The sequence below is a fragment of the Struthio camelus genome, chromosome 14, assembly GCF_040807025.1.
Source record: "Struthio camelus isolate bStrCam1 chromosome 14, bStrCam1.hap1, whole genome shotgun sequence".
In the NCBI taxonomy this organism is placed as follows: domain Eukaryota; kingdom Metazoa; phylum Chordata; class Aves; order Struthioniformes; family Struthionidae; genus Struthio; species Struthio camelus.
In genome coordinates, this window is record NC_090955.1 from 12514735 (window position 1) to 12629801 (window position 115067).

At 39.8% G+C, this 115067-nt stretch overlaps 2 protein-coding genes across 6 annotated transcripts; one reads left to right on the forward strand and one right to left on the reverse strand.

The window, feature by feature from the left end:
* Positions 1 to 5636: 5636 nt before the first annotated feature.
* THOC7 (THO complex subunit 7) lies at positions 5637 to 15107 on the reverse strand. Of its 2 annotated transcripts, XM_068960313.1 has the most exons (8): positions 14919 to 15107; positions 14157 to 14274; positions 13264 to 13391; positions 12848 to 12934; positions 11023 to 11080; positions 7656 to 7722; positions 7462 to 7531; positions 5637 to 6045 (listed from the first exon to the last, which is right to left on the reverse strand). In XM_068960313.1, exons 1-8 carry the CDS (start codon positions 14935 to 14937, stop codon positions 5978 to 5980), a joined length of 615 nt encoding a protein of 204 aa, XP_068816414.1. In that variant the 5' UTR covers positions 14938 to 15107; the 3' UTR covers positions 5637 to 5977. The 2 variants fall into 2 exon arrangements, with proteins under 2 accessions (XP_068816414.1, XP_068816415.1); XM_068960314.1 differs by lacking the exons at positions 5637 to 6045; positions 7462 to 7531; positions 7656 to 7722 and adding exons at positions 7763 to 8011; positions 8792 to 8850 and having other exon boundaries at positions 14919 to 15094.
* A 6727-nt stretch (positions 15108 to 21834) lies between these two features.
* Positions 21835 to 111109, forward strand: ATXN7 (ataxin 7). Of its 4 annotated transcripts, XM_068960308.1 has the most exons (14): positions 21836 to 21979; positions 23823 to 23908; positions 34404 to 34495; positions 44118 to 44444; positions 45088 to 45156; positions 67809 to 67913; positions 97974 to 98226; positions 98952 to 99214; positions 100091 to 100173; positions 102063 to 102328; positions 102754 to 102952; positions 104131 to 104252; positions 104541 to 105492; positions 106880 to 111109. In XM_068960308.1, exons 4-14 carry the CDS (start codon positions 44129 to 44131, stop codon positions 106895 to 106897), a joined length of 2646 nt encoding a protein of 881 aa, XP_068816409.1. In that variant the 5' UTR covers positions 21836 to 21979; positions 23823 to 23908; positions 34404 to 34495; positions 44118 to 44128; the 3' UTR covers positions 106898 to 111109. The 4 variants fall into 4 exon arrangements, with proteins under 4 accessions (XP_068816412.1, XP_068816409.1, XP_068816411.1 ...); XM_068960311.1 differs by lacking the exon at positions 67809 to 67913 and having other exon boundaries at positions 21835 to 21979; XM_068960310.1 differs by lacking the exons at positions 21836 to 21979; positions 23823 to 23908; positions 34404 to 34495 and adding an exon at positions 43857 to 43965.
* Positions 111110 to 115067: the final 3958 nt, after the last annotated feature.

Consider the following 115067-nt stretch of genomic DNA (forward strand, 5'->3'; position numbering starts at 1 on the left):
ATAATGTTTTATTGCAAGGCTGGTTGCAGACAGCTTGCCCTGCTAACTCATAAATTACATGCTATTTTTTTGTTCCAAAAGGGTTCCTAATGGGGCCTGTTTGTTACGTAAAGTACACTCTGTTACTTCCACCGTGTACTTATGATGAAACAGGATTTTTGCTGAGAAGAACACGATCCTTTTCTCCTTGGAGATAAACTATCACTTTAAAAATCTCTCAATGGTGACTTTTTCATTAAGAGCAAATTGACAAAGCATAAAAGGGTTGTTTAGCTGTTTTTGGGGTTGGATTTTTTTTGTTGCCTTTAGTATAAGAACAATTTAAAAATTGGCTTGCTACACAGTCTCAGCTGCTATTTTGGGAATTCTCCGGCAATTTAACAATTCCAGCAACTTTTGCCCAGTGGGCTGGAGACAGGGGATCCCATATGCTTGCGTGTCTGTGCATCTGGGCATTGGTCACTGCTGCCATGCTCCCAGGCTCGGCTCCTCCTGCCCTCACGCAGGCTCCGAGGAGCTGGTATTCGGCTGCTCTTCACCATCAGTAAAAAAAAAAAATTATTTATTGTTTATATTGTGCTCAGGTCATGCTTGAGGTCATAACACAGAGCAAAGGTTTTAGCAATGCACCTTTTGTTCCCTCACACTGTTTTATGTGTTTGGGCATTTTAGGTGAGGCTTTGAAAACTTGGGTATTTTAGGTGAGGGGGGAAAAAAAGTGCTCTGAGTGTGCAGGAAGGTATTTGTGTGGTTTTTACAACTGCAAACGCCAGTGGGACCATTCACGCATGGAAAACTTGAGACCTAAAGAAGGGACTATAGTTTAAAATGGATTTGCAAAGTTGGGAACTAACAGAGATATAAATATTAACGATCTTAACTCCTCCTGTCCCTCGCTCATGTTTTGAGTCAAAACAGACGCTTGCTCTGTTTGCTCTCCTTAAGGGAAGGTAAAGAAACAAAGTGTTGCAGGAACTCCTCGGACTATAGCGTTACGAGGGTGGGAAACTGGGAGGAAGATGTCGCTTCTAAGAGATGGGACTGAGCGTTCGGCGTAATCCGCCTCCTGCGGGAGGAGAGGGTCGGCCTGGGCTGCGGGCTGTCGCCGGCAAGGCTGGCGTCTGCTGCCACCTGCCGCTGCCGCGGTCCCCCGTGCGCGTCCGGCGCCGCACCGGCAGCCCGGGGCCCTGAGCAGGGGCAGACCTGCGGCATCTGGACAGAGCTTTGGACCTTAATACCGGGAGAAGTGAGTGAAAAGCAGGTAGCCCAGAGGAGCAGCCGGTTTGCGCGACGCGAGTGGCGAGCCACGCGCAGGCTGCGCTGTCCTGCGAGTACGGACAGAGCCGAGGGGGCGGCGATTCAGCGCCGACCTTCCTCGCTTCCCGGCTGACTTCTGCTCTCCTCTTGAAGCCTTGCCCTCTGGCTGCTTCGTTGTTTGGGAGGAGGGGGGTCTGTGTCTCTGCTGCGAGAAAGTGGTGTGTTTGACATGGAGGGAATGGGAAAAGGTGTATTAAGTAACAGGCTGGAGTCTTTGGAATTGATTTTGTGCCGGTGGAAATTAGGAAATTGGGAATTAATTTTATACTGATTGGGCAGAAAACGAATGCTCCCTCACTCCTCCTTCCTCTCCCCTTCTTGAGGCTACTCTTGCCTGCGCAGCGATGAATCACTTCGGGGATGAGTTTCAGAGGCTGGCGGTAAAACCGTGGGGCCTGACCCTTGGCTGGTGCAAGTCAGCGATGCCACCTTGCGAGCAGCTTGAGCTCGCCAGCCCCTGGCACCTGCAGTAACTTATATAATCTTAACACGTGGCCCCACACAAAAGCTACATGAAACACAAACTACAGATGTAGAAAAATGAGTTGGCTTCAGATTTCCTTTCTCATAGGCTCCTCAGTTAGCCCCAGCTCATACCAGCACAGATTGCCTAATGCAATTAGCTCTCTGCTTCTGGTGAGAACAAATTGAGAGCTCTCAATTGTTGCAAGACAAGCCCTCCGTAAGCTCCTTCTGCACGGGGGTCGAGGGCTCCTCATCCTTCTCTTCAGATGGCTGCTAATCTGGACTAAGACCAGCAGCATACTGTGTCCTTTAATTTAGGATTGCCCACAAAAAGGACATACATTTTTCCGCACAGGGTTCTCGCTGGTGATCCCATCCATTGGGATGTGCTGGGTACGGCAGATAGGGCCACAGCACCAGTCTCATTCCCCAAGTGCCTTTGGGAAGTATCCTAACTGAGCAGCCTGATTTAGAGATGTCAAGCTAGCTACTTACTGTTTGGCTCCTGTTTCATGTTGGCAGGCAGGTGAATGACATAGATCATGGTAAACATCACAGAAAGGTTGTAGGTAGGCAGCATCATGCTCTCCACTCAGGATGTTCGGTGTCGAGCCCGTTTAGGGCTTGTGGTACTGCCACTAGAGCGGGGCAGAAACAGCCTTTTTGGCTTTGGACAGTGCCTAGCAGTGTGTGGGTCCTGGGCTATGAGTGGAGCATCTAGGGGCTACTGCAGCATAGATAATATGAAATGTATTAAAACAGAGTTTTTCTCTGAGTTCTGCTGTTTATGCGTCCTCAGCAGTTCATATACTAGTATAGCCAGTATTTCTCTGATACTCATATTGTATAAAATAATCACTTTTATCTTAGGCTCCCAGAGCCAAACTAACAGTACTTGTCTGTACCTCTTGATTTCTTTCCTTTTAATTCCTCAAAAAGGACAAACATCTGAGACTTGAGAATGGGGGAAAGGATGGTAACATTCAGTTGCGACAGCTGGAAAACTTACACCACAAATATCTAAAATAATCAGTAATTTCTGTCCCACGAATCTTTGGGCTACCGTTTTCCAATGTTCTTTGCCAGCAGCAGCAGTCTTCAAATTACCATGGTTTCAGAGATATCCTATCACTTGGCAATGTGTCACTGTGACCTTCTTTCTCCCTCTTCCCTACGCGGAGCTCGCTAAATCTCTTTAAAAGATTCTGTCAAATGTTTCATTCTCCTTTTACCTCTCTGTTGTTTGGAGAGGACAGAAAAACTAGTCCCAGCATAGAAAATGTCAGCTCACCACTTGAGCATCTCTCATTCTGCTTGAAATTTTACATCCACGTGGCAATGGCATTAAGAGAATCCTTCAGCTCGGAACACACGGGGCAGATCAGAACAATAGGAAAGATGTTATATTTAAATAGCATGGTTGAGATGCTTAGTTTACGTGTGTATGTGTTTTTTGTGTGTGTTCATTTAGAGTCACGCAGGTAAGTAACATCACAGCAGGACAGGTTTGCAGCCAGGGATGAAACAGCCACAATCATCTGTGCTTGAAAATATGACACAAAGAAAACTTCAGCAGATGAATAAAGGGAATGCAAGTATCTATTCTGAGAAGATGTAGGGCAGATGACAACCTGGAATATGTGGCTTCCTAACAGAGCAAGTTAAATCTTGCCAGGCATTAGTTTCTTCTGGGAAAGATCTGAGCCAAACACAGGGGAGCATTGTTTCTCTTCTGGTACAATCAAATCAAATGCACAAATTCACAAATTGCACAAGTGCACAAATGATACAAATTCAAATCTAACACTCAAGAAGTTAGAGAAATAAATACTGAAAAAACAGGAGCAAAGATTTCAAATGTTGCACTGACGCTGCATTTGCAACAAATTGATTTTGTATACTTCTAGTTACTTTCCAAGGCAGTAGGATGACACCACCTTCTTGCTGCCCCATTGCACTAGGGCGAGTTGATTTTCTAGGGTAATAAACTTTTCAGGATTGCATCGCCATAATTCAAACCAGAATATGTTCCTTACTTAGCCATCCTTTTGTACTGCCTCTCTTCTGCACACTTTTTTATTCCATATGCGTGTTCCTTGCGAGATGGACAGACTGACAGATCAGTATGTTTCTGGTCAGGTTCTGTACAGAGCAGTGCAAATTCCTAGGTAAGAAACTTCAATCATCTAAGCAATTTCCCAGGAACTATGTAAAATAACAAATGCAAAAATAGGAGTTTTCTACGCCTCTGCTGTTGAGGCCAGTTTTAGCTGGTAAATTTCACTCACCTCTGTAGCAAAAAAGGACCCAGGCAACCACAGAGAGGGCCTTTCAGCCACGCACGCAAAATCTTAATATGCTTCAAATCTGTCTTGGGACTTTGTCACTTATAATCTTCATAAGTCATACATTCATGAAAGTGACTCCTCCCTGATTTAGCAATAATTTAGCGTTGCTGCTTTAAAAAATATTTTATTGGTCACTGTTGTTAGGAGGGAAAAAAACAGAACAGTAAATACTTCTTGACAGTGTATTTCTCATACGAAATCCTTTTTGTTTGCTTATTCTCCACCCCCCTCCCCCCCAGTTGCAAAATTCAGTAAGTGCACAAGAAAGACTGCATGTCTACACAGGCTCTGTCGGGCAAACCTGAGCCTCCTCTGTGCTCTGAGTTGACCAGCTGTGAACTACAAGATTTTTGACAGCTTATTAGTGCAGGGCTGCACTGTGCTACTGCAGTTGTATGCCTTGTAGTTCAGTTGGCTTGCCTTTAGCAAACTTGGAATGCAAGCAAAACAAGCTCGGATATGTCTGCTCAGCCCAATGCACATAGATCCACAGTCAGGGAGAGTGGAAATTATACAGCATTTAGTCCACAGAAGTCCAAAGCTGCAATCCTGGAAATCCCCCGCAGCTGTCACTCAGTCTAAGGGTGAGGCTCCATTCTATAGAATATTGGGTTTTTTTCTTCAACCGCTTATGCTTATGACTCAGCCTGAATGAGATCCAAAATGTGAGGTTCTTTTACCCAAACCACTGGAGGGTTGATTAACAGGTGTTTTGAGACCATGTCTAACAGGTACTGACATGAATCTACAACTGCCCCTTGTCCCTGCTGCCCACCCCCCCTCCCCGGCCTCACCAAGGCTTAGAGCACACACTAACTTATTGGGAAGGTTGAAACCTGTACGTCCTAGCTCCCAGCAGAGCGCTCAGCAACAGACTGCAGAACGGTCCGAGTGGACCTATTCCAGCCTCTCTATTAATAAACAAAAGTATCTGAGATTTGTTGACCTTATGACTGTATCTCTACTGGTCAGGACTGTCACCATAAAAAAGAAAGGGTTCCACCATCTGTTTCAGGAACTACGATTATTTCATAACAGTCAATTGATGGATACAATCCAGAAACAGATTCTCAACGGTATCACTATTAGATTCCTGATTCTACAAGAATAAAGCTTTTTAAATTGCAGTTTTGAATGTGTAATTTAAAAATGTGACTTTAGATGTGGCTGTACACAATACAGCACAGATCACTGTTTGGAGTTCTCTGCATCATCTTAAGGAAAAAGATAAAGGTAATACAGTATGATTTTTGCTAGTTTAGAGCTCTTGAAAAATATTCATAAAATCTTGTACAGAATTAGACTAGTAAATGTCATAAGTTCTAAAATGACTGGTAGGACAGCCACTTTGAAAACTTTAGTCTCTACTTGGTTCAGTTTTAGGTCACATCTTGACAAGGGTATGGAAGTCGGGACTCGAGGAAAGAAGCACTGATATAACTGCAGCCTCAAGTAAGAAAAGGAGCCCTTGCTAGTACGGCTCAATGCCTACTAAATAACAGGAAAGTGTTTGTAAACACCTTTTATTGACAATGTTTTGCAAACATCTTAGTTTACAAGAACTGTATAGAAGATTCACCCTTTGTAAGCCAAAAACATCTCTTTTGTCACATATTACCAAGTTTGCGGATTAACACAAAGTACCTATCTGCACAGATCTGGAACTGTTTTCCCCTGGAGCACAAGCAAAACAAGTATTTACGTATAAAAATATTAATTAGAATTCCTACACTGGTCAAATTCACAGAAGCAGAGGAAAATTCTATTTTTCAGCTCCTGCTCTTTTACTGTTGGTTTCAACACCAAGTGAAGACACCTGGACAATCTTCAGTAAGCGTAAGGTATATCTACTGTTTGGCCTCCGTTTCCATCTGAGTTTCTTGAGATTCTTCTGCTTCTGAAAGTTTTTCATCATCTAAAAATTGAACATTACTGTTAGGCAAACATATTGAGATTATATTTACAAACTATATTACTGAGTTGTGTTCTACGTAAACATTTTGCATTCATTGCCTTAAATCTGTAATTGAATATCTCATTATACAAAATGTTAAGTTCAAACTAAAGAATCCTAAAAAGTGCAAGGCTGACATCTGTAATAGCTATTACAGGAAAGATGGGGTAAATTCTATTGTATCAGTTCAAGTAAACATCGGAGATTGCTTGAAATGATGCATCTAATATTTGCTTATTGGTGGTCTATTCATCTGAACTTTTACAAATTATAACATGATATCGTAACAGTAACAATAATGCTACGTTTGCAGGTCTCAAAACACTACACAAAAGAACACGGTTATTCTCGCCCTCTTACTATTCAGAAAACTAAGGTACAAAGATGATCAGATTTTCCCAAGGTCATGTAATCAGAGAGTGGTGACCCAGAGGATATAAACCCCGTCTTTCAAACTGAAGCTGTGCCTTCCACTAAACTGTTACTTCCTTCACAAAATTCTGGAAGCTGAAAGGTAAACTACGCATTCTTATGAAAGGGTATTTTAGAGACTTAAGCAAGTATTTAGTAACACTTAATAACAATAACCTTCTGCTAAAGTGCACCTAGGGATTAACAGTTCACTCTGCTTAACAAGGCCTAGAGGGCCTTAGAGGACGAAAGTCTGCTTTTATAGCCATCTTTGTATGTTAATCAGGTCATGCTCGCAGACTATACCAATTATTACGTCTTTGGAAGACAGGGCAAATAGCCAAAAAATAATATTTAAGTCAATGTTATCCATATTAGAGCATGAGAAGTAAGCATTGATTTGAAAGTATTAAGTATTTGTATGATGAAAGATGAGTTTATTGGCTAAATTCCTGAATTTAGCTCTTGTACGTAACAGTTTTAGTCTCTGCTCTACTACAGACTTCCTGTATGAGTAGGTAAGTCATTTTGCTTTTCTATGTTCCACCTTTTCAGTAAAACCTCAAATGATACCACGATGGCAGTGACATGTTCAATACTATTGAAATAGGGATCATATAAATAAGTTTGGAAACTATGCACAAGAACACTTTTCTGTATTGCCTGTAAAAAAGATGAAACTCAAATTGTCATTCATCATCTCCATAATTTAAAGAAGTCTGTTACCTATAGATGAATCTGATGCTAATCAGCAGATGACATGGTACCTAGCTTGTAAAACACAGAATCTGAGCAGACTCAGGCTCTGGACAACTGCTGAAAAAAATACTGCCTATGTAAGAGGTCACCACTCCCTGCACATTGCTACCCTGCTGCTGGAAGCGTCTCTCCTGCCCATCTGCTGGCACAGACAATTCCCTAAACCCTACCCAATTATATATAATAACTGTATATAACATCACTTACTTTCCAGGGTTTGCTGAAGTTCATGGATGGTGCTTAGAAGAACATGAAACTGTTTTCTTCTCAGCTCCAACTGGAACCACAAAACACATATTTTAGGAAACAGAGTGCACATACAGCCAAACAACTCATAGCAGATTCTTCATTAAGTATGTTCCTATTAAATAATTACATAACAATATCTCTGAAAAACCTACCTTATCCTCAACATTTTCTTTAATGTGAGAAAGATGCTGAAGTTCTTTCCCCAAAGCTTCTAGCTGCCTGGAAAGAAATGGTCACAGTATCTGTAAAACTTCTCTGAAGTTTTTGAAAGATAAATTTGAACAAAGTTGAGGAAAAAGAACCATTAAACAAACAGCATAAGTAACAACATTGCAAAGCTATAAAAAGTATAATAAATGAAATGACATTTACGTAAAGCTGATGTTCATGTAAGGTGATAAAAGGTTAAACTATTATGTCATAAACTTATTTCCGGACTTACAGAAAATGAGGCTGCCAAGCTGGAATGCAATTGTATATTGGGCACTGGGTCCATAACAATTCAATCCTGCCACACACACGGTCATTTATTTGATCATACAACGAAAGAAGCAGGTTACATTAAACACCCTTGGCGTTTTCACAAGCTTCGCTACTTTACAGATCTTTTTTATGTTGACAGGAGTAGATTAAATAAAAACATAGCATCAGCATGGAAGAACGTATCTGATAAACCTACGTACCCAGCATACAAACACAATTGTCAGATTTGATCAAATACATAGTCCCATTTTAGCTCTGACAATGGCCAGGCCAGACATGGTAGTGGATGATACATACACTTTACAGTAGGCACATGTGGAATAATCCACATTTCGGGTGAAACTACATGATACAGCTTATACCTCAGCACACAAATGTTTAGTATCGCCTCAAAAATATTTGTTCTCTGCTCTCACTTGGATCTACCACAGTCCACCAAAATCCTTTTTGAGATAAGGCAAAAAGTAACAGGTACCATCACGTAGCTTTCAAAGGAGGATGGAGTACCAATCAGATCTTATACAGATGTGCTCCCACCTCCTGTTGGGCGTGTCTAGTTTTTCTCTAATGCCTACTATAATTTATGCTCGCTGTAATGAGAACAATCTATTCCTTTACAGGTTAGGTGGACTGAGGTTGGCTATCCCTGATTAATTATCAGGTAGAGCCACATAGGGGTCAGCAAGGGAATAAAGGGCTCTTTCTGAAGCACTGAGAGTCTTTGCAACTAGTCTGGGCAGGGAACCACAAAAAGGCTTCCAGCCTTGTGTAAATGGTTGTGAAAAAGTTCTGTTTTAAGTGTTACCTGAAGGTGTTGTCGTTGTCTTTTTTTGAGGCGGTACACTGCTACCTTGAGGGGAATGCCTGAAAGAGGGTTGGGTGTGGCATTAAACCTTCCTACAATGGAAATAGGCTAACCCCTTATAGGCTCGTACAATGATTTCACTAGCATTTCATTTCTAGATTCTGAAAGACTTCTGTTTACCCAGATTAGTCTCAAATCTTGCAGTTTACAACTTGCTGTCGGAAATACGCACGTCTTCTCAGTTTGCTATTTTTCCCAGTAACATCCAAGCTACATTGGAACTGTACTACTTTTACTTTCAGCTCTAGAGACTCTTTGCCTAGCCTTCTCAGTTTGGTAGCTCCTTTTCTAAGATTTAGGGTCATTTCTTCTTGTTCTAACAGCTCTTCTGATGCTGCGGCTAATTACACTGTGGGCTCTGCTCCTTCGTGGTTCAGCTCCTGCCACTTTCTGAATTGGCTCCTGTGCACTACTTGTGACTAAGCTGATAAGAGCTTCCCTTCTTTTGTGCTCTAGGACTAGTTGTTCCAAGAAACAGCCCCTTAGAAGCATAAAAGAAGTATTTCTCTGAACTTTATCCTCTTGTGCCGTATGACCTGCAAAAGCTATAAATGTAACTCTTGCAATAAACCATGACATTTCTCCTGACAAGAAGTCAGGTGTTTCTCTGGTGTTTTTAGTGATTAAGAGTTCCATGAAAAATGTGATCTTGTTCCTGAGGCTTTCTCCATTCTAATTTAAGGGTGGTCTTTCTTGATTCACAGTAGGGGACTTTCTGCAACTTCCCTCAGACTGGAGAGCAGGGAGAGCTTGTAATTAAAGTTTTGGAGGAAAGCTTCATCTAGTGCCTATATTTAGAATATATTCACTTGGAGAGGTCAGTGTAAGCTAATAACTTATGACTCAAGCTCCTTTTAAAAATTTTCCATTCTGTTACTATACCCTATTTCCATATCTGTAAAATGGAGAATCATGCTCTTGCTAAAATTCAGATCTGTTTCTCTGACTGAGCATATGAAGGACTGAGGAAAAAAGGGCATACACTGTAGACATTCTTAGAGTGCGTTAACACACTGCTATTCCTAACTGCAATAGACTCTTCTAAGGAGAGGAGAAAATGAAGTATATGAAAGGACAAAATGCCAAGTGTACCAGACACTCTGCGTTGCCATTTCTAGCTTTGCCCAGGAGACTTATGCTTAGAAGTGTTATGTAAAATCAAAACTGAAAACCCCCAAAATCTAAACAACTTTGCATCTTCTAAAAAATGCATTATTATTTACTTGTTTCCAATCTTAATCAATTGACTTATCTGGAAAAACTAGGCACTTCTGGTAATTCTTTATCATGAAGCTTGAACTGATAAACAGCACATGGTAACTAGTAAAGTAAGAAGTATCCAAGTCGCTCAAGAGTCGACTGTAATAATCAAAGTTGTTGTAATGACTACAAAAGACCACGGAGCATGAAAATACTGCCTCCTTCTGCAATTTCACTGAAAGTGAGCTACAGGATAGACACAAGCTGCATTTAAATGAGAACAGCAATCCTATGCTACATCTTAATCATGTTAAAAGGAACAAAATCATAGGTGCAATGAGTCCTGGAATATTTCTGTGGTTTGATCAAATTCAAATATATTATCTTCCCTGAACCGTCCAAAGTGACCCAAAAGCATAGATAGTGATCCAAATCCAACAAGGGCACAAGCAATACTGTAAATCACATGCAGGACGAGTTGGACAACAGGTAAGTGTAACCTGCGTACCAGGGCAGGCTCAATTGTGGTACACAAGCTAGCAATCAGGCACAAAGGAAGAACAACTGCAAGGAAAACATAAAATAAACTTAAGAGCTTTCTCCTGCTTTCTCACATCCCATCTTATTTGCTTGCATTATATATTTTTCATGACTACAGAATCCCTCACTAGTGCACTTTACAGCACTTTCCCATTATCTCTCTTTTCTGATCAACCTGTCACTAGTAAATTGACATATGACATGCATTTAAGTCATGCAAAGGTATTAACAATGCTTCTGAACCCAAATAGATGGAGATTAATTAAAGCCTAACTGATAAGGAGACAGTTTTAAAATGAAACCCAAATTTTTCTTGCGTCAAAAGAAGTTATATAAAAGTGACAAAAGATCAAACTGAAACCAAGGACATGTCAAATCTGGAGACTTCTAACTTGCTGGCTTATTATAATTTAATGCAATCTCATACTTACTTCAGTGTTTCGTGCCTATCTGGATGGTGCTGTATGACTTTGGCCAATGCATCATATTCTGAAAGGAAAAAAAAATTTTAATACTGTTAGTCTAAATAATTCTGAAAGCGTAGATTCAGGAACCAAAAATCATATAATAATTTTAATTCTTAATCACTTCTTGAAAAATTGTTTAACATTTTCAAATTTGTACATAAATAAAAACAAGCATATATACAAATGGACACATATAAAAATGTAATCTATAATTTATACCATACTATAAAATTTGAATTTGAAAGTAGATGTTCAGTTTTAAAGTAGATGTTCACATCAAAACAGATTTAGAAAAGAAATTCTGATACAATTGCCAGCCATTACCTCCTCACTCAAACGTACCTAGTACTAGTTTTTGGTAAGGTATTGAGTCAGAAAACATGACCTTTAGATAGCTCTGTAATGCTGCACCCTTTCTTTCATGCACGATTCATAAGCATTGGTTTTAGATACAATCTAATATATATGCACAGAAAACAGTGCTGATAAGATGCTATACAGAAAAACATTTAAGATTTTTAGAGAAAAGTATAAGATACTGTATGAGAAACAGTATGATTTTGTAACTGTACCACATGTAAAGAACCACATTATGGTTATATGGGCAACTAATGTAGCCATTTCCTGACAGTACGATTGTACACATACTAACCACTTCACTCAGATGGAAAAATTTGTGCAGCAGGCTGGACAGAACATATCAAAAGCAAAAGCTTTAGGCCTACATCTGCAAAGTGACGTATTCTCCATTCCTGCTAAGGTTCTTTTCGTCTTCAGTTGAGCCCAAAAACGTCCACAAAAGGCTTATTGATCCAACAGTTGTATTTAAAATCTTTTATCTGTTTTACTGAAAAAAAATTTTTTTGTTCTTTTTGCATTTCATTTATAAAATATAAATTTCTGTTCCTCCTCAATTCCTAATCTTTTGATAATACAGCATTACAGGGAAATGCTTTAAGTTTCAACTAAAATGATCAGCACATACTTTTAAGAGATTCCCATCTCTTAAAAATATCTCTCGTAACTGGTTTAGAGGTATTTTATAAGGATACTTATGGTTTTGATGGGTGTGTGACTGGCATGGCCATCTTTGTACATGTGTAGGCCGCATATTTTCTATTAAAAGCTGGAGGAACGTACTCACGCGATTCTCAGCGCTAGGAGTAAGCCTGTTTAATTCTTTTGTCTTGCTGTTATAGTGTGCTTTAGTACTAAAGTCACCTCAATTGTCATATGAGCCTTGCTGGATTTTTCCTTGGCCTGAAAACATCTTCTTGAACTACTGTTTAGGTTTTCCTGTTGCTGCACCTCACTGAGATCTATTGGTTCAATCTTGTCTGCCTCATCAACCAAAAACTTTCAGTAGTTTAACTTTACTTCAGCAGTTTTGAATGAAGATAGTATAATTGAGCATTATGTGCCTTACAGTAACAATTAGGTATTAAATCATTTGAGTTTTAATGTAAGGTTTTCTGAAGAAAGGGTGGGGGGAGTGACCACATTTTCACCCTGAAAGTAGAGTTTCTGAAGTAAGTGTATGAAGAAGAATTCTCCAAAAGCATAAGTTTCCAAAGTGAAATGATGGCAATATACATACACACTGTTCTATTACTGGATAAGGGAATTCACAGAGTGCATGTGAAACCCACCAGAACAAATATAATATTCACAAAACCAGCATTTTCCCTTGTACACTCAGAGATTTGGAAACTATTTTCTAATACAATATATTTTAAAAGGTAACAAAATAAGCAAACTGCTCAGTGAAAATACAGATATTGCTCCTTACCCTGGCGATTTTTTCGAATCCTTTTTGCTTGCAGGATTTGCTTTTTGCATTCAGAAATCTTCTCGTGTGCTGCAGCTATACTATTTTCTTTAATAAAAAGAATACAGAATTATACTGAAATCAAACAATACATGTCAACAAACCAATCTGCTGCACTACAAAAAGGCAAAGAGCCATTTGTGACATGGTGGCTTCTTAGCTCCATCAGCTTCAAAATTACACATACTTCAATGGGTTTAAAAAAAACTTTACTTGCATGTATTTTAGATACTGACAAGATGCTTAGAGCTTTTGTATCAGTGTTATCTTAAAAAAAATAAATCTTTCATCATATTCATATATTAGTTTCACCAGCACTGGCTCAAGCTTCCTCACACTAGAGAAATAGTCCAACAGAAAACAGTAATATCTGTTACCTATATCTTTGTAGATTTTTTCATAATTCTCCATTTCTCGCAGGTTCATATCATACACGAGAAGAGTTTTTCCCATTGAAAATTCACACTGTGATAAAGTACTCAGCATTCGTTGGTACTGGCTGTAACTGAAAGCAGACAAGATAGTTATTCCTAAGCAGCATAAAACAGTCACCTACCTTTATAAAGCAAGAAGCCAAAGCCTGCATGAGTAATTTAAGCAACAGTTAAATAACAGCAATTATTAAACAAATAAAATTCCAAAGACTCAATGTATAATTTTTGAAAGTGCAGTTAGAAACACTGCACCAACTAGTTCTATCACCATGCCCTTAAAGGTGCAAAGTGAGTATTAAAGCTATGGGCAGATTGATCCAGGGATTATAAACTTCCCAACTGGGGCAGGCTCTGCGCTCACCGAGATTAGTATTTTAATACTGTAGCACTCCTCTGTATATACGGCGACTTCCTGGAATTTATATCCAACAGTAGCAGAGACCTCACAATACAATACTACACTGTTGGTCAACTTTTACAACTCTGACCTGTTTTAAAAAGAAAAAAATGCAGCAGAAGACTAACGTTATTGTCCTTACCTAACAGGACAAACGCAGAACTGCCAGCTAAAACATTCAAGTCATGATCCTGTTACAGCACCGGGACTCTTGGGCCCGGATCACGAAGCAGCACTGGCGCTCAGTCATTTCTGAGCCGTCTCCTGCCCTGATGCTCGCTGTTTGTGCTGGGAGCACCGCAGAGCCACACTGACACGCACGGGTGCACATCTTAACAGAAGCGACTCCCCCCTCCACACACCCCCCCAAAACCCCAAGTTTATTCCAATTTCCATTTAAATGTACGCTGTTATTTCCCAAGACTGAAAACAGAAATACCCTTCCTCCTGGGATCCGGAGTTGCACCATTTAATGAAACTCTTCACCAGGAGGTTGATCCGCCTGTCATCACCCGCGCCATCGCCGTCGATGAGGAGCCGCTTACGGATCACTTCGTCTGGGGCGGGAAAAGGGGCCGTTTTTAACCGCCGGGCGGGAGGGCGGCGGGGTCCCGGCAGCCGGGGCCGGGCCTGCCTCCTGCCGCTGAACCAGGGCCGTCCGGGCGCTTTTCATTTACAAAGCGGGTGTTTTTGAGCGGGGGGGGGGGACGGAGCGGGGGCACATGGCGGGACAACGCCGCGGGTGGGCGAGCGCGGAGGGCCCGAGGCCGCCGTGAGGGGCCGGGAGCGGCGAGAGGGGCCGGGGGGCGGCGTGAGGGGCGCCACGATGGAGGGCCCGAGGCCGCCGTGAGGGGCCGGGAGCGGCGAGAGGGGCCGGGGCCGCCGTGAGGGGCCGGGGGGCGGCGTGAGGGGCGCCAGGATGGAGGGCCCGAGGCCGTCGTGAGGGGCCGGGAGCGGCGAGAGGGCCCGAGGCCACCGTGAGGGGCCGGGGGGCGGCGTGAGGGGCCGGGAGCGGCGAGAGGGCCGGGGGGCGGCGAGAGAACGAGGGCCGCGGGCCCGGGGATGGTGGCCGGTGCCGGCAGAGCGGCTCCCGCGCCTGGGGAGCGGCGCGGCGCGGCGGGCCCGGCCCCGGCCGAGGCGGCGCGGGGAGCGGGCCGGGGGACGGCGGGCAGCGGGCGGGCGGGAGGGAGGGAGGTCTCACCGTCGGTCACGGCCCCCATGGCGGCGAGCGGCGGAGCCGGCGGGGCGGCGGCAGCAGCGAGTGAGGTCAGCTTCCCACAATGCAGCCGGCGAGAGCGGCGGCCATGGAGGGGGAGGCGGCGGCGGCGGCGGCTGGGGCCTGAGCCGGCTGGCGGCGGACGCGCGGCCCGGCGGCGGCGGCGGAGGCGGCGGCGGCGGCGGCGGGGAGGGCCGGCGGGCGAGGCTCGCGCCCCGCGCGGAACCGGCCCCCTGGCGAGGGGCGGCCCCGCCAGGTGAGGGGCCGACGGGGGAGGGCAGCGGAGGTCCCCGCGCTCGCAGCCAGGCTCCTCCTCCCCGCCACCGCGCCCCCGGCCCCGCCGCCGCCGCCGCCCCCCGCCCGGCCCGGCCCGCCATGCCCGCGGCACATGCTCGCCCTCGCCCTCGAGGCGGCCCCGGCGGCGGCCACCCTCGCCTCGCCCGGCCTCGCCGCCCCGTCGGCCCCCGGCCCTGCTGCTCTGCTGCTGCCGCCGCTCCCCCGGGCTGGCGGCTCCCGCCCGGCCTCGGCCCCTCGAGGGCGGCGCTGGGCAGGGGGGCAGCCGTCGTGCCCGGCCTTGGACCGTTGAGGGCGTCACTGGGGAGGGGGGCAGCCGCCGTGCCCGGCCTCGGCCCCTCGAGGGCGGCGCTGGGGACGGGGGCAGCCGTCGTGCCCGGCCTTGGACCGTTGAGGGCGTCACTGGGGAGGGGGGCAGCCGCCGTGCCCGGCCTCGGCCCCTCGAGGGCGGCGCTGGGGAGGGGGGCAGCCGTCGTGCCCGGCCTTGGACCGTTGAGGGCGTCACTGGGGAGGGGGGCAGCCGTCGTGCCCGGCCTTGGACCGTTGAGGGCGTCACTGGGGAGGGGGACAGCCGCCGTGCCCGGCCTTGGACCGTTGAGGGCGTCACTGGGCAGGGGGACGGTGGGTATGCCCAGCCTTGGCCTCTCGAGGGTGGCCCTGGAGACAGGGACGGTGGCTGTGCCCGGCCTCGGCCTCTCCAGGGTGGCGTTGGGGAAGGGGACAGCAGGGATGGGGACAGCAACAGCTGGCAGCAGCCTGGTGCTTCCAGCAGAGCGGAGGCAGCATGTGGGGGCTGCGGCTCAGTGCTGGCCCCGTGCCGCGGTGGCTGTCCCACGCTGCGGCCACAGAGGCTAGGCCCTGGCAAAAACGACCGTCCTAATTGCCTTATTGGGGAGTTAGGCTATTAACAGCCCATAGTAGTAAGAGTTATTTCTTCCTTCCCTGAAAAATTAACCAAAACTGGCACTGGAAAAAAGGGATAGGGGTGTCTGGAGAAAAGAGATACTAAGGTGTTATTGGTATCAAGTGTTGAGTTTTAGCTTTTTGAACCGCAGGCTTTGACACCTAGGCAGTGCTGAAGTTGGCAACATTACTGTAACATATGTCATACTATAGTCATGATACGTGAGACGTCTGCACACCGTGGTACTCCCCCTTCGTTTTGGCTTGGACGCTAAGTAGTTTATTGACTTGTTCTGCTCCAAACATTTATTTTCCTGTCTCGGTCAGTGCTTTGTTTTGACAGTTTTAGGGATGTTTGGAAAATCAGTGTAGGAAAAGGACAAAGTCTGTGCACGCTATAATCTGTAGTTTGCTGGTTTAAGGCTGTGAGCCATCACAAGGTTCTTTTTGTTCTGGATAGTGGCATTTAACAGGTATTTACATACTGCTAGGTTGTTTGAAGCCAGTACTTTGTCTTCAGTAGTGACAACTGTCAGGGTCTCTGCAAGGTGCTACTGAGAAAGCATTACACCCCCTGAAGTTTAGAGAGTGAAGAATTTCCAGTATAGAAAATCTGGAGAGGTAACTTCTGGTCTTGAAATTTCCGTATATTATTATGTGATTTGTGAGTGACCTAGTTTATGTGATGATCTAACTCTTCACTTGATTAAACAAAGTTTGGGCCCAATAATACTCTAAAGCCCCGAGTTCATGAGCTATGTACGTGTCATAAAAATGTCTTTCTTCTGAATTCTGAATTTCTTGCCTTTTAATATACTTGTTTTGACAAAAATCTTTGCTTTTTCTGAGGCATCGATCACTATGATATAGCCCTAGCGTTCTGGCAGAGGAGAAGAAGAATGTCTAACTGAACTTCTCTGCATGTATTTTATACAGTGTGGTTTGCTGCTGCCTTTCCCTTTTTACCCATTGATTACCTCTCTGAACTACTATCTTCAGCGTCTTGAAGCATCACTGTCTGACCTAGACTTAATATTTTTGTTGCCCTTCTTTTAGCTCTTTCCATTTCCACTTTGGAGGTGAGCTGATCAGAACTGAAAATCCACGATTATTTATATCATCGCATTCTAATACTTTTATGTTACGATCTGTCATTTAATCCAACATAACCTTTCTTGATTTTTTTTGTTCCTCATTCTAGTGTCGGTCAGATACCCTTATGAAACTCTCCACAATGACAAATAGATATTTCTTGAGTAATTAATTCAGAACACAGCAGTCCATATGATTAGTTAATCATCTTTAATGACTTTTATGCCATTCTCATCTTCTTATGTGTCACTGATTACAAAATTCTTACTAATTCAAGAACATGCTTTCTGTGTCTGGGTCTTAGGCTCATAACAGCAATTTAGAGAACAAATCCATTGTTTTCCCTTTTTAAGGCAGGGCAGATTCTGTGAGCTACAGTCTGTTATATAAACTTCAGTTAACTGGCAAAGATACTAAGTAATATTGGGCCATCCTTCAGGAATCAGTATTCAAAAGTCAACTGAGATTCATGCAATAGGAAAAAATGTTCTTACACAGGGCAGAGCACCTTTCTCTTCACCAGCTCTTTTGGAATAAGTACCTGTGTGTGCAGGCTTTCAACCAAGTTAAACATGAGGTAGTTCTCCCTCTTGCTTTAAATTCCCTTGTGGATGCCATATGGTAAAATCTGGAAACAGCTTATACATAATAATTTATTGCACACCTGTCCTTGTCAAAAGTGTGAAATGATGCCCTGTAATGTTCCCAGGTGACTCTGGTTACAAGACGTATGGGCTGGGTAAGTTTAGTACTTACTGCAAGGTGTTACACGTGTGTGCAACTGGTTCAGATTTTTCATCTGTATCCTTTTTTTACTGGAAAATGGCTTTTAAGTGTCCAGATATTTTTAATGGGATGTGTTAATGTTGAAATTTTCTTTTATGAAAAAAACAGTGAATTTTTTTAAGTTAATTTGACTTTATACCTCCTCCCCTTTTCTTTAACTATATAGATATAATCTTTTTTTTTCCCCAATTGCAGAAAAAGTGAAAGGGGAAGAAGCTTTTTATAATTTTAAAAGCTATAATATGCTATGATTTTTAGAGCTAAGGAAACAACCTTAACTATTGATGAGGTGGATTTAAAATATTTTTCCTAAGCCACACTAATAATTTATGAGGTGGTTTTAGATTCCAGGTTTTCTTCGTGTTGAATAACTTCTAAATCAAACTGTTGTGTGGCACTAAATCTTACAGAGATCTAGCTATAGTAGGTCACACATTACAAGATATTTTTATCCAGTCTAACCTATATTCTTGTCAGAAAACCATACCAAATTTATTTAGTGAGACCTATTTTCTGTAAACCTATGTTAAGCATTACTTTTTATCATCATCTTTTATTTCTTTGTTGAATGTATTCCCTGATTTTGCCCAACGTTGATGTCACACTAAGCAATCAGTGTTTCCTCATTTTAAATAACGTTAGAGCGCGTAGCCTCTTTAGCCTCGGTATTTACTAGAAACTAGCGTCAGTGTTTCAAGAGCTTGTCAGCTAGTTCTTAGGCATGGGCTATGTAGTTCTGCACGTTTTAAAGGGCTTACTTTGGGCAGATATAACTGAAATGTTTCAATTCAGTGATTGGGGGAAAAAGTAGTAGGTTGGTCGGTTGGTTTTTTTAACATACAGCATGGTTCTTAGTCTTGTAAAAAGCTTTCCTACCATGCACCCTTGTGTTTCTGCAGAGCTAGCACATTTCCATGGAATTAGAACGTGACAAGAGAAGGCAGGGTGAAAATACTTGCTGTGATTGTAGTGATAATAATAATAATTTTTAAAAACCCCACACTTTATTATCCAAACAGTAATCATTTTTGCTATCTACTGCCTGTGTTACCAAGACTGATTACATGTATTCTAATACTGTACTTTAAAAACCAGTCTTTTATCAGGTAATGATGTAATCACAAGTTGTGGGCTACAGGATTGTTTTTTATGTCTTATTTTTCAAGCGGTTACTGAAAGACGCCTGTCAAATACCATATTTTTTTGACTGAAACACTTTGCAGAATTGAAGTCCTGGAAGTGTTCTGGTTTGTTTCAGTTTTTGTAAGAAAGATATTTCATTACTACTACTACTTCTTTTTTCGTGAAGGCATATTCAGGGAGACAAAAGCTTATCTTAGCAATTTTTTGAAAAAATAGTGCTGTAATCTTTTTAAATCACTTTTTCTTAAGTAAGGGCCCTGTCTCTTGATTAATCTAGATTATACTGATGGCATTTGGATATTGCCCTTTTTCTGATATCTTCACGGGAATTATATAACAGCCTGCAACGTACCATAAGATCAATTTATTATGCGTTTTAAGGTGAGCCGTTGCTACTTCATTAAAGCTTGTCAAGCTAAAGTTGAAATTATATGGTGCTGGAAGTTGAGCTATTCAGTGCAGCGACCTGGGCTTGCAGCTGAAGGGGTGCCCTCAGCTGATGAAAGCGCCCCTTGCACACGTATCAAAAGATGCTTTAATTGAGATAGCAGAAGAATCAAAAGTTAGAAATGGTACACCAGTTGGTGATACCTGTTATCCATAACTTAGTAGGTCCCTACTTGTTAAGAAAGTCAACGTGTTTTAACAAACGTTTCCCGAAAGTCAGAGTCATGAGACTGCTACAAGATACATCAGAGGGTTAGATTTTTTGTTTTATCTAAAAGTTGTTAACGCCATAGACTTCAGCTGCCTGTGTGATACACAGGAGATTCCCCACTGCTCCTGAGTCCACGACCTCAAATGACTAGCAGTTGATTTTAGGCTAACACTTCACGTTTCACATATTTTGTAAGGAAACAGCCATTTATTCTTCTGTATTTTGGGGGGGGGGGGGGCAGGATTAGTCAGTTATCTAGTAGCCTATTAGTTTGTTGGCAGCGTATTTTCCGTTTGGCCTTCTTGAATTTACTTTATTTTTTATATATAGGAACGTGTTTTTCCTTTCCCCATTTGTCAGTTTGTGGATTTGATGGCGTTTACACTGTCCTGAAGATCATTAGAGGCGTTCCAGAGTTTTCAGAGGCAGAGATGGCCATTGAATGAGATTTTAACGCTGACTAAGAAGAATTTGTCTGTGTTGGCGTTGAGCCAAGTGGTAAATATTTGTGCTTAACTGTGGCTTTAAGCGTTGGATGAGCAATAAGAGAGTTGTGAATATCATATTGAATAACCTGATATTTAAATAAATGACTGCTGGTGCTACTGAAGAGATTTTGCGAAAGGATTACAAGGAAAACCAGGCATTTCCTCCTCTGGAAAGCAGCTCGTGCCTGGCTTCAGGGTGGCGTTTGGTGGGTCACGTGACCAGATTCTTTGACTGCGTTTAAGACAGCTGAATCAGACCGATTGCGCAGCTTCTGAGTCAGCTTTTCAACGTTTCGTGGAAGTTGGTGGGTTGGGTTCTTTTCTTTTTTTCGGTGTGCTTTGTTTCTTTTTAAAAGCAGTTCAAATCTGGGAAAGCTCACCTAGAAATTTTACAAGTCCTTGAGCATGGCAAGTAAGCCCTCATGTCGTGGAGAGAGGTTGGAAGAAGGTGGAGAAAGAGAGCAGCAAGTGTGTATTGATAAACATCTGTTTCTGCTTTTAAATTGGTTTTGTGTTTTGGTTTGGAAATGTTTATGGTTTAAAGTCTGTTTTCTTTTAATGGAATAACTGTTTCAGTGGGTAATACTTAAGAACAGCTACAGTTTACAGTTTCCATAAAACATGATAGACTGGAGCGTGTGCTCACACTCAATTTCTGAGTCAAGTACAAGCCTGAGCGGTGAAACAGTAATAACCTGAGGTCTGGTCACGTGCTCTGGTGATGCATGCTTGTTTTATGTTTTACTATGTCATATGTTGAATGAAAACATTGCACTGCTGATAAGGTACCAGGGGTGAGAAACGACAGTGATTGGCAGCGGCGTGAAATCCTACAGAGAAGTTGTGGCCTTTTTAGGAAGAATGCGTGCTCCCCTCATTTTTTTTTTTTCTTTTTTGTGTGAGTCAAACGTAGCTTCTGAATTACTGCTTCGGGTGTTGTGAAGGGAAGTGGCTTAACCAAATATTTCAAAAGATGTGTGCTGAGAAGGTAATTGGTCTTCTTCCACAAGGACTCTCAGATGCAGATGGGGGAGATGCAGGTCACATTGTTTCCTTGCTCTCCGCTAGCTGGTTATGTCAAAGGTAAGGTTCGGTCTAGCTGTGGCCAGATGGGTAGTGTTTCCGTGAAGGTGGAGGGGGGGCCCAATGCTTTAATATTTGCTGGTATTTCATTAGGATTATACCAGCTGGAACAGCTTGAAGGAGATGATGAATCTGCATGTTTTCTACACAGTAGCTAAAGGAGGAATGTGCCTTAAATCCTGCCTATATCCAGGGCTAAGCACCTTCCTCTGGGGAGCATTTTGGATTCACGCTCTCTTGAAATTAGGATCATAAGCTCTTTCTTTCAAAAAGGGAGCAAAGGTCAATCTTTGCTTTCGAAACCCAGGAGGTGGTAATGGTTCTGGTTCGCTTTTCTTCATTAGCGGAGTTGTTATCCGCTAGAGCGCTCGCCGCATGTGTGGGAGACACGAACCCAAGTATCCTTCTTCCTAAGGGGATTATAGCCTGTAATTCTTTCCATCAGGGCAAATTCTGTAATCACCAGGCTCTTGACTAGTAGAAGGTGGTGTTGCCATCAGAAAGAGCGAACGAACGCGACCCTGTAGCCCAGTGCTTGGGTACTAGATGACCGACGGCTAATACAGCAGGGCGTTTAAGAAAATAATCCGTAAAAGCAGGTTAGTCATTTCAGAACGATGTTTCAGAAGCGAAAAATGTGCAAGCAAGGCAAAGATCACTTTCTAATCCAAGATCAGATTCCACTCAAAGATGCATGTTTTCCTGCTTGGTAATTTCCACATTTTATATGTGCAAGTGGGAGTAAAATTTGGCTTTGAAAAGTATAAGCAAACAGAAAAAACAAATTGTGAAATAAAATAGCTTGCTTTGTAAATGACTTTGGGAGGGGTGCAAAAGGTAAATAAAACAATTACTTTCAAACGTATTAGCAAAGGAGGAATTAAACATAAAATACCTTATATATATACTACATATATATATATATATATATATACACACACACTAATTTTCAATTGATATGTGAAAGTACTTGCATGCATGGCTGTCAAAGTAACCATATACAAGCTAGGGCCAATTCATATGACAGTCTCAGAATATGAAGCCTAAAACGTAATTCCTCTTAGTAGGGTTTATAGAAATTTCAAGGTAGCTTGTATTATGATAATGTTTCAGTTGAGTCTTGGCATAAACAAGCTTTTTTTTTTTTTTTCAAAATTTTGGTGCAGCATAATTGACAACCAGCTGTATAAGCAGTTCTTTTTGGCCCTCCACCTTATGCCTTTGTTTTAATAAAATTTAAGTGTTGATTACACATGGATAGACTTGAACTAACAAAAAAGAAAAAGTTAGATACGTTTGATTTTATTACTTAAGTGAAAAAAGGTTGGCTTATAAAAGATGAGAGTAAAACAAGCTATGCTAATAATAACTTGTAAATATTTTCACTTCAGTTTCATTGCGGTGTAGCTTTGGCATTTATCTTTATTTAACTGTTTTTTTTTTCATATTTGAGATCTGCTTGTGATTTTGTGTGTGCGTAAAGTATATGTAAAGTTAAAATGGTGTTGAACAATAAAATAACCTGATTTAAAATAGCACACATGTATGTTAACAACAAAATGTCTAGGAATTGTTTTAAATGATGCAATGAATTTGAAATTGAATTAAAAATACCTAGATTGTACTTGAGCTGCAGCCACTTTGCCGGGGTTGGAGTAGGGGGATATTTACAGTCAGTTTTCCTAGTAAAAGTTTTCTTTCCTTCTTTCCTAATGCACAAACAGGAGCAACTATCTGTAACTGTAGATAAAAATGTCATCAAACAAATGGAAGGAAGTAGCCCAAGAGCTGCAATTTGCAAATGTTTATGTTAAAGGAATCTTCTGTCCTGATCTAGCAAGCACTTGAACAGATTTTGAACTTTACTAGTGAAAGAGATTGAAGTGATTTCAATGGGGCTTCACTCAGTACTGAGGATGAATGATTGCTTTTATGAAGAGCACTTCAAACTGTAATTCTGCAGCGAGTTTAATTAAAAAAAAAAACATGCGTAATTTTAACTGCTAGGGTTGTGTTCTTCTATTGGACGAATTATTAAGGTTGTGAGCTTTATTCTACATTTTAGAATTTAAAGCGGAGTCAGGTTAATATTAGAACTATATGGGGCTGTGTGCTGTTTTGGAAATCAAACTACATTTCAGAGTAGATTTTTATTTTTACAAATCTCAACAATGAAACATATACACTGTATATAATGTTTTTGGCTCCAAGTGTGTAAGAAGCCTGGCTGATTTTTCCTCTAAATTGATACAAGCAAAGCATAGTAGTTACATATTTTGGATAAGCAGCCATGTAAGACTAGTGATCTCAAATATTGGAGTGGACTTGTAATATCTTGATAATACAGATAATGAGTTTCGTAATGACTGGTTTGTTCTTATTGACGCTCCTTAATTTGTAATTGCCTCTTTATAGAGTCTGCTCCCCATCATGTCTTTCTAGGACTGGTCTACCAAATTTGGCGCCGAGTTACAACTCTAAGACAGCCATTTTGCAGCCTACATTTTCTTCTCTTTCTGCTTGTATCAGTGAGTATAACTGATATTCTGTATCTCTCTTCTGGCATGGTGTCATGGTGTTTGTTGTTGTTGCTCTTCTGTGGAGATGGATGCTGTGAGAAGGTGTTACCTCCTTCTGAGATCTCTTAAAGTTATTCAGCAAGTGCCGTCCTCTAAATAAGCAGTTGTTCTCTGTTGACTTCTGTGCAGGTGGTATCTTTTAAGCAGCTGCAGTACTGTCCTAGAATAAATGTCATTGCTTAGGAAAAAATAGTAACGAGCAGCCCTAATGCAGGATAGCTTGTAGTCGGTATGGGTAAGATACAGGACTGTTTGTTGTGGTCGAGGAACGTATGACAGTAATTCATTTCAAAGTGTGATTTTTTTTTTTTTTTTTACACAGCTACAGAGGTAGGAAAAGAATATTACCTTAACTGCCTGTTCTTCTAATCCAGCTGTTAGCAGAGCCCCAGCTTTGCTAGGCTCCGTTATCCTTTTAGTTAATATTGAAGGAAAGAGTTGTTTGAAATTCTGTCTTCAGTTTTGCCAAAAATCATCCAATGTCAAGCCAAAGATCATTCCAGACGATTTTTTTTTATCAGGAGGAATTCTGAGCCTTTGATATAACTGTCTATTGTTACCAGAAGCTTAAGAGTAAAGTTTAATTAAAAAAATAGAACATGCAATTATTGAGAGTTTGTGCACATAAATATACTGTTGGAGGATTTATAAGAGAAAAAAATCAAATTCTTTCTTGTGATCACATTTTGCAAGGATCTACTTTGAAACTTTCAGATTAATTTTTAACTTTTTATTTTTCTTCCCATTTGGCAAGCAGTTTTTCTATGTTTCCAGTGCTTCACCAGCTCTTCTTTGTGCACCATCTGTGATGTCAACAGGAATGTGCATAGTTCTGCTGCAGAGCAATGGGGCCAACCTCCTTTTTATATTTGTGCTCACACCATAATAATGACAATTTTATTATCTCCGAAACATGACTTGAATTTTTAAAGTGATAGGAATATCGCGTATACTTTTAGTCGGTTTATGTGTAAGTATAAAACACTGCGTTGGGAAGGAGTGCCTGTTGTATTCCAGATGAGCTTCCTAAACTTTATTAGACAAAAAAATACACATTTTTAAGGATCCTGAGTTTATGAAAATCAGTGGCTTCTAGTTAATCTGAGAGATTAAATACTCCTAATTTTTTTCCTCTTTAATGGAGGTTGACTGAAAATCTTTATGCAACATAGAAGAAAGCGGTGGAAGAATATCTTACATGTTGTCTTGTTCGTACTTTCATGTTCAGACGGTTCTGTCTCCTTTAGTTTTGAAATACAGTATTGGTTAACTGCAGGCATGCAAGACAACAGAGTCTGTATTGAATGAAGTTAGGAAGGAGGAAGTGCGGAGACCCCAGTGAAATTGCTTAAAGATCTGAAAAACATGACGCGTAAGGAAGTGCCAAAAGAATGGGATTCCTCAGCTGAATGGGATTCCTTAGCTGGAGTAGAGGGGGCTGTGAGAGTGGAACGACAAATCCGCTAAAGAGCTTTGCCAAGAGTGGGGTTCATGGCAGATAGGCCCGTGGTCGTAGGCTAAATTGCAGCAATGAAAATTCAGCATGGAGAAACACGACTTTCTAGTGGATGTATTAAAACATGGGAATAACCACCTGAGGGGACAGCGGTGTTTCCATTGCTTGAGGTCTTTAGGAGCAGGTTAGACTACCTGTATCATTCCTGACAGATATTGTAGTTATCGTGCCTTGGGGCTGTAGGATGGACTGTCTGACCTTTGCAGGTTCCTTCCATCCCTGTTCTGGTTAGCAGATTTCTAACTGCACACTGCATAGGTTTGTACAGGATCAGAGTACAAGACTGATGTACATTGAAACGGATTTTCCACTTTCTGTGACCTGTTTAGCAGTTCTGTTTCAGCTGGAGTTTACATCTATAAGGAAGGCTATGGTAGCTGTCAAGCATACGCCAAGTGAAGGGTATATTTTTCCAGAGCGGTTGGGCTTTTGAGGGAGGGGCGTGTTACCTTCCAAGACCGTACCCTGTTGTGAGTACCTGTCCTCCTTCTGTTTAGATATTATTCTTTACTGTAATGTTATATCCAGGCCAGTTGTGGAATTGTTATTCTACTTGAAAAAACTTAAGAGGATTCATGCAGTGCTTTGTGGGGAAGAACCGAGGCTTACGTATGGGTCTGAGTGAACAATTGCTGTGGTGGCTGCCTGCAGGCAAGAGGTAGAAATTGTTGTTTTCAAAAGACTACAGCTTGACATATGGTACATAAGCAGGTAGCTGTGTTTGACGGTGAGTTCTGTAATCCCGTGTAGTTTCCTTTTTCCTGTGAATTTATACCCCTTTAAAACAAATTCATTTCTCAATGGGACTAGCAGTAAGTGGGAGGTACACTGAGTGACCTGGAGTTTGTGTATCTGTTGCAACAATGATAAAGGTGAGAAGAAATCTTGTGTTTTTATAATACTTCATTAGCAGTGTTCTTGATCATGGACAGAAGAGGAATGAGGAAACTAGAGAACTGATTTCTTCATAAGACATTTATAGCTATGATTAGTGAATTATTTTAATAGCTACAGAATATGCTAGTAGATACGTACACAGTCATGTGCGTATGGTTTGCAGAGAAGGCAAGTGCTACAGGGAATATGTTCTATTGCAAATTATTATATTTTTCCAGGGAAATAATAGCCAAAAATTTCTTCCTTTAACTCAGTTAATGAGTATCTAGCAGTTGTTTGATTAATGCTTGAATGTACGTTGCCCTATTAATATATGCCTAGGTTTTATAGTAGTAGTAAGAAAAACAGATGATTTTTATATACTGTAATAAACAGTCCTGAGTCAAGACAGTATATAAACATGTGTCAAATTTACATTATGTAGGAAGTCTTCTTGGTTTAGGTGGGTTTGGTGGGTAGACATTTAAGCCATTAGTATATTAGTGTCAGTATGAATATATTTCTTAAAGTGAAAATATTAAGGGTTTTAAATTAAGATTCATGTCACTAGAAAGACTTTTTTTAATCTCATAAGTATTACTAATATCATTAATGTTATAGCTTCCATCAGCATTTTTACACAGATAGTCTTTTAAAGGTGTATACATTGACTGTTGCCTCTTCAGCTAATGATGGAAGTTGGCATTCATTTCTGAGTGTGACATGTATGTGTCCAGAACGCGTCAGGAAGGAAGTTTGACTTTTTTCTTTTTTTTTTTTAGTATTATTTTGTGTGATCTCAAAGCAGGCAAAATGAGAGTGTTCCAGAGCAGACTTTAATTTCGTTCCAAAATCAGTCTGAAACAGAGGATTTATTGAAAAGCAGTGTAGAGTTATTTTAGTTATTTTTCCTGCGTATACAGCTTAAGTGTTTATAACAAAATGCAACTGGCTTTTCAGTTCTCAGAGAAAAGCTGGGAGACCTGGGCTAAGTGCTCATTAGCCAGAAGGCCTATTAAGAAGAGAACTCCAAATAGTTTAAATTTTTCAAGGTAGTTGTAAGTTTTTAGAATGTGAGTTCTTGGTGTTTGAATGGTCGGGATTAACATTTCTCTCATTGCTCTGCTGTTTTTCCCCGTAACAATACTGTACTTCATGTGAGGCAGTGTTCTCTAACTCTAGATGGCAGTCACTGTTAGAGGGGAAGCATCGGCCTGGGGTTATTTGGCTTGGACCCTGCAAGTCTCTGCGCTGCTTGGCTTCTCGAGCTGGAATTTTTATGGTGTTGGACAGCAATAAAAATGTCACCTCAGCTTCTCTCCTTTCTCATCTGAAAGAGAGATGCTGTGCAGCAAGGAAGGGAAAAAGGCAAAAAGCATGAGAAAGTCAGAAAATATTGCTGTGAAACTTTCACAGAAGGGAGTTTTAATGGTGGTGAAAATAGTTAAGAAAGAGTGCTCTCGTGATCTGTTCTTCTAAACTATCAGAAATGAATTTTTGTTTGTAATAGGGGAAATACCAGAGTCTCCCACTGAATTCATTTGCAAAGAGTAAAGTAGACTGAACAAGGTGCAACCAAGGATAAGAGGAGTGGAGGAATGTGTGATTTTAATCTCATTGTACGAAGAGAGGATTTCCTCACAGTCTCATGGGCATGTGCGGTTAATTAGTGTGAGAAATGTTTCTGTTTTCTTCAGACATTGCCCCCTCCCTAAAATCCAAGGATCTCCTCCTGCAGTGTCCATACCCTCTTAACATTCCCCCTTAATCTTCCCTCTGATCATTTTACAGTAATTCTTTTTCTTCATTCTTCTTATCACTCCGTCTTGACTTTCTGCTCTGTCTCTTTGGTTTAAAGCAGGATACATTTCAATTTTCTTCTCTCTGTTCCTTCCAGTCCGTGCTGTTTGCCTTCCTACACTAGTCGCTACTAGGCAGTTTGATGTAACGTTGCAGTTGTAAAAAGCAGCAGCAGTCTGGCGGAGGAAGGACAGTTCCTCAGTACTTGCTGTGCAGGGATGATTGCATTTCAGGAGATGGCTACTGCTTGATAAGAAAGCTGTTGTTATAATAAATACAGTTCCAAACCAGGAATTAATCTATACATTATATCGATCTCTGGTTTCAAACTCAGTGCCAAATTACAGTCTTGTTTATGGCTGTGCAAATCCCAGGAAACTCTTTGGAAAACACTGGAGTCTTTCTGGATTTACAAAGGTATACTTAAGATCAAATTCTGGCCTTTGGTTACAGTAATAAGAAAATGATTTATTGTTATATTGCATATTGTATTAACTACCAGCATTAGTAAAGTGGTTGTGATGCCATAAGCACTTTGCAAATATTCTCCAAGGAGACAACTTTCGTGCTAAAATATCAGTAACTTAAAATGGAAAGATCTTGATTTTTGTTTAACATAATCATAAGAGCAAGCTTTTAATTTTAATTTTTATTTTTACATACTAACTCAGCTGCGAAAAACTGCTGATTGTTGAAAGGAAAGGAAACTGCTGTTACTGAAAGGAAAGGTGCTTTGGTTGCAGAGGAATGAGAAAGCAATTAAAGCTTAAATTAAGCCTTTATTTGTACATGTTTATAGTGAAAAATACCACTGGTATTTATATCAAGTTTTACAATTCAAAGTCAAGTGCATTTCTGGAGCTTGAGAAATGCAGGCCCTCGTTTGAGAGGGAAAGCTTTCTGAGAGTTAGCAGTAACCTAGTACAGTTTTCTTTGTGAAGTTCGTATGCAGGAAAGACAAGGTAGAGATAATTTTGGAATTATATCAGGATTATATATTGATATGTCAGGCATCCCAGGCCCTAGTAGCTTGCACAATACGGTGATAACGAAGAGTGATGCTTTCTGTTCCCAGCCCTGCCTTGGGCCCATTAGGTATCTGTTGGCAAATCACTGATTCTTCCTCAATTTCCGTATTTGTGAAAATGGTGATAATGATGTGGATTGTTGTGTTTCTTTTCACTATCTAAAGGGAATATTTAAAAATGAGATGATGTGAACATGATGGGAAATACAAGGTGGTAAAATAAGCATCTATATTTCGGACAGCTTAGTCCTGGCAACTGATTATAGCGTTATTGATTCTAGTGTTCTTTCCTGTTGAGGGTATTACTGTGTACTTGTTCGCAGGCCTATAGAAAAATCTTACTATTTCTTATGCTAGCCTATCTTTCAGCTTTTCATTCAGAACTGACCGTAAGGACAGCCTGCTTTTGTTCTTGCCCATTGCCATCCTCATGAAGGACAGTTAAAGCTTTAGTTAATGGAGGATAAGAACAGAAAAGGTCTGTCTGTCTTTCTTTTCTTTATCTCCTCCCTTTCTATTTCACTGTCTCTCTTTAGCCATTGAAAATGTAGGTCATATTGCATCACTACAAAATGGAACAGTCAGAAAGGTGTTTGAAAAATGCTGACATCCTTAGCCCGGGGTGCGTGCCAGTGTCCTTTGTTTACATTGAGAGTAGTGTTCTACCTGTTTAAGAACCAACATCTCTTTTAAGGTTAGTGGTATGGTACCTAAATTGAGTCAGATTTTAGGATGATTTTCATCTGTCTGCAGCAGTTTAAAATTAGACAGATAAAATGCAACCACTCGCAGTAATGATATACACAAGGAGCTAATTTGAAATCTTAATCTGCAATAACCATAACTGTGTAGTTTGAATAATATGTTGCCTTTAACAGAGAAGCTCAGTAATAAATTTTGCAAATCATGTTAGTCATGTACCCTGCATCGTCTTGATTAGCCGTAATATTATAAAGCTGTAATATTATAAATGTAATATTATACATTTGTGTATTCTTTTAAAAATTATTGTTTCACTTCATGCATTCTTTTAAATGGTCCACTCAGGTTTTTATTTATTTAAGAGGTGGAAAATCCTGATGTCCATTATCTTTATTGCTTGCTTACCAGTCTTCTGTTTTTTGTTTTTCTGATGTAATACGAGTTGTAATCAGTATGAAATATTCCTATAACATCAAATACAGAACATATCTTTTTCTTCTCTACAATTGTACACAAATACAGTTTTTAAAGAAAAGTATAAATATAATTGTGACTGTCCTTATTTGTCTTAGTTTGCTGCAGCAAGCTAATGTGTTTTATGGATTGAACTTTCGAATGATCGTGTAAATCGTACTGCAAGATGCAGGTATTTTGAAATATAAGACAAGATACAAGCATATAGAATATCTTTCATTATTTCTGAAACCAAGTATTTTTCTAGCCTGTCTGTTCTATACCTTGCGTGGTTGTATTTAAACAGCTGAAGCTATTTAAACACCAATATGCAAAGGCTTCTTTTGACTTTGTTAATCTTACGGCCAAGGAAGATTTCAAAGTTACGTGAAAAACTGTTGCAAGATAAAACTGAAATTAGTGATAACATGATTTATTCAGCAAAATAATGAATGCAAATGTATTTATGTTGCAATTAGGCAAAGGAGAATGGCAGTAATCAGCATTAGAGCCCCTCAGGTGCACTTTGCTGTGCCTACTGTTTGGGAATTTTTATATCAATTTGTTTAGAAGTGTATGAAAGGCATTGCTGCTTCTCCATTGTCACTTAGATGTTAGTTGTTTAAGTCTGACCCTTCTCATTATCAATGCAGATTCATAGGTATCTTTGAAATAGTTTTTGAATAGCTTGTATCATTCTTTTATTTTGCACTGGGAATTTTGCTGCATTTTTGTTTGCACAAATTCATTGTAAATATTGAAGTACTTGTGAGAAGTATTTTACATTTGTGTACGTTGGAATTACGTGAAATCTTGAGAGGCTGAAACTTTGTCATTGGAATTTACAGAAGTTTGGTGTATTATCCCTATTTGAAATATATAGCTAGTACTTATTTTTGAAGCTGTAAAGACACAAAGCACTGTGTCTCCTAAAGGGAATAGGAGGATCAATTATATAATTGGTACAATTTATATTTCTTACACTGTCTTTGGCCCACTGATATTCTGGAGGTGGCAGGTCCTGAGTCTGTCCCCAGCACAGGTTAGGTTAGCCGGGGAATCGCTTTGTTTTACCCTTGAGCTGCCAGCTAGCCACAAGAGCAGCCCATAGCCTTGAGCTGGCCATCTCCTGTTATTCCACAGGCACCTCCATTTCTCCAAAGGCAGAATAAGACCTCATTACCTTTACCCATAACGATAAAAGGGGCTAAAATGAAGCCCAGTATTAGGGTGATTATTCCTTACTTACATCCAAATCTTTGTTTACATCAATGTAGGCATTACATTATATCTTAAATTTGGGTATTTACTGGCTGGCAAAGGAGAAAGGATGTTCTGGGTTTTAGATGTCGTCTTTGGTGCATATTTCTGACATTCCAGCTGGAAAGAAAAAGTATCTGATGGGTCAGAGTTAAAGGAAGTTGGTTATCTGAGGCATAAGTTTTAATACTTTCAAAAGTTAGGAATGCTTTATCACATAACTTTAAATTTCCTTTATTTTAATGAGGTGCTTTGCTTATTTTAACAGTTACAATTTCCATTTAAATATTTTTCCCCTTAAATGGATAATATGCATTATTCATCATAACGATGCCTTTATTATGTGTGTCTATATAGATATAATTTTGTCTGGGGTGTAGCTTTTATTCTGCCAGGTTGTGCTTTCCTGTATCAGTAACTCCTCAAAGTTTTAAACAGCAATTGCAACCAGGTTTCTTTGATTTTCAGACACAGTCAGTGACATAATATGAGCTCTGCTTCTCTGGTTTGAGCATGCAGGCCTTCTTCCGTTTTTTTGGATTGCTGCTTTGACTATTGTTGTCATCTTTCCATCTTCCCGCTAGCTTTTCCTTTTCCAGTGTGCCAGAGTGCTGACCTACTGGAGAGAGAGCCCCTCACGGCTCCTTCTCGCTCATCCCAGCTCCTCCTGGCATTGCTCTTTACTGACAGTTGCAGTTGTAACTGACCTGTTGCAGATGCTCAATAAGGACCATTCCTACTCTTTGTCACCCCTTATCCAGAGAAAGAGTTCTCTTCAGCAGTCGTTAAGCTGTCACTTTATGCGTTTGAAACTTACTCTCTTGACTTCCTTCAAACTCAGCTGCAGAAGTAATCCCTACAGCAAAACTCCAGGGTGGTGACACAGTTAGTATGCAGGGATCTCTTGTATGTAAGAATAAAATCTTCACCCTCATCTGATCTGCTGTTTTTGCTTACTGCTTACTTATTGCCATATATCTAGATTTTTAACTGTTCGGAAAAGTCTTCTGGTTGATGGGTGTGGGGTGGGTTTTTTTTTGTATTTTTGGAGCTTACCTTTTCTGTAACTAATAACATTTAAGTAAGGGTAAAATAAAGGGTATTTTGCACTCAGAGCTCCCATATGCCCTGAAGAAATTGGGGAAGAGAGGAAGTGGGTTACTTTCACAGCAGCGAGGTCATCTGCACGAGGGAGCTGAGACTCTGAGGCTAAGCGTTGCATGATCTGTGAAGGGGATGGTCCATATGAATTTGCGTCTTCTGCTCTGGACAGACAAAGGTGAAAAGGGATTTTTGACACTGCATTTCCTTTCCCAGTAAGCACCAATTAGAGCTTATTTTGCAGAGAAAGGCTTATTTTGCAGTACTCGGTGAGATTTCTATGGGTAGCGATGAAATAAAATGTGTTCTGAGGCTCTTACTCATACAGAAATTTGTTAATGATCAGTGGCTTCAAGCTTATTAACTATAAAGCAGAATGGTGACTGCTGTGAGGAGAGAGAGAAAATAATGCGGTGCTTGCTTCCAGGTACCGTCCACTGCAGATGGCAAAATTTTGGATTTTGAAGAGTAATCAGAATGTAATTAAGCTCTGATGTACTTCTTAGGATCAAGTGCATCACTGAGCAAGGTAGAGCTTAGTAAAGCTTAGAAATAGTAAATATGTCTGTAGGTGATGCCAGTCAAGATAGTGTCAGCTGGTAAGCTGCACTTTAAAATGAAAAAAGTGGATTTTATCGTCACTGGATAGGGAGTATTTAAAAACATGAGCTCAGTTTGCAGACAGCTTCCCAGAGAAATAACAAGTCAGGAAAGGCTTCATTCTGCACCTTCTGCTAGCGCAGAAGAGCCTAGAAGGATGACTTAGATGCCCTCTTGGACTGCATCCCTCATGTCTGGACTTTAATCCTTTGAGAGGAAGAAAATAGTTTTCTTTGAAGTATCATCCACTCCCAGCACAAGATTGGCTTGGGTAAATCTATCTTCATGACTTCTTACTGGATGAAAAAAATCACTATTTTAATTGCAAAGTACATATAAAAGTCAATTATGTGATCTTTAGTGTAACCTGTGCACAAGGATGGTTGAAAATGCTCTTTTAAGTTTTAGCAGGGCTTGGGTTAGCTTTGACCAATTAGGCATTGATTTAGGCTAAGCTAAAATGTACCATACTTCAATTTACTTTATGTAAACATAAAGTCTATAAACCTTAAATGAAAGGATTTTAAGAAATTTTGCTTGAGGTGATGCAAGTTCCTTATGTGGGAAAGGCCTCACGTGTGCAACTTTCTAATTTTTGTTAAATTCTTCATCAGCGATACAGTAATAGTCGTTACTGACTATTACACGAGTGATCATTTTTAGCCATCTGAGTTACATGACATAGTGGTGAAAATGTCAATGGCTGCGTACCAAGAGCTCTTGTTGTTGGAGTCATGCTGTATTCTGGAAAAATCTTGTGCAGAAAATCCAGCGCAGTGTCGTTACCAGCTTGTGATACAGACATAACCGTCGACTTGGAAATCTGGTCAGTAATAAGTCTATATAAATGCAGTACTGGGCTGAAGATTGAGATTTCAACCAATGCATACCTTTCTGGTAATGTCAGACTGCCATTTAAAGACCTGCTCTGTACATGAGAGTACATAACGACTCCCCGCTTACCTTTCAATTTTAAATGCATTGCAAAAACTGTATTTGTAAAACTGATAACATACTTCATATTCGTTTTTGAGATAGAAAATTATTGTTATGAAATGGAGATGAGGTTTCAAATGTCTTATTGTTGCACTCTTCTTGTTTTGTTTCAGAATTAATCAGATATAAGTTAGAGAAAGCTTCCGACATCTAAACAGATGAAGATCAATTGATAAATCAACCCAGGATTCACCATACTTTCAAGGTACTGTGATATGCTTACCCAAATGTTTTCCTTAAGCATAAAAAATCACATACTTTAGATGTGAGATGCATGGAGAACAGGATATTTACAGGATTGCAAAGCAAGTCTGAAGCGTTACCAGATGCAGTGTGGGGCTTTTTTTAAAAAATGCAGGTGTGTAATATATGTTTTAGTGGGAAGTTAAATGACCTTAAAGGCTGCTTTGGGGGAGCTCAATGCATGTAGCAGCCAAATCTTAAAAAGATAAAAGTAGGTTGGAGTATATATCTTGATCATTTAGATGAAGTATTCTGGATGAGTAAGGTTTGGTATACAGGGAATACTTTTCATTTATTTATTATATTTTAGATGTAAACTTGTTTTTCTGAATAATTATTTTTATGTATTTCCACATTTCCATCTTACTTTAAAGCATTTGAGGGCAGTTACACTGCTGATGTATATCATGGGCTGCTATAGCTACATCAATATTATTGTTCTACATGTTCAGAAAGTAGAATAGTAAACTGAGGCAAGAACTGCACAGTTGCCTAACGCAGTGGATTTCCTCTCCATGGCTAGTACCCCGGCAGAACACTGAGTGAAAAAGAGAGAATGATTACAGTACATTGAAACTTGGGATAAAAAGTTGATATTGCAGATTATTTTATCAGGTACTGCTAATTCCTTAAGACAATATCTATTTCTTTCTCTGTTTCCCTTACATTTATCTCTACTCTAAATCATTACATGCATTTTAGCATTTTGTATATTTTTGCTTGATATCGCGCAAGAAAAAAATCCATTTTTTAAGTTTACATTTTTCCTATGCACAGACTTGAAGAATCCAATCTGTTACAGCCTGGCTAGTATTTGCTGTGCAAATCATCTTTTAGTATCTTTTAAAATAGATTGTAGCAGAAAGTGCCATTATAGTAAGCATGGAGCTGGGCTGCAGAACTTATTTAAGTGGCGGAGTTAATCTGGGCTCAAGAAGAGCAAGGAATATTTGTCATGGTGTGACACTTAAAGTGCTGTCTTCTCTGAGAATAGCTCAGCTAAAACTTTTTTTTTTTCCTCTCCACTTTCCGTTTGAAACTTTTTCTTTGGAAAGTTTATATGAAAGCAGGTGCTCTTTCAGGAATAGAAACTTTGTAAAACTCTTATCTGTGGGTCCTCTTTGTAAAGTTGTACAATTTCTGGCATGCAGAATTGGAGGGGCAGGTTTGTTGCTCAGCAGCTAAGGCTTCCGATTCAAAGTGCGGAAGCTGAGACTTGGTGTGCAGAACTTAGATACAGCAGTTACACGTACTGAATCTTGTCCTGTGTGTTGCACAGTGGAGACCATATAGGTTTTTGGCATTACGAGTTTTCAAAGTAAATACTTTCCGGTGTTTACTGGAAAGTATTGAATCATTATAGTCATAATAGGATATTGGAATATTCCAGAATTACAGATTTTTATAGAGAAAATTAACAATAGAACCAACAGAAAACGAACTCAGCTCATTCCCATTTGAATTAGCTGTCGCTGAATATTATAAGAATTCAAAAATATAGAATAACTGAAGAATTCAGTTAAGACTTTTGTGGAAACATTAGACATATACTCCAGGTGCTTCTTACATTAGAGCAGAATTAGCGTTAAGTGCTGTAAACTCAGATAGTGGTGTCTCACACTTGCTTTACATTCCCATGAATGTGTGCATAATGTTATAGAATCAGGCCTTCAGTCTTTGACTTTTTTTTCCCTCTATTTGTGAACAAATATACAAGTTCATACTAAGTGCCTCATCAAAGAAAATTACTTTTGGTGTTGTCACTCCAGTTTGTTAGCACCAAATATTTTACCTCTCCTTTGAAAATATTCCTAATCTGAAGGTTTAATTTAAAAAAAAAAAGAGCTTTTCTTCTATGGACTTGAATTCCTACTTTGGAAACTCCAGTATATGAAGTTTCTAAAGCAAAATGCCTCCCCTGGATTTTCCAGTAGCCTGAGAAGCGTCTCTGTTAATGAACGCAGGGTGCCTGGAGTTGCAAACTAAAATTGGCATTGTTCTTGTCTACTTTCCTGCTCCTCATCACCAAACAGGGCCTCATCATCTATCAGATTTTCATACAATCATAGAAAAGTCTAGGGTGGAAGAGACCTCCAAAGATCAACTGGTCCAGCCTTCTGTTGAAAGCAGGTTGTCCAAGGATCTGTCAAGACAAGTCCTGAATATTTCTAGCAAGGGAGATTCCACCATTTCTCTGTGCAAACTGTTCCAATATTTAATTGTTCTCACAGTGAAGACTTTTTTTCTTGCATCTAGACAGAACTTCCCCTGAAGCAACTTGTGCCCATTGCTTCTTGCCCTGTCACTGTGTCTCTTGTGAAGAGAGTACCTCCATCTTCTCTACGACTACCTTCTACATGTTGCAAAACTATAATTAGATTCCTCGTAAGCCTTCTCTTTTCTAGGCTGAACAAACCAAAGTCCTTCATATTTCTTCATACATTAAGTTCCAGCCTCTAATCATCTTGGTAGCCCTTTGCTGGACCCTGTCTAGTTTTTCAATGTTTCTTAAAGTGGTGGGGAGGCACCAAAACTGTATTCCAGGTGTGGCCTAGCAAGTGCCAGGTACAGTGGAATGATCGCATCCTTGGTCCTTTGGCTATACTCTTGCAGATGCAGCCCTTCATTGCTGCCAGGGTGTTCTGCTGACTCATGTTCAGCTTGGTGTCCACCAGGACCACAGGTCCTTTCCAGCAGAACTACACCTCAACCAGTCAGGCCCCAGCCTATACTGCTGCTTTAGATTATTCCATACTACATGCAGGACTTTACATTTACCTTTGTTAAACCTAATGTAGTTCATGTTGGCCCAGGCTTCCAGCCTGTCAAGGTCTCTCTCTGTGGTGACATCCTTCTGGCATATCTACCTCTCCTCCAAGTTTCATGTCATCTGAAAATGTGTTGAGGGTGTATTCAATTCCGTCATCCAGATCATTTATAAAGACATTGAATCGGCTCGGACCTAGTTTTGATCCCCAAGGAACTCCACTTGTGACTGGTTCCCAGTTTGACTTTGAGCCATTAACCACCACTTTTTGAGCACAGCAGTTTTGCCAGTTTGCCACGCATCTTACGGTCCGTTTGTCCAGTCCACATCTATGACTTTTCAAAGTTGAGAGGGTATGGCTTTGCATCAGTTAACACTCCTGGCACCCTTGGATGCATCCTGTCAAGTCCCATAGACTTGTATATATCCAATTTGTATGGTATTTTGTTGCTACCTTTCCAAGAGTGAGGTCAATGTAGATGGCATCAATAAGCAGCAAAAAAATTGAAAAAAGTGGTATAAATTTAGGTTTTTGGGTGCCAGGATTTCCAGGATCCTTGATTTGATGGTCATCAGCATCTCAAACTGCTGAAAGTAAGAGCACTCAAGAAGTCTCACATCACAAGTAGATATCATTGTGGTCTCAAGGAAATCTTGAGTTGTGCAGGCTGTGTTCAGGCCTGGAGCCTCCCGCCTCAATGGATTGCCATGGAGCCATGTAGAAAGTTGGCAAGAAACCAGGCATGGTTATGAAACCTTGTGTGCTAGTTAGATCCCATCAGAAAATCATTGATACCAAAGTGTTCGCGTTAAGTGCTTGGATTTCAACAAATGGAAATTCAGCACAAATGTTTTGTTAGAATCATTCTGAATAGCTGTATGTTTGAATCACTCTAAATTGCAATATCATATTTTATATGTATAAATGAGAATTCAAAAGGTCATGCCTATTCTAATTCCTTAGATTAAAATGATTCATCTGCAGAGTTAGGTTGCTGAAATTGTTTTAATGTGGGCAAATTCAAAAGGTGATTTCAGTACCTTACCTAAAATAAATGAAGATTAGTTTGATTTCCAAATCATTAACTGAATGTACTTTGTGCAGTCATACCTAGTTACCTTTAAAAATTGAAAATCTTGTATCACTATTCAGCATTTTCTTTGCAAAATTCTCTGTAAGGATTGACAGCATTAGTTGCATCTAAGCAGGGCAAGGATCTGTGTTTCTGTATTGCTTATGCTCCTTTTTCTGCTGTGTCATCAGTTCTTGAAGAATTTGTATGACCGACATTTAAGACATATTTGATAGTTAAGTAAAAAAGGAAGTGGTTGCAATGTTTTGTTAGATACTATATTTTTTTATAACACATAGCAATGACATATGTTTATAATTTGGGTATAAAAATGTTATATTATCTTCAGCTTAGTCACTGTGAAGTTTGGATAAACATACTGGGGTATGTATTGGATTCTTATCCTAAAGCAGCTTCTTCTCAGATTTACTTACAGTTATTAGCCTCCATTTCCTCTCCCCAGAAAAGGAAAGTTAGGCTTCTAATCCTACCAGTACCGTTCTTTTCTCTGGTCCAGGTGGTTTATAGTAAGTATCCGTGATAATTTCCGTGATAAACTTCTGAGCATCTTCAGCTCCTCCACTGAAGTGTTCCTCATATATAAAATTAAACATATATACCTATTTCCAGGATCTGTGGCAAAAGGATAATAACTGGCCTGATTTATTGTTTAAGTATTGTTGCACGTTGCTGATGATTATTAGTCCCTGGGATCTTGGTCCTGTGTGTAATAATAAAGGGAGAAGTCACTTGATTTCACTGAAAGTGAGAGTGAACTGCAGCTTACCATAATGTGTTTTCTTGATGTATTAATAATGTTTTTCTATAGTAGGGGCTTAATTGAAATGGTCTGCTTTATTATGTTTGGGTAGTTCTCTCATTATCTGGACATTCTGATTTATCTGAACTGTTTATCTCTTGCTTCCCAACTTGTCAAATTATATTCTTGTACTTCTCATACTGCAGACATATTTTAAAATGCACAAGATACGCTCGCAGTTCTACTGCTGTCAACAGGAGCTGACATGAGGGTCAGGATTTCATCTAAGTGTATCAGCTACTTGAGCTGTTATTTCATCCTGAATCTCATCTACCAACAAGTATTCACTGTTAATATTTGTTCCTAGTTTTTACGCCTTTCATCACTTCAAACCTTTTGGCTAGAATTAACTTACTTGGTTTTCTGTTGTGCTGTAATGCTTTTTGGATCTTTTCATTGACAGATTTTTTGGTGAATTCATGATTTTTCTTTCTTCTGAGTACTGATAGTAGTGACACCCTCGTAGATTGTCTCACCCTTCCCACTTTAATTCATACATACTTTAGCTTTCATTGTAGAAAATCTTGAGTGAATCTTAACATTATACTTTTGTTCGTAAGAGTTCAGCTGCAGATTCGTCCTTCCTTTTTCATTCTGGTTAAGAGTTACGCTCTCTCGGGTGGTTATATGGAGACTGTCTTACAGATTCTAATTGAACACCTGAGTTAGGTGTTCCCATTTGAACATCTTTCCAGGGCGACTTAGCAAAAGAATGAAACCTGCCAGTACAGGTGAAAAAATGCCTGCGCTGTCATGAGCACAAACATCCCCTGCAATTTTAACCAGCTGGATACTGTTTGTATGCATATGTTTAATCATAGTATTGCAAACTACATTCAATATGTTGTTAAATTTATTTAGGGAGCTTTAAAACTGCAGTTTTCCCTGTCTTTTTTTGTGTGTTTTGTTTCCTCTTCTTGACTCCGTTATTTCTTTCCTGTTGCAGGTTGTGGGTTTTTTGTTTTTTTTATTATTTCTTTTTCTTCAGCCTGTTATTTGGTTATTTTCTCTACATCATATGCTGTTTTCTCCTATGTTTTCCTTCTCACTTTTTTCCTTCTCTCGTTTTTCTTTCTCTCTTTCTTTGAGCTGAATTTATTCCTCCATGTTTTTCCTCTCCGTTCTCTGAACACCTGTTCTCATTCTGTCTCCTTCAGACATGCAAGCAGAGCCATTCACGCAGTCTCAATCCTAACGCTGCTCCTTGTGCTGTTCTGCTTCCTCAGTTAAGCCCTTTGAAATGCTAGCGCTTCTGGTCCCTGTTTCGCTCTCTAACGAATACTGGCTTCGAGGCAGGATTTTTCCACGCTTCACTGTTCTGCCTACTCTTGACCAGATTCATCCCACTTAAATTCTGGGTGCCTAATGGAGGTGCCTAATTTACGTGCGTATTTGTCCTTGGCTTCCTCTGTGGTCAGTGGGAAGAGAAAGGTGTCTTCAAAAGGTGCTTTGGACCAGACTGGACTGAATCAAACTCCAGGATATCCCCGGATCTCCAGTGATGGCCAAGGAAGCTTTGGATGACCAAACTCTTAACCTGGTGTCTCAGATTCTTAATAGTAGATGGGGTGAATCCTTGTTACCTCTGTTCAAAGGCTACAGCCTGTACACGTTTTCAGTTCTTATCTCCTTCTAACATGATGGTTTTTCAGGCTTTTCTGAGGTGTTCACAGTTTTTCCCCCTCAATCATTAATGCATCCCTGCATAGCACTTTGGAAACAGTGCTATACAGTTTAAGAGAATGGAACTCAAGTGCGTAAGTAAAAAAGCCAGCGCACATCTATTCAACATAGTGAGTTCATAAAACAGAAAATTGTCTCTCTCTGCCTGCAGTCCTTGTAAAATTAGTGTTTCATCTGCCCCCATTGCTACTCTTTGACTAGTCAGTGAGTTTTGTCTGCTGAACTGATGAGCTGATCTTTCTGCTGCCACTTTCCTCCCTCTGCTGGAATACAGACGTATTCACGACATAACGGGAAAGTGTTTTGCCAGAATAAGGAGAGTTTACTAAAGACAGCCTGAGGCCCGGACTGTAGAATTAAGTTTTTGAGTGGGAATATATAGGAAAAAAAGAAAAGGTGGTGAAAGAGGGAGGGAAAAAAAACCTAACAAGTTTGAAAGAGCTAAAAACAGCAAGGAAGGTGGTAATCAAAGATGTATGAGATAAAGGTGGTGTATGCTTTATCTGTTTGGCAGGCACTTCAAAAGCAATAACCGCTTCTGAGTAACTTGATGAGTGTCAGCCTTAGAAATTGAAAAGTTGATAATATATTGGCTTATTATAATAATTAGTTAATAAAAGTACTTTTGCCAAATTAAGCCATTTTACTTTTGTGTAATTTAATGGATATACATCAGTAATGAATAAAGAAAAGAATCACATGATGTGTGAACGTTAAATAGATATGTCATGGTAACATCTGCTGCTATTCAAAGGTAAGTGTTGGTGTTTTAGGGTGCTGTATGGATACCCACCACTACACTTGCTTTACGATCTATGTCAAATGAATAAGTCGTAGTGAAATCTTTTGTGAGTTCCATAGGCTCTCTGACAATGGAGAGTTCTTTTTCAAATTGCTGTGGGTTCGGCTTTCTCCAGAGCAAAGGAGCACTATATAAATGAAGAAAAGTTTGTAATATAAACCAGAATATTTGGCATAGAGGTTATAATTCTGTCTGTAACTTGTCCTATGCTGCGGCTGGAGTCTGAGTTGAACTGCAGGTGTTACGTTAGACTCCATTTGTGGAACTAGTTGAATTACCTGTTGAAAGAAACTAGTAATAAAATTTTCTCCTCTCTGGCTTCTGTACCATAAAACAGCTTAGACTCTATTCAGAAACTTAAGATTTGTTGTTCCCTGACTGACATCTTTTCCAGTGATGTTTTTAACTTGAGTGATAAGTAGTTTTTTATATTATAAAATACTACTATTAGACAATGACTGAAAATAATGTCCTCCATTCATCATTTATCTTTAGACTGTGGTCCTGTGAACACTTTCTACTCATGCTCGGGTCTCAGATGACATTCCACTGTTTTGGGAAACTGCGGTACAGTTAAGAACATGTATGACTGAAAGATTAGGGCCAAGCTCAGAAGTTGATAGCCTTTGTTAATCCTGCTACAAATGTCTACAGCAGAAGTCATTATTGCTGTCTTTATCTAAAGCTCATGTTGTTCGCCTTTTTTTTTTTTTTAGGAATTAAATTAGACTTATGGTAATCGAGAGAGGAAAAAAATACCGCTCAGTATTCTGTGTTAGGTTCGTAGTTTTACAAGATACGTTCTGATTATGACATAAATATATCAGTTGGGTGGAAGACTGAATCTATTTTCATAATCATATCCTATCCTATCCCATCTGACTGCTGTCTAATAGACTTACATTTTTGAATCTTCTATATGCATAATTTGGAAAAGGAAGATCTTGTGAGGGAGTTCCACGCGTTCCCAGTTCTATTTCAATGGAAATAGAGTGATGTATACCTAAGCCTGCATGTACACCTTGGCAGCATGGGGATGGGACAGTCTAAACAGTTGACTTGTTTACTATTTTGAATTTTGCTGTCTATTTTTGCAAATGTGTGTGTGTGTGATCTGTAACCGTCTGTGGGTAGCTCTGCTGAAGGCTTGAGCCCCACAGTCCTAAGCTTATGCAGAGGTCATGCTCATATGCCTGCCCACAGCGAAGACTGGACCAGAATTACATACAGCTTTAGCTGCTCACTGAGGGTAAAATACCTGACAGTGGCATTAAGTAGGGACAGAAATCTCTGCAGAGCAGGGCCTTCCGCAGGGCCTGTGAATTTAATTTGACATTGCTACTTGAACATTGGAGAGAAAATCCTGTAATTAAAAAGTCTGGTTTTGGAGTGAGTTTACGTACAAACCTTGATTTTGCAAAACTTAATAACTTTGTTATTAACAGTTTTCAGACACGAAAGTATTTTTACCAATATTTATCCCTTTTAATACTGCTTAATGTCATCCCTAAGTGTAGGCAAGAAAGGATAGTGCCTGAAAGGAAATGTGGAATTACGATCACAAAATATGTGAAAATCAGGTTATGAATATAAGGAAGGCGGTGGGGGGGTGTGGCAGAGGGAGGGAGGTCTCCAAAAATAAAACTGGTGGAAACAGAGTGAAATGGACTTAGTCACATTCTTTGGCCTGGGCAGTGGGAGTCATGTACAAAGCGAAAATTACCCCGCTGCCACGGCCCGAGCGTGAACGTCGCTGGCTGTTCTTCAGGGTTATTTTAAGCCGTTTTTATTAAAATTGCCCGTTAAGGATAGCCGCCTTGTTGCGCGGTGGGTCAGCGCGCTACCGCAGGTAGCTGCCCTAAGAAGAGGGAAGGAGTTGCCGCCCCCCTCTCCCGTTAGCGGGGCCGGGGCTCTCGCTCCGCGGCGGCGGGCAGGAGGCGCAGCGGCTGCGCGGGCGCGCAGCGCAGCGCAGCTCCGGCCGGCGCGGGGAAGCGGCCGCGCTGCGCGCCCTCGGAGCCGTCGCCCACTTCCTTCCGCCGCGCCCGCCCCTCCGAGGGAGCAGGGCGTGATGCGGCCGCGGCGGCGGTAGGGTGCGCGGCCGCGGCGCTGCGGCGAGGGGCGGCCTATGGAGCCGGGCGGCGCGGGGCCGGCGCCGTAGCCGTAGCCGTAGCCCTGCCCGCCGCCCCAGCAGCGCGGACGCGCACGCCGCACCGGCGCGGTGGAGCGGGGGGGGCGCGCTCCCGTGCAGAATGGGCGCCCGGTTCGCGCCCCCGGCGCCCCCGCGGAGGTGAGTCGGCGGCGGGCGCCCCGCGGGCAGCGCCGGGTTGGGGGTGGGGGGAGGAGGGCTGCGCGCCCGGCGGAGCGGAGCGGAGCGGAGCGGAGCCTCCTTAAAGCGCGGCGCCACCTTAAGCGCCGCTGACTTTTGTCGTTACATTGTAGCAGCGGAAAGAATGTCGGCGCGGGCCGCGGGTGACGTCAGAGGGGAGCAGCGCAGAGCGGCGGCCAGGCAGCGGCAGCGGCGGCCCCGGCCCGGCGAGGGCGGAGGCGGCGGAGGAGGAGGCGGCGGCGGCGGCGGAGGAGGAGGCGGTGCCGGCGGAGGAGGCGGAGGCGGAGGAGGAGGAGGAGGAGGGAGCGGCGCCGGCCCCTCCGCCACCGCAGCGGCAATGGCGGCCGTCGGGGAGCGCAGGTCCCTGCCCAGCCCGGAGGCGATGCTGGGGCAGCCCTGGAGCCACTGGGTCGATGCTGCTAAACTTCACGGGAACGACGGTGAGCGCCCCCCGCCCCGGCCCCCGCCCGCTCCCCGCCGGCCCGGCCCCGCGGCGGCCGGCGGCGCCCCAGGCGCGGCCCCGCCGCTCCGGAAGCGCCCGGGCGCGTCGCCTCCGCGCCCGCGGGACGCCGCCGCCAGGGGCCGGGCTGCGGGCGGCGCTGCCCGGCCCGGCCCGGCCCGCAGCCCAGCCCGGCTCGGCTCGGAGCGGGGAGGCGGCGGCGGCGCGGAGGGTGGGCAGCGCCTGCCCCAGTTCCTGTAGCGCTGCGTGCGCGGCTGGGCGGTCCGCCGAGCCCCCTGCGGCCAGCCCCGCTTCCTCGAGTGCGGCGCGGGCGCGGGAGGGGGAAGTTTGTGCTCCAGGTGAGGCACGGCCGCCTCTGACAGCTGCCTGCGGGAGCTCGGCCGGCCGCCGTGGGAGCGCGCACCCCGGCTCCGCGGTGCGGGGCGGCCCGTTCGCTCTTTGCGAACCGCGCTGTGGTTCCTGCGGCAGCGAGAGGCGCCTGTGTGCGCGTCCTGTGCGGGTTTTGTTTGAGCAGGGGAATGGGTTACCGATCAGTAGCAGGGCGGTCAGCTCCACAATGTAATTGCGGTATAGATTGAGATCTTGTTCCTTTTCTTTTTCTTTTTTTTTTTTTTGGCATTTAGGAACAGCATTAGAAGAAAGTTTCAAGGAATACGGGAGAAATCGAGAAGCGATGCGACTTTGCCGAGAAGGTGAGTGCGATTCGTTCTTGAAGAAAAGTGCATGGAGAAGTTTTCCTACTTGTAATTAGTTGCTAGAGGACATCCATGGGAAAGAGAAAGGAAGCTTATCTTCAACCCCATCATTTTGGATTTGGGACTTATGGCCTATCAGTGAGTTGATGTTATTAGCGTTATTGTTAAATTAATATCTAATCAAAGCTGCAATATTAAACTTGGGTTACTTACTGAAGTATGTTTACCATGTTTCTAGTTGGATAGTTCGTTGGTCCTAAATAATCCTAAGGAAGTGGTCTGTGTGACCAGCACTAATAATTTCTTCTCTTGAACCCAAATATTTTGGTTCTGCGTCAGTATTTGAACACTGATCTCTGTTTCTCTGTCATGTTGTTGTGTTGTGCTTATTTCTTAATGTACTGCTATATGCTCTGACTAGCAAAAGCATGTTAAAACAGCCTGTTTTTTATTTTTTTCAATAGCAAAAATGCTATTTGAAGTCATAGCCAAACGACGGATGAAACCTATAAATTACTGGTAACTTTGTAATATGGAGTGGAGAAAACAGTAATGAGTCTGATTTGGATGATTAATTTTTTCCCCCCTTCCAATTTAATGGCTGTTTAATAACAGAGAAGTGTTCTAAAACTTTCTTAATAGCGTTGATATCAGTGCAGTTCTATCAGACTTACTGAAAATTATACCATAGAATAGTCCTCATAGTTTTAAATACTAGATCAGTTAGACCAGAATCATTTATGTGATACTGTTAAAAGTGGAAGACAGAGTTCATAAACTTTGTTTATGATCACAAAAAACAGGGCTTGCCAGGGACCTTAGGAGATTATCTGATTCAGCACTTCTCTACTTGTGAACTAGAAACAGCAAATGCAAATTAAAGCAAGTGGACATGGACTAGTAAGATTGGGAAGCACTGATCTATTTTGAGGCTGAATCAAAATGTGTATGTGTTGTAGGATTCCTAGTATTTCTACAGTATTTTTAAAAAAAAAAAAAACCCAGGCAAACAGTTTTTGGGACCAGAATCAATAGTTACTGACCTGTAAGAGAGATGCCGCGGAATGCTGTGCTGTGGTATTCAGAAAGACACGCATCATTTTGCCACGTTCTAAATATATGTAAAAGTTCTTCGGCATTTTAAAAATTGCTATGTTATGTTATTGTCCAGTCTAAATCTGTGTTGGATGTTTTATTTATCTTTCTGAATAGACAAATCATTCAAAAGTTAAAACACCATTTATAACAGTGACAGAACTATTACGTATTGTGCTATGGAGACATCAGAAAGTATACGAGTTAGATACGTAAAGATTTTGCTAATAAGGATTTTCAAACATGTTCTTTTTTATTCCTAACTCTTAAAATGCAACCATCTAAGGTTTCCAGATTTTTAAAGATTAGCTGTCAGGGTGAAGAATAATCTTTATTTCACTGAAGACAGATCAGGAAACTTTTTCTGCATAGACTGACCACTGAGATGCTGCTTTTCTCTGTTGAGTCCAGCCGTGTGAATGATTTGTAAGATTAGGACCTACCTGAAGAAAATTCATGAAATACTTTGAGAATTAAACTGAAGCCTAGTAGCTTTGTCAGGGTTCCAAAAGTCTTATTTATTTTGGTTGCGGTATGACATTTGAATCGGACACTAACTTAACATACATCTATAGTAGGTCTATAAGGAACTCGGCCTACAAAATAAAGGCAAAAAAAGTAGTCTTGATAAAGTTTGCACTTAAAAAAACCTAGAGGAGCAGTGAAATGTGCCAGCCTATATATATAAACATATATTTATATATATATGTATGTATGTCTACAGTGTTATCAAGTAAGACTTAAGTAAGACTTAAGAGAAGTCTTATCAAGTAAGACTTAAGAGAACAGTGTAACTGATCCTTTTGTCCAGGAAGAGTTTTGCATTCAAAACTGAGAAACAAACATTTATTAAATAATTGGACTCTATAAACAGTGGATTTTAACACAGAAAATAGGAAACAAAAGTATAAGTTTTGCCAAATCAATTCTACTCAAGATTTTTATCGTAGTACCATACATTATATTGAAATTGGTGAACTACCCAACTCGTCGTTTAAGAAAGTTCTTCATCCACAGATAGACCTCTCTAATTCAACTCCCAGACTTCGCAAAAGGATTTCAAGGTTATTTGGGCTAACTTAACCGTGTATTTCAACTCTCACAGTTTGCGTGAAAGAATTAAATATCCCTGACCTGGAAGGGGGAGAACTAGTGAACGCAGCATCACAGTCCACTTGTGAGAATTGGGTTAAGCCCAGAAATTGTTCTTTTTATTTAACAGTTGACACCTTTTAGATCAGGCTCCCACCAGCCTGTGTACCTACTAGGTTATAGGTGCTTCCTTTTCCGCACGCTCTTTCTGTGCTCCAGATCTTCTCATGGAACAGCTTCAGCATCAGTCTGTCTGATGGTGAAAGATGAATTTCAACCTTTAAGGTGTTAGAGTCCTCATCTACTGAGGAGTGACTGTTCTCACCCTGTTAACGCTATATTAAGAAAAGGGTTAGCATTACCAGCTTCTCCTTTTGTTATGTTTTAAAGCAAAAGAATTATAGCTGGTGGTCTCCTTAAAGGAAAAAAGGACATAAATACATAATTTCAGGAGAATGTTTGTAAGCTTTGAATAAAGGCAGGATTTCAGACACGCCTCTGTAACTGGCATTTCCTATTTGCTAATCAGGCAGCTCTTCTCTTGGCACCCTGGTTGTTGTGGACCATGACGAGGCCTATGTCAGAGCCGCTAGTTCCGTGAAGGGATCAAGAAACTAAAATGAGTTTGTTCTCTCAGTTTTTTTTCTGTGTCTAACCTTACTTGGCATACCCAAGCTCACACTGAACTAAGAAATAGAAACTGAATTTAGGCTTCTCGGACTCCGGGCGTTTCTCGTCGTACTTCCCTGTTTGTTTTTCACCGCCCTACTGTGTTTTCTACTCTGCTAATCCAAAACATATAATTATTCCTGCTGAGATCCTTGAAGATCTTCACCAAAGTGAAGGAACTTAGTGGATGCTTTCCTATATGTTGCTTTTTAAGTCACTAACAGTCCATGCTGAGCTTTGATGTAGAAATTTGAACTGCAGGAATATGGTATGGGCCTGAGATACTTGACTTACTTTCAGTGTGAAAAACCCCTTGCATACGGGAATGAGAAATGGGCATTGTTCAACATGGGAAAATTTACATTTTAAAGTACCCTTTAAAATGTACTTTGTCTTTATGCACTGAAGTCTTCTTGTGTCAAACAGTGCTATCAATGGAAGACCATGTTAGAAGCAGTTGTACTTGAGTTACTTTCATATGTAGTTCATACGTTAGAATCTGTTCTAGTTCATCCAGTCATTTAATTACCTGCTGTTTATGAACCAACGAGAGGTTTGATTCTGCTACAACGTTTTTTTTCTATAATGAAGAAACTGTAGCGTGTTGCGTTATACTTTGTAAACGCATTTCAGAACAATAAGGCAGAAAATCTAGTCCCCTTCATTTATTTTTCTAATATTTTAAAATGCAGCTTTGCTGTAGTGCATCTTTCAAACTTGTTTGTGTGTCAGGAACATGTCACATTGAATACAGTCCATGTATTCACATATACTCAGTTCATCTTGCAGTAGATCTCAAAAGGACTTTGTGTCTATAGTATGTGATCTACTTTTGTTCAAAGTAAATGATTCTTAAGGTTAAACTTTGTTGTAATCAGTGCTTGAAAATTTTTTTTACCTCTAGCAAACAAGATGATTTTCAGGAGAATCTCACCAACTTCTCTAGAATTCCAGTTTGCTTTGTTTCTAGCCCATTATAGTTGTGACGATGATCTGGTAACAGAACTGTTTATAAGCACAGTTTGACAGGTTTCAACAGAATGAACTTGTGTCTTGCAAAATCTGATGGCAGGTTGGCTTATTTCAATCTGCAGATGTTTAGAGAAGCTGTGAGTAGAAATAGTAAGATGCCTGAGGCTAGTCACCAGGACTGGGGTCCCAAGAAACTCCAAACCAGTGCTCCCCATGCTAAATTTCTTGTTGCAACCACCTATTCTGTATATTGTTTTAAGTCCCCCAAATCCCCACAAACCTGAATTGGAGGGAGAGAGAGAGAGAGAGAGAGAAAGAAATAACATATTTGCTGTTAGGAAAGATGTTATCAATACCTTTCTATTAATATTCGTTAACGTGTGAAACCCTATTGAAGTGGTTGAGGGGAAAAAATCTGTTAGATTATTACATTGACTCATAAAATAATTTTCAAATAAGTGAAATGATTTTTAAAAAAAGGCTAAGGAAGCTATAGCATCTTGGAATAGAAAATAAAACTGAGGAGGAGAGGAGTGATTTTGTTAGACAGGTTAAAATTGTTTGCATGTACATGTTTTTGGTAACGTATTCGGGGCCTGCTGATGAAACCTTAGGATCTCTTTACTAACACTTGAGCATCCTATTCCTACTGTTACACATATATAACCCTATTCCTTTTATGCCCTTTGAGAAGGGGATCCCTTGGTACCTCCTTCCACCAAGTGCTTCGCTGTTGGTGGTTACCTTAGTTTATAGATGACTGGCAACTAAGTATAAAGGAAGAATGGAGCATTTGTAACCCAGCTCTTGATCTGACTTATGTCATTAAAACATTGTTGAACTCTTATGTCATGGCTAAGAAGAGGTCTTGGCCACGTTTATATATATAATCTGTGAAGTCTGCCAGTGGATTTGTTTTAGCTGTTTGAACTTGGTGCTTAGCAGAATCCTGAGGAAATTTCTGACTTCCCTGTGTATGTAACTGAGCTATTTCAGTTGAAAAGGTCCATTCAGCGGTTGTGTAGGGAGGTGCAGAGGAGACAATTGCTTTGTCTTAGGTTGAGGTTAGTTCATCAGTGTTTGCTGATGCGCTGGGTATGCTTGGGGGTGTTGCAGATCAGATCAGAACTGATGCTGGCTGTACGGTCTTGCAGCATGGTGACAGTGTTACAGCGTTTAGACTGTACTGGTCTTAAAGAAGTGTTGGTTTTGTGTTTTTTTTTTTTTTTTTTTTTGGCAAGTGCAAATAGTCTTTTTTTGCTAGCTCTTATCTTCGGCTGCATATTAGGCAGCTTCAGAAAATACTCTTGAAGACTTTCTTACCTGAGGAATCTATCATGAGAGCAGATAGGAACAAATTCTATTTAGCATCTTGTCACCTGATAGCAGTTGAACTTCTGGTTGTAGACAGTTAATATGTCCTAAAAAACAAAAAAGAGCCAAAAAACCCAACCTCTTATACTTTGAAGGCATTGAGCAGAAGCTTTGAGATTCGATTAATAGCAATATACTTTGATGTAATGGAAGTTGCCAGTGCCGTGCTATGCAATGAACTCTATTCTTCTTAAGGCCGTGCTAGAAAGGGTTGAGCATCGGTTTCCAGGACCGGGAGGCCTCACAACAACCATCTTCACATAGACACAAAGGTCTAGAGTTTTCCTAGTAGCAATTTTAATAAATAATTAAAGCATTGGTGAAACTTTTGTTGCAATATTAAGTTGTACTTACAAGTAAGAGACAGCATCTTATTTCAAATTTAAATTTGTTTTTATTCAGCCTGTAGAGGTGCTCAGCTGAGTTGATTTTTGTTGTGTTAAATCATGTCAAAGAGGCTTAGAGGGCTCTATAGTCCTTGACTGCCTGCAAATACACTGTAAGAATTTTTAATAGATTGCAATAAATATTTTAAAGTAGCAACGTGAAGTGCCACACTTATTTTTTTGACATTCTGCATAGCTGTTCTCAGTATACAGTCAGATAAAACTCCTCATCGTTTCATTGCCTATTAATTGGCTATGTACACAAAATACTTTAAGGATTTGTGGACTGGTTATCATGAAACAGTTCGAAGGAGATTTTGAAAACGCATTGACTTGCTTAAGAAAATTGTAGAGTTTGTATGAAATAAATTGAAAAATACGGAATTTGAAGGGTGCCACTTCTGAGATTATTTGCAGGGACTGGCCTCCCCTCCCCTCTTTTTTTCCTTCATGTTATTTTTCACTTAAATCCAAGTTCTATTTACAATATTTAATTATTTCTGGTGAGATGAGTCACATGTTATAAATAGAATATTGTGATGTTAGACTGCAAGTTAGAACTGTGTCATCTTTTATGTTTTAAAGATACTTTGCAGGTTTTGGATATTACCATAGTATTAGTCTGATATTGCAAGGCACTGAGCACTTTCACTGCAAATGTGGCTACAGAGCTACCTCAATCTAATGCATATTATCAGCAGGAAACAAGAATTTAAAAAAAAAAATCCTTTAAAATACTTGTCTGTACACATACATAACAGCCAAGAATTCACTGTTATCTAACAGTTCTTAAAGTGGTATGTATGATTGGCTAGGTTATCCCTATGCAGAAGAGGTGATGTCTAGATAGTGCTTCATAAATATTGATTGTTTTTTTATAGTTTCTGTTGAATACTTAACAACAAGAACGATACGACGAGTATTATATTGAAATATGTTTTTCACACAACAGTTGATAATACCTAAGTAGAGCAGGAAAAGACAAAAAGGCTTAATGAAGGGTACTTTTAAATTGGGTTAAGAGGATGTAGATTACATTCCATAAGGTAACTATTTTAAAAGTAGTTTCCTTCTTTGCAGTGGATCTAGAAAGGCGAACGCACAGTTCTTTTTTTCATACCTTTTCTGACCATGCCTGCTCTAGGTCTATAATGGCTGAATGTTGGCTGGGGTTAGATGTCATCTCTTATGATTTGTTAGACGGAAAAGATGTCATCTTTCACAAATCACGACAGCACTTGATTTGTAATTTCATATTCTAAGCAGTCTATGTGATGCTAAAAATTACTTCTCTTCCCTTTGAATTCCCTTCTCCAGAATCTTCGTTAAAAGTATAGCGGAGAGCAGTAGCAAGAGCGTAAAAGCGGTTGGCATGGAAGGTACATGGAGGGTATTGAAATTGGTGTACCTGATTGAAGGCTTTCTGCAGTCTAGTTAACCTGTGCTGGTGAAGGTTACGTTGCATTGTGAGCTAGGATTGACCGTGTTTAAGGCGGTGGTTCTCAAACGGTTTCTCATTGTAAGCCAGATGACCCCAGATGCTAACTGGAATGACCTCGTTGGCTTTTGGACAAGCAAATCGCACACCTTCCCCGCCATCGCTTAGAGCTGTAATCAGTGGCTTTGGACTGGTCACTTTGGTGGCAGTATTGTAGGTTATTGGCTCAAGTGGATTAGAAACGCTCAATTATTTGTGTGTAAATTCTGCTTGTCAGCCTTTGTGGAGTAAGCTATTCTGTAGTAACCTGTTTTCTCATGAGAAAGGTCATTTATTTGCAAGCGCTTTTAAAAGCCTCCCTCTCCCCACTCTGGTTGCAGTTCTTGATAGCTTCAGCATTGCACATAGGCAAACTCTATTGACAATAAAAGGTGAAAGGGATAATTCATTATGCCTCCCTTCTCTTCTGGTGGAGAATAAGTCAGAAAACTTACACAGTGCTCTTGAACTGCTTTTCTGTGGATAAACAGGACTTTACTTGCACCTTTTACCAGCTATGTCTGTATTGTAATAGGAAATGCAAATTTTTTTAATGACGCTCTGAAAAATGTATACAAACCAGCACAGTGCAAAAATCCAGTATGTAGCAGCTTTGATGTTGTAAGTCCATGTTGTACACTTTTTTTTCTTAAATCTAGAGCTCACACAGCTTTATATGTAAGAAAACTTGTTGGACTCCTTCACTCACTAGTGTGGTTGACCAGGAATCCTGTATCAGCCTTCACTAAAATGAGGATTAGAAGCTTTAATGAGTTAAATTTGGAGAGTAAATAATACACTTAATACACAGGAAATCCTATGTATTTCTTTAACATTTTATTTTATCCTTTGTGGATTCAGTTTGAGGTCTATGTTTTTTATTTATTTATTTTTTTATTGACTGCATAAGCTCTGTAGTAGATACTGTCAGTGTGAAAATTGGAGTTCTGCCAGTTTATGAAGTGGTATCTGGGGATGTGAGGTCTTGTCATGAGCCACTGAAGTCAGCAAGAGTTTTCCCTGTAACTTGAGCAAGCACCCAGGAGCAGCTCACGGGGCTCCACAGGCAGGACAGTTTGGGTCCGTAGGACAGCCACATTCGGCAGAACTCTGTGATCAAACAACCAGCAGAGAAATGCTAGGCTATGCAAACATTTTAATTGTCAGTCCCTAGGTATTCTAGCCATTGCTTTGTCCAAGTGTAGGTAGCCTAAATGACACCCTCGAGGTATTGTTTCAGGCTAAAATACAGTAACAAAACCTGTATCAATTTACACTTAGGGTATGGTTCCGTGGTTCCCCCCCACCCCGCAGTGGCAGGCTGAGCAGCCCCTCCATCTCTGCCGAATGAAGCATTTGTGAAATAATGGTTGCATTGCAACTTTAAAGGTGTTTTCGTGAAACAGGTTGATGGTTGTTTAAAGAAAAAAATTAGATTTTCCAGCATGGATTTGGTTTGAGACTCCTAGAATTCACTGGGCCATACTTGATTATGTATCTTTTCAGAGCGAATCTTACCTGATTTTCCATGACCACCTACGTGATTTTATAATATAGTACATCTTATATCTTTGTTGTCTTTAGAGTGTGAAAGATGTTATATCGGTAAGTAACTCTGATATAAATCAGGATCGGTGGTAACTTATAAATGTATTGTGCAAAATAGACAGCATGTAAAAATTAGTTTACACTATTTAAAGTATTAGCCATTCTTTGACTGAGATTCCCAAGGCAGTTCACGGTAGCTTTCTGAACTGGTGAGGCGACCATTTGAATCTAGGTTACCCTGTTGAGGAAGGGTCATATTATGATTTGTATTTATCTTTTATAGCAGGGCTGTTGCAAATGCTACCAAAAGGAAAATGTTAAATTAATCTATTTCATTCCTGCCCAATTAAGATGACTCTTGAAATGCATTAAAGCAGTTTGCTTACCTCTTGCAATTAGAAGGCTTTGCTGGGCTTTCATGTGTTGTATCATGATCCAAAAAATAAAATATTGCAATGAGTTCTGTATAAGGAATATAATTTGAGGTTTTCTTTGGATGTTTCCTTTAGCTAATTTGTTTTTTAGAATGTATAATCTGGGTTTGAAGGCATATGTTCCTCTCTGCTGAGAGAGATTGAAGTCATCCTGTTCTCACTAAATGGAAATATTTGAGAGGAAGGGCTTAAATGAATTTTCTGGTAGGTTGTGTTTACTTCATAAAAGTACTTTCAAGGTGAATTTCAGAAAGCAATTTCATTTTTCATTTCTGTGTAAGTTGTGCTTACCCGCAGCAGCCCGTCTAGAAATCATGCTTGTTAAGGAGCTTCTGTTCCATATGGTAGTTCAGAATTTATAGAGGAGAAATTTTGAGCCAAATTCAGTATGTCTGTCTTGCCTACCAAACTTATATAAGCCTAGATTAGAATAATACACGGAAATTTTTGTCCTAAATGCTTTGTGTGTGTGTGTGTGTGTGGTTAAATTATTGAGGAGGAACTTTTATCACCAATTGCATTATGGGACTCTAGGGGGAATGTTGGTATCTAAACTATACCTGATACAGTTTTGATAATGTCTTGTACGTAGGCTAGGTAGAGCTCTCTCCTTATCTGTTGTTCCTTCTGTGGAAACTGCCTCAGTAGCCAACTGACTTAGCCTGCTTTGTCTGCCTAGTTCAACACTGCTGCTTGAAAGGGGTTTTTGGAGGAGAAGCCCAAAACGCACAGGGCTTTGGCTGGGAAGTTTCCTTCTGATTGTACATGAATATCACTTTATGTCCCAAAACGTAGGGGCATAGACCGCTGTGTCCTTTGCTAGAATAAAGCTTGCAAGTCTCTTCGGTTGTTCTTATGGTCTGTATCTAATGATCTGTAGTGTAGGCTTGATAGCCTTGGAGATAAGAATGCTATTTTTATCCACGCGGTAGGTAGAGTGCAGGAGAAGAGAGTAAAACCTTCACAGTACATTGTCAGTGTGTCTCATCTGAGGCTTGTTTACAGCTTCTTGGCATGAAAAGGCGCTCTCTCCACAGCAGTTCAGTCCTCTGCCGTCCCGCGGACACTGCTGAAAGGGTGGCAGATAATTGGTACTGTGCAAAGGCCTGCGTACTGGAAAGCGGACCAAAACCATTGTCAGGGTAGATGGTGCTCCTCATAGTGAAATGCGGAGACATGGTGGTAAGATGCACGATCACAAGTTTTATCAATTGTTTAAAGATGTTCTTAAATCACACTGAAATTTCTCCTGCACTGCTGTGAATAGTGTTGGGAGACAGGACTCCAGGGGAAGCGCTGCGTCACTTGTCGTCGCAGTGATTCAGGGCGGCAGCGCTACCTTTGACAGGAGCATTTTTGGGGCGTCCGTGCTGTTACGGCGGCCAGCCGGTACGCTTTCTTGGTCTCCTTTGGCATCTTCCCCCGAGCGCTCAGCGCCGTTGCTGGAAGCAAAAGCTTTTGAGTAATTTCCAAACACCGAGCGGTGCATTGTGGGGCAGCGTGGGGAAGACTGGCTGAACGAGTTCGGCAGCAATGGCTTTGGCTCCCTGCCTACCCTGGAGAGGAGGCACCATTACAGTCTGCGGGTGGACGCGAGCTGGAGACCTCGGCCTCGCTCCTGAAACTCGGGCGCATGCGGCTGCTGTGTCTGGCAAAGAATCCGCTTTAGTTGTAAACCAAGGTTTTGTTATCCTAGATATGTTTGCAGTAGTTATCTTTTGTCTGCTGTAGAAAGGTGCATGTGTTATTTGTTTTCAGTGTACTGAAGGGTGGTAAACGCTACACGTTTGTTACGGTATCAAAGAATCCTGTTTACCTTTCAGTTTTACACTATATTATAAATCTTATTTACCGTTGTCATGCTGTTTAATCTAGGGGCAATTAACCAGTACTCTTAAATGTTTTTGCTGTGCCTTTTTTTTTAATAATTGCTCCGCATGTCCTCTGTAAGGGCTGCACTACAGATTGGGGCCTAGTTTTGTAGCGCGATGCGCCTGGGCCGCCAGGGCTCTGCCTGCCTGTATCTTACTGCAGGCTCCTATACCGAGTGTGTGTAATCTTCTTATATCTGCGTAAAGATGTTTTTCTCTGTCTTGCTGCTTGTGTAATCAGGTTTATTCTTATGTCCTTTTTTCACGCGAGATGGCACAAAATTTACATTTTTAGACCAATTCAGTACATTTTTACAGCAGTAGAGCATTTTGCTTGCTCTTAAAGCTGACCTACAAAAGGGAGAAAAGTTTCTATTCTTTTTCCTTGTGTATTTAGGCACATTCCTATGTATCTATACATCTTCCCCAGGTGTAACTAGAGGACTGGCGTACTACTGAGGAAGCTTACTCATCTGTTAGCTGCAGTGGGACCAGAGGAGAGAAGTATTCTTGGAAGTATCTGTCAGAAGTAGGAGTTAGACCAAACCAACAAAATCAGTATTTTATGTAGTCTGAATAACTTATTCTTTCCTTTCCATTTCATTTTGTTTTGTTGTTGGTATTACTATCTATGCCCATCACAAGTGGGCTAATGTTCTGGTTATGTATAGAGGCTCAGAGTGAGAAAGAGTGGAAAAATTACTTTGAAACGTGTCAGTCCCTTCAGATCTTCTGCAATTACAATGCAAGTTATTTTCATTTTTGAAAACATCTGAATTTAAAAATATTAAAAGTTGTAGTCTTTTCAAAGTATTTTTTCTTTTGTAACAAATACCATGTATTTTATGTATAACCTTCAAAGATGTAATTCTGAAAATTTTGTGAAGTAGATCTCCTAAAATAAGCAGGAGCACTCTGAGCAGTGAAGAAATACATATTGAAATGAGGATACCAGAGGGCTTATTGTAAAAGGTAGAAGACTGGCAAAAGCAAAAACTAAATTTGTTTCTTAGAAGATTTGAAATTTGGCCACAACTTTCACTTGGATAAAGAGCTTTTAGGCTGAACTGCATTAGTGTTGGAACACAAACGATCTGCAGTGGAATTATTGACTTTGTATTGTGAATGGGAAGCTTGATTTGCTTCAGTGTTTACCTATTTAGTTGAGGTTTGGAGAAGACAACTATATGTCAGAAGTCAATTAGTGCTAATTTAAAGCTTAACGCTTCAGAACGGAGAGAGTCCCTCTTGGAAAGGAAGTTATGACGACTGTAGCTCTGTACGTGCTGAAATATATTAGTTTTGTGAAGAAAGATTTGTGGCTTACCAGTTCCTTAACTAGATTATTGAAATATTCAGTCATCTTCATTTGTCTAGAAGTATGTAATTTCTAAGTTTAAAATCCTTTTTTAAATGCTGAAATTAAAATTAAGTATCACTAAATGTGTGTTGAAATATAAAATGAGAGGGTAAGCTCTTTTAATTTATTATGACAGCAAAAACATTGTTTTATTTTTCCACTCTTATCTTTTAATCTTACTAATTATCACAGTACTGTTGCAGTTTTTTGGCTAGAGGACATTTACATGCCTGCTGCTGTGCAACTTGCATTTTTTTTTTTTTAATATCCTATTGTATCAAATTAACAGTCAGTAAATGTGTAAAGCTAAAGGAATTTTAATGGAAAAACTAAAAGTGCTTGCCAGATTAAGAGGGATGCAGGCGTAAGTTGGTATTTGAAAATCAGCAAGTATCAGTTTCCTTACAGCTGTATTAGATGTAATTGAAACAGTCTTGTTTTATTTTTGAAGTGGATGTTCAAGCGTATGGAGAGTGGGAGTGGCAGGGGTGGGGTAGTTTTAGGCAATTAGATTGCCTAATAAAATAAAATACTGTATTAGAATTCAGTTGACAGGTCATCTGTAGGTTGTTGGTGTTGTGTGTATGGTTTTATTATTTTTATTTTTTTATGGGCTGATTTACTGCCTCAGGTATCGGGTGCATGATGTAAAATGTATGTACAGTATTCGTTGTACAAAGGTACATTGTCTTTGCGCAATTAAAGAATAGCGGCATGGTGCTATCCCACAAGAGTTGGGGCCCTGTTCAGCAGGGGCGCAGCCTTGAACAGTTAGTTAGGCACGAAGTCCAGCTGTACATGTGTGCTGTGTTACCTGATGATTTTTTTTAATACCAAGATTGCAAAAATGCCGTCGTGCGGAAGATGCATGACAATCTCTAGTCCTTATTTTTACTGGTTTTTGAAAAGTTCATATTGTTAAACATTAAATTGGCTCTGCTATTTCACTTTTTTGTTTACATTTTTTGATATTGTTATATATTGTTTTTTTCCCATCACAAAAGATATAGTAGCATTGTATTCCTCCAGTTCTCAGTTAATAAGAAGATGTATGAAGCTGTAAGTGGATAATTATTACTGCTCTACTTTCTCGGTTACTAAGTACCAAAATACAGCCAGCACCTAATTACACTGCTTTAATATGCCGTGGACAGTTACATAGGGAAAGATTGTAAATACTTTTATTGGAACATACATCCCAAAACTTTCCCTCAAAAGCATGCCTAGATAAGAGAAAGGAGAGGATGATGAGCTTGAAATGCATCGACAATTTGTAGTCATAATGTAGCAAAATGCTTTTGTGGCAGGGAACAGTTTTATGTAAACTGCAAGTTTAGATTTAAATAAAACGAATTTCCCTTTTTCCTACTGCAAAAGTACAGCTGTTACAAAATACACATGTACTGTATAGAAAAAAGGAGAGAAGTACAATAAACTGTTGATACTACAGTAATTAATAATAGTAGCATTCTTTGATGTATGTGATTTGAGATACAGTTTAAAATATGCTCTTTAATTGGGGCGAGGTTTATGACTAACTGCTTGACCAGAACGTTTTCCCCCGCGTAATAGACCGTGTTTTTCCACATAATAACTGAACTGTTTCTTTGTACCCTTTCATATAAAATTAGCCCTGATTTTAGTATTACCGTGTAAGCCTGAAGTCTTCTATTTCATGAATTCTATTTAATTTTTGTTACGGTTGGGCTTCTTAGTTATTTTAGGATTAAGTATGTAACTTTTTATGACAAAATCGTAAATACAAATTTGCCAGCTTCCGTGAAATATAGAGATGGCATTATGCCTAAAAAATTATGTATATTACCTAAACGTATGTTGTGCATGTTACCTAAAAATAATGTATGACTTGGAATGAAGATTTGTTACATGAAGAGTGATGACAAATCATATATTCAGCATTTATGTAATATTAATCATACAAATTGACTGGAGAAATTGAAAATATCTTCAACTCTGAAAACGAATTAATCGGTAAATGAGAATAATTTTTGCAGCTGACTAACTTCAAATTGCTGATGAAAACCTAATGTAACAATACAGTGTGTGGGGGAGACGTTCTCATCTGCTGAAGAGCTTTAAATACGCTAGTTGTGCTTCACTATGAAATTTATTAATCAGTCTTTCTAAAGACAATCTTTTGTAAACTTGCTCACTGAAAATTTGTATTATTCCATATAATAAGCTTAGAAAAACTGTTTATCAGTTTTGAAGTTTTGAATGAACAATTTGGCACATGTTTTCTGTTAGAATTTTTACAGGATTAATTGTTTGTAGCTGAATTCACATACAAAGAATTTAACTAAATACCTAGTAGATGTCTGCTATAATATGTGTTTTATATATAATTACAGGAACATTCAAATCTTAGGAGCCTAAAATTAGAACTCCCAGCTGTGCTCTAGGCTGCAGGTGCACGTGTGTATGACATGCTTCTCTTGGTATCTGCAGCTCTGTTTTTATCAGCAGGCAGGATGTAGAAATTTCCCAAGACTCTTAAATTTTGGAGAACAAGAGATGTAACAATTGTCAGTGTTGTGTCCTGCATCCTCGGAGGGGGGAAAAAAAAACTGCAGGGGAATTGTGGTGGTCATATGTTCATAACCTTGGAAAAGGACTGGTGTTTGGATTTGCTATTTGGTTATCCACAGAGGAGTTTTGCTTCCTGCTGTACGTGGCAAGCCTTCTTTTTGCTGGAGGTGGCATTGGAGGGGATGGTCTGGGTGATGGAATTTTGGAAATGCAGTATGATTGAATATTTGGAAAACCTGAGTGTTATAAGGTAGGTAGTCTTTACCCTTTAAAGTTTCACTATGCAAAATTCTGTCTTAAATCTGGGGAAACAAAATAAGAAGTTTTATATTAATTGATCCTCACAGAACTATATAGCTTGTATTCCTGTGAAAGAATGGACTGTCTCGACTTCCAAAAGCAGGCTGGAGAGAGAGGACTGTGCTATTAACGGTGAAGCACTGTAATATTAATAAAGATCTGTGACACTGATCAAATCTGGTAATCCAACTACTGTGCAGAGTTAAACTAGATAATGGGTTTTGGTCTTGAATTGAAAGTCATTTCTTTGAGCTTTTGAGTTCTGCGTGTTCTTAGCATTTTAATAAAATGATGTGTAATTGCTATATTTGTCGTAGTAGAAAATGCAGTAAAACACTTGATCAAGACTTCAGCTGCTTCTTCCTTCATTTTGCAAAGTCTAACCATCAATTCAAATATCTCCTCAACTAGTGGGGCTGTATGGGCAAAAAATCTAAGCTACATAAGAATGTACAGAGCAGTTAGCAAGAACTCCCAAAGATGAGTAATCTTGCAGAAAATACTTTGGCAGCAGCTCTTCCCTTAGAGCCTAAATGAAAAAACTTGCTTTCCCTTACTTTGTTTCAAAAGTAAATTTCTTTCAAATCTGAGTCAACATGAGTACAAACCTTGTGGGACAGACTTTAAAAAAAAAAAAAAAAGTTTGTGCATGTAAACTTGATAGTTTTATGTTCAGTTTGGTTATGGACATACTCTCTGCAAGCTCAAATTTGTTGTACTTGCACATGTGCATCAAATATTTGTGTTCTATTAATATGTAAGTGTTCTTTACTTGGAAATCTGCAAGCAAACCTCAAATATGTGTATCTTACTAGAATCTCTTATTTTTTTGTTTAAAACTTGTGTAAAATAGTCATTAAGCCCTCTGAAGATCATATGATTTTAGTTACTTATTTTGTTCACAGTATCTGTTTAGAAATACTCTTTTTTTATTATCATCTAGCATAGTACACAGTCAAAAAAAAAATTGCCAGTAGTATAAAATTCGTTTTGATAAGTACACAAAAACACATGTGTGTTCATGAATGATAAGCGACTGGATCTGCTTCTCAAGAATAGTTTGGAAAAATATTATTTAGAAAATAACAGTTGTGAAAAATTAAGTATGTGTATACAAAAAGTAAGTTTTAGGATGTTAACTAAGCTCACTTTTTTTTTTCCCCAACATTCCTATCAATTAGAAAAAGGGAATAGTTGACTTAGTGTTGACAGGAGCTTTAATTAAGATAACTTAGTGTGCCACTACAGTATATTTGTGTACATGCAGTATAATCCAGAGCGAAGTCTGTTGTACTACTACTCGTGTAGCAGTCTCGCTGCCCCAGAAGGTTTACGTCTCAGATCTTCTCCGCATCTGAAAATTACTGCTTATTGAGAACTGATGTCAGCGGTCGATCTGGCTGGACTCCTGTTGTACGGATTTCTTGGCAGAATTTCGCCTTTTTGGACTGGCTATGAGCTCTGTTAGTCTAGTTGTGACTGAGCACAACTTTGTTTGAAATCTGCTCTTGTTTGGTGTAGGCTCTTTCATCCGTTCCTAAATGTTGAGTTAGTCTCCTTTCTTCTCCTTCCTCGTGCCCCTCTCCCCCACATCGTGAGCTTTTAAAAACAGTAATTTGGGAGTTTGTATTTGCTTTCAGGTATCAGGAAATTGAGGCTTGCGTTCTGTACGACCATAAAAGGTAAAACAATAGAAATACTTGTAGCTCTTTAACAGGATCTGACAGCAGCTAGGGCAAGTGTCATAAGCCTTGTGGCAAACTGCAGGAGTTGGTACCATAACTTTTTTCCTTCAAGATGTCAAATATTTTTAAGTTACTGCACCTGTGTCTGAGTTGCGCTGCCACAAGTTGTTATTTTACTATCATGTTTTTTCTCCCCCTTTTGACCCGTTTTCAGATGTCAGTAGAGTTATGTTATCTTAAAGAAGATTTCTAATAAAAGCATGCCTTAAGAGGAAGAGGCCTACCATTTAAGTCAAGTTGAAACAGGATGTACTAACTTAATTTTTACCTTAGCATAAAGAAGGCCAATTCTGTTCTAGTAAGAAGAGAAAGTAAAATGAATACAGAGGAAACATATTCAAGATAGCTTTTGTGCACACTATTTAAACTTAGAAGCGCTGATCCATGAAGTAAATGGTTCAGGCCATTCAGATTTGGCTACGTTTCAAAGTAATGGTGCATATTTAAAATTTCTGTGTGTAATACCTCCAAAACAATTCCCTGATGGCTTACTGGAAAGCCTAGTAAATCAGTGAAAATTGGTCCATTTACTTCAAGGTAGACTTGGATCAGGCCTCAGTAAAAAGGTAAATTTTGTTGGGGGGGGGGTGGGGTTGTAAATATAATAGGGCGTTGTGTCTATTGTGAGAGGAAAGTCAATAATCTAGTGCATCCCATTTTAATGGTGATGCATCTAATACTGACTATAGTTGATTGCACTTCTGTAATATTTTTAATCAAGTTGATGTTGTGCTTGAGGCATTTTATGCTATGCTGTAGGGCGTCTGGATAGTCAAAATGTTTACTGTTCACATTGGGTATCAGCATGTGGAACGTCTATTGCTAAATTATACTAAATTGCAACTAATACATATATATTTATGATATATTAGACTCAGACTCTTAAAAATGCTCCTAATAAGCAAATGTTTGCCCTAGGAATATTTGCCCTCTGTATCAGGTATAGTCTATCTGAGAAATACTTATGCAGTACTTCTATGCATTCTTCTCACTTTTTTTTTTCCAACAAGTTTTCTGTTCTTCTGCCATGCCTCTAATACAGTTTGTTTTTTGCCCTTTCATTTCTTTCCTTTTTAGCTTTTGCTTTCTCTTCCTGTTTCACTTTTCGCTCTCATCTTGCTTTTTCAATTGTGGTAAGCAACTTCTGCAAAATAGGAAACTTGCATTTTGGTTTCTGAAAACAGCCAGAATTAGTCTGTCTTCCTGTAGTTTGTAATTTTGGACAGGATTTTAATCTTACTTTTTTTCTGCTACTTCATCCATGGCCGGTCTAGAAGGGATGTTTCCCTTACGAGAAGCTAGGATGGATGCACTGTACCATGGTTCCAGTCTAAAAAGGAACCTCTAGATTCATAGGAAATTTGATTAAATTTGTGGGGCAAAGAAGTAGCCAACAAAAAACATAGTGCAGCTGAGGTAATCACAGCATCTAGCGACTCAATAAAATGCAAGCAGCTAACCTTTTGTCTGACTGCATATTTTTGGCCTGTTTTATCTGTTCTTTTGTCTGTAATGTTAAGTCCTAGAATCAAGAGTACACAATTGCTTTTAATGTCCACAGGCATGAATTTCTGTAGTGTAACTGTGCTGAAAGAGAATGCTAAAAACACTAAGAAATTACTGGATGATTTATATGCTTCTCCATCCCTCAGAAGAGAAGATGGCAGCTCAGTTTGTGAAGGTTTTTCAGAGTGGATGTGCTCAGCTCCATGTTACTTGATGTAAGCTCTGTCAGATTGTCCAATACTTTTTTCCCCCTTTTTTCTTAGAAAATATGCTCTATTAGCCTTTCCCAAGCATAAAGCATTTGCCTTACAACATCCTTACTGCATACTCAACAAACAGCACAGCTAAAGTATCTCTGAATTACCTGTGACGCGTACTTGTTCTCCTCTTGATGAAGAGTACAGGAATATATCACTTAAAGTTGACTTTCTTTTTTAAACAATGTAGCTAAGTTACTTTTGAAAGGAAAAGTGAATTCTGTAAGTCACAGTGTTGAAAGGCTTACTATTATGGAGGTAAATGAAATCTATTTTTCTTTCTAATGTTAATAGAATTAATGTAACTAGCAGCTCTCACAACAGTGTTTGTGTATTGATACCACATAAATACTATGTGTATGGAAAAAACAGTTCGAAAGTTTGAGGTCTTGGTTTAAATTTTTAGTTTGACCTTGAAAAACATTCCCAGATGGAGGGAGTTAAATTAGCCCAGCTTTGAAAAGAGGAACATATGAATCACGGTTGCTAGGCTCTTCCACGAGAGGCATGGGCTTTACATTTACGGTTAAGTATTTCAAAAAGAAATCTTTAAACTCAGAGGAACAGTGCATTTGAAATGACACTGGTGAAATACTAGAAACTTCATTAGACTTTTAAATAGAGAATTTGCATGTCGCTAAATGAAATAGGTATAAAGTATTAGGCTTAAGTTCAGAAGCCTTGCAGTTGATATTCTTCCTTAAGGGTGTGTGGTGGGGGGACAGAAAACTGAAGCATCCCTCTCCTACGCTTCTGGAACGTATTTCATATCCAAATTATGTTAAACTATTTAGTATATTCTCTGATATTTACACAATATAATTTGCATCATATTCGTAACTGTTTCACATAGGAATTTTCCCCCTTAGAACACAGGAATAAAAATAAAATTTCCCTGAAACCTGCTTTCGCTCTGCTTGAGCAGAGCGACAGTGAAGCATGTTAAAGGCGTGGGCGTTCACTCGCCTGGAACTGCGACTCCCGATTGGGAAATAGAAATACACGTTCGGGTCTGAGCTCTTTTCCCGTCGCCTTTACTGATCTTGATTGGATCACAATCTTTAAAGTTTCAAACCCGTTTTGAAAGTTTAAGATTCAGATTTCTGTAGTAGCGTTATCAGTGCTTTTTGCCCACTCGTACCTAGCGTGTTACCCTCCGGCGCTGCTCTTGCTCATGCAGTGCTCAGCACAAGTAAGTGTTGCCAGTAAGTGTCACACAAAATAAGGGTTTTGATAATAGAAAAACAGTGCTTACTTTACCACCTATAAGAAAACAAAGGAGATGCGTTTAGGACTGTGACGTTTCATGGCTCAGTACCACGTTAGGTTCAGATGTACCGGGTAGATCGTTTGAGCTGATTTGCGTAATCTGGCTGGATTCTTGTGTATGGCTTCCTTTGAGATCACAGCTGTGAATCTGTGTGTGCAGCACATCTTTTTTTTTTTCTGTGTCAACTGGTTTTGCTTTTAGTCAGAGTGAGTGGTTCTTTATGAGTTTGTTTAATAGAGTATTTTGGCCTTGCTTTCTGTCGCTTACAGTTTTGATCTTAAAATTGTAAAGATTTGCTTCACAGTGTAAAGGGCACGGGTAACTTTTTCAGATTTCTTAGGAACGTAAATAAGAAAACATTTTTGTTTACAGCAGTTTCTATGAATTTGTTTCACTTGTGGTTTAAAAACAGCTCTGTATTTCCAGCAAATATTCGTTAAAGCGTACTTAAATAGAGCGAACGTGAGGTCTCAGACTAATGTCAAGGGGCGCTTTATCTCGCCAGGTAAATAGAAGTAGGCAATCCCTTTCTTGCGTTAGAGATTCCCCCCCCCCCCCCCCCCCCCAGCTTTCTGTAAAAAGTGGCTGAAAGTCTGAATTCTGTGTTGTCCCCAAAGGTGTGGGTGGGTATGTGCACAAGTCACAGGGTGTGGTTACAGCGGGGTTAAGTTTGTTGGATGTTAGGCAGGAGTCGGTAGTGGCTGGTGCCTGTGCTATCAGCAATGTAAATAGCAGGCGCTGCGCCCTGTTGTTGTCCCGCTCGTCCTGGGGCGCTAGGAGTCGAGTGGAAGCGCCCCTGGAGCATTTGCTTGCCCTATGGAAACCTGGTTATGGAGACAAATCCAAAGAGCTCCATCACGGACTACTAGCCGGTGACATACCAGTCTATGCTTTTTGTTTATTCTCTGAACCAGCTTACTATTAAATCACAGAAAGTAGATATTGAAAACTAAATATTTATCATGCGTAGCTGGTTTTTCCTAAGGTATATCTGCTTGGTTTTGCCTAGTTTACAGCAAGCTATATGCTTGAGGTCTGAAATTACCTCTTTTGAAAATATAAATACAAAAGCAAGACTCACGACTTTAATAAAGTGCAAAGCAATTTAAAATTTACTCATTTATTGTAAAATGAATTGCTTAAAAAGATGTCTGTAATTTAGATAAGTATTTATCACATCAAATTAAGTAATAGCTCTAATCTGTTGCAGCCACATCTGATGTCCTTGGTCATTATATTTGGGTTTATATAAGAGAATCTAGTTTCACCTATTATTATGGATATTGTATTTAATATTAATGTAGCATTAATAAGGTGTTTTGAAAACCTGGGATAGACCTTATTATTAAAAGGAAAGTAATTTAAATATTTTCCTCACAAAAAATTTAATTATAAAAGGGAGCTCTTAATCCTGGAAGCTGTTCTCTGTGGGCACGTTCTTTTTTCCTGTGTAGAAGCCTCCTGACTTGACTTTGTTTCTCAGTGATGACAGAGTTGCGGTGCTGTCGCTTATCTTGGATTATGTCGCGTTCGTTCCCGAGATACAGTCTACTCAAATTATTTAAAAGTTATTTTATATGTAATTGAGATTCTATTAATGAACAAAAATTATGTTTTAAGTAAGATGTAGCATGTTGTTTATTAAAAGTACACATCGACAAGTTAAGAACCGTAAAACAAAACTCAGGTCAATTATAACAGAGATAACTTAGTTTCTAAGTTAAATATATTTATTGTTAACATAGAAATCTATTGCTTGAGTATTCTTTTAAGAAAATAAATTTTCTTATGTCAGTTTTAAACCTGTAAATAGTGTTATAGATACCTTAGGCATGTGCCTTGGCAATAATGAATTTATATACTACTATATATTTACAGTTTCCTGTTTTTTTTTTTTTTTTTTTTTAAATCTTCTAATGACTGAATAACATTTTCAGTTCCATTATGCAATATACCTTTAAGATGTGTGGTAAATGCTGTATTTACTGCATCCACTGAGTCCTGGAGCATTTTTAACTGTTATATTGTACTCTTGAGAAACTGGTTTTCTTAAAAACAACATTGTAGAAACTAGTTTTTTTAGTAAAAGTCTGCAAGTATGTGTGTTATCTCTGAAATCCACACATGCTCTGACATACTGTTATCTCTCTATTTCTCTCTCTCTCTCTCTCTCTCTCTCTCTCTTTCTCTCTCTTATATAGCTGTTAAACAAATCTCTGGCAGCAGATGGCTGGAATATAATGCACGGTTAAACAAATAAAACCATTAGGCATGTAATACCTCCTGGTAAACAACTGTGCATTTAAAATGGTTAAAAAGTGTAAATAAAAAATAAACTTCATTTTAGAATTCATTTAATGAGATTGGAGTAAAATACAAACCCCTTTCAGACTACACAAAACATCTCTTACGTTGTGTTTGTAATTTGAAGTTAATCACTTTTTTTTTTTTATTACATTCTTGTATCTGGTATAGGGTAATCAGTCCTAAATCAGATTTCTAATAGATGTCTTCTACAAATAATCACTTATTTGACATTTATCTTTGAAGGAAGGTTTTTGCTTTTGTCATATTCTGACACAAAATTATCTGTTGCATTATATGCTCTTTTTTCGTATTTTCAAATTTTATACGTATGTATTAAAATTATAATTCAACGTGAGTATCATGGCTCTTTAATTAAATTGTTTTTCAATAATTGTCAGCCGCTGAGAGATATGCCATTTTGTCTTTTTGTTTTTAGATATGCCAATATTTGGTCTTTGCCCGGCTCATGATGATTTCTATTTGGTGATGTGTAACCACTGTAATCAGGTCGTAAAACCACAGGCATTTCAATCACATTATGGTAAGTGCTTAACTATTTTTAATAATTAAGGGTGAGGTTAAATCAGGATTAAGCCTGGCAATTTTTAAAAAAGTTGATGGTATGTAGATCATAATATTGGAAATAATGTCAAAGAGCATAACCTGTGTTTAATCATTTTATATATATAGTGATGCATTTATGCAAAGGTCTTGTTTCTGTGAATTTTTTTTAATATCTTACAGAAATACTGCCTCAGTACAGTTCCCGTTGGAGCTGGCCTGTATGTAGCGTATTTCACAGCCAGCGTGTGTAGTGTGTTTGTGTGTGCCATTTCTCATGCTTTAACGTGAGGTTCGGTTGCAGTGCGAACGGTGAGCTTGAGCTAAAAGCTGAACTTACAGGTTTTGTTGTGAAAGAGCAAAGAGCTTTCAAACATAGTACGCTTCCAAAGGAGCAGTAAGCTTATTTATTTTAAGAAGTATCAGTTTGTAGTTGTTTTAATGGTGAAATGATTTTGTATATAAACTGTACTAGGAAGCTCTTGTTGTGTTGGTTAGCGTTAGCCAGTGTTTATAGAGGCCTGAGAAAATGTGAAGTGCTATACAAGTTCAAGTGCTCTATTACTTCCTATAAAACGTATCTGACAGAGGTAGGCAGTTCTTTTCCTTGCTCCTCTTAAGACTGGAAATGAATCTCAGACAATTTCATATCAGTGTGAGGAAGCTTTTAGCATTTAGCTTTGTTTCTTGAGAAATTCAGGAGATGTTTTCAAACCAAGCACTAATACAAAAGATGGACAAAGCGTCTTTTGAACTAGTTCTTTCTCCCTCTGCGCGCACATACTTTTAAGTTTTCCCTTCCTCGTAGCCCAGTACACCTGCTGCTTGCCTCAGTGTTTACTAGGGTAGAAAGTGCTGAATATGCATGGGGAGCCGCCTCTTGTATTGGAATTTTTTTTTCCCTGTATCTTAAACACTCCTGCCTCTTGGCAAGAAAAGACATACTCGCTTCTGCTGCTTGCTAGAGACTGGAAAAGGGTCTTCCCATGCTGCGCAGAGGGTGCGCTTTTTATCCTTTTCCATCTCTCCCTTCTTGCTTTTTTGTGTGGTTATGCCTTACGGATTATACCCCTACCCCTGCTGCCGGATTTCTGGAGCTGTGTTGCACAGAGTGACTCTGACTCACAGAAGAATCTAATAGGTTTTATGACATACTTCTTACTAGTTTCCTTGTTACTCTGTGGATGGCAGTAATAATAATAAGAAGAAGTCTTTAAGTCTCTAGAGCAGTCGGGAGGCCCGAAGGGGCATATGCTTCTCTTCCTGTGGCTGCTATGAGCCTTTGTTCAGCTGAGAGCAAGTCCACCCCTTGCCAGTCTGACTCCTCACCTGTCACTGAATATCAGTTTGGGACGTCCAATAAGTCCTTCTAAAATATCATATTAAATTGATTCTGACAGTTAAAAATAAATTTATGGGGGAGGCCTGGATGATGCCCAGTTTGGAGTTGTTGGCATATTGAATCTTCCCTCTCAAGGTCACTAATAGGGAACGGGCTCAGGCTGGTGGTGATGGAGAACTCTTAGCGTTTGCAGATTGCGCCGTCTTTCTGAAACCGGTTGGTGATCTCCGACTAATTTCTCACAAACAGGTGTCCATGTTATAGGAACCGTTATCATAGTTGTTGACATGACAGCCTTGTCCACAGATCGAAGAAACAGTTCAAGAATCGAGTGGGCACAACCTTGAAAACACTGGATGTCATAATGCTACTTTTATTGGTATTAAGCTTATTCTGAGAAATTTATTTTATTCTAACACTGTTATTTCAGACTCTTCAGTAAGCATTACTTGTAGTTTAGAAGGAACAGAGCAAAGGAAGAATTACAAAATGAAGGTATGCAAAATACTTTGAAAAGATTAAAGAAGAAATACTAGTGTAATGTTCTCATTCTGTATCCCCCATGCATTGTAGGAGCATAATCTCTAAAGTACCCGTTCAAAATATTAAAAACCCTTCTCTGTACCGTTAAGCTATCAGCAGTAGATTGATGCTTTGAGAGAAATGTAGAAGGAAGGGATGGAAATGACAAGGTTATTCTTAGTATTTCTTAAGCCTCTTATGAACAATGAAGATGCTAAACAAGTGCTTAGAAGCTGGGAGAGGAAATAGGCGGAGTGGTTCTAATGAGAAAAACAGCACTGGGTGGAGTGTAAATTATTAAAAGGTTTTAGTTTGCCAAACTAATAGCCTCAAAAAGGTAAAAGGCCTGGCTTTGCTAGCTGTCCTCTCTCTCTTCTTTTTTTTTTTTTGCCCAATCAGTCTTTGCATTCCTGAAACCCTTATGCAGTTTTTTCCTCGTTTTAGCGAAGTATTGCAAACAGATGATTGATTACCGATCAGCAGTGTGCATTTGTATCTAGTGTACTCAAAGAGAAGGAAATTGCTGAAGTCTTGAAAACATACGGGTCTTGTAAAACAAAAAGTACATTCTTGTCATAAAAAGACAATAAAAAATTCCTTGAGTTTGTCAAGTCATTTTTCCCTGAATTAGGTCTCTTGTTTGTGGCTTTATTCCAGGGATTTAGAAAGGTGAGATTATATGAACAAATTCTGAAAAATTACAGTGCATCAATAAAGCCATGCCTTTTTGTAATGTTCTTGAAGCCTTTTATTTTTAAATATTGCCAGAGAAATAGTGATACCTTAAAACATTATACAACTTTTGGTGTATGCGTTGCTTGTGCTTACTGTTCTTTGAAATTTGTCAGGTGAGATTTTGTTTTCTGAAGTAGAATGTGCGCTTTTAAAAGGTTACTTTTGTCAAAGTAAGGCTAAACAAACAGTTAACTATACCTAATGAGCTAATTAATTTATTCCAAGGCATATCTGTGATAAACTACTTTACTAGGTGGGCTGCGAGTGCATTGTAGGACACACACTAGCTTTTTTCCTCAGACCAGGTGTAGTCAGGAATACTTTGAATGTAATCTTATTCATCAGATTATTTAGCCGTTTTACTGAAATATTTCATTTATACAGAAGTCTGTTAATTGATTTGTATCTAACCAATACTTCTGTATTTCATGTTTTTTATGTGACTAGAAGAGATCTTAATCGTAATCCAAAATTAAATTCTAATTTTGAGGCAAACTAAGCTTGTATTTTGGGATATTGATTGCTATTTTAATCATTTATTCTATACTGTATTTGTCCAAATTTGACCACCAGAACTGATTTGTAAAAATTCAGCGACGCAATTGGTATTCATAACGCCATGTGAGAGGTTGAAATCTATCAGCAATTTCTAAAAGTGCTCTAATACAGAGAGTCCCCCATATGGGGACTGCTTGTGATGTTTCTTCTATCCAGAGCATTACAAAATTTCATAGTCTGCACAGTGAACTTCATACAGTCTTTCTTAAAAGAATATCCAGCTTGATTTCTTCTAGTCTAGCTGCTAATCGTATGTTCAAGTTATTTTACACTTTTGGCAGAGGGTAGCGCTAGTACAGCGGAGCTGGAGAGGCAGGAGCAGCATGGCGAGCTGGGGAGGTGCTGGCCTTTCAGAGAGGATCATCCTTGTGTTTCATCTGCGAGACTGTGCAGCTGATTGAAGTCCTTTACTGCGAGCATTCTTGCTGCCTCTTTCTGAACGGTTACTTTTTCGTGGTATCGGCATCTTCCTTGCGTGACTCAAGTTCAATCAAAGATGAAGGACGGAAAGAAGGTGTAATGTTCCGGCATTCAGTCTCACTGAATGATGAAGCCCCTGAGACCTCTTATCATGGTGATCTATTCTGAAAAAAGAGTGTTTTTCTCCAGTTGACAGTCCTGATGATACTGCACCTGCCTCACCAACTTCCATGCCATATGTACTCTATATTTTACCTGGGTATATTTCTTGACGCTCTGCAGATTGCTCTTTTACTCCATTAATTTTTGTGGTAAACTTTACTTTCTGTCAAATTGCTAACCGTCACACTGCTTAGGACTACGTCATCGACAGCTAGCAGGATGTGCCTATATTAGGACTGACATTTGTTTCTTTTATTTCCCCTCACTTTTTCACATGAAAAATGTGCTATACGTGGTTCCTGTACTGCAGCAATAGGTTGGTCTCTGTGGAAACCACAGCTACAGTTCTTTCAGCTTGTTCATGAAAACGCCAGAGTGACGTGGTTGTTGGGCTACGTGACCTGTCAGCAGTATTTCAGACCTTCCACTGGTTTATCCCATCGTCCCCTGGTCATCAGCCTCCTCTCTGAAGAGAGCTGCTTCCCTTCGCCACCTGGGCTGGTTTGCAGCAGAGGAGGGAGGAGGTAGCTCAGTAGTGTGGAAGTGAAATGTTATTGGTTTAGAGCTATGTGTTTTCTTCTCTCTGATTTTTCCCTTTTTTTTTTTTTTTTCTCCCCCCACATTTGACTTGTTTTTGCTGTGCTCTGGTTTCCATAAATATAAAGTGAGGGTTGTATTTCTCAGCAATTAGTTTAAAAGCATTATCAAGACTACCTGTAAAACTTGCACCGATAGCATCTGAGAGTCGGTTAGTGATTATGGAAACCATTAATAGAGTAAGTGTTGGAAAGAGGGAATGATACAGTATCAGGCTGTTGAGTAGTTAAAAAGATATGTCTAGTGTTTTGGTTGCCTTTCGTAGGTTTGGCATGCAGCGACAAAGGCAAATAACTGCTATGTTGAGCTTTGTGTCTGCTCTTCTGTGAACTGGTGGGGAATCTCTTAAGCGTTTCATTTTCCACTCGCTGTTCTTCTAAACCTCGAGTATGGGGTTCAGAAAAGAAAGAATAATGCAAACGGATTTGTGCACTGTTGTGGTTTCTAGGAGGTTCTGAGTTTGGAGGTGGAATGGAAGAGGTCGTCATGCACTCTTACGCGCAGCCCCACGAGACGGAGAGGGCAGACTGGTCAGTAGAGAAAGCTGGACGTTCACATTTGTCACTCAGGCTGACTACTTCCTACACGGACTCAAGTCACTTCCGTGTAATAGTCTAACCTTACTCCTCTCTTTCTCAACCTGTTCTTGCACACGCCTCTCCTTAGTACGCTTACTTCTTTGACTAGTCATAGGTTTTGTTGGGTGTTAAGTGCTTGGATTTTGGGATTACCCAGTGTTTGCAGATATTCATTGTGAATATCATTGCTGATATTCATTGTGATTTTTAATTAGGATAAATGATCCGTTAACTATCCCTGATAATATGCGGTTGTATTTCGATATATTATATATCACATATAATTTAAGTATTACAGTCCCTGCAACATAACTTATTATATTTGATTTCTTTTGACGTGCTGTGAATGGAACATAAATTTGTTATAGCCTCTCTCTAATATATAGAATTTGAGAGCAGCTAATCGTTCTGAAAATCTGAAATCAGCATTTAATATTCTTAATATTTTAATATTTTTAATATTTTAATATTTGTTTGAAGTTCTGCAGATGTTGCTTGTTTAGAATAGAATAGCGATGGTGTTTAGCACGTATTACTAAGTCAAAGATAAAGTGTCTGTACAAGGCGGCATTTGAAGCAGATGGGAAAAGAAAGGAATGTAGAGAGTCTTGTTCCAAAGCCATTGGACCTGAGGATTGGGAGGTTTGTTTGGTGGGTTTTGTTGGGTTTTTATGCCTTTTTTTTTTTTTCCTGTAGGATATTGCATGAGCTCATCCATATTTTGAGGGATAAGTCTTCATTATGGCCTGCATCCTTTTGACAGCAAACAATTTGTATCAGTAATTAAGTGTCTGCTGTTCACTAGTGACTTTCTAGGCAGTATGAAGATGTTTTATATAAGTCATAGGAAATTCATTTGGTAACAGACTCTTCTATAGTAGTGTAATAACCAAAATAAAACTTATATTTTTTCAGGGGTGTCACAATGTGCCAGGGTAATCTGCCAAGCATAGTGTCAAACTTGCATAGGTGGCATTTGGTGTATTATGGCCCCACGTTAGTATATATGATTTAACAAATTATCGTTGGCAGCTTCAGCAGGTTCTGTTAAAACACACAGTCCTCCTGCAGTAGTTCACGCAGTCTAGATTCCAGCAGTTGGATTTAGTCTGGGTCCAGCAGCAAATAGTTGAATTTCTTCTTGGCAGAGAGATGTGAAATTCTGTAGCTTTTGCAAGAATCATCTTGGCACATTCCCAGAAGGAAATGGGCTCAGAGGTCAACACAGGATTCATTTCAGAAAACTGCTTCGACTAACTTTTTAGTTATTTTTACATAATGCATCATTAAATAAGAAAGTATAACTGCCTGGAAAGAAACTCTGTAGATAAACTAGAGCTATATTTGGGGCTTGAAATGTGTACCCCCAAACCATTAGCTGAATACCAAATGTGCTGGTTGGGGTTAAAAATAACAAACAGTTCTGCCGTGCAGTTTTAAAGGAATAATGAAGTTAAACACAGTGTATAAACTAACATCACCACATCATTTGCAGAAGGTTACTTCTGTAACCTTATAGCTGTGGTCTTTGTTTATTACATGAAAACTTAGGGAAGCTAAGAAGTTGTCAAGCTCTTGTTGAAGATATAAAGCAATTTTAAGTGTCAGGTAACAAAGGTGATGTTCAGCTTCAGATTTTAAAAAAGTAAGGAAATTCATTGCTTAGTTTGCTGCTCACCTTGTATAACGCATGTTACTCTACCTACAGTGTTGTGTGTGCTAAAATATTACAAACTTAAAAAATGCTTTGATGTGCTTTTAGCTTTCCTACCCTTGATAAGCAGTAATCGAATTTCATGCTGTTCTGCCGTAACAGAAGACCTATATGCACAAATCCTTTTTTTTTTTTTTTAATTACTCTTTGGATAGAGAATTTTTTCTTTCTTTTATTCCATTCTTGCCGAAAAGCTGAAGTATTTCCAAACAAGGCTAACGTGTGAAATTATAAAGCGTTGTATGAAAATCCTGCTCCTACATAATGTTCTCCTTGCCAGGCATCCGAAGATTGGAGGCTGTATGCAGACAGGTCCCTTTTCAAGATAAACATCAATGGCGGGGGGAGAATAGGTGGGAAGAAAGAAAACAAAGATGCTTATCTTTGTAGGAAAAGAGGAGAGAGTGCCATGTTCGCTATCGTTTGCAGAAATACTTGTTCAGCAAGAGGGAGACGGTTAGTATGGTGATAAATAGAGTTGAGTAAGATATGAAAAGAAAAAGCAGTTCTAATAAAAACTAGCCGTTGAGTATATTTGACTACAGTTTCACTTTGGAAGAAGCCAGCTGGAATAATTGCATAAGGCTTATGGTTAAAAATGACCTGTAATGAAATAGTTAATAGATCTAAAATTTGGTCTTAAGTTTAATCATTCAAAATTAATTTAGTACATGGAGCAGAACACAGTTCTCAGAATTCTCATTTCAGATTTTCTGTAACTTCAGAAAAGGCAATTCTGCACCAGTTTACACGCTACACATCGCTGAAAGATTTCCTTCCCAGCTAAAAGGGCTCTTTCTAACTCCTAACCACTCCTTCGAGCTGGCCCTTCGCCAGCGGAGGTGACGTGCGTTGAGAGGGTAGGCCATGGGCACGCAGCGTTTGGCAAAGAGCCCAAAACTGAGTACAGAAGAATGAAGCTGCGACCAGTTTAAGAGCTAGGGAGGCGGAAGAAGCCTGGGTCAGTGACCAAAAAAAAAAAAAAAAAAAAAAAAAAGACTCTTGTCATGAAGAAGAGTTGGCAAAGTGTAGATTAGAGCCTTCAACGTGTGAACTTGGTGTTAAGGGGGTGCTGTCAAGTAGTTCAATTTTAAAAGTTAGCCAACTACAAATCAATTAAATATTTATAAAGATTTCCTTGTTTGTTTTGGGGGGCAGGGGGATATGTGTTCTCATGAAGAGTGTAGATTATTCCAAGAACTGCAGACCTCAGGTGATGGCCTCAGCACTTGATAATTCCAGCAGAAATATTCTGGGAAGTCCTGAAAACAATGTTGAGTATTGAACTGTCAAGAAGAAAATGAAGTTATTTTCTTGGAGGTGTTTAGTTTCAACTTGCACAGACTGTGTCTGTTCATCCCGCCAGCCATCTCCCAAAAAATGGCCACGTTTGGAAGAGAGTGGCTTTGCAGATACTGTTTTTTCCTCTGTGAGTGCAGCTACAATTAGGAGATAGGAAATCTCAGCAGTAACCATCAATTACTTTTTTTTTTTTTGGCCAAGATCTCATTCCTGCTGATGTATAACGCTTACTGGGAAGAGATGCAGGAGCTGTGCTGGGGTTGTGAAAGGGAAAGGACAGCACAGTGCACAGCTCACGGCACTAGCAGGACGGTCGGGTCTTTGTCAGAACTATTCAGTAGGGCTAGAAGTAAGTGGTTTGCGGTGCGTGTGACCGTCTGTCCAAGGAGGAGAGGAGGGGAAAGAAAGAACACAGGGGAATAGCTGAAAAGGGAAATGTAAAACAAAGAACTTAAGTAAAATATATATAAAAAGAAAGAGGTGACTACAAAAAGGAGGAAGCTAAATAAGGAAGGTGAGAAAATGACCTCACAGAAGGGAGAGTGAAATTAATAAGTTGCTGGTTATAGTCCTATGTACTGAGGGGGAAATCGTAAGAAAGGAGAAGAAAGGAAGAAGGATTTAACAAGACGAAAAGAACAAAAGCCTAGTTTTTCTCTCTTAGTGTTTCAGCAGCAGTATGTATTAGTGTGATTTGTGCAATGTCACGACATTCTCTGTTTTTTGCACGTATTGGTTGGGGGGAAACCAGTGGTATCCTCCTTGAGACAGCTCTCCAAGCTTCATCAGGCAATGACTATCACAGACATAAAGGGATATATGTGCATGTGTGCACATTCACTAATATGTTTCTTTATACTTGTTTTTCTGTACATCCCTTTTATTACTTTTTGCTAAATTTCTTAAGTGTATTTAAGAAATTCTCATTTGCTATATTGTAATTTTTTTTAGAGAATGAGAGGTACGTAGGATGGGCGTGTAGCTTTTGGGAATGCCCACCAGTTTCCTGCAAGCGGAGAGAAAAGCAGGCAGTGTACTGGGTGGAAGAAAGTTATCCATGCTGGACCTACATAAAAAGCAGTGTTTTATAGGAACTTACTTCATCTGCAGTCTGAGGAAAAGTAGACTATCTGAGAGCTATGTTCTCACCTATGGCAATAGCACACAAAATGGTAACCAGAAGTGTATGTGAAAGTTGAGCCAAACTGGAAGAAATCAATAGCTGCTTGCTCTTTTTTTTTTTTTTTTTTTTTTGGGGGGGGGGGGGAGGAAGCACAGCTCCTACTTTAATTAGACGTTATATGAATTAATTTTCAACTGTTACTTGCCTGTATGTTTTCAGTTGCCAGTTTGTTGTATCCAACTTCTTAAACAACTTCCAGATACTGACACAATATTGTTTCGTTTTTTGGACTTTTTTGGAAATACGGTGCACTTAGAAAATCTAACCTTGGATGGAAATAACGTCTAGAAACTGTGTTTTTAGGGTATTACCAGAAGAGGGAGCATATAACACTTTGAATACAATGAAGCCCCTATGCTTATTGATAAATAGCAATCAATAACCACATGATCTACATAATACATTTTAAAAATGTATACATTTTAGGCTGAATTTCACTTATGCCAATTTTTTTTTGCTTCTCTTTAAGTTCAGTTCAGTTTCGCACTGAAAAACTGTATCTGAGTAATGTAAATGGCCTTGAAGTCCATTCAGATTCCCTAATACTGTGTTGTGTCTACCTATAGCAAAGATTCAAACAATTTTTTAATAGCAGTGTTAGATTAGCTGTTTAAGTATCCAGCTCTATAAAAGCTGAGTGTCCAGACAGCGTGCCACTTGGTAAAAGAGTACAAAAGAAAACTACCTAAACCAGTGCATTTTTGTGAAGCTTTCAAGAACGATTACAAACATCTTTTCAAGATGTGGAAAGTGGCAAACAGAAATAGATACGTATGGGACTTGATAAAAGTCTGTGGTGCTATTCCTGTTGAATAGGTAGACCATCATTAACAATTTGATATAGTAACAGTATATATACTTCCAAACCCTGTTTGCTCTTGATGAAACAAAATCATAATGCAATTCCTATATAGATCAAGAGTTTTAACCTATAATTTATGTAGATTTTGTGCGTACGGATGTTCCTCCAGTTGTGCAGCAGCACAACAGGTTAATCTTTTGAACAGTAGCAAAATGAGGTGGGGAGGAAAAAGCCATCGGTGTATCTAATCTATAAACTCCTGATAAATTTTGCCTACTGCTGCTGATCATACAAGTTTTGCTGCGTTTCTCAGAGTGCTGCTGGTCACAGAGATTGCACCTATATTTTGGCTTGTTTCCCCAGGTTGTATTAGATCAGAGAAAGAAAGAAGATGCCTCAAGAGATTCTTGCCCTCTTTTCTGTTTTCTCTTCCCCAAATAACCAGTTGCCTGTGTTGATGTGAAACTCTCCCCATTTTCACTGTTTTTTAAAGTTGCAAAGAAGTCTTCTCTTTTAGCTAGGTCATCTTCATACGTTTCTACCATATAGGATTTTCTTCCTCCCCTAGGCAGAAGTTGTATTGCCCTGCGCCCTGCATGTGTGACCCTGCAGGTTGCACAGGACCCACTTTGTCGTATTTGTCTGTCAGAAGCAGCCCTGGCTTCTGTGGTATGTTGCAGCGGATTCCCTGGATCAGGTGGAAGGTGTACCCCCTTTTAGAGTGGCCTTGCGCCTTTAAGTCTGAAACTTTCCAAATGATGTGGATTATTTGTAAATCTGATTTTTTTGAGTGGATGAAGGGTTTTGTACGCTTTTATAGTTTTAAAAGCTGTTCATTAGTGTCTGTAGATACTTGCTTGGAATTTATGTTTCTCTTCCTTGCTAAGAGTAGGGTTGGCTATGTCTCTGGTGTTACTACATGGCTGAAGTCTTCGTCTGAGTTAGGAGGCTAAACATTTTGAAGTTCTTATAGCTGTCAGCTTCATTAGGGTGACGTTAGTGGTGTAATTGTTTCCATTTCTTTTACGTTTGTAGATCATAATGAAAAGCCTAACAGTACCACTCTGGTTCCTCCCGTCATTAGCATGGGACTGGCTACTGCTCACTTTCCTCGGTTTCTTTTTGGCAGCCAGGTTATGACAAACCTCACTTAACTCTATTTATACCTGGAAGCATACTGAATTGGCCCTCTCCTGGCCTCTAAGATCAGGGGAAAGGTTTTAAGCCACCACTGCTCAGTCTCCTCCCCGTCATAGTGTCATGTACTCTTTGACCAAAGGCGGTCCTGTGGGTCATGAAGCCATCAACCAGCTAGCTTCTAAAAACGCCTATGTCTGCTTTGATAGTCATAGAAATAGTATGAGTTTATATGCATGCATTAAACTGCAAGGCTTGGTACTTGCATCTCGGTTGTCACAGATTGAGCATAACAGTTAGTATCGCTTCATTTTGGTAGTGGACAGATCCTTTCTGTAAACAGCTAGTATTGCTTGCGTGCTTTCCATAGGATCGATCAGTGTTCAGAGTGAGCGTGGGTACTGACCTATAGGACCATGCCTGTCACCTTTTTTCTGTAGTCGTGGGAACGTACATGGGGAAGCTGAGGGCTTGGCTGCTCCTTCGAACCTGCTGAAAGCACTGACTAGCTCCTGAGCTTCTTGCAATTTCCTCTGCCCTGCAGCAGTTGTCCCAGTGGAAGTGCTGCACAACCGTTGTGGCTGCAAACTTGAAATCTAATGTACTCTGTCTATGTTTTTAATCCGTGGAAATAGCATAAGTGTCTATATAAGGCATTTTCAGCCCTTGCTTTCCCTGTATGTACGTGTATGCACATGCTGTATGGGTAACATTTGGGTTTTGGCATATCGAAGCACATTATGGAAGCAGAGTTGTTATGTAGGCATAGCATGCTGTTACCTGAGTGTGCACCGACAGGGCTGTCACGGTGTTCCTCTGTACCCAGTAATCAACTTTTTCCTGGACTTTCTGCTTTTCCAAAACCTGAGGAGCTTCTAAGTGGTCCCATCTGGAAAAGAAAACACCAAAATCTTGCCAGATGTGTTTGTGTTTTCTGTAGTGCATAAAATGCTCTCAAAGTGGCGGCTGTTCAAGATAAAAAAAAAAAAAAAAGCCCCGATTTCAAAATCCGTTGTCCTGTGGTTTGGAAGAGCTAGGAGTTCATTCACGATGGTCCTGGAGCGCTTGTTTCTGGCTTTGGAAAAAAGACATATTAGACCTTAAGACAAGTCAGTAGCAGTAGTTTTGATGTGGTCTTGCAGCCCTGTATGCTAAGGTTGGTTATGTGGCGTCATGCAGCAATGTGATGCCAGGAGAAGCCTAGCTCTGACCCCTGGCAAGGTCCTGTCGGTGCATCCCCCATGGGGGCAACGGCTGTTTTCCAAGTAAGCACACTGGAGTTCCCAGTTGATCAACTTTAAGTTGTGTGCTGCTGGCTCAAGGCCTGTCATCCTGTTCCTTCCAGGAAGAATAAGAATAGCAACCAGTAATCAAGCAATCTGAAGCAAAAATATTTATAAGAAAATCATTTTAGAAAGCACTGAACGTAAACCCAAGCAGGCTGCAGTATAAGCAAGTCTAGCTTATGCGGTGTTGGTGCCAATCGGATGAATTTCCCCAAAAGTCTAAATTTCTTACATTCCCCTCAAAACCTGTACGATTTAGTCAAAACAGTCATTACCAGAGGTCACAAACCAGTTCTTTGTCATCCCCGGTTGTTTAAAAGTTGCTTAGGCCTCTACCCCTTTCCTTGTGGTGAGGTCCCTTTTTAATACTTGATAGTCCTCGATTGTTAGTTGCCAGCTTTGGCATAATAAGGCGTGCGGTTTGCGAGGGCGTCCGAGCTTTGGAGCTGCTCAGTTTGCTCTTTCTTGGGAAGAGAGCAGAGGGGATGAAGGCTGGAAGGGAGCGATCGGGACTAGGGAGGAGGGCAGGAACGCTTCTTGCCCTGGCAGCACTAGTTTACACCAGCCAGCTTCAAGGGATTGTGAAATTGGTGCCTAAGGTTGCTAGATTTTTAGAAAGAATAAATGAGTTTTCAATTGCAGTGGAGATAACGAAGCCTAGTCATCTGCAGCTTTGTCCCGTGCGTTTTGCCATCTCTCTCTCCCATTGTAACACCTCCTGCTCTCTGCGCAGATTTCATGTCATGTTTTTGGGCGCCACCTTTTTTTTTTTTTTTTTTTTTTTTTTTTTTTTTAAAGCCTGCCAGTTTAACAAGAGACATGCATGCTGCAGCCAGACTGGAGCGTGCCCATGAGGGCTGGCCAGTGCAGATCTGCCTTCAGTAAGAGCGCTGAGAGGTCCTACCCTAACAGTCCAGAAGCTGATTTTGGTGCTTGCAATAAAAAATAGCATCTTTAGGATCTTGTGTTGGGGTGTGCGGGACACCTCCAATCCAGCTCTCAGATGTTACTAAAATAACATATCCTTTCAAAACACAGAAAGGAACATAAAATGCAGATAAGTCGAAAGAGAGACAGCAGGGTGCCATTTGCCTCATTTCCTTACAAAACCAGGTGAGCAAATACAATGTAAATAATAAATTGAAAGTCCTCTAGCTGGTCTTAAAGAGAATTTTCTTTGCCACACAACATATGCAGAATACTTTAGGTTGTACATTGATTTTTGTAGGCATGTATTAAGATTCTGCTCATTCATAGTAGGGAGCTATTGTACGCGTGTACATAGTGATAGTATCATATGTAATATAACTATCTTTTCATGTTTTTACGTGCGTTCAGCAAGGAGGTGGGGAAGAAGGGAGGGGACTGGTCCTGTTCTTCACGTTATCCTGATTCTTAGGAAGCAACCTTTCTTCGGTTGCAGTAGCTCCAACGCAGTTCAGATCATCCTTCCGCTAGATGATCTTGCAAGAGCCAGAACCTGGAAATCAGGTGCGCCGCGGTGACGCGCATCAAACCGTTTCTCTCCCCTTGTCCCTTGCCTGGGCAGGCTGGTGCGTAGAGCAGGAGTCTTGTCGTTTCCCCAGGACCGAGTAGGCCCACAGAGCGGGTCGGGTTTAGGTGCGTTTGTATATTGGGTCAGGTGACAGTGTATGTGCACAAACTAAACCGCAACTTGTGAGCCTAATTTTAGGCCTCTGAAGCTAGATACTAACGGATGTTTTGTTTATATTCAGTATAATGTTATTGTCATTCTTAGGTTTATTACTGTAAGTGGTGTTTCTAGAAAATAAAACATAAAACTTCTTAAGAGATTTAGTGTCAGGAAATTAATTTTATTGCCTTATTAAAAAAATAACCACACACTCTTAAGTACATTAAGTAAAATTACTTCTGCGTTTGTCAGAATACGCTTTCAGAATGTGATTGAGCTGTGGCACAAACGTTTGCTTTAAGGTGAAATCTCATGAACATTTACTATATAAAGTTGCCTAGAAGCCTTTAGTCCTCGGCTCTATAGGAACAGCAGAAAAAAGTAAATAAAAACAGCAGCAGAGATTGAGCTGGCATACATATTGCTGCTATAATATAAGAAAGCATAAGGTGTCGTCGTGTTCTCTCGCAGCGGTTGCGTGGCCTTCCCGTGGCCCCTTCCAGTTTTGTGGCTTGTTTCCACAAGGCTCCTTTCTGGGCTCCTGCTTTGACGTTCAGCTGCGAGGGCTTCTCAGCGATCAGACCCTCTGTCCCCACTCTTGACTCAGAGAGACTAACTCTTAACATGGAACATCGTAGAAAGTCAAGTGCCTGAGCTGGGTCGGTTTATTTGTGGAACAAGCAACTAAATAGCAGTTACTCACCCTCTTGCTCCTAAAATGAGAATTGACCAAATCAAAGACTCAGGAAAAACAAATTCTAGCTGGTAAGAGGACAGGGACATCAGTGCTGGTTTCCCACATGGTAGTTTAAAGTCAAGAATTTTGCGGACCACTAAAATCTGTTGGAGACTTACTCAGTTTTAATTACAGGGGTCAGATAGAACAGTATGCAGTAGAAACAAGTCCTCCAGGAACGTGCATACTTCTGGTACTAATTTTAAAAGTGGAAGGAGTTGTGTTTTAAAAACAGCATAATCCAAGGAAATGTCTTTGTATTCCTGAGTTGTCCTTAACAATTAATGGATAGGTGACGTGAGCTGTCAGCTTTTCTTGAAATTTGGAGCAGAAGAGGAACTGATTGCTATCTAGTTACTCTAACTGTGTAAGACATGATAGATGCATTCAGTAATTGTTTCTAAGCTTGTTAATTGGAATAATAGTCTCCAGGTTTCTTTTTAAAAATAAAAAATAAAAAAAAAGTAGTAGTAGTAACGCTGTAATGGTGCTCCCTGCTTCTGTTTAACCATTCTTTATGAAAGCAAATAAAAACACATCAACAATGTAAAGGCATTTGTACAAGCCAGATGCCTTTCCTCTTGGCAAGTTTTTTGTTTTAGTGAAGAAGTGATTGCTGGCTTTTAAAAATGAATTAAATGTCATTTGATAAGTGAAGAAAGTCCAGAAATCTCAGCTTCAATAGCAGTAATTTAAAACAAGAGCAAAAGCCACGCTCTGATTTTTCCTAGTCTCGGTTGTCGGCGAACGCAGAGTATTTCTTTTCCAAGCAGGCTGTTGTCCACAAATTAGTAACTTGGTAAAAGTCAAATTGTAATATCTCTAGATGATCGCTCTCTGTGAGAATCGGGTCACAGCGCTGCGACAGCGATGTCCTGAGCTCTCGGGCTCAGGAGAACGCAGGAGCAGAACTGTCCAAATGAGTTTTTACCTGGAGAGAGTCGATTTTTAATAAAAGCTGGTGTGTGTTTCGGTGACCATTGCACACGATGCGCAGGCTCACTATTTTCTTCTGCAGGTCAGGCGTTAACTTTGCTTCTTGCTGGGTATGTGGCAAGATCTCCAGGCCCGGCGACCTCTTCTGACAGCTTTTTAAGCACCAATTTGCTAAATCCTCAAGGGGAGCGGTGGCGAGCGGCACCGCGGGGGCGAGCGTGGGCCGCAGGGCAGCCCTGACGGCGGCGTGGACGGCGCGGCCGCCGAGCCCCGCAGCGGTACCGGGGCCTGAGTGGCCGCTGCAAAGTTGGCTGGCTGCAGCAGATAATCTCAAAATGAGGGATTAAGTGCTGCGAGCGGCCCGCCTGCGCCGGCCCGAAGTGTCATCTGAGCCGTTTGGCCAAAGTGCAAGAGCAGCTGGGAGTGGAGTTTGCTCTTCCCCGGTGCAAAACGCTGAGGTTGGCAGCCTCCCTCGGGTCTCAAAACGGAGCCGCTCTCCACAAAACGGGCTGGGGAGAAGCGCCAGCGTTTACCTCGCGGCCGTCTAAATTCGGAGCTAACGCTTTTTTTGAGCTGTTGCGGGGGGCGTATCTTATTTGTGGTAGCTGCGGTTTGCTGGCGCAGGAAGCGCCGAGAAGGCCGTGTAATCTGTTTCGAAGCTGTTTCCCCGCAGGTCTGAAGAGGCAGTTCTAGCGGGGAAGGCTGAAGGGAGAAACAGCGATAAAAGTGTAGACGGTAGATTGCGATCTTGTCGGTCCTCTAGACAAATGGGTGGCTTTTAATCAAAGTATTAATTAAAGAAACAAACTGTTAGGAACTTGTTTATTTTAACTTGTTTTCTGAGTGCGCTCATCCCGTGCAATTTATAAACCGGAGAGTAAATACGTTCTGTTTTAGATCTGCGCTGCTTCACCACGTGCAGAACGGTCTTTGTTACGTTTCAGTTTGGGAGGAAATCAGGAATGCAGTGACAGCCTGAACGTATCAAGTGCAGTTATATTTTTATTTAAAATGCTAAACTGGCAAAAAATGTGAGTTAACACATCCTAATCACAGCATTGCTAGGCTCTTTTAAAGCAGAGTTCAAATTAAATAACTCAGCCTTTTTTACAAAACCTCGCTGTTCAAGCACAGTAAGTTTGTGCCCTCATTGGACTATATTAGTGATTTCTGTGAGACTTTGCTGTGCTAATGCTGTGCTAAAGCTTTAATTAACATATGGAAAGTGTGTTACGTGTTCTTTAAACACTAAAATACTTCTGTCAGACCAGTCATGATTGATCAGTGTTAATGAAATAAGTTGTAATGATTCTTTTTTATAACTGAAAAATTATTAGTGCCTCAAAACATTAAATGAGTGTAAAATAATTTAAGTAGCTGACTTAAAACAAGAAAACAAAGAACTTGTTTTCTGTTGCCCGTTGATGTTGAGGCTTAAGTATTTATATTCCAAGAGATGTCAAATTTGAAAAGATGTTTAACACTTGAAACATCTTTAGAGAAGGACTGTGATGCACCTTACCACAACCTGACTTTCCTTTCTTCCTGAAAAGTCGTATTTTTGAATTAAAAACTTGTCTTTTGTTGAAAAACTCAAAGAGAAAAATGCAGAGCTAGCCAGTCGGTCGCAAGCCCAGTCCTGCATCCCTCACACCGTTTTGATTTCTCCGTGTTGGTACTGCACGTGGTTGTGCAGGGTTACTAAATATGTATCCCGCTTGCTGTATTGGCCTCCTTGGCTGCCGCATGCAGTATGCGTCCTGAGAAGGATGCAGGACACGGGTGACAGATCGCAGGTAGCAAGGGAAGGGTCTTTCTCAGCCCCGTCAGTCAGTATTTCTTCATCATAAGCAGTAGTAGCCTTGGGGAAGAAGGGACTGTTATAATTGGTGTTATGGCTCGTGCTAAGTATCTGTATGCATGTTTATCTCCCCCCCCCCCCTTTTTTTTTTTAATTTTACAAAGCTTTGAAATTGTGTGGCAGTGGATTTCACTGGTTGTTCATGTAGTGCATAGGAAAAATATCTGCACTCAATGTCTTTTTAGCCTGTAGTTTCTTAAAGACAATATCATCAAAGAATCTGATTTACTTACCTGACACTACTATTTTTGTATATCCTGTGATATTTTCTCTTATTCCTCTGTTAAGGAAATTCGTTCCTTTTTTTCTCTTTTATATGGAGATCTTATTATTTCAAGGTCTTTCCCCTGTACCCCTCTCCAGAGCGTTATCAGCAAGGCCATAAGCCCCCTTGTATTTTGGTTCACTAACAGCTTTTAAAAAGTTCTCAGCCTCAGCACCTTTCCTGTGGCAGAGCTGAGTCTGGCAGTCAACATACAGGGATCAAAGTTTGATATGTGTACGGAAGTAGCTACAGGGGAAAACATTAAAATTCCTGATTGCTGTGTGAACAGAAGCATTAACAAGATGAAAGCTAGACAGGTATTTGAATATTTGAAGTTATATGAATATATTACACCAGTATTATAATATTATTATGTGATAAGGTCTTGTAAGTAGTACTGTTGATGCTGAAGGGGAAAAACATGATGGAGTAGCTGTAAACCCAATTTCTCGGTAGAAAATGGGCAGAGGTGGAAAATCAGAAATCAGGTGGTTCTTGCCTTAATTCTTCATTTCCATGCTTCCAACGCACTTTTTATTAAACTTCTGTTCATTAATTGTTAACTTTGGTATAATGATTATATTCTTAGCTTGCTTTATGCTTATTTTGAGGAAGGGAAGCGTTTCTTTAATGCCATTCAGATTAAACATAAAAGAGATTTTTTTCCAACAGTTTTGCAACTATATTTTTTTGAGTAATTTGACCCTTACTGTATCTTGGTACAGTGCTGCCCTGTACAGACTGCTTTTGTTTGATACTTTTGTTTATTATCATAAAAAATGATATATTTATGCCTATATTTATGCCAAATCATTTTTTTTTATTGGCAAAAATGTAATTTATTCAATGTCTGTGTTTTAATCAGACAGTGCAGGTATTGTCATGTCATCAACAGGCTACGCAGAGATTAGTGCTCATGTACTCTGATGTGGATATTATAATCTCTCCATGGCCCGGTTACCATTTAAGACACTCAACTGTCTTTCCATAATAACTTTGCAATATTTATATTTCAGTGCTTGACAGATTTACGAGACAGCTACCAACCCAAAGGTCTAGGGCCAGTTCCCTGGCAAGAAATCTATTTTTTCCCTTACCTCTTGTCAAGTTGCTCAGGAAGGGATACCAGAAGGTTGTTCATGAATATTATGCTCGAGTCTTGTTGAGACGTTATGTCCTTTGCGTTTGGCTTTACCTGGGCAAAGGATGCAGTGCAGAAAGATGGAGTAGAGTCTGGTGTACCTGGCAGAAACATCATCTGCTGGATGGTGAAAGGGGGAGTCGTCTGCTCTGTCGGCCTCGCAGCAGTCTGTCTTCCTGGCTCCGTTTTGCTTGTGGTTCTGCTCCATGAATAATTTAATGTCCTGCCTCTATCGGTTTTCCCACATTGCTCGCAAGAGTTTTACCTCTCTCCACCAGGTTCTGAATCGCTGAAGTGAACCTGACAAAAGCGTCACGAATTTCAGTTTGCCGCTGTGTCAGAGAGCTGTAAGAAACGGCAAAATTGCAGAATCTTTCTGCAGACTTGGGATACAGTACTGTTTTGGTTGGTGCCTTAGAGGTTACTTACATCTCTCAGGGGCAAAAAATTTCAAGAGAAATCTTAAATCCTGTGTAATTTGATTACAGAGCTACTCATGTGCTCTGAATGCACTGGTTTGGTATGAATTAGTTACTAATACGTGGAAAAATTGGAAAACTAGCATTAGTAAAGTATAGGAAGTTGTGGAAAGGAAACAGTGGAAGATGGGATCTGCTTGAAGGTGATTTACTTAAATAGATTTTAGGGTCACTAACTTTTGCTGCGTTCTTAATAACGTGGTTTGCAAGCTGCTCGGAGCTCTCCGCTCTCTGCAGTAATCTCTGCTTGCTGGGGCGAGGAAGGCTGCTGCAGTTGTCACGGTGGAGGTGCCCGTTCCTGCTGAGTTAGTATTGCAGTATTGGAGAATAATAGCATTATTCGAGCCGTGCTGTAGTTAGGTTTATATCATTTAAAATACATCCTTTAAGTACCCTGACTCACGGTTACGGAATTGTTTCCTTTTAGAAATACAATTTTAAAGTATTGAAATTGGCATTCAGAATCTGAGTAGTGAAATTGGTCTCTTTTTCCACTACTCCATTTTCCTTAACAGCAGCAACAAAAATGTAATCTTGCTTGCACAGAATTTCATACTCCTTTATCTAAAATATTTTGCATAATGATCACTTGTGGGTGGATTTCAGTTCTAGAAAGTAAATCCTTAGCAAAATTATAAACATATATATTTAGAAATCAAACATAGAGCAATTGATTTTTACAGTTTTAGAAGCAGCCAGTGCTTTTCTGTACTTCCTTTAATGAAAAGAACAAATTAATAATATAGCTAACACGTTCTGCTTATGTTCAAAGGGATGTGGTTAACTAACTAACCATCGTAACACCTCTTGGAGATGAGTAAATAATTTGCAAATACTCAAACTTAAATGTTGGGAAATTTCAGAGAGATGGAACAGCACACTTAATGCCGCAGAGCAAGGCTGGGGAAGAGGAAAGCCAGAATACTCCTCAGAGGATGTATTCTGATTCCCAACTTTGCTCTCATTTCCTCTTAAGCGCTCGGGTAAAGCTGCTTTTAAAAACAAACCAAAGTAAAACCTGAATTGAGACCTTGTCAGTCTAGAAATTGGTACTGATAGGAAATGGGTTACATGAAACTTTTAATTACAAGTAGTTATTCTTACAAATATATCATTCAAAATAGTCAGTGACTTTTGATTGCATTGAAGTTTGGATTTCATGAGGCAGCTTAGTTAAGTGTGCTCGGACTATCACCATAAACAATCAGATACGTTTTATTTATATGTTTTAAAACAGTGTGAATTCATATGGAGGGATTTCAGAATTGGAGTGATACACTGAAAACCAAATATCTCTATAGATGAGAGTCGGTGCGTTCTGAATTGTGCCCTTTGTAACCAAAGCATACCGTAAAAAACACCTTCATTCTCTATAATCATGAATTTTCGTAATAAAATCAGCGTACCCTAATTAAAGCTTAGCCAGCTTTTATATGCTCTTTAGGGAGATTTGTGGTATGTGTTTTGGAGATGAATGACAAGGGACTGTTCTAGGAGTTCACGCCTGGAACAAGGAGACCTCGGTCCTGCTGGACAGTAGAGCAGGAAATAACACCCAAACACTTCTTTTAAACAAAGATGCAAAAAACAGATGAAACTTAAAACTTCATGTTGGTATAGTCCTCATTTGAGAAATGAAAATGTACTGGGAACTGACAAATGTTTTTGGGGGCATGCATCAAGACCCTTCTAGCTGCTGACTGGGTTTCTGGTTTATTTGTCTGTTGGCTTGGACAAAAGATTTTTTTGAGAGGAAAATGGTTTTCTGAGTTCTCGCTGTGGGAAACTGTAAATGTTTCGCTGAAATTCACCAAGTTGAAGCCTCCCAGAGTTGCTTTAATTTGAAAGAACGTTTTTAAGGGAATTGAAAAAAGTTATTCATCTTTGTAGTTATTTTTTACTCTGTAACATATGGCTTGAACTTAAATGAAAGTCTGTCTTTTGCCCCTAAGAAGGTGACTGGATCTTCTTGGTTATTACCATCCCGACTTAAATAAGTACAAGACTGTCTTTGTCTGAACAATGCTGTACGCCGTATGTGGTGGAGGTGTATTGTAAAAACATAAACCAGTACATTTTAAGTCTCCACTAGGCAAAGCAAGTGTGTTAACATACCAAGTTGTGGAGGTGAACCCCCGGGTTTTAAAATACGCTCTTCAAAACTAGTTAGGTATTGCGTTTTGATGGATTTTAGCAACCACACACACAAGGCATGTTTTCAGTGAAGTTTTATCACTGTAGCTTGATTGCCTCTTTAAATGATGATAGGAATCACAAGCAATAGAAACTCTTCTGTACTACAAATATGCCGAATGTTTTTAAAGTGAGGAAGTGTAGGCCGTTAGGTTGTCTCAGTATGGCTAGCTTGGTTGCGGTATGCGTAGAGCATGTTTTACAAACCTGTTTCTTAGATAAATAGGTTATGCTCATTACTATTTACTTATAATCTCAAAGAACTCGGTCACAATAAGGAGGACTTTTGTCGTAAGCAATGTCAATACATAAAATAACATAATGCTGGCTGCGTGTGCCACCCTACGCTGCGTTTGGCGTGCTGTAATATAAATAGCCTACTTCCTTAGCTTTTTTTTTTTTCCTTCCTCCCACTGAAGTGTTGTTTTTCTCTGAAAGCAGTGCCAGCAGCGAACATGACCAGCAGGCAGATTCTCTTGGTGGTTTTACTAACACTGGTTGATAAACAATAGTAGTGACTGCTGGTTGCAGGCAGTAGCGCCCTTCTTTCTTCTTCTTCTTCCTTTTTTTTTTTTTTTTTTTAAATGAAAGAGTAATATGAATTCTCTCCAGTGACGTGACAGATTGTACTCGTGCCAGACAAACCTTGGTAATCTGTCATATTAATAGCTTTTGCTCTGTGAATACGCTCCACTGTAACTGTCCTGCTGGAGTGAAAGACGTAACTTTGCGTAGCGCCGTCCGTCCTGCCAAAAGTACAAGTTCACACACCGCACAGCTGACGGGGGAGTGACCTCACCCCGACTTGCGCTGCGAGCAGAACCCGTCGGATGATTAAAAGGACGTCGGTGGAAGATTAAGGCAGAATCCTTGGTGTCCAGGCCCGCTGATCAGGGCGGGATAATGAAGCAGCAAGAAGTGAGTGAGCAGTAGATGAAGATCCCTCGCGGGCGATTGCTCCCAGCCAGCTGCCCGCTGCCAGTGTGGCCTCCAGGGGAGAGTAATTTGTCTGCTGCGGCCGTGATCGTTTTTGCGCCCGAGTTTCCCCTTCCACATCCTCGTGGCTGGGCTGAAACCTGTTGCCAAGCCTTATATCTACTTGGGGCTGTCAGCAGACCTGATGTTTTTTGTTTGTTGGTTTGTTTTCGTGGTGGGAGCAGAGCGATGGGGGATCCCAGCTCAGCACAGACATTGGGGTTAGAGCCGTAAGAGGGATTTTAGCCGGTTGCCGCAGTAAAACGCGTAGCTGTGACGAGGCGCTCGCCCAGAGCGAGTCGCAGCAGGGACGACGCTGGCTGAGCACCCACGCCGGTCAACAAAAAATGCAGGGGAGGGATGTGTCTTAAGAAAATCCTCCTTTTTTTTAGCATAGAGGCACCTTCTGGCACCTCTGGTCAAATCGGGATTTACTGCTCAAAATGCTCTTCTGGAGCTGTGTACTTAATTCCTGGCACAGATCTGATCCTTCTGGAGAAATGAGAAGATCCAGAAAATTAGTTCTTCATAATTACTCTGGAAGAGTAATATTCATCACGGCATCAAATAAATTTTATCTTCAGGTAAATGATATATGTTTTAGTATGGCAGTACTAATTTGTTTATCAAATGCTGTGGATTCCCTTAAGGCAGATATAAGATTCGTGAAATAAAAGATCCCGTTTTTCACAGCTCTGTTCAGCTTTGTGTGTTGAGATGGAAACGGTTCCCTTGAGCACTTTGAGCCCGGTTATGTCATCCGAGCGCTACAGTGCTGTATGAGCAGGGTGCCAGACTCACTAATAAGGAACTCACCTTTTTAAATATTCGGTATGTATCTGCTGTCCCTTAGTGCTGAGCAGGAAATGTTGTCTAGACTGCGGAGAGTTTAATTTCTGTAGAATTTAAATACCTATTTAAAAAAAAACCGTGACTACCAATATTGGATATGAAAAGTTGAAAGCATTTGCCTAGTTCTGCAGACCAAGATTATTTAAAAGACGACAGAATAATTACTTGTGTTCATTTAAATCGGATGCTAGCTGATGCTTGTCTCTGTTACTCTTAAACTTTTCCTAGACTTCTTTCATAATCCAGGCCAGATGTTCCTTAACTTCTGTTGTTTAATTATCACTGCATATTTTTTAAGAGAACTTAAATACCCTCTGCTTGGAGGGAGATGTGCCTGTTGAACTGCATGTGGTCCAGCACACTCTGGCCTCCTACACTTGAGTTGCTGCTGATTTAACCATAGAAGACAATAGGAAGATGCTGAGCAAGTTTGTGAAAGAGTTTAGCAATCTTACTGAAGAAGAAGCAGGGGGAAAAAAAAAAGAGGACAGGGGGCTCCCAACTTGGAAAATACCTTTGTTTATGGGATTTCTCAAGTGGAATTAAGATAAGGCTGTTCAGTAGCTGCTGAACGTTAGTCTTTGAGTTTTTAATTTCTTTTGACCCACTGAAACCCTCCTCCCCTTATTCTTCAGACATATTACAGCTGGGCCAGCTTCTCTGCGCTCCTGTGACACTGGAAGAGTTCTCTCTTTTAACTTAAACCCGTGAATAGCTATTAAACCCGATGTTCGTATTCAACATAGTTGTCTGTATATTTCTGTAAATGTTCTTCGAGGCTGATGTGTGATTTAAAATTTTACTAGTGGGAGTATTAGTTCTTCACTAGGAGTGTCTTTGCTTGAATGGGTGTGCCTGAGCAGTGATTTACCTGGACAGGATAGTAATACTTCTGGCAGGCCAAACCACTGACAGCGAAACAAGCCAAGCAGCAGCTCAGGAGTGACAAAAAAAAAAAAAAAGAAAAGAAAAGAAAAAGAAAAGAAAAAGAAAAAGTAACATTATCGGTTTCATCTGAAGTATAACACTTACCTTCATGCTTTGTATCAATACACATATTTATTTCCATAGTCTGCATTGAATTCTTATACCTAAGTTAACCTGTGTTAAAACTGGTTTTCTGAATGTTACTGAAGTTGCAACATACTTTGTTGAACTAAGCTCGTGTGCGTGTTTGAATGGGCGTGCTGCGTTTTTAATGATAGTTCTGTTAGCGCTGACACAGGTCAGTTTGACTTTTTGCCCAGTGCTTACATAAGGAGGCAGTATAAAAAATGGGTTTCTGAAACTTGAACTGTACATCTTATATTTGCTGCCCAACGCTATTAATTGATGCAGAGGGAGAGTGAACACCACTAAATGTTTCCTAAAACTTAGGAACTAAGTGAGAAGAAAGTGCTGAAAATTAAGGGAGGTGTTACTCTTAATTTTTTTTTTTGTTAAGTGTATACCGAAGAAAGGCATATTTTATGAAAAGCAGAATCTTTTTTTCTATAAAAGGATATCATCTTTAATATAAAAATAAGGTAAATAACGGTAAGTCCAAGTGTTTATCCACTGGTAGCCAAACCATTGGTACCCACAGCAAGAAGTGATAACCAACAGTGGTGAGAAGCCTTTTTTTTTTCTCTTCCTTCTTTTCTTCTCCCCCCCTGCCCTTTTTTTTTTTTTTTTTTTTTTCATTTTGTCAGAAATTGGTGTATGGCTACTTTTCATGGTTGTCTTATGTAGTCTGTATATAGTATAGTTTGGAACTTTCACATCGCATTTGATTAGTGAAAAGAAATATATAATGGAAAACAGGATTTTAAAGCCACAGAAATTGACAGCCAGACTAGTGGCCTAGGGAGTCTATTTAATGTTTTAAAAACTCTTGAAAAGATTTCAACTTATCAGTACCCTTTTTGTGATTATATTCTGTGCGCTTTGGCAGTCTGCTTATGTATTTCTTGCTCAACCGTAAGGCCAATTGCACACAAACTGTCCCTGTATTTTTCCAAGCTGTTAGTTCAGTGCATGCCCTAGTCACTGAGTCCAAAGAGAGTTTGCTGGAATACAATCTCTTTTCACAGCTTTCTAACTCTCTGTCCAGCTCTTCTCCTTAAAATAACAAAGATGTTATATAAATGCAAGGATTTTTAGGGAGGAGCTTATCTGTTAAGGTTTAGTGTAGAAAGCAAGCTTTCGTTTTAAAAAGGTCAAATATTACAAAATGCTGCGTGTTGAGCGTACTCAGCTCATCACCGATTATGTTGGGGACAAAATAATGTGATTCAGTTTTCTTTCTTTAATATATTTTTGGGTCTGTCGCATGCCAATTACAAGCCTGAAAGTGGTCAAGGAAAACTTTTCAGGTATTTGTCCAAAGCCTAGACTACATCCTTCTGATTTAGTTAAGAAAAAAATCACAAATTTTAGAGATGAGACCCCTGTTACACAGGGGTCTTGTAATATCACTTTGTGTTGTAAAAAAATTTGTTTTGCTTTCAAGAGTTATGTGAAAGGAAGGGGCAGGGATGTTAACTTCTAGAATATGAAAACTGAACACCTGGAGATAATTATATTTTTAAATATTTTCAGGCTGAGTCAGAGTTAATGATAAATGGGAACTATAATGGACTGGCAGATGATTAGTAGGACTCATCATTATAGTATGTTTAGCATAATAGGCACAGTCTTCTTGATTATTCAGTGACAGTTTGTGTAGTAACTTCTCAATTAAAAGACTATGTCATGCTGACAATAAATATGTTCACTAGATAAGTGTGCCTTGCTTAAAATATGTGTCTTCTGGAAAGTGATATTAGCTTTCCCTCATAAGAGGAAACATTAGTAGACTTCAGAAATTTATGAAACAGAGCTTAAGTGGGTCTTACTTGGGAACATGAATTTTGTAAGAATACAGAGACATTAAATGTGATCAGTAAGTCTTTAGTAGAAGACCAGGCTGTGAAACAGGACTGCTGTAGATTCCCATAATCTTCTCTCAGTCAGTCAGCCATAATAGCAGCCCTACCTGTAAGTTGGTGAACACTGAGCATGTCCAAGCAGGTAACCAAAAACGAGAGAATGCTCTGAAACGGATGAGAAGTCTTGTTACTTTGATCAACTTCACAAGTCATGGTTGCATACAGAAAAAGGAGTGAGTCGAGGTTTCACAGTTCTTTAACAGACTAATATCTCTCTTATTGTTTTAGCACATTAAAACAAACGATGAGCCTTTCGTGAGTAATGTTGTGGTCACCTCCCGTAGACATCCAGTACAGCTGCATGGTTGGTGATGCTAGCAAGGGAGTAGCTGGCGGGTTGAGTTTTGAATCCCTGGTCTGGCAGGCAAGATATGGGCAAATTGGAAGGGTCCAGGGCCAGCTTGAAAGAGACCTCTGGAGACAGTCTAGTCCAACAGCAGTCTGACTCTATCCTCCCTGTAGCTACCCATGAAGCATAAGCAACGCATGCTGGTGTTAAGATTCCTGTTATAGGTAGCAGACTGCTTCCTGCAGTTTCTCAGACTTCAGTAAGAAAGTTTCCCTTAATGGTAAGCCGTAAGAAATTGTCTGAATCAGACTTTCACATCATGGAATAGGTTTGGTTGCATCTCAAGGATTCCCTTGCTTTTGTTCCCGTTGTCCTGGAAGTTAGAGTGAGGCTTACTAGATTCTTGTTAGCCAACTTTGTGGGTTCTGTAATCATAAAACGAGAAACTTATCATTTTTTAATGAAGGATTAAATTAATCCTTCCTTAATGTGAAGGTTATAGAATTATAGAAAATGCTCATTCAGCTTTTTTCATTTCAAATTGGTTGTCTATGCCTATTTCCATCCTATCTGATAGGTAGACTGTATTCTTGATGGCTGATTAGCATCAGTCTCAGTTCTCTGAGGTCAATTTTTTAACTGTCACTGGTTAAAAAGGCTTTTTTTTTTTTTTTAAATAAACTCATTTATTTTGAGACTGGTGCTATGAAACATTCATATAAATAGTAGCCAGTGACATCTCAGTCTAGAGCCAATTGAACAGTACCAGTTAAACCTACCAGAAAAAAAGTGTCTGTTTGGATCAGTAGTTTAATAATTTAATATAGATTGGTATTTTGCCTAGTTTATTGCTAGTGATGGAAGGCAGGATGTTCTTGGTCTTGGTTCGAAGGGACTATTATTCTAGTCCCTTTCTCCGCTTCCCCCCGCCAAGTTCTTTCCAACAAAGTAACACCCTTCTCTTCTTTCCAATCCAAAAAAAAAAAAAAAACCTCTCAAAGATTGCATTGGTGATCCTCTGGATTATTGGAGACTATTTTTAACTGTGGTAAGTACTTGGAGTTTGGATTTGCTGGATATACAGAAAGTGGAAGAATATTGGGGGATTTTTCCCATTATTTCACAGAGTAATTCTGCTGTCATTCATATATGGGTCTAGCATCGCTGAACTAATGGCCCTCAAATAGTAACTTATCAAAGCTGCTCAGGGATTCTTGCCATTGCTATAAAAAGACATTTGGCAATAAGCAGTATGTCATATAAGAAGCACAGCCATTTACTAGAATATAAATATGCTAACATACTTCACTTGAGAACTCTTCTATGGCATCTGGTTCTGTAAGACTGAAGTAAGTAGATAGTATTGAACATCACAGGTGATTAGTCAGCTAGTCATTCTAAATACAAATAATTTTCAAGCTGTTATTTCTTCAAGCAGGATGATAAGTCACTGCATTTGTTCTGTATTTCTGTTGGGCATTTAAGCTGAGATCTCAGAGCTTTTTTGTAAAAACTAATCAAGAAGTGATTTGATGAAGGTTCTTTAGGTAATTTATACCCATTTCACAGGTAGACAACAGAGAAACATAAATCACTCGATTCAGTCTTAGACCATTTCTTGACTGGAGTCAAAAAGAGCTAGGCAAAGCTCTATGCTTTTACATCTGTAACTCTTGTATGACCTAATGAACGTATTTAAAATTCTAGTTCCCCACATCTGTAAGAATTTAGTTTGCCAGGTCTTAGATACCTATACCTTCCTCTTGCATTGCTTGCTTTCTCTCTTGTTACGGCCTCCTGTTGGCCCTGCTTGCTTGCAGAAGCAGGGCAGCAGTGGTGTGCCTGCCCAGATTGGTTCAGGGCTGGTGATTTCTTGTTTGACAGCCTCCTGCTGTGAATGGAGTCCTGACTGGCCATCATCTGAGTGGCATATGATTTCTGTAATTATGACTGGAGGGGGAAAAAATCTGGATCATATAAGCAAAACGTGTATTATCTTGCCTTCTCCAGAGCATTGCAGATTTCTGGACTGGTTGTACTGGACAGGACTTTCACAGTCTTGCGGGTGAAAGAGTTGACTGTAGTTATTACAGCTTCATGAGTAACCTTCAAGTACTTCCTTGATGATTTAGGTGAATTTAAATCAAAATCTGTAAGTTGCTTCTGGGATTGGGATAACCAAATGGTGTACTTTGATACTGTGAATAGCACTAATTGACTAATTGAGATTACTGGTTGATATCATTACTGGCAAGAAGGTGGTGCCTTTCCACTCCATATACGGGCCTGTTAATTCTTGATTCTCTCTCTTAGATCTGTGGTTTGCATGTATTTGATTGCCAGAGACATGTCTTTAAGCAGTTGTTGATTACATATATTATCTAGGAATCACAGGTGTCCAACCATCAGTTGACTAGTCAACAGAACATGTCCGTGTGTAGGCAGAGCTGGGTACTCCGTGAAGCTGTCGAGTAGATTGTGGCTGAGAATTCATTGTTCCAAAGAGCTGTCTTTAAATTAGCGTACGCTGTTCTAACTGAAACAGTGCAGGAAATATATTCCTGTTAATGGCACTGCTCTCCTTTCCCAAGCTTTATCAATTACGGCATTTCTTTTCCAATACATTCACTGATGAAACCTGACCTCTCTTTATTCAAATGCTGAGAAATATTTTTTTCACAGAAGAGTGTCTGTAACCCTTTATTGCAGTTGGTATTGCTCCTTTTGATACAGTTCCTGAAAGAGAGTTCTTCCCTGAACTGGTCATATTATGAAATGAAGAATAGAGTTAGTAATAGGAAAAATTACAATGTAAATCAACGCTTGAGTCCCTATTCCCAGCGGCATTGCACACTGAAAGTCTAGCAGACCATACCAAAAGATTGTCATGAAATACAAGTTAAAATTCTTGCTCCATTACGGTTCTGACTGTTAGGAAGCGTAAGAAGAGATAATTGTTGTTCTTTGAGGAAATCTGATATTCGAGCTTGCCTGGCCTGAGGATAGGTCTCTGAGATCTGGATTTGATTCTCGCTTTCTTGTTCTTGAAGATGGGGGGAGAGAGTGGGGAGTGTTTATTAAAAGCTAAGCTTTAGTAGCTGGGGAATGTAGCTCACAAAGTTAAAAGAGACTCCCGTAACCAACTGGGGGCCAGCAACGAGTGGAGCCTCATGGATTACAGCGAGGCTTGAATCCTCTAGGCTCTGTGCACGGTAGAGGACCTCCCAGGCCAATAAAGAAAAAAATGTTAGTAGAGTAAATGACAAAATGAAGTATTTAAGAATTGTTTCTGTATGGACTCTGGGAATTTAACACCCTCCCCCCATTTTTTTTTTTTAATTTTTATTTTCAGAAAGAAGACACAGTTCCTCTAGCAAGCCGCCTTTGACTCCTCCCTCCTCTTCAGTATTTTCCCTCATTTCATCTTTCCCTTCAAAAAACAAAGGTAGCGGTGGAAGTGGGAGCAATCGTTCATCCAGTGGAGGTACTAGTGCATCATCATCCAATTCCAAGTTGTTGAAATCACCCAAAGACAAGCTGCAGATCAGTGGAAACAATAGGCTAATGCATCCGGTACAGCACAGCAAAGTTCCCCATGATAAAATGTGAGTATGCATTTTGACAAAGATTTACATTTTATTACTTGCATGGAAAGTGCTGCATCAGTAGCATTTCTTTTGGTTCCACAGAGTTTTTGGTTTAAAAGATGACATTGTTAAAACTCCCCTAGATCTTTTCTAGCAGCCTGATTGAAGAGTATGGGTACACTAATGGCATTGTTGAATGAGAAGTCTTGCAAAGGTGTTTCTTGAATCAGTATACGTGAAGATCATTTTGCTAGGAGGACTCAGGTTTCTGATCAAATCTGTATACTTTGATCATACGCGAGTTTTAGCTCTGATTCAAGTGATTTTTGACTTGCACACATCACTGTTATTCATTGTGTAATCTTAATTTGCTGTTGTAGAACAGGGCCTTGCTTCCTGGGACATAACAGGACTGTTCTAGTCGCTTTTGTGATGTGCTGTGTCTCTGAATTCAAATTACAGATGCTGAAGTCCTTGATGACTCCCTGAAATACTTATGAGGAGGTGGGGAAAAAAGGACAGAAGAGATTGTGGACCTGAAAAAATGTGAAAATAGATATGAAAAAATTTATAATAAGAGAACTGGGAATAGAGGAGGCCGGTCAACTGCGTAAATCTATATTGTGACTAGATCAGGGTATTGTAGAGTAATAAAATACATTTCCCATAGCTTTGATAATATATGACTCTGTGATACTACAATTGCCTGCAATTTTTTTTCCATTCGTTTCCCTAAACAATAGCATGACTCCATCTGTCAAAGTGGAAAAGATTCATCCAAAGATAGATGGTGCCCAACTGAAAGCTGCTGTTGGTCCAACTTGTTCTACTACTGTGAGTTCCTCAATAAAGACTGGCCTTAATTGTCCCTCAATACCAAAGCCACCCTTGCCTTCCCCTGGACAGATACTGAATGGTAAAGGTCTTCTCTCTGTGCCTCCATTTTTGGAAAAGAAACCTGAAGAAAATACAAATAATAGGAAATTTTTACATAAAAGATTGTCAGGTAACTTTTTTTAAATATTATTTGCTATATTGCTCGTAGTAGCATATAAAGAAGTAGGCATAGTCAAATATAAGCTTTAACATAAATATTTGCAAAAAATAAGCTTCAGAAATAAACCAAACATTAACTTTCATAGGGTTTTAAATTAAGCTTTAATATGGTACAACTTTAAATATTAGAATTTAACTATTTAACTTGACGTGTTCTTAGAGGCATACAAATAACTGGAAATGTTGCTGTTGCTTTCAGAAACCATCCAGGCCTCAGAGGCCTGTCAGTTCCTACGGTTTTAAAATTACACTCCTCTTCTATCTTAAAAGATAGCAGAATAAGGTAGTATGATAGTAAGATAGTTCTATATGAAAGGTATACAGGTATGTAGAAAACTGAACAACTGGCACAGCATAGACTAGAAAACAAAACAGTCTGCTCTTCAAACACAATAACTCAATAATAATCTTAGTAGAACGGTAGAAAAGTTCAACAACAACAACAAACATCAGTTGTGACTGCTCACGTTGATGGTGACCTCTTAAATCTGTTCTTGGTTTTGCAAGATCATTTTTACTTTAAAAAAAAAAAAAAAAAAAAGAAGCATTCTGGCATGCAGGATCTGCTTCTCTGGGATCTTTTACAGCTGTAAGTTTCTCCCTTCTGTTTGCAGAACTGAGATCTGTGTTTCAGCATGTCACACTGTGGGAGTAGAAAACGTTTGGTTTTAATTCAGTAATTTTATTTGTACATTTGCACGTGTTACACCTGAAAACAGGTTTTGGTTTGGTCAAGTTCTATGATGAAAATAAATCTTAGCGTTTCAAAGTGTTTTTATGACATCTGTTTGCTTTCAATAATGTGCTATTTATGTACCTTTAACAGAGAGAGAATTTGATCCTGATATATACTGTGGTGTCATTGATGTGGAAACCAAGAAGCCCTGTACTAGGTCTTTGACATGCAAGGTAGGATATCTTAATCAGAATAAGATTATGATGTAAATTTTAAACTTTATTTCCTGAGTAACATGACAAAAAACGGAAAACTACTAATTTTTGCTGTCAGTATTTACCACTGTAAACGGTAACATGTCTTGGTAACATCTGAAAATATGTTGCCAGAAATGAAGAAGGAAGTGTTTTTGAAATCCAATTAACTTGTTTATTAAAAAATATGTATTCCATTAAGTAACCCAAAGGGTTTTTTATTTTTTCTTTTTACAAACCCGTTAAACAGAATGCTGCCATTGGAAAGACTGTTGTTCCACGTGCGGATAGTATGAGGCCAGCATGTTGCTGTTCTTTTTGGAGAGAGGCTTTCGGTTATGGATCGTGAATTTTTAAAAGTCTATCATAAGCATTAAAAGTATTGTTTGTTTATGCAGGGTTTAGATAAACAAGCTCTCCCTCCTCCCCTCTACCCTCCTGAAGAAAAAACCCAAAGTCTGTAGTAGGTGCTGAGGAGGCATTTGTGTAAATGCTAACACTGCTTGATGTAGGACTTCAGCTTCTTCAGAAAAGAGTAATCGGAAGAAGCCACAGAGTATACCTAGAGGTCAAACTCTAAATTAAACCATCTTTTTAAAACTTTCAATTTGATGAAGAGTGTTTTCTGGCTCAGAACTCTTTAGGGGGCAGGGAGGGAGGGTATCATTTAGCCCCAAGAAACCAAAAATCAAAATCCTGGGCAATTGTGTAATGTTTAGCTACTTTCCTGCCAAGCAGCTAAACTGTCAGTAGAGGAAGCATCTGGTAAATAAACCACCTACAGAACAAAGGTAAAATGGAGCTGATATTAATGACCCAAAGGAACTGAACTTGAACATGTTGCCCTTTTGGAATTGCAAGGGGAAGGCAATTGTTTTGCTAATAGAGAAGGGAAGAGTATCGAGTCTCTTACAAGAGAACTAGAGAAACGAAAAGTTTAAAAGAGATAGGAGGTAAAATCATTTCTCAGCAATTCCTTATATTACACCTACTCATAAAATGTTTCTCTGAATTGTTATCCATGTCTAAGTTATATGATGATGATGATTTTTTACCTATCAAAAATGAACCGAATCAAACCTTTTATGCTGTATGAAAATAAGATATTGTATACTAATTTAACAGTCCAGAAAAATAACTTCCATCTGTTTTGATTTACCTAGAATTTGTGCCGCATGTATCTTACTCCATGTAGCATTCAGGATGCTCAAAGGACTTTGAATTCTGTCTGACTGTGGATTCTGCTGTGTGTCTGTGTGTGTCTGTGTGTGTCTGTGTGTGTCTGTGTGTGTCTGTGTGTGTCTGTGTGTGTCTGTGTGTGTCTGTGTGTGTTGCATATGTATTTCGCTGCATTAACTTTCAAAGAATATGTTAGTATATTAGAAGAAAGCAAGTAAAAGGTTTTTTTTGATACTTTTAGTGTTTCACATTAGAAGTCTGTTTTTAAAATCTGTGTTAAATATTTTATGGGTGAAAGTAAATATTTGATATTTTTTGTTGTGCATTATAGAGTAAGATAAATATTTTTAGATACCATTTTATTCCTGGCAATTAAGATACAGATGTGGAAAAGATTTGAAACTCTAGTCTTTGAAGAGCTTTGGCAGCTTCTTTTAAAAAGAAGTTTGAAAGAACTTTAAAAGAAATTTTTAAAGCAATTGCTAGTTTTCTTTTTTTAATTATCATACAGGGACATAATCACCCATTAAGCAATTTTAAAATTTCTTTTACAAGCCATTTGTCTGTTTATTTACTCAACCGCAAATGTGATGATTTTCTTTGTTCTAGAATTCTAGACATGTGTTTTGAGCGTTTAATTTCCACAAATCTAATAGCCTGTGATTAATGATTTATTCATGGATTTGTAGACACATTCCTTAACCCAGCGGAGGGCTGTACAGGGTCGAAGAAAACGATTTGATGTGTTGTTAGCCGAACACAAAAGCAAAACCAGGGAAAAGGAATTTCTTCGACATTCGGATCATCATCAGCAGATGCCCCCTCTCAGGGAACCACATCCCTCACCTACTAAAACTTCCCAGGAGCTGCACCAAAATTCTCATGGAGTTACTCTTACAGAATCAAAGCCTTTATTACCTAATAAACCCAAACCTCACCCCCCCAGTCTTCCAAGGTAAGGAAAATCTGCGTATCCAGTAGGTATGAAGTGAATACTGATAGCTTCATGATGTGGGCTTTGAAAGAGAGAGACGGATCTGTTGGCTGAGGGCCGTATTTTTGCTCTGGGCCTGGTGACCAGCTGCAATTAGCAATTCCGGGCTGAGCGAATAGGGCCTCATAGCGAAGAGGGTCTGATGTTTGAATCAGTAAAAGATGACTTGCATCAATGAAAGCAGTTCTGCTACAATTAGGTAATGCTAGGCTTTCCAAGGGGTACACCACCACCTCACCTTCCTCTCAGGAGATGCGTTGAGATAGAGAAAACATTGGAAATTTGTTAATGTAAAGTCCCTTTTGTAGGTAATTAAAAATTCTGAGCTTAAACGCTTGCTAAACTAGCCTTTGTTCACTAACGCCTTCACTGCTTGCCTTGCTCAGGCCTCCAGGCTGCCCAGCCCAGCACAGTGGAAATGCCCCTAGCGATTCTCCTTCTGTCCACGAATCCCCTCACCCTCCCTTGCCTGCAGCTGAGCCAGCCTCTCGGTTATCCAGTGATGAGGGAGAATGTGATGAAAAAGAAGAGCCTGTTGAAAAACTGGATTGTCATTATTCAGGTCATCATCCTCAACCAGCCGCTGTATGTTTCAAGTTAAAGTTAAGCTTGCTCTCTCACCGGTTCCAAATTTGTGAACAAGTGATTTGGGGGTTTTAAGAGCGTTTTCTGTGGTGTGTGTGGAATTTTCTATTCATACTTTATTTTAAGAAAACAATTTTGCTGCCAAATAAGCGGTGAAGGTTTAGTTCTACTTGCAAAGTAGAGGTACCATGAAAATATCTTTTGGACCTCACTTTTGCAATACGAAAGAAGTCAAAATGCCAAAATACTGAAGATGGAATTGGTAATTGCTATTAAGAGCTGTGGGTTTGGGGTAGGAGGGCAGGTAGGATTTCCAGGAAGTGATCAGTGTGGAAAAAGGACATGCAAATAATGCTTTTTTTTTTTTTTTAAGTGAGATTTCATTATTAGCTTTTTTTTTTTGACATTGTTACTACAAAGTGCCAGCCATCCAAGCAAAGGTAACAGTAGCGTGTTTTTTAATATTTGAATCTTGATGAAAGTTAGCATGTATGGTATGCTTTTTTTTTTTCCAAATGCAAAATATTGAAATTTTTCTGCATTTGATACAGCTCTTGGATTTCTCTAGTTTGTACCATTAGATAGCAGACTCTAAATGATTGCAAGTTGTTCCTTAGTGTGTTAACATGAGAAGTCTTTCATGTGAGATTAGTTATTACTGTTGCTTTCAACAAAGTATTAAAAGGCTGTTTAATGGAAAAAAGGAGATGAACCATAAGGTGCAATAGATGAGCCTTCCCCTTTAATTTCTGTCTTTTCAAACCACTGTTAGTCTTACTAAATGCACAAGCTTTATTACCTAGCCTGTATATCAAATTATCTTTTTTTTTTTTAAACTGGCTGTGAGCAGATAAGCTGACACCTCCTCAGAAGTAAATGTTATACTGCTGTCCGTCCTTGTTTGAATCCAGAGCGATTCAAATCTGACTGCTGCTGCTGTTTGTAAATATGGGTGTATCAAGTGGGTAGAAAATTATCCCAATACAATAGGGCCAAAAATTTTAAATGGTTGTTATAGCGTGGAAATAAAAGTTCTAATGTATGGGTTTTTTTTAACCTTTGTTTTAAACATCTAAAAGCAAATCCATTTAGCAATATTTGTTTAAAAGCAAGTGTGTTATTATTTCAGGGAGTTGTTACTGCAAGTAGAAAGCACCAATAAAAATCTATCTTTTCAGTTTTGCACATTTGGTAGTCGGCAAATTGGAAGAGGTTATTACGTGTTTGATAAGCGGTGGAACCATATTCGATGTGCACTTAACTTCATGGTGGAGAAGCATCTGAATTCACAGATGTGGAAGTGAGTAGAAATGGAAGAGTTCTTACTCTTGTTGATATTTGTAGGAATACATAAAGCCTATAGTTTTAGCTACAGAAAAGTCATCTTGTGTTCATGTTAACCAAATCAAAGGTTGGTAGTCTATGCTTTACATTTTTATGCAACAATTAACAGTTAATTCAGCAGAATATTTTAGTGGCATTAAGCAAACTCAAAATGCAGTTACCGTAATGTAGTACTATTAAACTGAGTATTATTCCAAAGAATGGTAGCTACCTAGTTTTTTGTTTTTCTTCTGTTTACCTGCAGGAAAATTCCTCCAGCATCTAGTAACACGACATCTGTTCGTGCACCACATCGGACAAACTCAATGCCTACTTCACAGTATGGTGTCAGTGCAACAGGTTTCCTTTTACCCACCACGGTTATGTCATCGCCAGCATTGGTATCTCCTTCCTGTATGTCTCTGAATAATAAATCGGTACCATCACATGGAACTACACTAAATGCCAATCCTGCAGCTTTGGGTGCGGTGGATCCTGTTTGCAGTATGCAATCAAGACAAGTGTCTTCATCCCCTTCAACACCTACAGTGCTTTCCTCAGTACCTTCACCTATGCCCAGCAAACCTCAGAAATTGAAATCCAGCAAATCTTTTAAACCTAAGGAATCTTCTGCTGGCAGTGGCACCTGTAACAGCACCGGCAGCGTCAGTAGCAGCGGCGGCTCAGGAAAGAAGCGTAAAAACAGTTCCGCACTGCTAGCACCTTCTCATTCCACAGAGTCCTTTAGAAAAAACTGTGTGGTTAACTCTGGAAACTCTGGGACCTCCTATCATCCGTCGGTGACGTCTTCGTCCCACAGCGTTGGCCTCAATTGTATGACTAGTAAAGCTAACTCGGTTAGCCTCAAGCATGACCAATCAGGGAGGGGTCCTCCGACTGGAAGCCCTGCAGAATCGATAAAAAGAATGAGTGTGATGATGAACAGTAGTGATTCCACTCTCTCCTTAGGGCCATTTGTTCATCAGTCCAGTGAGCTGACTGTCAATTCACACAGCAGTTTTTCACATTCACATACTTCCCTAGATAAATTAATAGGAAAGAAAAGAAAGTGCTCACCTGGTTCGAGTGGCATAAATAGCAGCAGCAGCAAATCAAACAAAGTTGCCAAATTGCCATCCATGAATAACGTTCATGCAAAACACACTGGTGCAATCCCAGGGGCACAAGGACTGATGAACAATTCTCTTCTTCATCAGGTATGAAATTTTTATCTTGGCGTTAGCCGGTGAGAATGTCTCCTCACGTGCTTATATTGATGGTGTTGCCAGAACTGTTAGCTAGCCGATTCCACGTGCAGTTCTAGTAAAAGAGAGTTGTCTCTTCTTCTGTTTGCCCATTACTCATTTGAGTGTTTTTATACTGAATGTACTTTCAGAAGAATTTTATGAGCACCTTTCTCCTGCAAAGTGTGGTTTTTATTCAGGAAAAAAAAAAAAAGAAAAATAACCTTAAATATGGCATCCCAGGTTCTGCATTTGTTCCCTGGGAATCACTATCAGATGAAATCCGGTTCTCATGTTTAAAAAAAGAAAAAATCTTGCTGCCAGCTATGGAGCTGAGCCTAATGTCTGAGCCTGAGTTCTTCTTTTTGTGTCAGTAGTAAACGTTTTAGAGAGTGGAATATAAGGATACTGATTATAGAAGAACTGTGATGAAGTAATTAAGCCTATTATCCCAAGGTGTCACTGACTAACTTCTTAGTAATAACAAGATTAGATGTTATAAATAAGGTAGAAATCTTTGCAGTCTGTAAAACAAACATTTACTATAAAGAAAGCAGATCTCAAGAAATTGTCAGATACTGTTTTTAGTTTTGGTGAGGGGTCCAAAAAAAAAAAATTGCCTTGGGAAACTAGTGTATTGCTAGAAACCTCTGGAGAAATTAGAATGAGAAATAATTAAGAAACCTGTAACTTAGAATTCTTAACAAAATTATTCAAATTGACTTGGAAGATCACTTGGAGGGGTAAATATTATTTGATATAGTTTGAGGAGAGCACAGAAGAGGGAGCAGATTCCCGGGTTATCCAGCCCCAACTCCATGAGTATTTTGGGATTTGTTTTCTATGCGTGTTTTCCACACTGAAAAGCTGAGAAATATTTTTTGTTTCCTCTGGTACTAAAGCCCTGAAATCATGGTAACTGGAGAGGTGGGAGGTCAGAAAGATCTTTTTCAGAATGGTTTCTGAGTTTTCAGTTTCAGCCATCGAGCAAGACTCTCACTGCTTTTGTGTGATGAATATACTTACTGTAATGAGAGAGAGAGAGAGAGAGGAAAAAAAAAAAAAGCATTTGTATGATTTGGCATTTGATAGTTTTTATTTCAACTGCGCAGTATAAATAAAGGAAAAAATAATTTGAGTGAATTTAGGAAGGAAATCATATCTAAAGCCATTGTAACTTTAAAGAGCAACTAGATTGAGAAATGGGAGTACAAACAAGCCAACTGCTTATTAATGGTGACACATCGTGCCTTCTGATACCCACCAAGAAAGCTCTCTTTATTCCAAAAATGTCTTCTAAGGGCGTCCGTGCTAATAGCCTTGTTTACTCATCTTTCTGTTTTGTTTATTTGCTCAAAAGCCAAAGGCGCGTCCCTGATAGCTGAATATACCATGGTGAGAAGAACTGGACAGTTTCCACTACAAGCAAAACCTCCATCTGGAATTCTGGACTCCAAGATGCCTTGAGTTATCCCAGCTTCCCATGGTCCTCAGGTGTGGAAATCTACTGGACTGTCACTCAAACAAGGAATTTCCCTGAAGCCATGTCTGTAGCAGTGAATATACTAGAAATGGACACTGGATGAAGTTCAGCCACATAATTGCTCTTATCAGTGTTAACGGTGGTCTGGACTGTTTGCTACAAATCTGTGAGATTTTACTTACAGGAGTACATCATCTTGCCACTATTTGACATAGATTGGCTGGGCAAAAGAATGTTTTTTTTTTTTTTGGGGGGGGGGGGGGGGGGAACATTACTGTGGACTTATTTTTATATTGATGGTGTCTTTTGTAGGTGATAGCTACCAGACAGACACTGTCACTAGAGAGGACCCCTCATCGCGGGGGCGGAGATGTGTGAGGCACAATGGAAAGAAGCCCTCAAGAAGGGAATATGGCTTTAGTGTTTTTATAGCAATGTTCCTTTAACGGAATATAAAAATAGCACAATTAAAAAATAGTCTGTGTTTTGCCCAGCCTTTTGCAAGTAATTTGGGATAAGAAGCTATCAGGAGTTTCAAAAAACTTTAAAAAAAAATACACAAAAAATAAAAAGACTTGTTTGAGGCCATTGCTCAGAAAACAAGTATAAAAATAATGTTGTACTTGCATGATACAGAAATTATTTTCTATTATTTTGGATAAGATTTGATTGCAGAAGAAAACAAAAGTTAATTAATTTTGTTTAAAAAATCCAAAAATATTAAACAGACAAAGGCAAGTAACCTCTAAAACTATATGCCCAAAGAACATATTTCTTGACCTATACTGTATACCACAAGCCTTTGTTATTTAAAAAGAATTATAACTGTATTGGTTAAATTAGGCTGGATTTGCCTTCCAGCCTGTAAAAATAGCCCTTTTAAAACTGAGTATTTAAAGTATTTAAATATTTTCTAAAAAAAAGAAATAAATAAAAATGAATTATTTTATGCCTTGTTTGTAACACCTTAATGATTTAGTTATACGCTTTCAACCACTCTCAGTGAGATTTTCCAAAATTCTGGAAGAGATGCCAGTTAGCAGCTGAGTTCAACGTAAAGTGCAGATGTATGCATTACGGTCAACTTCTCTCACCTGCCGAGGTTTTATGAATAAAGGGGGCTTTACACAGTTTTATATAGTCCAGTCAATTTTTATGAAATATTTTGTCTCACTTCAAAACACCTCGAAGATGAATTCCACTAAAGGGCTTATTGTTACTCTAATTTAATTCGTCTGGATGTTTTTGTTTTTAAACATCAGGTAAAGTCTCAGAACTGACTAGACTTTTATTAAGGGGCAAAGCAAAGGAAAACAAATTACTAACCAAGAGTATACTTCTCTGCCTTAAAGGGGCACCAGCTATTGCTGAGAACAGACAATCTGAGCCTGTCAAATTGCTCACGTAGCCCAGCCTTCTCCCCGTTTCTGGTGGCAAATAGTACATCAGGGAATCCAAAGCCACTAAGAGTAGCAGTTGCTTAGTTGTTTACCTAATAATGCTTTCAGTTTAACCTGAACTTGCTACAAAATCATTGTTATACAGCAAAACAACGACAAGCCTCTATGCAGACACTTTAGCTTTGAATTGATACAAAAGATCACATATTTAGAAAGCAACGTACTTTAGACATTTATTATGCAAGTGCTTAAAAAAAAAAATTTTCAGGAACAAAAAAGTTCATATTTAATAAGATGCCCTATTGAAAGTGTTGTTAAAACTATGATTGGTTTAACTTAAAAGGAACCAAAGTGACATGCTCATTCCACAAAGAGAAATCAAAATGTGTGAAATCCTGCACGCTTGGAGTGAAACCCATGTTCTGATGAAGTCACTGGGGCAAAAATTTCACTTCCAGATAGCTTCGGTCACAAGTGCAATTTGACTCTTGATAGATATAAATGTAAAGGCAACAAAAAATGATGAGAATGAACGCTAGCGAGTTTGTGATCAAACTCTGTTTTTATTTTTTAAGGTTCTGTTGATCTGAAAGCATAATGGCAAATTCATGCTCATTCAAGAGCATGCAGACGTTTGAAAAAAGTTAATCCTTGATCACTGTGCTCGTGTAGAGCCAGTTTCTAGCGATACCTGCGTTGTGTAGTTGTGAGCCATTGGGAGTAAAAAATTAGAACGTCGTAAATTCTGTCTGCCCTTGAGCATAGACCTGCTTAAATATTATGTTTTAGATCTTGGTTATAAGCAGAACGTTGTTCCTGAAGCTTTTATTGTCACATAGTTCTTACTGTAAATAATTAAGGAAGCTTAAAATTAATTTTCCTTGCAAAATTGAATTTGCAGTGGCTGGGTTGTTTCTAGACAGATTTTGGTATTAATTTAAGAGATACAGTTTTTATAGTCTTTCCAACTTCTCGTTATGACTCCTGCAGTTTTCTTAACCTAAAAAATTGCTGCAATGATGAACAAAGAATTATACAAGAAAAAAACATACTTTTGTATCTTTATTTTGGAATTTCTTGTTCTATTATAAATATTGAAGTATCCCTATTTCAGAAGACATATTTTGTTAATTGATTGTACATATTTAAATATGTATTTTTGCACAGGTCTTTTTTTCTTATATCCAGTTTTGGTACAATTGAGATCATCTAGTATTTATTTATTAATTAATTAAAAAAGCAAATACCTTTTTATAATTTGAAGTGGTTCACTGCCAAGCCAATAGTAACATGCCTACTTTGCAACTTAAGGGATGCCTCTGTTTTGTGAAAGTTGTGTCCCTTTTAACGTCTTGGGAGTGGATACGTACAAACTATTGCCCGGCTCCTGCAGTCCGATTTGCGCAGCACTCTGCATGGGAATCCGACCGCAGGATTTGAGGCTAAATGGTCTAAATGGCATTGCTTATCAGTTGCCTGGTTCCCAGAAGACTACATTTAGTTAAGTGACACACTGCTTCTCTTTTTTTAGTGTTTGTGTGCGTGTGTGTGCGTGCGCATTTGTGTGGGTCTCATGTGGTTTAAAACTAACGGAAAAACTGAAAGTGCCTGATATAACTAGTTTTAAGCTTGGACTGTTTAGACAGCTTCTCCTTAAAAGACTTGAATGTTCAGTTGAAATTTTGGAGCTTGCTTTTTCCACCTATATATGTATCTATATCTACGTATAGATATGTATATGCTGAAATTTTAATGAGATGGGTTGACAAAAGAAAATGAACGATGCTGGTAATTTTTGTAAAATGTTTTAATTAGAATACCTTGTGTTGGAACAATCCCGTTAATAATGCATCTTAAAATAATGCCAAGGGTTTAAAATATGGTTTCAACCAGCAGTTTATTTAACTGCCTCATTTTGAAGGGGGGGAGGGAGGTATTCCTTCATAGATGAAATAATTTAGAAAATGTTCAAAATATCTTGTATTCCAGGAAAAAAGCAAAACAAAAACAAGTAAGTACCTCTTAAAACCATTAAAAAATGAAGATGTGATTTCCAAATGACATTTCTAAGGCAGTTGTCTTCCTGTAAGAGTTCTCTTGCCAAGGAATCTCTCTCATCTTTCTCTCAGTCTGTCCTGGAGGAGGGAATTGGGCTTGAAAAGATTCTTAATGTTTCACTGTTCAGCAGAAAATAATCATTTTTACATTTTGTGCAAGATATTTTACGTTTTAAAGGTAATTTTAAAGTGAGCACTACATAATGTCAATGTGAATGTAGGCCTTGAAAGCATCTTGCTCGGTGTTGAGCCTGGTTCTAAAAGCAATCTCCTGTGTAAAATGTGTGAATAGTTTGATAATTTGTATACATAATCAAGAGCATCTGATCAGCTGAACTCTGTGTTGGCTGCTGTATAGTACATGAACAAATGTCATGGGATAGAAAAATTACTTTGGATATTTAAAAGAAAAATAAATATATAGTCTATTTGTTTTGTAACAAGTTTCTGTAAATAAAATAATTTATACTATTTATAAGAAAAAGTTGTGCTTTGCTTCATGAGAAAGATTAGTTTGTTGAACAAACATGTTACTAAACAAGGCAATAAAATTAGGACTTTTCAATAAATGAGGTTGGTTGCATGGAATACATTATATGTTTCTGCTTCATTATAAAATCATTCACCATTAAAGGAAAACGTTATCTGTATTGGTGCCTATGTGAACTAATTTCAGAGGATTGGATGTGGTTAGATTCGTTTTACCTCAGCATTGCATAAGATAAATACTACAGGATTAAGTCTGGCAGAATCTGATCTTCATATATTACAAGTTTTTGGGTTTTTTTTTTTTTTTGATAGCTGCTTTTGAGAGGTGCCTGTAACAACCCTGCAGTACTTTTCTCGTGCAAAGATTTGTTAAGATTTGTTACTTAAGGTTTATGCTTTATTGTGTTTTGAATAGAATGATGAGAAGCAACTTTTGCAACACCAAACGCAGTGTGTTGGATGATCTTGTTTCCTTCCCACTCCCCGGCCCCCCCAAATATCTTCTGTGTTTTCCCTGCATAAAAATCCAGTGTGTGAATTTAACGGGCTCAGCAGTCTTGCAGGCTTTTCTCTTTGGCTGATTCAGGACAATCACACGTGGTGCATGACTTCTGAGAACAGTTTTTAAAACTGGTAAAGCCCCTCCTGTTAGTGGAATAAGACTTTGTAGTTATATCCAAGGGCAATGCTTCCGGTGTTTCACTCTTGTAACACAAAGGGAACCAGCTTTTCCTTAGAAGGTAGCATTTGGAATAAGTGCTACAAGAGAGAAATGGTGGCAGGCAGCAAGCAGGTCCTGTTTTGTCTTTTTATATGTGTACTTGTAATGTTTCTATATCGATGTTAACTTTTGTGTTGGCTAGAGGTGTTCTCACCTTGCTGCAAACGTTTTTCTTTTCTAGTAGCAAACTAATTTCTGCTCTGTCCTATGAGCCATTGGCACTGAAGTTGTGTTGTTGGGCTCTACAGGTGACGGCACCACGAGGTGCGTGGGAGACGTGAGTTCACACCGCTGAGCTAGTGCTCTTTGGTCGTCAGCCAATTCAGGCGAGTTTGTAACTGTGCTACCTGCCTCCCATTCAAAACTGAAGAATCAGCTCTATGTTTAGCTGCTTCTAAACGTGGATAATGTATCCCCCTAAAACTAGCACGTGAAGAAAGAGAAAAAGGCTGTTTCTATTCTGTACAGCTCCGAGCTCTTTGAGGTACCTCACAGCTCTGCATGTTCAGAGCATCTTTGCTCTTCCCTTGCTTTCCCTCATTGTGTTAGGCACTGGTAACTGGCACTCCCTGAGCATTGCCCCCTCGCAGGGTGCACTGCCCTGAGGGAGAGAGCAGAGCATCCATCCTTTGTGGAGTGTTGTTTCTCCCAAGGACTCAATAGGTTTGGTAGGCTTGTCCTGACAAACGCTTCCTAAGTAGATGTTGGCGTAGAACCCAGCGAGCACTGACTTCCCTCCGGTAAAAAGTATCTTCTCTCCTGCCACTGGTTGTCTCATAGGAAAATGCCAGTTTATATTCAGGAATAGTTATTCAGTGATGTAGACGTTAGCGCCCCACAGGTAAAGCAAGGCAAAACGCAAATCCAAATGTCAAAGGTTCTCTGTGTTTTTGCGTGCATCTTTTAGGCAGCTTTTTATGTAGTTGCCCTTTGCATTTAGAATGGAAGACGGTGATGTGTCCTTCCAGCCTGAAGATGTCAACCTTTACTGTGGTGGAGACGTTTTGGGGCTCAAAGGCTGCCTTCAAGAAAAAAAATCAGACCAGGATCCTGGGCCTGCACCTGCTGCATGTGCAGCTCTGGAGGTAGAGTGCAAAAATGGCTCTGTGCCTTTGCTGCACACGCACTGGCCTCCAGTGAGGCCGGCAGTGGCCTGGCCTGCCCTGCCAGCCATTGCCTTTGTGAGCTGAGCCGTTCTGTGGCCTGCCACTATGTATGCCAACTGCTGAAGCAACCAATACCAGAGCTTGCAATTGGCTTTATTTGAATGCAAATTTCCATTGGTGCATTCTTTATTATCATGTTCTGCTGCAACAAATAATCAAACACACGTGGCTTGTATGATCCACCATGGGACTCTTAATTTGACTGAACACTTTTCTCAGTGCTTTGGCTCAGTTCTACGTTAGCTATTGGATTTGTTCCTAATAAGCAGCATGGGCTCTTTGTTGCAGAAAAACAGCATATGCTTGTTTTGGTTTTGTTTTTGCGGCGCACCAAACTTCAGGGGAGTCTCAAAAACTTTTCTGAAAAGTCGTTCAAATTCACCTGGATTCAAACCTTTTTGCAGAAGATTTAAAAACTAGCCTGAGAAATGCGGTCAAAAGGGCTTGTCCAAGGCTGCAAGAAATGGCTGTGGTTACCATTGGTAGCTAAATCCATGCAGAAACTCTGTTAAGCATCGGCAAGGGCTTACTTAAACTTAAGCTGCTGCTTGGTTAAGCTTCTCAGTGTTGGAAACTTTCTTTGGCCTCAGTGTTGCAGCTGAGCACTGTTCACCTGCATCCTTTCCTGTCCACAGTAGGTTAATTTTTGCAGAAATGAGTGACTTGGCTGCTGTTAGCAAGACTACATCAGTGACTAAAAGGGGGTCCAGCGAGAGGGAAGATGGAAAACTATCCAGAGAATTACTTGGTCATCTGCATGAAGCAGGTAAGCCATGTGTGTCAGTTATATTCACAGACGAGCTTAAGCTTTGGAGCCCAATCTTTAGCAAAAGATAAGACAGATAAGCCAAAGAATGTTTGCGATCTAGTCTGTGTGCAACCACTTTGTTGAGGACCTTACAGACAAACCCTGCAACACCCTGTATCTTCTTTCCTTCCTTCCCGTGTCCCCACAGGCTAATGACAGTGAAATGTATTGCAGATCAGGTGGCAAGCGCCTCTCTGAGGCTGCACCTTGAAATCTGCCTCTGGTTCAGGCTACCTCGCTGCTAGTATGAAGTCAGCCTTCCAAAGCGGGATCAGAGAACGGCATTAGCTTAAGGATCGGCATCAGGCTTGAACTATGAGAGAGAATGTACAACTTTGGCATGCGGACTAAATCCATGGAAAGGTGTCAAGAAAGGATATGTCTAGAGTGCCACTCAATCAGAATTATAATAAACAGAAATCATGAGAAGAAACAAGCCAAAGGGGGGAAAAAAAACCCCAGTAAAATGGAACAATAAAAGCTAATTGGAAGTTATTTCAAGGTTTAAAGGAAGCACAAACCTTATCACTTCTGAAATGTACATTGAAGTAGGCAATTAGAACTGGTAAAATAGAGAACATTAGGTCATTGATCAGGGCTCTCATCTGATCCATTAAAGGCCTGACTGCCCTCAACCCCCTCGGCCTTCCTAATGTCTGAAAAAAGACTATGTACAGGATTGTTTTCCTCTTTCAGGAGAGCAGTGTAAGTCGTCACCCTTGCTACCTTCTGTGCATCCAGCTGTGGACTTGAGGAGGTGTTGCCTTCCCATACAACTGGACAGGATTTAGTCTTACCACCATTTGGCATGGCTGAGAGGCTAAGCGGTTGCTGGAAGCCCCAAAATTTTTAAGGTAAAATTGCTATGACTCTCTTCTGCCAGCTCTTGGCCCAACAAGCTTAGTCAAGAAGCCTTGCAGGTTCCTCCCGAATCCTCCTCTGCAGAAAGAGGCTGGGATCAGAAAATGAGCAAGGCAGATCAGGATCTTAAAGAGGTTCTTTAATAATTCTTCTGTACAATTAGTGTACCTGAGCAGAGTAACACAAGATTCTAAAACGCCTGGCTTCAATAGAATGCTATTGTTGATTACAATTTAAAAAAAAAAAAAAAGTGAAAGCTCTGCAAACATCTATCTTACAGCACATAAAGGATCTTTAGTAATAATACTCTTCTATTCCTCACAAAATAGACAACAACGCTTCCATTCTTCTTCTGTTGCACTTATGTACACTAAAACAGCAGAAAGATTTCCCCTGAGTGAAGGAAGTCTGTATAATTCCCTTGAGGAGGGGAAACTTTTATCCCCTTTGTTTTATAGTTAAAAATACAGAGAACAATACACAAGCTGAGTGGAGGTCGGATTTATTTCATAAAGTTTTGATTTTGTTACTTAAGGCTGGTTGAATTACACATATGTTAGAAA

Bases quoted from the DNA above. Each gene is read 5' to 3' on its own strand.
- THOC7 (XM_068960313.1), bottom strand. The intron at 11,081-12,847 runs GTAAGGAGCAAT...TTTTCCTTTCAG, and splicing joins GATTCGAAAAAATCGCCAGG to AATATGATGCATTGGCCAAA. The intron at 7,723-11,022 runs GTAAGTATGAGA...ATTTCTTTCCAG, and splicing joins GATAGGCACGAAACACTGAA to GCAGCTAGAAGCTTTGGGGA.
- ATXN7 (XM_068960308.1), top strand. From the start codon at position 44,129: ATGTCGGCGCGGGCCGCGGGTGACGTCAGAGGGGAGCAGCGCAGAGCG. The intron at 67,914-97,973 runs GTAAGTGCTTAA...TTTTATTTTCAG, and splicing joins GGCATTTCAATCACATTATG to AAAGAAGACACAGTTCCTCT. The intron at 104,253-104,540 runs GTGAGTAGAAAT...GTTTACCTGCAG, and splicing joins CTGAATTCACAGATGTGGAA to GAAAATTCCTCCAGCATCTA.